The 117,552-nt window shown below is 37.9% G+C and overlaps 6 protein-coding genes across 9 annotated transcripts; 2 read left to right on the top strand and 4 right to left on the bottom strand.

Annotated features, from left to right (window-relative positions):
- Positions 1–7,749: 7,749 nt before the first annotated feature.
- On the bottom strand, positions 7,750–11,047 carry slc35g2a (solute carrier family 35 member G2a). The gene is made up of 2 exons (XM_084410895.1): positions 10,813–11,047; positions 7,750–9,327 (listed from the first exon to the last, which is right to left on the bottom strand). Exon 2 carries the CDS (start codon positions 9,295–9,297, stop codon positions 8,050–8,052), a length of 1,248 nt encoding a protein of 415 aa, XP_084267021.1. The 5' UTR covers positions 9,298–9,327; positions 10,813–11,047; the 3' UTR covers positions 7,750–8,049.
- Positions 11,048–31,833: 20,786 nt separating this feature from the next.
- stag1a (STAG1 cohesin complex component a) lies at positions 31,834–79,047 on the top strand. 2 transcript variants are annotated; one of them, XR_014627601.1, is made up of 34 exons: positions 31,834–32,007; positions 62,520–62,680; positions 63,637–63,751; positions 63,851–64,003; positions 65,013–65,109; positions 65,193–65,269; positions 65,361–65,565; positions 65,955–66,106; positions 66,325–66,398; positions 66,480–66,603; positions 66,695–66,793; positions 66,864–66,943; positions 67,030–67,137; positions 67,244–67,358; positions 67,526–67,643; positions 69,229–69,332; positions 69,414–69,506; positions 69,601–69,690; positions 69,774–69,977; positions 71,617–71,687; positions 71,795–71,882; positions 72,422–72,502; positions 72,609–72,701; positions 72,784–72,958; positions 73,200–73,339; positions 74,060–74,161; positions 74,279–74,427; positions 74,522–74,650; positions 75,232–75,437; positions 75,527–75,736; positions 76,189–76,302; positions 76,384–76,498; positions 76,773–76,853; positions 78,556–79,047. XR_014627601.1 is itself a non-coding variant. In XM_084410883.1 (34 exons), the coding sequence occupies exons 2-34, from the start codon at positions 62,652–62,654 to the stop codon at positions 78,577–78,579; spliced, it is 3,777 nt and encodes a 1,258-aa protein (XP_084267009.1). In that variant the 5' UTR covers positions 31,834–32,007; positions 62,520–62,651; the 3' UTR covers positions 78,580–79,047. The 2 variants fall into 2 exon arrangements, 1 of the variants encoding a protein (XP_084267009.1); XM_084410883.1 differs by having other exon boundaries at positions 75,565–75,736.
- pccb (propionyl-CoA carboxylase subunit beta) lies at positions 78,343–85,613 on the bottom strand. The gene is made up of 15 exons (XM_084410894.1): positions 85,300–85,613; positions 85,089–85,208; positions 84,476–84,544; positions 84,320–84,376; positions 84,123–84,236; positions 83,445–83,555; positions 83,202–83,310; positions 82,941–83,061; positions 82,749–82,830; positions 82,537–82,660; positions 81,931–82,038; positions 81,683–81,783; positions 81,505–81,603; positions 80,038–80,137; positions 78,343–79,901 (listed from the first exon to the last, which is right to left on the bottom strand). The coding sequence occupies exons 1-15, from the start codon at positions 85,540–85,542 to the stop codon at positions 79,780–79,782; spliced, it is 1,680 nt and encodes a 559-aa protein (XP_084267020.1). The 5' UTR covers positions 85,543–85,613; the 3' UTR covers positions 78,343–79,779.
- Positions 85,614–89,238: 3,625 nt separating this feature from the next.
- LOC311291709 (transcriptional regulator Myc-B-like) lies at positions 89,239–95,079 on the bottom strand. 3 transcript variants are annotated; one of them, XM_084410902.1, is made up of 3 exons: positions 92,219–92,712; positions 90,306–90,972; positions 89,239–90,027 (listed from the first exon to the last, which is right to left on the bottom strand). In XM_084410902.1, exons 2-3 carry the CDS (start codon positions 90,961–90,963, stop codon positions 89,795–89,797), a joined length of 891 nt encoding a protein of 296 aa, XP_084267028.1. In that variant the 5' UTR covers positions 90,964–90,972; positions 92,219–92,712; the 3' UTR covers positions 89,239–89,794. The 3 variants fall into 3 exon arrangements, with proteins under 3 accessions (XP_084267028.1, XP_084267027.1, XP_084267029.1); XM_084410901.1 differs by lacking the exon at positions 92,219–92,712 and adding an exon at positions 94,814–95,079 and having other exon boundaries at positions 89,276–90,027; XM_084410903.1 differs by lacking the exon at positions 92,219–92,712 and adding an exon at positions 91,842–91,924 and having other exon boundaries at positions 89,276–90,027.
- A 1,578-nt stretch (positions 95,080–96,657) lies between these two features.
- Positions 96,658–102,200, top strand: msl2a (MSL complex subunit 2a). The gene is made up of 2 exons (XM_084410893.1): positions 96,658–97,652; positions 99,120–102,200. Exons 1-2 carry the CDS (start codon positions 97,511–97,513, stop codon positions 100,580–100,582), a joined length of 1,605 nt encoding a protein of 534 aa, XP_084267019.1. The 5' UTR covers positions 96,658–97,510; the 3' UTR covers positions 100,583–102,200.
- Positions 102,200–106,206, bottom strand: nceh1a (neutral cholesterol ester hydrolase 1a). The gene is made up of 5 exons (XM_084410896.1): positions 105,943–106,206; positions 105,190–105,415; positions 104,981–105,050; positions 104,728–104,899; positions 102,200–103,690 (listed from the first exon to the last, which is right to left on the bottom strand). Exons 1-5 carry the CDS (start codon positions 106,081–106,083, stop codon positions 103,073–103,075), a joined length of 1,227 nt encoding a protein of 408 aa, XP_084267022.1. The 5' UTR covers positions 106,084–106,206; the 3' UTR covers positions 102,200–103,072.
- Between the last annotated feature and the right edge of the window lie 11,346 nt (positions 106,207–117,552).

The raw sequence follows: 117,552 nt of genomic DNA, 5'->3' as shown, positions 1-117,552 counted from the left end.
TCCAGTAACAGATGAATATGTACCACTGGATTAGTACCACATAGATACATTCAGAAAGCTACACAGGTACCTGTGTGGTGGGGTGGGTCGGTTCTGTATGTGTAGTAGTGTAGGTGTGTGCTTTGAGAAAAGCCATCCACAATATGTATTTTTTGTTACAGAGAATCTTGGACATGGATGGAGCTGCCCAGCCGCATGAATGTATTTACACTGACAAGGCTGGATTCAACCTTAGCAAAAACAGACGACGGGGACATAATATAATTGGCCAAAGGGCAATTGTGCACGTCCCGGGGCAGCGCGGGGGAAATATCACATTGTGTGCTGCCATAAGTCTTCGAGGGCTACTGCACCATCATGCCAAACTGGGTCCCTATAATGCGCAACACATAATCACATTTATAGATGCACTTCATGATGCAGTTGTACAGGATGGACCAGGGCAGCCCAGGTTTGTTGTTGTCTGGGATAATGTTAGTTTCAATCGGGCTGCTCTGGTCCAGAACTGGTTCACCAACCATGATCAATTTGAAGTTGTGTACTTGCCCCCTTACTCGCTATTTCTAAATCCTGTAGAGGAATTTTTTTCCGCTTCAAGATGGCGCGTATATGACCGCCAACCACATGCCCGTATGCCTCTTCTGCAGGCAATGGAACAGGCCTGCGGAGACATTGAGGTGAGGTCAATCCAGGGATGGATTCGGCACACAAGGGGATATTTTCCCCGATGCTTAGCGAGAGAAGACATTGCTTGTGATGTTGATGAGATCCTGTGGCCAGACCCCAACAGACTGCAGGATCCATGAGCCCACTTGCGCACAATTGTGTTTTTCTGTGTTTACAGTAGTGTATTGTTTGTTTTATTTTTGATTTAATTGAATTTACTGTACTGTAAAATATACTACTGTAATGTAATGGTTTTGAATTGTTGTGAAAACATGCCCTCTGTGGAACTGAATAAAAACATTGAAAACAAAAGACTGCCGTTTTTTATATAAAGTAGACTAGTGTGTTGCTGCTGATCTGAAAGTGTATTCATATGATGCAAGTGGGCATCATTTTGTCATCAGAGTGACATTTTGACAAAGGATTGTTAGGTTTTGATAGCAGAGTTTCAATTTGACATAGATGTGAATGGTTTATTTCCCAGTGTTGTGTCTTATTTGCTTGTGTGTAGAGTTTTGCAAAACGTGTTCAAGCAACGGGCAAAAACTGTAACTTCTGGAGATAAATAGTGCTGACACTAGACGAGGTGATGAAACTTTCCAGTGTGCATGTGATCGGCTGTGTTCTATCAAATGTGTTCTTTTAAAATGGGTTCTATCAAATAGATTCTGTAATGGGTTCTTTCAAATGTGTTCCATCAAATGGGTTCTTTCAAATGTGTTATATCAAATGGGTTCTATAATGGGTTGTTTCAAATGGGTTCTATCAAATGGGTTCCATCAAATGGGTTCTTTCAAATGTTTCTATCAAATGGGTTCTATCAAATGCGTTCTATCAAATGTGTTCTATCAAATGGGTTCCATCAAACGTATTCTTTCAAATGGGTTCTATCAAATGTTTCTATCAAATGGGTTCTATCAAATAGGTTCTTTAAAATGGGTTCTATCAAATGGGTTCTATAAATGGGTTCTTTAAAATGGGTTCTTTCACATGGAGTATACTTTGAAAGGCTACACATCTTGAAATGCTAAGTATACTTTAAATTGAGATAAAAGTTGAAATTCTGAAATAAAAAATAAAAATAAGATAAAATTAATTCTGAGATAAATATGAGATATATATATATGCAACAATTTTTTATGCAATAATTATGTCGTAATTATGACAATATAATTATAGTATCATAATTTTGCGCACAAATTATTTATTTCATAATTTCATCTTTTTGTCTTAATTTTGACTATTTGTCGTAATTGTGTCTGTCATAGTTTCGACTTATAATTATTACTTGTAAGTCATAATTATGATTTCATGATTAGACAATGATGAGATGTGTTGAACATGCAGCACTGGAAAATAAACCTCACTTTCACTTTGTTTTTCATTGCAGCTTGAAAGGAAGGATAACAGAGCCCACATAAAAGCACAAACACTTCAGTGCTTGTGACTCATCCAAAACCTACAAATGCAGGCCAGCTGTTTACTACAGGATTCGCCTGCAGCTGCCCTGCACTGGAAACGAGAGCCAGCATGCTGAGCTTCATTTCATGGATTTCATGCAACAGACAAATAAATAACAGAATAGCAAATAAACAGCCAAGCATTCCAAAACCTTTGTTAAATATACATCCTTTATTTTAATACCAAAAACACAGGCTAAGTGACAAAATACAATACCTTTTAAGCTCTCTTGCCATGATACTGGTCCCATAATACCTCTTTTCTAATGTTAACCAAAAACGTAACCTTTTAAGTGCACCTTTTGGTTTTTTGGAATATTACCTTTCTTGCAGTGTGTAATAGCTGTCTGTGAATGTAAACAGTTGTAATAAGAGGTCCACTGGAGGCAAGTTGAAAGATGAGAACCCAAATGCAGTTTATTGTAACAAAAACAAAACATGAAACAAAAACATGGCGTGGCATGAAAACAAAAACCAAAGCATGAACATTGCACAACAGCAGACTACAGGAAACAATACTTGACAAAGACACATGGCAAACATGAGGGCTTAAATACACAGACTAATGACAAAACAAGGGACACCTGTGAACAATGATCAGACAATAAACCAATGACAAGACATGGCAGGATCACATGACAAACAGGGAATCACATGACAGACATGGAAACAAGACATGACACAGAAACATGACAAAAACAAACCCAAAACGTGACAACAGTCTGCAAAAAAGTTGAAAATGCACAATAAAAAAGTTGTCTTTTAAAAGAAAGAATCAACTCTAAACGAGTCGTCAGGAATTTGAATCCCACTGTGTTACGGCTACACGTTGTCCGCCCGCCCTCAAACACTGTAGATTTGTCGTATGATTAACATCATGTCAAGAAGACTGTCATATACGCTGTGAAAGTAAATTTGTTTTATTTTCACTTCTACTTTCACTTCCAAATGATGACGCTGCAAAGAATCAGTGGTTAATATTTATTTATTAATGATACCACAGCAGTTCAGCTACAATCCCAATCTTTTGCTGCCGGCAGCAAGCACCCTGTAGCCCAAGACTGGTTTCCCACTGAAGCTTATGTTTATGGACATACACTTGTTAATGATGATGGTGAGGAATTACATCTCATAATGTACCTCAAAATGAGTAGCGTACAACTGAGATACACCCTGCTCAAGTCGTCCCCGATGGAGGTTCGGGTTGAAAAGCTAGTTCTCCCAATGTCTCATCATCTGACTCATGCTCGTATTGATATGGTAAAATCGACACCATAGTTACTGTCTTTACAATGTTTACAATCGCTGAGCTTTAGGAAGCCTCCGGAGATGAAATTCAGTTATGGTAATGGGAGTTTTGCTTCCCACAGGCGCTGTAAGCAGTAGACCAATCGTAACAGACTGGGCCGCCTGGCCAATCAGAGCAGAGTAGCTCGTGGAAAATAGGAATTTAGAGAGACTGAATCTACGGACTAGTCTTTTGAGAATCATAGAAAAATGTGGTGATGTGCAATGTATATTATGAGAAAATTTTAGGTTTTTATTTATTTATTTTTTACCTTTCATGCATGCAAACCTGTTGTAGGAGACATCCAAAACAAAATTAGGAACCTTTAACCTCTCACACAGCCAGACATTTGATGATCGGCATAAAGCCTAGTCCAGTCTGCTGCTTATTTTATCCAGGAACTGCATAGAGAGGATGAGACTGCCAATATTAAAAGCAACCAATCACAGTTTGTTTGTGTCAGTTCGTAGCCGGTTCATCTGATAATGCAGAGTCAGTCTGTGATCAAAAAACATTGATGAAATTGTGTACAAATGATAAATAAACACCATTTACGAATTATGCTCATGAAGTCAGGGCTGCTGCAATATATGTCTTAGGCTCCACCTCATTAACAACAAATATTCTCATTTAACGGCTGGGTCATTGCATCACTTCAACTTCTGACACCAGTGAGGGAGAGCAATCTTAAGAGTGAAAAGTTTCTATTACCAACTATCAGAAAAAACAGGAACATCTAATCAATGTGGTTGGCCAAGTATTAACCAAACCATGTGTGCACTTTCTCAAAATCTGAGGCCTCCTTCCTCACAACACCGAACTTCCGTTTTCAGAAGCAGTGTTAGACACGTCTCACAGAGCGGGTGACATCCATAGAGACATGAGTTTATGGGACAAAACAGACCGAAATGAGTTCAGGAACGTGAGAGTTTGGGGATATCCAAAGCTATAAAGACAAAACTGCCTGTATGAGATATATGACATGTGAGACTTCACAGCAAAACACTTCAGGTTTACACATCCTGTTTTAGTTCTCCCTTCCTCTGCGGATCATAAAGTTGCATATTCCGATTATTTTCAGGAGACCCACAAATCATCTGGTACGTCTGGAGCCTGGAAAGACCTTGATTTGAGAAGATTTTTTTTTATATATATATTTCTAGCAAAGCTATTTTACTTTATTAAATTTTTTTTTTTTTTTTTTTTATCTTTAATGTATACCATGAGATAGTACAGGTGCTAATGATTATTGTTTTACTAAGTTCAAACACATTATAGGCTCTTTTAGATATGTTCTGATGAACATGTTTTCAAGCTCTGTGTTTTTTTGTTTGTTTTTTTAATCAGGCAACTCTTAAGAATTAAAAGTCCATCTGAATGATGTTGTGAGAAGAAGTCCACCGAGCAAGCGACCACATCTGCAACTTATGAGACCTCTGAGCAATCCCTTTGGACAATCAGAGAGCTAAACTCCAGCACACGCTCAGGTTTCAGTGAGCCATTCTTTGAAGCAGCAGTGAGAACACCAATTGTCATAGATCCTTGATCCAGACTTGTTTATTTCTCAGGGGAGGCAATAAATGCTTGCACATGATGTTATGGGATAAAAATTAGCTCTGTGTTGAAGATAACAGTAAAGCTACAAATCTAAGCCTACAAATTTCAATGTGCTGACATTATTTTAATGTGTTTGCTATGACAATATGAGTGCACACTGAGATGATGTCATACAGTCCACAGATAAAATGACATATAAATGTGTATGACATACTTTGTACTGCCATTATGTATTGGCTTCAATAAATAAAACCTTTTAAAATGGAAACTTAATCAATAAAATGTAATTAAATGAAAAATATATTTTATTTATAAAAAAATTATCATTTTTGAATCTATTAAAATATAAATTCACCACTTTCATCCGGTTTTTAATGTAATTATTCTGCCCATTCCTCCCACCTTTTGGACACTGTGGAAAATTCCTATAAAACGTTCAAAACAAGGACAAACAGTTGTGTTTGAACTTTTGTTTTCTTTTTACAGCTTAGCGAAAGGTGTTAGATTCTCATAAAAGGCACACTGAAATCAATACATGCTTTTATTAAAGAGAAAACAAATCATTTTGAAATCACTGAAAATATTTCAGTTTGAAACAGTACACTGTTTGCTCTTATTTTTAAAGACACAATAGGGACATTCTTAGATTTGAGTGACATTACTCTTGTTTCTAAAAAAAAAAAAAAAAAAAGGTAAATGACATGATTATTATATGAACAATGTTTGCATATATCATGCATTGGCTTTTTCATCCGCAGAAAATGAGTGTTTTCAACCCAGGCACGATGCCTTTGTGATGTTACATGATCTGCTACAGAGACAATGCAAACATTTGGCTTTAACCTCAAATATGAGAGTTCTACCTCCTTGCCAAAACATATAGCCTAACAGTTTTTCCCAATGGTTTACACACCAAAATTGGAACTTAAAACTCATTCACCAAAACCTGAATGCACCAAATCCCTGAATTATGTCTGCAAAATTGCAGGCAAAGTCCCTGCTTTACCCTCAGTTTTCAATTCTATATCACACTGTTTTCAAAACACTACACAGTTCTCTATATTTGGCACAACATTCCAAATCTCTTTAGTTCCTTTGGAAAGCAACACCAATCACAATGCCAAGCTCTTTGCACCAATTGGCAAGACCAGTTCTTCACTGGTGTAACAGCAGTTGGTAAATTATTCAATTAGAAATCGGAGCTTTGGCGCACTAAAAAGACACAGATGAGCTTTTCTTTTTTCGGAGGAAACTGGAAGTCAGTGGTGATGGAGGAGCTAGAGGTGAAGGAGTGAGAGTAGGAGGATGAGGAAAGACGGTTGTCTCTGATAAGTTCAGAGGGGGGTGGACCAGAGAAGCCTATTATGTTGTGATCTGGGACAACATGCATTTCCACCAGACTGCTCTGGTCTTCAACTGGCCACCCACGGTTCTCTTATAACATATTCCTCATTCCTAAACCTAGAGTTTTTTTTTTTTTTTTTGCATGATGATGGAAAGTGTACGACTGCTTCGTATGCATGCTTCCTCTCAAGAGACTGGAGAATGCATGTGGTGAGGTTGTTGCGAAGGCTTTTGGCAGTTGGATCCATCACTCCAGAATTTTTATTCCCAAGTTTAGCCAGAAACATCGCTTGAAGATAACGTACTTTGACCAGACCAAAATGGGAGACAGGATGCAGCCTTATTTCTTTTTTCTTACATGTTTGCATGTTGTGTGTGTGTGTGTCTCTGTGTGTGTGTGTGTGTGTGTGTGTGTGTGTGTGTGTGTGTGTGTGTGTGTGTGTGTGTGTGTGTGTGTTTAAAGTTTTGAAAAAATGAGCCACTTTCATTTTTAACTTTTGTACAGAAAACCCTTTATCTTACTGTTTTATACAGTTTTCTCCAGGGTATTAAAAGTGTTACAAAAAGTGTTCAAAAATACTTTAGAAATACTGTTAAAGTAAAGTGTTTGGTACTGTATTTTTACGTATATTTGAGTAGGTATATTACTGTAACAATCCTTCCATTATGGGATTTCATAAGTGTTTTCTGTTGAGCACATCAGTGTGTTGTTGGTTGGTAGACAAATCTCTTATATGATGTGTGTGTGTGTGCGCGCGCGCGCGCACGCGCGTGTGTGTCTGGTATTCCCATACATTATAGGGACCAAATGTCCTCACATATTAATACCAGTAAATTCTGACCTGATAGGGAAATTGTTTTGGTCCCCATGAGGAAAACAGCTTATAAATCATATTTGTTTGGAAAATCTAAAAATGCTGAATGTTTTCTGTGATGGGTAGGTTTAGGGGATAGAATATACTTGTACAGTATAATTATTATATATTTTTTTAAACCATTTGGAAAGGGACAAAACTGTTGAATGCAGTTTGCTTTTGCTAGATATTTGTAGAGTTTTGCATTTTGTGTTTGTGGTTTTGTGTAGAAGTTTGGGTAAAATGTGCCAAAGATTCAGTAAACGTGTGTAAACAATTGGGAAAATTAGTATTATTACATTGGTGAAAACTTTTGAGATCTGAGTAGAACTCTAGAGTGAATAAGTGCATGACTCCAGCAGTGTTTCATTATTCCTGGAAATTATGACATCCTATGCCATGAGAAAAGCTCTGGCGGACACCAGCCTGAATCACTGTTGCCAAAACAGATTTGATTCACTAACTTTTAGGCTGTGCCAAAAAGTGTTGCTCCACTTCTCAGGGTCAAATGAGCACTATATACCAACAGGGGGCACTCTTGACCAAGTCAACATGGAAAATAGTGCATATGAAAGTATCCCATGTTCTCATTGCAGCTCCTCTGCACAGACATTTATTTGGATGCACATAACCAAATATGTTTGACATGATAATTACTTCATAATGGGCAATACAAATCAACAACCTCTTTGAGCTTCACATAATACAGCAGTCAAAGACAACTTCACAATGGCACTTCATCAATAGACACAAACTTCACATGGATTTTCTTTTCTCAGACATTCACGATAACCTCAACCACAGGTGGGAAGCATTAATTCAAGGCCTGAAAAATCAAACTCCACAAAAATATTTATAAAACAATAACTTTGGAATTGTTTCACTTTATCGGTGAATCGAGGATCTCTTCGTACTCCTGTCTTTTGCTCTTGCCCACCCAGTAAAGCTTTACGGCCGTCAGCACGACAACACTGATGATGATGATGATGCCCCCGATGATGTCATACACTGAAGGAACCATGTGGAGCACAATCAGCTGCAGAAGCATTGCCACAACAATTTCCATATGCTGCACGGTGCTAACCAGTGCGGGATGGAACTTGTTGAGGGCGTAATATACCCCCAGGAACGCCACGGTGGAGCAGACGCAGATGCCGATTAGATACCCCCACGTCTCTCCGTCTAGTGGAATGATGGGCTCCTGCAGGATGAACATAGTTGACACTCCCCACACCGTTCCAGTCCAGCCAAAAGTGAAAAGCGCTGTCCACATGCTCACCTTCTCTTTGATGGCACGATATATGATCATGGACAAGGCCGCCATTAAGCCTGCCATCACCGTCATGGTATAGCCGAAAGCCTCCTTCCAGAAACCCAGAGATCTGTGCTCACCTAAGATGTTGGGAATCATGACCAAGCAGAGGCCGAAGACGCTACTGACAACCGTCACCACATCTGTCATGCCTAGTCGCTCATCGATGAGTAAAAACGCCAGCAAGGCGCTGAAGACCGTCGTGGTGGCCCTCCACATGATGGTGCCGTTGCTGGGCGGCACGATGGCAAATGAGGTATACGCACACGTGATGGAGATGACATTGCACACACCATAGAAGAAAAGACGCAGTCTGTAACCTTCGGGCCCGAAGGGAGGCTCCTGGTAGTAAAACACCACCGCAATGGACAACACCTGGATGACCGAGCGGATGAAGAGAAGCTCCAGCGACGGCACCCTAGAGCGGTCGGCAGCCAGGCGTGTGATGAGAGCCACACAGCCGTGGGCCAGAGCCGCCCCGAACAGAGCGGCCCATGTCATTCGTGAAGCGAACACGGAGGCCTCCCCGAAGCTCTGCAGCTGACCTCCGACCCCTTTGTCTTTTTGGTCTCCTGGCGGTTTGGACCGACTGTCAAGAGCACCGAAAAAAGTCCTGCCCGACTTGCTGTCAGTAAGGTTCTTTCTGTCTGAGGTCTCTTCGACAAATGAGCCAAAGTCTTCAAAAGATGGAGCGTCATCATAGCCCTCGTCTCCAGGCTGGGGGAAATGAGTGGCATATTTGACCGTCACTGTGTTCGGGTGGATTTTGACTCGCTTCTTTGAGCCAAGCAGATGCTTTGTTGGTGAATCCTCCATTTTCTTACAATACCAGCTGTCGTGTAGCTCCTGAATGTAAAGAGAAAGAATTGTATGCAAACTAAATACTTCATAATTAAAACTTAAGACAAAATGTACAGCTCAATATCTCAAGCAATGTTTTTAAATCAACAGAAATTGCACAAAGACTTCTCAAGCAAAGGCATCAATGGCATACAGTATGCGTCCTGGTATTTTTGGATCTGGATCGATTATCAATCTAACTTTGCCACAGCATGAAACCTAAGGCAAACTCTTTCTTTACAAAAACTGAGATTAGTTCATATTATATGCTTTTTAATTTTACATGCAGGTAAAATATTATTGTGTATAAATAAATATAAATAATATTGTGAGATATTAATACAATTTAAAACAACTTTTTTCTATTTTAATATATTTTAAAATATAATTTATTCCTGTGACGGCAAAGCTGAATTTTCAGCATCATTACTCCAGTCTTCAGTGTCCCATGATCATTCAAAAATCATTCTAATGCCCATTTGGTGCCTATAAGACACATTTCTTATTATTATCAGTGTTGAAAACAGTTGTCCTTTTGTGGAAACTGATCACTTTTTCAGGATGATAATTGGGAAGTTCAAAAGAACAGCATTTATTTTAAATAGAAGTATTTTGTAACATTATAAATGTCTTTTCTATCCCTTTGATCAATTTCATGTTTGTTTTTTTCTAAATAAAAGTTTTAATTTCTTTAAAAAAAAACATTTATTTTAACAGTGGTGTTTATATCAGTATAAAGTATGTGCAACCTGTTTCTCAAAAACTGGTTCTGATGTGTTTTTCTCTAGCAGTTATTTTCCATGGTGGTGTCATCCACAGTTCATAACCACCATAAATTATATTTTATGCTGTTTTTCGTTGGGCAAGTTTACGAATATATTCTAAATGTTAAGTAAGTATACAGTTTATTAACAACAATATTCGTAGGTCAAAACAATGGTTTGATATTTTTGTTCATTGCCGTTTTGCTTTTCATTTCTGCTGTTGCATAATTGGTTTAGGTTACTTTTTACATTTTTGTTGTCAATTATTTAAGGTATGCATCCATACCAGAAATAAACCTGAGAAATATTCCCTAGAGTAAAAAGTGTGACAACAAGCCCCGTTGTGCCCTACAATTTAAGCTATTTTGAGGACATGGTCAATAATGACGCCTGCTTCGATGATGTCACATGACGCAGAAAGCAGCGGATGAAGCTGTCGAATGTGAGTGACATTTAGCAGAGAGGAATCGATTGAACTCCTGTTACTTATTTTATGAATGGAGCAGAAGGGACGCTGTGTCTAGTAGGCTACTACACTGTATGTAGGCTACTCACGCTTCTCCTGTAATTCATACGGTAGCCTACCTACCGAACATACATGATGACTTACCTTTAATACCTAAAATTCCTTTTATATAAATCAATGTGACAATTTATAAGCAGGTGTGTCGGATTTCTCTATTTAAAACCACCTGCGCAATGTCAAAGAAAAACGGCGGAATCTTACCTGTCCTCTCAGATGCCTCTCGCAATTGAAGATCCGCGAATTAACGTATTACATCCAGCGATCATTGTTGTGTTTTTGAGGCAATATGTTTATTTCCCCCCCATGTCTTTTCGTATGGAAACGTTTATAGATGTGTCTAAATGAATAACAGCAGGGCACCCCGCCTCCAGTCAGCTCGCAGTAGGTCTCACAGTGGCTTGTTTCTGGATTCTGAGATCTCAGTCGAGCTGCATGCATGGAATATGATGAGGAGCATTTGCTCTAAGCGTGCGTCATCATTCAGGAGGAGCGTGTCATTGACGCAGTACAACTTCTCCTAACAGCATTTGAATCACTCTATCACTCTTGATAAGCCTACGACACGAATATCATATTGGCTGCATTAACAGAAATTAATAAATGCAGAAAATAAAGTAACTTCAGAGCAAGGTGAGTAAAAGTGTGACTGGTCAAAATGTAAAACTGTGGCTGGCGCGTGCCGTGAGTCAATATCGGTTATATAGGCCTATCAACACATATTAAAACTGTATGGAGTATAGCCTACTACTCTAAGCAATATCTGAAACTTCATATTTTGAGCTCTTATGTTTATTTGACTCTTCATGATGAATCGCTTGCTGTAGGCCTCAGTTGTAAGTCGCTTGGATAAAAGCGTCTGCGAAATGAATAAATGTAAATGTAAACTCATCATGCGTATAGTTTTCAATGTTTATTTCGGAAGAGTCCCATAGTGGGTTCATTTATTTGTGAATTATTCATTCAATTTACAAACCTGATTTTTTTTAGAGGTAGCCTAAGCAAAGATCACATTGAGTACAAAACCATGATTGACCAAAACCTCCATCCAGAATAACTGAGATCAGCTGGCATGTAGAAATAATAAATTATCTGCAACAAGCTGCAATAGTATACACTCACTGTCCTATGACATAAAGCAAATAATTCTGTAGTATGCATTGCTGGGATATAGTCAGAATGACAGCCATGGCCACTTATATGGAAAAAAGATGCAGTGAATGGTGGCTGTGACTGCCATTATTTTTTGCCTATCTTCTCCTTTTTTTTGTTCCATTGAAGAAAGAAAGACATAGAGGTTTGAAACAACATGAAGATGACAGGATTAAAGCTTTTACACTTCTGTAGTATAGAAAATGAGAACCATACTGCCCTTTTCATCCATTTAAAACCTATACTTTCCAAATGTGATCAGAAGCCAAGAACCGCATCATTCATATTTCATGATATGATATGACCCCTGTAACTTGTGTAACTATAATGAGGGGAGATCTCAGCATGTTTTGACCTCCCATCAGCTGGCTGATTATCTGACACAGCTTTGAAACCTTTATTTATTTATTTTAAAAAAAGGTGATATAACCATTTATAACCAGGTTTAAAACCATTCCAAGAATTATGTTATCACGTCCTGCTTGTGGAATTTGGCTTTTTCTCTTAAGCCTAACATTATTTCAAAGACCAATTTCTTTGCATTTTTTTTTTATCTTAATGAAGCATTTAAAAATATATATTTTGACATTTTTGTCATGTCTTGAGTAAGTTTGTATTGCTCCTCTGTTTCTAATAGACTCAGGCAGCTTTAATATTTATAATATAACAAGGGTGTGTGAAAATAGCAAGGCCCTGTTTCCATAGTAACTCCACCGGAGAGTTCACCAGAAAATGCAGAGGACCAACCATTTATCTTAAAGTGTGTTATTTTTCATGTTTAAATAGGCTGACTGTGAAGCTCCCTGAATAAACAACACATTGGCAATTTTCTACATGCTGTCAACATAGTCATTGAGACTCTCCTTCTGCTGTCATGCTGGGTTAATGAGGTTTTCTTGAGTCAGACAAGAAGATACATCACATAGGCCTACGCTACGCACCTACTCATCAGCATTCAATTCTTATCGATTTCACTGATTTTTGGAGTGGATCAGGAAAATATTGCCTTTAGAGTCTCATTTTACATTATAATGAATTATAAATGCATAAAGAAGACATGATTTTATGTGAGCTGTCTGACAGCTCTGTCTGTTAGCGACCGTTTTCCTGTCATTGTGACAGATCAGTGAGCGTATCTAAACTCTTTTCCTCTCTGTGCTGGTGTGGAGAATGATGGATAAAACTCATTCAACAGACACAGAGAACAAAGCCAAGGCATCAGGGCCATTTTCCCTGTAGCACAGTAACGGTGCTGGTGTCCTTTAAAGACACATTACTGGGTTAGTATTACACCGTGTCCTAACCAGACGCAATGTGATAAGATTCCAGCAACAAATAATTCGTCTGTCCACACTAGACGCGACGGGACTGCGAGATGCGTAAAAATCAACAAACCCCCCAGCCAATCAGAACAGCATGTGGGCGGAGTCTCGCGGCAAGTGTACAGCACCAGAGAGTAATCTTGACGGCACTCGCAAGAAAATGTATAAGTAGGCTACATAATCAAATTCAAAAATATTACACCATTTAAACATTATTAAAAATACATAGGCTGAGTTACTAAAACAATCTTTGTCAAAGAATACACTTGTTTGTTCACAGTTTGAACGATTTCAAGATCTGATGTGAATTATCCATTGTTGCTTTTACAGCTACAAAGCTAGGAGCACTAAATGATATTACATGAGACTTACAGTCCCATGGGAAGAGGGGTGTGAACAGACCTTTGAAAGGAAGAGATGCCAAATACCAAGATCTTCTGCACGACTGTAGGAGGAAAGGATGGCAGGCTTGGCTGTTCCCGGTCGAGGTCGGCTGTGGAGGATTCCCTGCTCAAGTCAGTGTGGAGACTGCTCACTGCCATTGGAATGACAGGGAAGGAGAGGAAGGCAGCAGCTCGCAAGATGGGGTGGGCAGTGGAAAGAGCATCTTGCTGGTTATGGAGCAGGAGGGAGGAGTTGAGCTGGAAGCCAGGAGGGGAAGATGGGTAGTGACTTGGCCACCACTGCTGACCCACCATCGGGAGGGTGTTGCGGATGAGGGTCGAAACACCCAATGAACGATGGGTACCGCCTGATGACATCAACCCCTCCTGGCCAAAGCTACATTCACTTAAGGTGAATGAAGGTGAGAAGCATTTTTGGATGTATTTGAAATTTAGAAACTCTGGCCAACCAATGACTTCCAGGAAAGTCTGGGTGGCAACCGAGGAGGTTCGGTGACGCTGGAAAGACAGCTGACCTCCAGGAAAGACTGGACAGGACTCGACAGGACAGACACATCGGTAACGGCCAGGAATGAAATACGGACACAGAGACGGCTCACCCAAACAACTTCAACCAGGGGGGCATTGGAAGTAAAGTGTCATTGCTGTTCTGGACCACATGGCAACGTGGGCCAGAATGAAGTTTAAGCCAAAGAAATCCAGGAGTTTGGTGATCAGGAACGGGAAGTTGACCAACAGATTCAAGCTATACATGACTGTGCAAGCGGAAGTGATTCCATCGATAGAGGATAATCCAATCAAGTGCTTCAGAAAGTGGTTCGATAACTCACTTAATGATGTTTTATTAACAAAGTTCAGGAGGAGCACGTTCAGATAATTAACATGAGTGGAGAGCACTCAGCAATCAACGATAAGAGGTGTATATATATTCAGCAGTCTCACCTCAATTCATTGACAGTTTAGCAGCATCCCTCCACCAACACTTCTACACACTTATAGTCCTAACCATTTACATACGGGGGTGGAGTACTCTGGGTTCGGGCCGAACTCTGAGCTCGGAGCCCTCCCCCCGGACAGCACACCAAATACGCATTAAACTTTACTCCCTCTAATTGTATGTAAGTGTGAACTCATGAACTGACAGGAACAACATAGCCAGTACAGAAAAGCAGATGGAGGAATGGCTGAGGAGGATCGAAAAATCAGGGCTCCCTGGGAAGTTTAAAGCTTGACTCTATCAACACGGACTGTTGCCAAGACTCATGTGGCTGCTGACTGTGTATGAGGTCCCGGTGACATGCGTTGAAGGAGTGGAGAGGAAGATCAATAAGTACCTTCAAAAGTGGTTGGGAATCCCTCCAAGCTTCACTGCAGTAGGCCTCTACATAAGATCAGGGCAGTTCCAACTTCCTCTGTCATCCGTGGTTGAGGAATTCAAAGTTGCAAAGTGCAGAGTCGTAATGACATACAGAGACTCACAGGATGAACAAGTCAGACATGTAGGCATCATCACAAGATCAGGTCGCAAGTGGGCAGCTGATCCGTCTGTTGCACAAGCTGAGAGCATGTTGAAGCGACGTGATATCATTGGAGCACCATGCACAGGAAGACAGGGTCTTGGTACCTCCCATTTCCAAAAGTGAGGAAGGCAGGAACCAGTGAAAGAAGAGCCATGATTCAAGAGGAGGTACGAAACCTGGAAGAGGAAGGACGAAGGTCAAGGGCAGTGGACCATGCTTCCCAGGGAGCCTGGACCAAATGGGATCTTCCCAAGAGGAAGATTACCTGGGCGGACCTATGAAGACTGGAGTCGTTCCGCATCTCCTTCCTGCTGAGATCAATGTATGACACACTCCCAACCCCAACAAACTTGCACAAGTGGGGTATGAGAGAGGACCCATTGTGCAAGCTTTGTGGGGAGAGTGACACCATGGCACACATCCTGTCCGGGTGTAAAAAAGCACTCACCCAGGGAAGGTACAGGTGGCGCCACGACAGGGTGCTCATGACACTTGCCAACACCTTAGAGCAGTAGAGGAAAACGAAATGCCAACCACTTCGGAAAACAACATCAATCCAGTTCGTAAGGGAGGAGGAAAAGCCACCAACCGCAGCAACAACAAGAACCAGTCTGCTACAAAAGGTCCAATCATGGGAAATGAAGGTCGACCTGGGAGGAAGGCTGCAGTTCCCACAGTCTGTCCAGACAACCCTGAGGCCGGTTGTGGTACTGTGGTCTGAAGAGGGAAAAAAGATCATCCTCATAGAACTTACAGTCCCATGGGAAGAGGGGTGTGAACAAGCCTTTGAAAGGAAGGGGGGAAACAGATTGGCTGTTCCTGGTCGAGGTCGGCTGTGGAGGATTCCCTGATCAGTCAGTGTGGAGAATGCTCACTGTCATTGGAATGACAGGGAAGGAGAGGAAGGCAGCAGTTCGCAGGATGGGGTGGGCAGCGGAAAGAGCCTCTTGCTGGTTATGGAGCAGGAGGGAGGAGTTGAGCTGGAAGCCAGGAGGGGAAGATGGGCAGTGACTTGGCCACCACTGCTGACCCACCATCGGGAGGGTGTTGCAGATGAGGGTCGAAACAACCAATGAACGATGGGTATCGCCTGATGACATCAACCCCTCCTGGCCAAGGCTACATTCACTGAAGGTGAATGAAGGTGAGAAGCATTTTCATATGTATTTGTAATATATATTCAAAGTCACATTACACACTTTTAACATTAAATAAAGAACATAAACAGTAGGCTACCTGAGATTATCATTGCCACACTTTGTGTTTGTTGTTCCAGCCGTGACACCGCAGAAAAATAGTAACCGTTTCTAAAATAGAATCGTCGCAAGTCGCGTGTCGCCGTCAGACGGCTGGTTAGGACAAAAACTCTGATTAACATGGAAAAGATAACTTTTATTGCGTGCCGCGTCGCGTGTAGTTAAAACAAGGTGTTAACTTACAAAACGTATTCATATTATTTAAAATGTTCTTTCTTTAAACTGAATGTGTGTCAGGGTTCTGTTTTCCCTGTGCTTGTCGTTTATCCCAGTTTCCCAGTGTGTCTGATTATTGATTCTATTCACCTGTCCTGTTAATAATCTAATTAATTCCTGTGTATTTACTTCCTGTTTGGTTCTGTTCTTTGTCTGGTGTTGTACGTTATTTGTTATCCATATTATTTGTACCTGTATTCTCTCTATTATCTGATTAAAGCCTGTTTCGTGTATTCTTTGTGCGATAACTACAACACCCATGCGTTACAATGTGTTACTCTTAATTAAAAGTGTTTTCATTTTTGCCAGCCCCATATTTCAAGTTGTAGTTTCTCTTTTATAGATTTAACAGGTTTTTCTAGGTCTTGAAGTCTTACTCAACCTCAAGTTGTTCCAAACCCATGTGAATTTCTTTTTTCTGCTGAACACAAAAGATGATATTTTATAGAATGTCAGTAACTAAACAGTTGATGGGCCCCTTTAACTTCCATAGTATTTTTTTCTCATGTGGAAGTCAATGGCCATCGACTGTTTGGTTAACGACATTCTTCAAAATATGTTTTGTGTTCAGAAAGAAATTCATTCAGGGTTGGAACAACTTGATGGTGAGTAAATGACAGAATTAAAATTTTCATGTGAACTATCCCTTTAAGTGCCCCATGGTATGTGTATCCCATGATGGGGAATTACTGTAGAATATTAATTTAGAGTTAGTCAAAATAAATGGGAATTATTACCTACAGTATACACTTAGGGCGGTTGCTAGAGGGGAGTTAAAAAGCTGCTCATAATAAATAGACTAAATCTTCTCACTGTTATTATGAAAAAAATTAAATACATCAACTCATTCCACTCAAGAATGCACAGGCAAATATTGATAGACTTATACAGGTAAGTGAAGCAGGAGAAACAATATAAACTACCATTTGACCGAAGAGAATATAGCAATTTCTTATTTTATCCATTTCTATTTGGTCCTTTCAATATTTATAAACACTGATGCAAAAATCATTCTGTGTTTTATGCTTATCATAAGATATCATAAAATAAAACAAATTGAACATAAAGCTGATGTCATCAAGTCATATCATCAATCAGTATAATCAACAAACAACTGAAAACAAATTGCATATATAAAAAACTTAAAATAGTTTAGATAGGGATACAAATATATCCTTGTTATTCCCAGTATATTCAGAGAATATTTCATGATATACATACATACAGATTGGCGTGCAAACAAAGAGGATGAAAGTCCATTCTTCATACACAAAAGGAGCAGGTGTCATTATAAATCCAGAAGCTGCAGGCAGGATCCATCTGTCTTGTTGAATGAGGATGCTGAAATGCAGCTGGCATTCTATGTCATTGCAATCATTTATAGTGCTATATCTTTTCAGTGATAAGTGATGTTATTCTTGAACATAAGTTGTCATCTTAGATTTTTGCAGATGTTTTTGAATAAAATCGTAGTTGTCACGGTTGAGTTCAAACTAAATAACATGATATTCATACACAGTTCAAATAGTGAAATATGAGCTCCTATCTGGTACTTGAATACAGCTGTTCTGTAGTGCGCCGGCATTAAGGCTTTTCAACAAGCCTGCTGTGCAACTCTTGAAAGAAACTGCCACATATCTCAGACTTAGTTATCTTGTCAGTTACAGACTTTTCGCCAATGCTACAGGAGCCAAGAAAAACAAACTAAGATGAATACTGTCGTTCAGGACGTTCTGTTATTGATATAAAGACAATTATTATGTCTAATGGGATGCATTTTATATACCTTGATGTGCGATCAAAACATTTTAATATGTTTTTCCAAACAATTCCAGTGGACAAAACAATCAGAGAAAAAATTTGACATTGCAACCCATTGAACAGACTGCATGCAAGCCTCACAGCCTCGTTTTCATGAGTAATATCCTGAATGCGGCTTATTATCTTAACTGATAGACAGATGACAAAAGGTTTGTGTGATTTTACTGTAGAATTAGATGCCCTGGAAGCAGCTGCTGGCCTGCTGTCTGAGACACAAATGCAGTAAACATTTCTGGTAATTAAAATTATTTGAGTTATTACAAATAATTGAAAATCCATTTAACTGACTGTATCAAAATGATGACAGTTGCCACAGTCATGTCCTTTTTAGTGTTTATTGCCATGTTCTGTTGTTTTCAGTTCTCATTCATCATTAGTTGTCATGGTTCCTGATCACACATGTTCCTTTTCCCTTTAATGATCTTTCCTTGTGTATTTAAGTTCTCAGTTTTCCTCAGTTCATTCATTGTCATTATATTGTGTCACACATCTCGTCTGTTGGATTTACTGTAACAACAGTGTGAATTAAATTAATTAATTGTTGAGTTCACCAGGTGGGTTAAAAGCACAGTTTTTAGGGGGATAAAGTTTAAAGGGGTGGTTGATTATGATTTCACTTATGTAATGTTGCTGTTTGAGCATAAACAACATCTTCAATGTTACAACACTCAAAGTTCAAAGCAAAGGAAGATATTTGCTTTTAAATAAATCATTTTTAAGGACTACAACAAACGGCTGGTAGGGACTACACGAGATTCCTCCTGGGTTAGTGACATCACCAACCCTAAAATGTACATAAACCCCGCCCCTGGGAACAGAGGAAGAGTTGTTATAGTACAGCACATTTGTGAGTCTGCTCAAGCTGTCGCATCCATCTTTTCACATGCAATACAAGTAACACAAATGCAATAGCATGTCACTCTGTAGGCATCTTACAACAGTTCCCACACAAGCGATTTTACATATTATCATGACAGAATATGCTAATCAAAGACTTGAAGATAATTAACTCCACATCAGCAACATAAATTCATCAACTAACCATTCAGAAACGTCCTGTTGCATTCTACATGTTGTCACTTCTTCTTGATTCTCTCCATCATCGTCCGACTCCAGTTTAAACATAAAAGGCAGAACAGTTTCTGACATTTTAGTGTTTGTCTGCAAGGTAATCAGAGCCGCTAACACACACTCGTGAAGCTCCACCCTCTGTGCCGGGAGCAGAAGCTCATTTGCATTTAAAGGGACACACACAAAATGACACGTTTTTCTCACCCTCAAAAAGGGACAATTATAACATGCTGTAAAAAATAATCTGTGGGGTATTTTGAGATAAACTTCACATACAAACTCTGGGGATATCAGAGACTTATTTTACATCTTGTGAAAAGGGGCATTATACCACCCCTATAAAACTAATTTTCATGCCAGGTTTATTTTGCGTAAGATTATGGTTTATCTAATATCCAATAGTTCTTTTCAAAAAGTGTCATAATGCTTTTTAAAAAATGTTCTAATTCTTTGAGAATAGTATAACAATGATGAAGCAGAGGAGTGATCTCAATGGAATGACTTTCGGAAAGATTTTCTGTAGATGATGATGAATGAAAAAAAAAACAATCAATATCTATCCTACTTTAAAGGGTTAGTTCACCCAAAAATGAAAATTCTGTCAGTAATTACTCACCCTCATGTTGTTCCAACCATGTAAGTCTTTCGTTCATCTTCGGAACACAAATTAAGATATTTTTGATGAAATCTGAGTGCTTTCTGACTCCTCCATAGGCTTTCAGAGGGACCCAAACTCGCCGGCCCAGAATAGTTATTAAAAACATCGTTAAAATAGTCCGTGACTACAGTGGCTCTACATTAAGTTTATCATGCGACGACACAACTTTTTGTGTGGAAAAACAACAAAAATAACGACTTTATCCAACTATTAGTGTTCTTCAATGTGGGCCTCTGACGAAAGTTCACGGGAGCGCCAGGACGCATGCGCGAGAACTGAGATTACGGCGTTCTTCTTCTTCTACTTGTTACTGGCTGCTCACTCCTTGGGAGTATTACCGCCATCTACTGTACAAGATGACGTCCCGACATTGCCGGAAGCGCAAAACGGTCTGTTTATAAGTATAAGCTATTGAATTCGACACTTATTGTGATTTAGGTCTCGATGATGTTGGGACCAGAGTCCTGCACGGGTCCGATTTTGTAAATCCGCACCCGCCTGTACCCGCAGTGCTTCAAACCGCATCCGACCCGTTTTCCGTCAACAGCACTAATTAAAATCCGCACCCGACCCGCTTAAAATAGAACCGACACCCAACCCGCACCCGAAATAAAATCATTTTAGCCAATCACATTATAGACACAATTACAATTATTGCCAGGTCATACAGAAGTTATAACCACAATTAACACAAGGACAACTTCAGCCGAAGCTGTCGAAAGGCCGGTACATGAAGAACATGGCTAACGTTACCACAAAACTGAGTAACCTAACAGACGCGGCTACAACACTATATCTGCCACGCAGTTTCGTCTACCCTACATCAGACAATTTTGGGTTCAAACACGCCTTGCACACCACACATACTTAACAGTGTTAAATTTGAAAAATACTGTTCGACAGAACTGCTTGCTTTGTTACCACAGTTATCTGCGCGCTTCCTCGGCGATGAAGTTCCACATTTGCGGCTATAATCCAACACGAAAATGCATGCAGCAAAGCCTTGTTTTCTTCTGATAACTCCAAATTTCTCCCACATACTGGACTTGACTTTTGATGACGTATTGTCGACAACTTTACAATCTCCACTAGCTATTCTTTTCTTCAACTCCTCAGCATCCACTCGACGACTGCAGTGCAAGCAGATCGCGCGCGCGCGGTTATGATGAATTTTTAAAACTGAAAGTAGGTAACGTATAGATTCCTGGGAGGGCGTGGCGCGTGGGCACAAATAAACTGATGTGGATTTTAAATTATTTTATCAACTTGAAATACAGGAATATTTTTGTAGACGTGTTCCTAAAAATATGCATATATTTTTACGTTTGCATGTGATTGTTTTAGACCCGTGTTTCCCCCGTGTCCGACCTGCACCCGTATCCGACACAGTTGGATATTTATATCATCTTGTACAGTAGATGGCGGTAATACTCCCAAGGAGTGAGCAGCCAGTAACAAGTAGTAGTAGAAGAAGAACGCCGTAATCTCAGTTCTCGCGCATGCGTCCTGGCACTCCCGTGAACTCTCGTCAGAGGCCCACATTGAAGAACACTAATAGTTGGATAAAGTCGTTATTTTTGTTGTTTTTCCACACAAAAAATGTTGTCGTCGCATGATAAACTTAATGTAGAGCCACTGTAGTCACGGACTATTTTAACGATGTTTTTAATAACTATTCTGGGCCGGCGAGTTTGGGTCCCTCTGAAAGCCTATGGAGGAGTCAGAAAGCACTCAGATTTCATCAAAAATATCTTAATTTGTGTTCCGAAGATGAACGAAAGACTTACATGGTTGGAACAACATGAGGGTGAGTAATTACTGACAGAATTTTCATTTTTGGGTGAACTAACCTTTTAAAGAGCTTGAGCATTTCAAGCGGCAGAGGACATAACTGCAGTGCATGCTTATAATAAACAGAACATCATTGTGTGTTGGTTGGTGGGAGTGGGACATTGTGGGCCCCCCATACGCCCCTGCGGAAGCTACTATATTATTATTGTTAATGATCTTGATGTGAACGGGGCTTTAGGGTCTATGAAAGTTTCCAAGGATCCTATTTTCGCCTGCCTCTTGAGAAAATACGTCATACATCAAGTCCCAAGCAATTAATGGGAAGTGCTCCTTGACGACATGCTTGTAAGGCTGGAGGATAAGGGATGGAGCTTTAGTGCTCGGTATGACCAGCCAATGATTAGCCATCATGATCATGAGTGTATATGGAGTTCCTAACCTCATTCATTTTTTATTAATGCAAGAGAGCGCAGACACCAACGAACGGGGAGGAAAAGCAAAAGAGCTGCTACGGGAGCTCAGAGCAAGGTTACTGTGCTATAAATATAGAGATAAGCTTCTGGACATGGATGGTTGCTGTTAGCTGTCCTTGCTTCAAAGACATTTGATAGACATTGTGTGATTAAGGCTAAGGGGGTAACACTGTGTTGACAGCGTCATGTTGTATTGTTTTGCATGTGCCATCTTTTTTCTCATCGTGATGATGGCCCTGCAGAATTTTGAAACACAAAAACTGGAATCACAGATGAACATTTATGGACAGCTAAAGCAATAAATCCTTTGTAAAAATTCCTTTATAAGGCAGTGGCCTTTTCCCCTTGACATTAAATTGTACATATAAATGTTCTATGGACATATAATGACAATATAGCAAAAAAAGCACAATATTTTTTATCCATACAGCTGTGAAAGAGGTGTCAGAGATTGTTACTGCAACAATAGGTCTTCAGACATTAGCTGTTCAGAGAAAATGCTTTAAAGATTTATCAGAGTAGAGATGTGTGCGACCTGTAGATGTTAAACTTATCAAACACTCAGACAACCGTGCCTGTTAACTGCTTTCTGATCATTCTGCCTCAGTGCAAATGTCCTGCTCTGCTTGTTCGAGATGGCAGAAAGCATGCATGATTAACCATTAAAAAGCATTAAAATTGATTGAGCAATCAGGCAGTTACTCATGGCAATAGGCTGTGCTGAAAAACTGCTAGCACTTTATTTTACAGTCCTGTTCCCCATGTACTACATATTTATTATAGTAATGACAATAACCGGATAATAACTACTAAGCCTGAACCTATAGCCTAACCTTAACCCATGTAGTTACCTTATATTATCCAGTACTTCCTTAAGTACAGTACATGTTTAAGTGTACGTACTGTAAAATAAAGTGCAACCGAAAAACTTGCCACATCACTTACATGATATATATATATATATATATATGTGTGTGTGTGTGTGTGTGTGTGTAGACATTTCTATTCTAAACGTTAAATAGACGTGTGCTACATTCTGAATCGCAGTATAAAGAGTATGACTCACTTATGACAGCCTGTAAAATATGATTTTAATAGCTCATCACTGACCTGTGAGTCAGGTAAAATTGTTACTTTTTATTCCACCTACCATTGCTCCCTCCCACTGATTATGTCCCAGAGGAAAGGAAGCAGGGGATAAGCCATCTTCAAGGACTTTTGGCCAGGGTAATTACATCCCTTATGTCAAGTTGCTATGGAGACAAAGAGGAGAGCAGCAATCAGTGCAAACATAGACTGTGTCTGCTAAGAATGGCTTTGTTTGAACTTTGGCATCAGATTATAACTGAGAAACAATTATTTAGCTGTGAAATATCTTGTGTGATGACATAGCATGGATATAATGTTTACATACAGCAGTGAAATGTTCTTTAAGCTGCAAATAATGACATACAATGAAAGAAAAATACAACGCTTTAAACAGTAATGGCCCTAATTTGTCTTTCCACTTGTAAACGTCCAGGTTTTTATGGCCAGAAATATTGTATTTATGAGTTCCGACCACATGAATGACCAAGCGAGTTGTATTTACAAGTGGCTGTATTTGCATAGTTGTTACATCGGACGGGGAGTGTTGATGCGAAAAAATCACCAAAGCATTTTTAATTAATGATTTAGAAAAAAAATTATTCAAATTATTATAAATATAAAAATTTTCTGTGATTTATTTCAATAATATTAGAATACTATGTACTATGATTTACTTTTTGCTAAATATATTTTTACACACACACACACACGTTTATATATATATATATATATATATATAGCCTATATATGAGCAATAAAAATGAAAACGATATAAAATATAAATCTAATAATACAAATAATAGAAACCATTTATGACTTCTACTTATTATCACTAAACATCTGTGCTGGCATGGATGATTCCCATTGGAAGGCACTTGCTGCTACCAAGAGTCTCTTTATTCCTCTCTGTCTCTCAAAAGGAGGAAGGTGTCTGTGACATATTTATCTCCTTTGACCATGTGGGATGTCTGCAGGGTTAGTGCTCAGTGGAAAGACTGTGATAGTGAAGTACATTGATTGCTCTTTGAACTTTACACAGACATAGACGTTATGACAGAAGAGGGAGCAGAGCCCAATGAATCACAAAATAGCCTATCATCTTTGAAGATGGCATGATATAAAAATGATACAAAAATGTTTTTGCTTTTAGCCCATGTCTTGTCTATTAGGCAAAATATTGTTGTTAGCAAGATCTCAAATACACTCAAAACTACGAAGCATGAGATCTTTGGATATAAAGTGATTGTTCGGGAGTGTGTGTTCAGCGACAGAAGCCATGTGTGTCACCAGCTCTGTTTTCATCACTGAGTCATTCTTTCCACTCCTGGTCTCATTTCCATTTCCATCATTCTTCTCTTGGGAGAAGAATGAGGCCTAGTGAATTCTCTTTTGTCCTGCTCATAAATCTAGAGTCAGCTAATTGGGTTAGAGCATCTCGAATCCATCAGCGTACTAACAAAAGCCACCACTGGGGAGAGATGCTATAGTGTACAGAAACAACACTGGGTCTAATTTGATGATAAAACCAGTTGGGGGAGGGAACAGGAGGCCTTGAACAGGAAATACAACTGGAAAGAGTGTGCTTGTAGATGGGTAAAAAAGCACTCTCTTTGGTCTGGGGTGTTTGTGAGGAGAGGCCTGATTTTCATCTGCCTCACAAATGAATGTCATATCCAGTATTGTTCTGTCTCCATGTATACTCTTCAGAAAAATGGTTCTAAACAGTACCAAATTAGGGTTCTTCGGCTTGTAACAATAGCAGAACCCTTTTTGGTGCTGAATAGAACCCTTTTTATAAGGTTCCATAAAGAACCATGCTTTGAAAGTGCTATATAGGGCCTTAATGGTGTTATAAATAACAATAATTATTTTCATTAATATTAGTATCTTCATATTAATATTACTATGATTAATATTATTTTTTATAAATTATTTATTAACATTGTTTTTTTTAGCCCTCTATCTGCCTGGTCTTATATCTTGTTGCCTCTATTTGGGTTTTACTTTTTTTTTTTTAAACAGCATGCATGTTGTGTCAATTAGGTACTTTTATTTTTTATTGACATGGCAGATTATTGCAAAAATTACAGTGCTCTAACAACAGAGGTTAGCTGAATACATTAATAAATAACTATTGACACTGAACACGATTTAGATGTAAAGAAGACTAAGTTCCAGTGAAATATATTCATAATCCCCTATTCATTATGTGTGTATTCTGAGTAGCAGTTTCTCTCTGCAGATGATGAGATTATGGTACGGGACAGCATCTGAAATACACAATTGAGTTTAGCGTTACATTGTGTCTCTTCCATTTATTCATGAAGGCCAAAATTAGGAAATGGACAGAATGAGCCCTTTACCATGTTAAAAGGAAAAAAAGTGATATAAAGTAATGGTATAGCTTTAATGTTTTTTTGTGACTGGGTATGTTTAGGCATAAAATCATAATTTAAAAAAAATCAAACAATATGGATCATAAATTCCATATCTCTGTTTCTTTCTTTGTGGAGAAGAGAAGGCGAGTATCCTTTAACTCAGGGGTGCCCAATCCTGCTCCTTCCGATCGACTGTCCTGCACAGTTCATCTCCAACCCTAATCAAACACACCTGCCTTTAATTTTCAAGTGATCCTGAAGACCTTAATTGGTTGATTCAGGTGTGTTTGATTAGGGTTGGAGATGAACTGTGTAGGACAGTCGATCGGCAGGAGCAGGATTGGGCACCCCTGCTTTAACTGAACAGAGCTGCTCACACTTACATGTTCTGTAAAGTTAAAAAGAGAAAAAGACATTATTGTTACAATTTTTAAAGTTATAATTTATAGACATATTAAGAAAGAAATAATTTACCTGTTGAGAGAGTACACTGAACAAAATTATAAACGCAACACTTTTTTTTGCCCCCATTTTTCATGAGCTGAACTCAAAGATCTAAGACTTTTTCTATGTACAAAAAAATGCCTATTTCTCTCAAATATTGTTTACAAATCTGTCTAAATCTGTGTTAGTGAGCACTTCTCCTTTGCCGAGATAATCCATCCACCTCACAGGTGTGGCATATCAAGATGCTGATTAGACAGCATGATTATTGCACAGGTGTGCCTTAGGCTGTCCACAATAAAAGGCCATTCTAAAATGTGCAGTTTTATCACACAGCACAATGCCGCAGATGTTGCAAGTTTTAAGGGAGCGTGCAAATGGCATTCAGACTGCAGGAATGTCCACCAGAGCTGTTGCCCGTCTCAGGGAAGCTCATCTGCATGCTCGTCGTCCTCATCGGGGTCTCGACCTGACTGCAGTTCGTCGTCGTAACTGACTTGAGTGGGCAAATGCTCACATTCGATGGCGTCTGGCACTTTGGAGTGGTGTTCTCTTCATGGATGAATCCCGGTTTTCACTGTACAGGGCAGATGGCAGACAGCGTGTATGGCGTTGTGTGTGCTTTAGCGGTTTGCTGATGTCAACATTGTGGATCGAGTGGCCCATGGTGACGGTGGGGTTATGGTATGGGCAGGCATATGTTATGGATAAAGAACACAGGTGCATTTTATTGATGGCATTTTGAATGCGCAGAGATACCGTGACGAGATCCTGAGGCCCATTGTTGTGCCATTCATCCACGACCATCCCCTCATGTTGCAGCATGATAATGCACGGCCCCATGTTGCAAGGATCTGTACACAATTCCTGAAAGAGGAGTGGACAAACATTCCACAGGCCACAATCAACAACCTGATCAACTCTATGCAAAGGAGATGTGTTGCACTGCGTGAGGCAAATGGTGGTCACAATACAGTAAAACTGCACATTTTAGAATGGCCTTTTATTGTGGCCAGCCTAAGGCACACCTGTGCAATAATCATGCTGTCTAATCAGCATCTTGATATGCCACACCTGTGAGGTGGATGGATTATCTCGGCAAAGGAGAAGTGCTCACTAACACAGATTTAGACAATGAACAATATTTGAGAGAAATAGGCCTTTTGTGTACATAGAAAAAGTCTTAAATCTTTTGAGTTCAGCTCATGAAAAACGGGGGCAAAAACAAAAGTGTTGCGGTTATAATTTTGTCCAGTGTATGTTGACAGTCTGTGTAGTAACTGTAGTTGTATAGCTGAGCTCCAGAAAATCAATAATGAGGAGGTTTTGACAGTTACAGATTTGAAAAACAAAAAAGGCGGGAATAAAGAACCCTAAACTCTATCACAAAGAACCATTTCAGCATACAAAGGGTTCTTTAGGACAATACGGTATAAATAAAACTGTCACTGTGTGTAAAGAACCTTTAAAGAACCATCTTTTTTAGAATGTAGTCTTTATCATCTGCAGTGTAAATAGTGTGAAACAGCAAATAGACAAACAGAGTGGGTTGGTTGTTAGCAGCTTTAGCCCGGTGTCGGATATCTCTGCAGTGTGAGGTCTGCATTGTGGGATTTATCTCTTCGATTAGGATCTGTCCCCACATAGCTTGTGACTCTGCTGCAGCCTATAATAGCTCCTAAGATAAAACTGATGCACTCACCGGCGACCAGGCGAGGTGAAACACATTCCCTTTTAATGCCTGAGCAGGGGAGAGGCAGGGAGATGAGGCATGAAGGAGATACACACCGTACGCTCCTTAAACATGTTAGCACCATTCCTAGGCGAGCTCTCACTGATTTTAAGTGATTCAGAGAAATCATTAAACCAGTAGACACCATCTGGCATACTCTATCTATCTGTCCATCCATACATCTGCAATATACCACTACTGAATTGGTTATTGTAATGATTCCACTGGAGGCGAGATTGACGAACCCAAGAGTAGTATTTATTTAACAAAAATGTGTACAAAATAAACAAAGACTTGACTAAGCATAACTTGAAATGACATAAACTAACACTCACCAAACAGTGGTTACACAAACAATACTATACCAGAAACAATGGGAAAATGAGGGCTCTTTATAAACACAAGACGAATGACCAAACAAGAAACACCTGAACACAATGAAACAATGAACCAATCAAACCGTGACACATAAGACAAGGGAAACACAAGACATGATCACATGAGGGCAAGGAAATCACATGACACAGCAACCATGACTGTGAGAAATTACAAAATAAAAGACAGGAAACTATAAAAGTGAGCCAAAACCCAAACCAACGTGACATAACCCACCTCAAAAAGACAGCTCCAGACACCCTAATAGCGCTCCCACCCAAAACACAAACAAAGAGTCCAGGAGGGTGGAGGAGCAGAGGCAGACCAGGGGAGGGATGGAATGACAGGCCCATGAAGGGGAAGATAATCTAGATCATGGCCTGGACTCTGGAGTGGTGGCGGGCCTGGGCCGTGGAGCACTGGCGGGCCAAGCTCCGCATCCGCTGGAGCTTGGTAGCTATAGCTCCCCCCAAAAAAATCTCCTGGGAAAACTGGGCAGTCATGATGTGAAGGGGCTCAGGTGAGCCGACCGCGACGGCTGGAGGCTCTGGCGTGGCGGCTGTGACGTTAACAGGCTCTGGCTTGGCAGGTATGACTTGAACAGGCTGTGGTGTAGAGGGTACTTTGGGATTGCAAAACCCACAGTAAATGAAGAGCAAGGATTAAAGCATAGTCTATAAGTCCCTGGGAAATTGCTCTCAGGCATAAGGTAACTTAGAAAGTCATTAAGTCCATGGCGAAAAATGTCCTTTATGGCAACCTCAATAAAGTCCACCACATGGCAAAGCTCACAAAACTCTTCAACATAATCCTCAATAGGACGGTTACCTTGACAGAGGCAAACTAGGGACTGCCGGGTTCATTTTGGGGGTCTTCTGTGGGGGTCATGATTCCACTGGGGGCGAGCTTGATGAACTCAAGTGCAGTATTTATTTAACATAAATGTGTACAAAATAAACAAAGACTAAGCATGACTTGACATGACATAAACTTACACTCACCAAACAGTGGTTACACAAATAATACTAGACCAGAGACAATGGCAAAATGAGGGCTCTTTATACACAGGACTTTTTTGAGAAATTACTTAATAAAAGAGTGAGCCAAAACCCAAACCAACGTGACAGTTATCAGGCAATATATATATATATATATATATATATATTGGTATCAGTTAAAATTGGATATGCTCATTTCAAATATTTACACATTTAAATAACATTTAAAACACCCCTGTCATCTTTTAACAAAGTTCAAAAAATCGAATGATTTAATTCAAATGTAATCAATTTTATCAATTTTTTATAGTGCACGTAATAATGTTGTGATGCCTAAATTGACTGGTAATATTTAAAATGATTAATTTTATTTTGTTATACTGTTATAATATTATAAGCATTTCAAAAAAAAAAAAAAAAACATTTATTTTATTTCTGGTTAAAAAAAAGTGGGTAACACTTTATTTTACAGTGTCCTTGTTACATAATTTACATGTACTTACCATAGTAATAACAGTAAATTATGCATAATTACATGCAACTAACCCTCAACCAAATCCTACCCTAACCCTATAGTAAGTACATGTAGTTGCTTAATATTACTCAGTACTTAAATATATAATTACACTGTAACAATGACACCTTAAAATAAAGTGTAACCAAAAAATTTATATAATGTTATTAATTGTTTGTCTCTATCAAATGTACCCAGATCTGAGCTATACAGCATATTTAGATTTTATTTTATTTTATTTATTGATTTATTTGAATAGGGACTGTAAAAAAAAAACAAACAAAAAAACATGGTTCTGAACTGAAAAATATGCATTGCATAAAGAGGATAGCATATGCTAATTTGCATCTCAGGTCCCTAAAAAGGCTTTTCTAAGAAAATAAATAAATAAATAGGTTAAAACGTGTTACTAGATGTAGTAGGCTACATACAAATACAGTACATACCTAAATATCTCTAAAAAAACATATTTTAAGGATACTTCCAACCCTGGAAACATGAATAAATGATTTAAACAATAATTAAGTAAATTTACATAATGTTTTAATATTCATATTTTTATGACAAGTACTACAAACTATCTTTAAATGATTCAGAAGAACCACATTAAATATTTTTAAAATGAGAAATTTTTAAAATGAGAGTATTGTGCCTATTGCATTATCAAACAAAATGTGAATACACTAAAAATGTTTTATTTTTTATTTTTATTGTTTCACACACATTATATTACATATTTGATGTCTCAATTTTGTGTAGGCAAATAGCACAGAAACAGCAAATCAAGAAAATAACATGTCATCCCAGTTTGTTTGGCACAGCATCTGTGGTGGTCTGACAGGTTGTTTTCATTGTGATTCAGGTCTTTCTCTTAATTTTGAATGACTCATCAGCCCTGCAACAAGAGGAGAGGCCAGTGTGGACCAGACCACAGCTCTATAGGCCATCTCAGTGTGAAGACCACCCACATACATTACACTCCAATCCCCTGGTGCAATTACACAAAAGATCAATACAGATTAGTCAATTACTGAAGACTGAGAGCTTTATTATTTTATGTTGTTTTTTCGAATAAATGGAAATGCGTAGAAGAGCAAAGAAGAGCCAGCCGACGATACATAAAAGCCAACACTTAAAACATAATATACATTGCACATCACCACATTGCATTATGCAAATGTACCTTAGTGACGTAGAACCGTAAAGGATTCTAATAAAAACCACTCGTAAAGGCGGTTCAGAGTCGATTCTTTCTTTTGGGAGAAACTTTATTTAGTTAATAGGGGCACTTTAATGCAATCAGGAATAAAGAGAGAAATAGGCCTTAAAAAGGAAGTAGGCTAAAACATGATCATACGTAATGATAAAACCAACTGATCATTCACTGGGATATGCAATGCTATTGAACACACATTTATTTTGAAAGTTAAAAGGAATACAAATCATTATAATACATATTAGAATAACTGTATTAAGTTCAAAGAAAGGATAGTTTACAATTTACAGAGCTCCTGATACAGCAACAAAACAGAACCAAATTAAAGAAAAGAAAAGAAAATATATATATATAGGAGGGGGAGAGGGTCTTAATCTAATATCCTAGCATAAACAAGTCCAAAGCGGAAAGAAGTTTCAGGGCATTTCTGTCATACATCCATAATGAAGAGATTTTACAAATAGCTTCAAATCATTCTTCCATCCATTTATAGAGCTCCTGAAACATCAATCACACAATGAAATAGGCTATTATAGGCTATATCAATAAATCTTATAATGTTGACCAATTATGTTTGATCATTCTATAGTTTAAACTTAAATAGTCATGAATAACTCGTCTTTCATGAGAAGAAACACATAAGAAGCACCAAAATCGTGCTAATTTAGCGTATAAACAGCAGACATGCTTGTCCTTGTTTATATGAGGGTCTCTCCTCCTCCCCCTGCCGCCCGCCGAGTCTCGGCTACTCTCGGCTGTGTCCGCCAGAGGGCGCTCGGGCTCCGGTGTCAACACGCGCCATTCGATTGTGGAAAATGCCACCAGATGGCGGTTTAGGATTGCTGCTCTTCTGAAAGGCGCGGTTCCTTCTCCTGGTCCAATTTTCAATTAAAAAATCCATATTTAGCAAAACTTTTATCGAATTCCGAATAGCGGGAACGCCGACCTTTACGACCATGAGCACCCCAGGTGAGTTGTATGCGTTTTTGTGCCGTTAGTGGCGTGTGAAGGGTAGCGGGTCTGGAGATTAAAGATGGAGGACAGCGAGGCTGGTGGGGGATGGGCGGCTTCTCCTCTGCTCTCACACTGACTGCATCTCCTCAGGCCAGATCCACACACCCGCAGCCGAGCTCTGGCTGCTCGTCTGCGGCTCTGTGAGCACACACGGCTCGGTCATGAAGACACGGGCTTATTTTCTTTAGTGTAATTGAGCTCATGTGTGTCTGCAGAGCTGTCTCGGGTTTGTCGCCGACAGAGAGCTCATTATATAATGACCACTTTATGGCACTGATTGCTGCGGGCTTGAGTAGATACTGGTTTGTTTCTCAAGTTTTTCTTCTTAGGATATAATGAATGTCCCGTTATTTGATCTGTCAAAGCCAAGAAATTACTACAGACTTGTCAACAGCAGCCTTAAAATGTAATCTGGTGTGCCTGAGTCATGATAATAAGATTAATCCCAGGGTAAGAGATGGTGTGAGAAGAGAAGGACAGGTGTAATACTGTTGCTATAATAGAGGAATATAACGTGAGAGACTTAAGTGGGTAAATATGTGTGAGGGGGGAGGGGTTGAGTTTTCACCTTTGTTTTTTTTCGTCTGTACTTTCTCAGACTGAAGGAAGATCACACTAGTAGTGAAACTTCACAGTCAGCCCACACATCACCTGCGTTATTACAGTTATTTCTCTGTTTGACTCAGGCAGGTTTTCAGCATGTCAACTTGGCTAGTGAGGAAACTTACTTCTAAATGATTTTAAAGGCCCTTTGGTAAATGTGTTGTGGCTGAAATGTAATATTTGGGAGCAGTTCTCCTCAGTAAAGGTCAGCTTCATCTCATAAACACAGAAACACTCCCAAATCTCCTGTTCAACATGTTTGTGTCCACTGGTTTATGTTATACATGCATAGCAATTCCAAGATTTATTTTTATTGTAGATTATTTTTTATTTTTTGCTGAGAAAGGTTTATTGGCTTTCCTGGGAGGTAGTGAAATGCAGTGTTTTATTGCTAACTAAAACTATTACAATAGTTTCATTACTTCAAATAAATCCAAAATAATACATTTTAGATGAAAATATTACAATAAAAAAACATAAATTATATATTACTTAGAAATGGTGCCTTGGGAACTAACTAAGTTGCAGTATTAAAGTTACTAAAACTGAAATCAAATAACTAATTGTTCAAATAACTGAACTAAAGAAGCTAAATAAAAAAAATATGTCAACTTCTAAAAATAAAATGTAAGTTGAACATATAAAAATTAAAGCTAATTAAAAATAATAATAAATACTATAACAGTGTAAATATAATACTAATATAACACTGGTTTGATGATGGAAAAATATGGAAATTAGTAAAATCTTAAAAATCCACTGAAAATCCACAGAAGTTATACAGATTTAAATATGAACAGAAAAGTCATTGAATAAATAAAATAATAATAATAATAAAAATCATAAAACATGTCTTGGAAAATATTTTGTTTCTTATGTTTCGCTTTAAAATATGAGAATTTTTTCACATTTATGAGATATATATTCAATATATATATATATAAATATATATATTGAAAGGCTGAAATATTGTTGGTCAAAAGGTGTGGGAACCCTGAGTGTTATTCTGAAAGTACAAAGGATTGAAATGTAAGCCTATATTTAGCTTGAAAACCTCATTGTCTGGTAATTGTTGTCCTGTGATTATCAAAACAACAACTTCACATTCTTGCATTTTCAAGCCAGACAGCCCTGGAAAGATTTGTGTCAGTTACTTGGCTTTATTCTGGTTATATTTACTGATCATTCTTATTATACAGTCCTACAGTTTTACATTAAATCGTGAATTTTATGATTTCATGCAGGATGCATATTCACTGGACTGCAATGTTAAGACATTATGCTGTAGCCTCTTTACAGTCTTAAAGGTCCGTATTGTAATATTGCTGTAATTTTGCGTAGTGTTGCACTTCGGGACACGCAGCGGTCAGGAAAACCACTCTCGCTGACTTTTTCTGTGATGTGCAAATAATGTAACCCTTTTTTTATGCAGAGTTACCCAAAGGAAATCAGCACGAGCACGTAGCACATCCTGTGGTTGAAAGTGTGGGCTTTAAAAAACCATCTGGAGAAAACTGACTCCAGTTCAGTTTGTGAAATGTGTAGACTACCTGACTGACGAGACTTTCAAAACAAGCCAACCATGTACGTGCTTTCCTACTTTTCCTAATGGATTGAAAGTATAAAATCCTGCTATGCAAAGCTGAAAGGTGTCGACTACCCCATTACGGTCAGGCAGTGATCTCAGGGCGCATCAATGAGAACAAGATCTGTGATGTAGTTTAGAAACATTTAACAGTGGCTCACCAAGTCCTTTAGCAGCCAAAACCTGTTCTGTGTCCAAATCTCCATTTGTTTACTACTCCTCACAACACAATCATTATGACATCTTCCTTTTTAAGAGTAAGTTAGAAGGCATGTGTGTACTTGTACATGTCTTTCTTATAATTGCAATTGTGCTTGTTCAGAATGATCTGTTTGACGTCAACAGGGTTTACTTTGGTGTTATGCCAGACATGCAGAAAGGCCAACACTGTCTGTATGTTATCTATTCTATATAAACCAGATTAATCTGACATTAGTGCATGTATATAAATCATTTATAAATCATGCTTACTGTCACTGTTACACTTACTGTTAGGGTATAAGTTGACATATTGTGTTGGATCCTATTTCTGATCTTCTTTAACTCATTTATACATACTAGTCTTGATACAAAATGAATAATGACATAGGCTACCCTCTACTTTTGGAGGGTTACAAGTTTCAGCTTTTCATCAGTACATGACATTTTACCAGATCTGTGATAATATTGCCTTATCTTTGCTGAAGGATTGCTGTACATCTGGGCTTTTATTCATGCAAAATGATAAACACAAAATTTGCTTTACTCAAGTTTATTTTGAATGGCTTTTGAGTCATTCACTTGGCACAGTGCAGCAGATTGCTTGCTACAGTTAATCAAGTGTCTTTGTCAGGCCTGAGGCCAAAGACTGTCTAATGAAAAGGGTGAATGAGTTGGAAGGTTCAGTCTGTTGATGCTAAAATTATATTAACATGCGAAAGAGGCTCTTTTGAAGTACTATCTACTTTGATTTACTTGTATACCCTTTCACATAGAGAGTCGATCCCAGAAAATTGCCATATAATTGCTAGAGTGCCTTCCGTGTGAATGCAAACATATCCCTGGATCAGTCCCGGAGCGCGCCCTGTGTGAACAAAAGGCAGGACCAATGCCGGAAGGGGTGTGTTGTAGTGATGACACTGAAGCAGAGATAGTTCGTCAGATAGCTTAGTGGAACGGTACACAATGTGCTAGTTTATGATTGAATCAGGAGAAAAAAAAAAGGTGTCTTGAGAGAGAAATTGCAGATCATAATCAAACTTAGACGCTGTAGAGAAATTACTGGTCTGAACGCACCATAGACTGTAAAAAAAAGATGGACGACACCCCTTCAATCTCTCCCATTGGTTAAAAGTGAAGCCACCTAAGTCCTAATATGGCGCTATCATCTTGCGCAGATTTGGGACCTGATTCTGCGCAGTAGTGAGGGTGGAGTGCCTCACTCCTGCAGAAAGTTTACTGTGTGAAATAAAGTTATGAACATGTAGAAATTAAAGATGAAGCTCCAATCTCCTCCCGAAAAATCCCCCAAAAAGTCCGTTGGTGCCTCAGTGACTACTTCGTTTAGAGAAGCTGTCAATCATGACGTCACATTCTCGTTTTTATAGCATCAAATAACTAACTAAGACCAAACTTATTACATGAACAAACATGAAGAGGGCGGGGTTTATGACGTATACTGGGACCAACCACCTGGGGGCGATCGAGACACTTTGGCTTCACTTTTCAGGAGTTGTGCGGCACGCTTGGGAACGCACGCACAGATTCCAGAAAATCACTGGCAGTGTGAATGAACCGAAATCCAAACGAACACATGATCAGTGTATTTTCCGGAATCTCTGCGTGAAAGGGGCTTTAGGATTTTCATCAGTTTTTGTCAGCTTGGGGCAAATTGAATCGTAGTTGGTAGATTAGGCTACAAAACAAGGTGTTTAAACAGACATAGCGAAACTCAAATTAAGTCAATTGCTTGAAAACCTAATAATTCTGACATTAGTTTCCATCATTGAACTTTATCAGTCTCGAATTTTAACATCGACTCAAAAAACTGATGGATAGTCATAAATGGTTTAAAACCTGGTATGAATTTTTCGAAATAAATATAGAAAAGGTACTTGTTTATGTCACTTTATTTAGATTATCATAATAATTTTTTTGTCATAATGGCTTTTATAATGAAGATAAAAAGTTGCCAGGGTAAAATATTGACATAAAAGTAATAAAAAAAAGTTGAAATTATGATGAAGGCATGGTCAGATTTTCTACGATACTTTTAATAAGGCCGTCATATAACAAAAGAGGAACTAGTTTTAATAAAGTTCAATACTGAGTCATAAAATTGGCCATAGTCGAAGAACCACCCTTGTTTTAGCAGTAACTGCTCCCCCCCCGTCAGCCGTGGGTCTGTAGCAGATCTGTGAGATTACCAATTATATCACCTGACATCTTCAGTTTGTCAGCAGACTGCTCCGATACGTCTACAGTACAGATATGTGATTATCTTCTCTGCCGATGTTACCCTCAAAACAGACGTGAATGGTCCTTTGTGTTCAGTGAAAGAATGTGATTGAAGCTTGTTAATGTGCAGCAGTTCTTGGAGTAAGACGGCTCCATGCTGAGTCTCTCCTCCCTCTCCTTCACTCTCCATTTTGAGAGCGCCTGCAGCGGGGCGGCCATGACTGCTGCTGCAGTGACACCAACACAAAAGCACTCTGCCTGTCCCATTCAACTGCATGTGACCAGTGCAAACTCACTGCTGTGGGGATGAAAGTGCTTTTGCTGTTGTTTAGGTTGCTGTCTGTGAAGGATTTAATGGTATTGTCTTCTGGTGAAACACATTTGCCAGCCTCTAGTGAAGCTCCCAGTGGGTCTGTCTCATCAGTTATTACTGCAGTTTCTCACACATTCAGCACCAGCTGCTGGTGTGTATGTGTGCCTGTAACCTTAGAGAATGCGAAATGTCTTTCTCGGTCTTCAGGACCTTCTCTTTTTCACAGTTAATGTGTGTTTGGTGTCTCTGCTGAACAAACCCTCCAGAATAAAAGCAGGAAGTCAGCACAATGTCACGTCTCGAACTAAGCCACAGCTGCATTCACACACCCCACATTGTAAAGTGATTTTACACTAGAGTCAACAGTCTGCCTCTGTTTATCAGGTTTGATGTGCATTATTTTATTCATTTTATTAGTTGTACCAGGGTTTTGTATGTGGATGGTATCAGCAAGGATATCTAGATCACTACATATCATATTATTATTTATAGGCTTAAATGGTAAAACAATGCTGGCCGTATTCCACAGGTAAAACCATGCTGGATAATCACTACCACGGTCAAATTATATTATGGTTAAGTAGCCTAAACACACGTAAAAACTATACACGCACACACCTTCATAAAGAAACTGCCATAATTTTATTAAAAAAATGAATTACCCACCTAATTAATAAGTTAATGTGTGAGAGAGAGTAATTAACATAATATGCTTGATTTATTGGTGCAAACAGTCTTTATAATAAATGTACTTTTTATTAATAGGCTACAGCTCAATTTTATTATTTACCATATTTTCCAGAATATAAGTTGCATCGGTGGAAGTCGCATTTTATTATTAGATAGAAAAATTATGTAAAATACTGGTGACCTAAATAAAACGAAACTTTAACAAACTCTAAACACTGTAAACATGTATTTTACCTCTCCTCACTCTAAATCCTTTCAGTTTAATGGCTTTTAAACAGTTTGAATACCAAGACTAACAAACTTATTTAAGGTGAAACTGAAACATGCATTGCTTCAATGAATGAGTCGTTAGTTGCTATTTATTATGTATAGAAGGCTTTGTACTTCTCCCGTGTCCCAATATCCACTCAAAATAGCATCCGTCACATACTCAAAAAATGTGTTTGTAATAACACCACGCTGAGTGACACTGACACAGCTTACATGTACAACAGGCAAATTAAATAACTTTTCTATGTTTCTATGAAAATGTTCACCTGAGATTTGGAACCAAATCAAAAAATTATTTTATAATGATTTTACACCGAGATTGGTAGGTATATTAGTCAAATCTGTTGACTTTAGCAAATTAGCAAACTTTGTTATATTATTTGCAATTGGTGACAATTCGCATACCTGTAACTCAAAGAGTTTTAAATATATCTTTATATCCTTTTAAATTTTAATCTTTACAAATGTTTTTTGTTGGTATCTTATTTTGAAAGGCTGTATATGGGGTCATTTGCAGAGATAGAGGGATTTTGAATTCATGAGTTAATTGTACATTTTAAGGGGTCAAAACCAAATGTAGGTCACTTTGCAAACAGCTGATACTTTTTTTTTTTTTATAAAGAGGAATGTCTGAAGAACAAATTGTTGAAACTAGTAATGTAGCTTGTTTCCCTCTATGAAAATAATTGCATAGAACGTACCTGTAACTCTAGGGCCTGGTTTCACAGACAAGGCTTAGATTAAGCCAGGATTAGACCTTAGTTCAATTAGGACATCTAAGTAGATTTTATAAATGTGCCTTAGGAAAAAATAATAATACTGGTGTGGAAGGTGTGCATCTTGAGACAAAACAATGGCACTGACATATTTTAAGATATGTCAGAGCAAGTTGCTTTGTTAAAACAGCTCAAACCTGCATTTTAGTCTGAGACTATTCTTAAGCCTTGTCTGTAAAACTGGGGGTGAAAGTATTAAAGATATCTTAATATTTATATTCTGGTTCCTAATGGTCCTTGCACACTGTATGCGTTTTTTCTAGTGCTAGGCAACGCGATTAATCACATCCAAAATAAAAGTTTGTGTTTACATAATATATGTGTGTGTATAATTATTTTGTATATATAAATACACACATATGTATACATTTAAGAAATATTTGCCTGTATATATATTTATAATTCATTCATATGACATATAAATATAAATATGTTATATGTAAATAACACATAGTTGCCCAGCATTAGTTTTTTCGTATTCGTCATTTGGTGGCTCTGAATTGTTAAAACACCTCTCAAAATGTTTGCTACAGATGCGGAAAACGCAGAAAACAGAACCCGATACGATTTTTTGTTGTTGTGCCAGACGAAAGTTGCGGAGGCAGTGTGTAAATGTGATTGACACAACGTGAAGTCGTATTTATTTTTTTAACGAGCGGAAATTTCTGACTCAATGTGCAATGACCTTAAGAAATGTTTCATTTGGGATCGTCATTTTTAAGGCCCTATCAATCTCAGGGATATTGGGATCCCAATGCAGCTCCACATCCAAATTGTTTATTTGACCCATTTTCAATGATTAAATGTTAACTGTGGGTAATGTATGAGCAGTGTAAAACATTAAATAAGATAACCCTGGATTCCCATTTAGCCGGGGATTAGAGGGTGGAGCCTTTAAATGTTTAAAAGTTTGAGGTATTATCACTGATTTCACCAAATACGCCCTTTAGCAGTGGACACTACTCGATCTATGACTAATGCTTCACATGTAACAACAATAGGAAATAAATGGAGCAATTCCAATTATAATACTTAAACAATCTTGGTTTATTGATGTGAATACAATGTGTGGTGAGGTCAAACACACTTTCCTAGGATGCATGCAACTTGTTCTTAACATGTAGTTACGAGACTGCATATTTGAAATCTTGCTAGCTTCAGAAGCTGTTACAAAAGATATATATTCTTCCAAATATCTCTGAAATTGAATCAAATATAGAATCATATGAAAAGAAAGACTACTGCAAGTTAATGTGCCACAACTTGACCATTTCAGTGTATTTTTGGCACTCAGACAGGTATGTTCTATCCAATTGTTTTGATGGAAGGAAGCAAGCTACATTTTTAGTTTCAACGTTATTTCTTCTTCAGACATTCCCCTTTAATTACAATAACAAGTATCAGCTGTATGCAGAGTGACCCACATTTGGTTTTTGACCATTGAAAATGGGTAATATTCAACAATTTGGACATGGAGCCGCATTGAGATGCCCAGATCTCTAGGATTGAACTAGGACCCTAAAAATTAACAACTCACAAGAAACATTAGCTAAGAACCAGAATGTAAAATCATATTGAGATTTCTTTAATGCTTCTTGAGTTACAAGCATGCAAACATTGGAAAGTTATTATGTTACTCAGACAGGTATGTTTTATGCAGTTGTATAAAAAAAGAAAGAAAGGGAAACAAGTTTCAACATTATTTGTTCTTTAAGTTTAGATTTTCCTACAAACTATCATATGCATGGAAAGTGACCCATATTTAGTTTTTGACCATTGATAATGTGTACAATTTAACAATTTATTCTTTGAGCCCTATTGAGATTCTAATATCTCTGGGATTAAATCACATAACCTTCATAATATAGACACCAAAAGAAAAGTTTTAGAACCAAAATCTAAAAGGATATCTTTAATACTTCTTGAGTTACAGACATACAAACTTTAGGGGAAAAAAACAAAAGAAGTGCTTTTGCCCATTTTTGAACTGTTACCATTAGCATATAATGAAACAAACATTGCTAAAGTCAACAGATTTTACAAATAGACCTACCAATCACTGTGTAAAAATAAAATAATGATGCTGAGATCTTTCTAAAATAATTGTTACCCCCATTCATCCCCTTAAATGATATGGATGAATATTTGAGGAAACTATTTTTGTTTGTCTTTTTTAAAATGTCAAAAATTTTAGCAGAAATTCTGGGAAGTGTCCGAAATTTGGTTGATTTGACACGGAATGACCCATGTTTGTACACTATTGTTTCTACTTTATCCTGCAGCAATTCAGATTTAGGAGAACCCATAGGACACAGAGCAGTTTTTCTGCCTGTGAGCTTTTCCTCCTGCTGCTCTGTATTGTTTAGCAGTGATGAAGGAAGATTATAGCGAGCCCAGCGTTCAGGGTTAATCCTCCAGACTTCCCATCAGTGGAGTAAGATCCCTTATGATTAAGGGCTTCTCACGTCCCCTGGGCCAGTCATCTGCTGTTTTAAGCACCTTATCTCATTACTGTGCAGTATTGTGTCTCTCAGATTTAGATGTTACACAGAATTGCTGCTACAGACAGTGCTCCTTCATAGTTTCATAGTGCAGTTAGATACTTAAAAATGTATGAATGTCATTGCATTAGACTTGAAACCAAGTGGCTTCTGCAAACACAGGATGCTAGACCTTTTCTCAGCAACTATCTGTACCTTTTTGAGCAAATTGCATTTCATCATTATCAATTGTTTTGTACTACATTTCATTACTATAAAACTATTAAATATGAAAAAATGACACAAGAATGTGTATCTGTAAAAATGTAATTAATGTATTTTTTCAATTGTGGCCATTTTGGGGGGCTCTGTATGAAGATATTATGATTGCCTGTCTGTAATACAGTTAATATGTCTGGACTGACATATTGAGCATGGTTATTATAATAGTTAAGTAAAACTATAAGATATTTGTTACTTGAAATAAAAATATCATTCCCTGAAATAAAATTGAGAAAAAAACTATAATAATATCTCAATACTAAAATTACACGATATTGAGCAAGCAGGCTATTTCAACTCTAGCTGGTTCCTATTTTCGTCCTTAGCTTTTCTGTTTCTGTCTGTCTGTCTGTGTGCTTAAGATTGCAATTCTTAAAAAGTCTCTCTGCTCAGCCATCATCCCCTCACCTGACATTCCTCTCCCGCAGGTGAATGGCCTCTTTGTAGCGTACGTCTCAGAGCCGCGGTCGTGACGACGGCTTGTCTCAACAAAGCTCTTTTGTTAACACTGACGGCACTCGGCTGGTTATGTGCAGACTAAGGCTTTTACTTAATCATGTTCCGTATGTTCTGTATGCTCTGGGCTCTTTCCTACGAACGAGACGGGGTCTTGAAATATGTGTGATTTAAGGAGAGCAGATGGTATTACAGACTGTGGTGAACAAATCAACAGTGAACTCAAGCTGCTGCCTTACACAGATCCGGTTTCATTATTGTGTTTTGTCATGTAATGTAGTTCTCCTGCTCTGTAAGGCAGAAAGTCTCCACTTATCCAGTCAAACAAATCATACGTTTTGACGAAAATACTAGCCTAGTGCTTTTTGCAACTGCACCTTTTTACGTGTATAACCCTGATATCATGCACTGTCATTATCTTGTTTTTCTCCCTCTGCAGGACAGATGGGAATTTTAGTAATCATGAAAATGAGTGTAATTTCTGTGCCACTAACAAACAGCATTGCAAATAATCTGTTTTAGTATATTTTTTTGAAATGCCCATATTAGCCTTCATTTAATTTTCATTATTATGTCTGGTAATGGTGGACCAACAATCTGCAAGAGAGTCTTTCATGTAGTTTATGTATGTCAGAGATGAGGAAAACTAAAAAGCCTTAATGTGTGATCGTACAGCTTTGAAGAAATCCTCATTTCTCTTCAGAGACATCTGTTTCTGTAACCTAGAATGTCATTTCACCCTCTTATTCTGCCCTGTGTCACATTAAGAGGCGATCAGTTTAGCCTGTTCACCAGTCTCCCATCAGCCTCCATTGATTTACTCTTAATAGGGTTTCTGCCCTTGACTGAATGGAGGGAGAGTCATTCAGCTAATGCCTTCACATTTTGAACGTGGCTGTGATGTCTAGATCTCAAAGTGCCTGCTAAAGCATTTTGTTCTTTCGTGAAAAATGTATGTTTATTAAAGTTAACATGAAACCCCATTTTACTGTGATGTAACAGGCCTAACTGTTGTTAATGCTGTAAAATGTATTCTTCCATTTCAACTGTATTCTTAATTTTCATTAAAGATTACAAAATTTACGGCAACCAAAAAGGAAAGTAATTATTTTCTTGGCTTTAAAGGCAAATATATAGTTAAGTTGTTAAACAACGCATATTTCAAGGGAAAATTTTGTAAATATGCATCCACCGAAATTAAAATTCTGGGCCGAAACCGAAAATTCTGGATGCTCTTGGTCGAAAACCAAAACCAAAAATGCTTTAATAAATGTATTTATTTCTTATTTTAAATGAGCTTATTTTTGTATAATTGTATTAATATTAGACTTTTTTTATTTTTTATTCTTAATGATACTGAATTAAAAAAAAATACAATATATAATGCCTTGTATTACAAGCTAATTACAAGCATAGATAAATACAGTATAACAAAGTTACAGCTTAACAAATTTACAAATAAAAAGTAAGGTCTAACTGTAGTGTATTTAGGTTCAGACATGTAAAATAACACTGTAGTGTTCACTGTATAAATTAAATAGATTAGTCTTTGTTTTGTTGTTTGATTAAAGGGATAGTTCGCCCAAAAATGATATTTAAGCCATGATTTACTCACCCTCAAGCCGTTCGAGATGTATATGTCAATCTTTTTTCAGACGAACACATTTTCAGTTATTTTAGATAATGTCTTAGATCTTTCAGTGGTTAGAATGTGAAGCAATGGGGTCCAGCTCGTTGAAGTCCGCAAATGAGCATGCATCCTTCACAAAAGTAATCCATCCAGCTCCAGGGGGATAAACGAAGGCCTTCCGAGGGTAATCCGTGCGGTTTTGTCGTAAAAATATACATATTTAAAACTTTATAAACGAAAATAACTGGCTTCCGGTGGCGGTCGGCGCGCGTTCATGGAGATGGAAGCGTCGTGACGTAGAACGAACGTGACAGCGCAGCCAGAGAGCAGAGCAAAACAAAACTCTACGTTCGTTCTACGTCACGACGCTTCCTACGCTACGTTCTACGTCATATGCCAGCATCCATCGCCGTGAACGCGCGTCGACCGCGACCGGAAGCCAGTTATTTTCGTTTATAAAGTTTTAAATATGTATATTTTTAGGACAAAACCGCACGGATTACCCTCGGAAGGCCTTCGTTTATCCCCCTGGAGCCGGATGGATTACTTTTGTGAAGGATTCATGCTCATTTGCGGACTTCAACGAGCTGGACCCCATTGCTTCATATTCTAACCACTGAAAGATCTAAGACATTATCTAAAATAACTGAAAATGTGTTCGTCTGAAAAAAGATTGACATATGCATCTCGAACGGCTTGAGGGTGAGTAAATCATGGGCTAAATATCATTTTCGGGCGAACTATCCCTTTAACATGAATGACTTGGCAGCAGGTATTTATAGGCTGCTGTCACTTTAAGACCGAATGCACGGATCCAATATAATGATACACATCCAATTTCTTTCTCAACTCTTTATGTTCACTTAAGACATAACTGACTGTGTTTACGAGAATACTTGCCGAGACTGGTATTTTGACATAATTATTATCGTGTATGTGTCAGTTCAAGCGCACAGAGAATCAAAAGAGGAATCAATTCTGATTTCATTCTGAAACTCGTATCTCTGTGTGTGTGCGCCCTTCGGGTGTGTGCACACTGATAACAGCGTGCGAGTACCAAATGGATGGTGAAACGTAGCAATTATTTCGCAAAACATGCATGCCGAACCGCGGGGCCTGGTCCGTACGGATCAACTACGATCCATTTAACCCTTACCAATATTGAGTGAAGCGTCACACAGCTCAGTGATAACAGCTAAAGTGAGAGTGAAAACTAATCGCAGAACACTGAGGGGCGGGGCGGAATTTTCGACTCATATTTTCAGCCGTTTTTCTCTTTTGGCCAAAAAACAGAAAATGCCATTTTCGGCGGTCAAAATTTCGGTGCATCCCTTAATAAAAACAATAAAATCTCACGGTGATTAAACCTACAAACCTAATGGACCAATTGCACATTTCCAGGGTTATCTGAAGAGGTCATAGTTGTGTAAACGTCTATAGTGGTGAACGAGAGATGACAGCAAATTCAATTTTTGTATTCCCATTTGCTCCAATGGCAAAATAAAAAAAATCAATCGCATTTCCATTACTCTCTAAAAGAGGGAAAATATCGAGAGATTGATTACAGCAGTCAGAAGAGAGAATGATGTGAAATTTGCCATCACTCCCTCAGCAGTTAAATTTGAAACACCCTCACAGCAACTTTTATTAGTCTTTGTAATTAACTGTCAAGGTAATATAACAAAGTATGTATAGCATTACAAATGTATACTACATTTTTCAAAAATGCATATATAAAAAAACTTTACTGGATTTTCAAGGTTGATAACTGTGGAAACGTGTCATCAGTCTGAAAAGGGTCCATAATCCAGATGGTTTTTGGGGCACATGTCACAGCAGGTCATCCACCCTGTTCTACAGCTCTGCTGATGTACTGTTGGGCTTCATCCCAATATGTGTTCTTTAAGAGCTGATTTTTTTATTCCAGTGCATTCTGGCTACATCTTGACAAGTAGGCCTACAGCTTCTTGATAATTTAACAGCTGTCTGATACTGCACAAAAAAGCTGCTCAATAAATCAAGCAATGCATGAATAGGTAAATATGTTGTCTTTTTCTTTTCTAACTGTATAATATAAGCATGTGTGCAGGTCTATATTATAGATTTTGCGCTTTTCTAATATGATACAGCATTTTACTAATTTTATTATAACAATTTAAGTGAACATTTTCAAAATGTCTTTTGTTATGTCCCCATTTTTCTTTAATTGCTTCAGGACTGAAACTGCATGAACTCCACAAGTTTGTGTCAAACCTGAAGATCATGTTTTTCAGCAGATGATCCGCAGCATCTTGTGTGTCAAGGGAAGCAGAACCGTCTGTACAGTCACATCATCAGTGTCACAAATTTTTAGGGATGCATGATATTGGATTTTTGCCGCTATCTGACATGCCGATATTTTTTCAACTCATTTTGGCCGATGCCGATACCATTATACTTATCTTTTTTTCCTCTCTCCAGTGCAGGAATTCTAAATGAATTATTTTTCATTTAATTTCAGTCAACACGTGACGTGAAGCGCGGGTGGCATGAATTCAGTTGAAGAATGGCGTCTTTAGCTTTAGACTAAAATTATTTTAGAGTTCTTTGGATTCAGGTTATTTTCATCATCTGTTTAAAAAGAATAAATACAGATTAATAAAAAAAATGTTTTTATAATTAAAGATTTGTATTCGTCATGTAGGCTCAGGCTGTAGCTTCTGACAATTGAATCAAATCAGACTCATGAATTTATGACATCAATTACTGCTTGCTTTATTCAGAAACAGAAGTAACTTAATGTTATTTTTGTATTATACTTTTCATTTGATTAGTCTAACAACAGCGGACCCCTAAATAAATAAAACTCCATACAGGGCGGGCACTAGTGACTGTTGATGGGTGTATTGCCCCTTTCAAGGAAAGTCTGTTCACTTGGCAGCCATATTTGCTAGCCTCTGGACTATTTCGGGCATTCAAGACTAAGTCCTATCTATTTGATTTGGGAAATCCTTAAAGGGGTGATGAACTGAGAAATCACATTTTCCTTGAGCTTTTGACATACAAGAGGTCATCATACTATAAGAATATTCTGTAAGTTTCAGAACTGAAAACTTCCTTGTTAGGCCAATAAAAGCTTTTATTGACACCAGACACAGCGAACGACAGGTTTTTCAAAGTGGGTGTCTATGACGTCAAAGGGTATCAAACAAGAAGATCAACGCCAACTTCAACACTGCCTGTTTAGCCCCGCCCACCTATTCGCACATTAAATGAAACTCATTATAATATGCAAAACTGTTATCCAATCATAGCAGTGGGCGTTTGCTTCCAAGTCTTCAATGCGGCACGCCCATAAAAACCGAGCGTTTCAACGACTTTATCAATCAGCGATTGGCCCTTTTATTTTGAAGGCGGGACTTAATCCTCCATGTTGGGCATTGCACTTTCTCCCATTTATTAATAATATGAGTACACATTCTTTGTATATCTATCTAAAGTCTTTGGTATCACACACAGGATGTGCTCGGTGCGATGATTACATTCCGACGTTGTTCGGATAATCTCGTACAACCCTACAAATTTTATTTGATTAGTGACCTAGAAATTGTGCAAAATCGTAAATGCCTCTTTTTCATTTTAGCACTTTTTTTTTTTTTGTTATGCATTGTTCAAAATTCTTAAACTTTTTTTTTTTTTATCCCAAATTTGTAATGTGGTCTCAGTGCTGTATAGTGTAACTACATTAACTAGTGTTTTGCTGTGGTCTTTTGAAACTGGGTTAGGTGTTAGGCCAGTCTTCTCATGCAGTGCAGCCTTGATGTACAGCTGTATAATGTATACATTTCATGGATTCACTGTGAAAAGCCCTAGAACTCGCGTCCTTGTGCGATCCACCTCCTCAAAGACTGTAGTAAGAGTGTTTGCCCGGAGTGACTGAATGAACTTCTCTCTCTGGGTGCATCACATTACATTTAAGTTGACTGTAAGTGGATGTTATTTAATTAAAAAACGCCTCCTTGTGTAATCTTAAAGTAATTCTTCCTGAATCAGTCGATATTTGTGAAAGCACACAGTGTCTCTCACATGTGTGTGTCGTTTGTGGCTGCTGGATTAATAGCTCTGTTGTGTGTGTGTGTGTGTGTGTGTTTGTGTGTGTGTGTGCCCGTGCACACGCACAAGTGTGAGTGAGAGGTTTAGTAGTAGTAGTTGCCAGGGATGTGAACGTGCTCCACGCATGCGCGTGTTGCTTTTACTGTAAAACACTTAACATGCATGACATGTATTCCAGAAGGCAGGCATTACCATGGCAACCCTTGTAGGTCATAAGCTGCAGGTTTGATTTGATTGGCTGAATGAAGCAAGCGCACACGGGAGAGATCAGTCAGTGGCAAGGACTGTTTATCTACAGGATGTCCTTTTGGATCTACTCTACTTATCTGATTTCTCTTTTCAGCTATTTTATCTTGAGAAGCTATAAGAATTGTTCTGGCTTTCCGTATTAAAACATGCTCCAAGTTTCATATTTATTTTGAGAATTGGGATTGGCTTTGATGTGTCTGAACTTCAGTACTGGATGCTATTTTAGTTTGTGTGTTTGTGTAAAGTCAGATAAGATCATCTTCCGATTTTTCATATGTGTGTTGCAGTTTTCACCCTAATCACAATATGGGTGGGTGCCATGACCAATATGTTATATCACGGTATGATGAGTCATTTATTTCACAGTAATGGTATATGACAATATCACAGTTTGTTTGTTTGTTTGTTTGTTTATTTATTTAATTTAGGCTATTTATGATAATCCATGTACTTTGTTTTTATGTTTAGATTATTCATAACATATTTAAATTAATACTTTTCAGCAAGGATGCATAAAAGTGTACATTCTTTTACATTGTCACAAAATATTTATCTTACAAATAAATGTTTTCTAAACACAAAGAACATGTTTTCAACATTTATAATAATGATAAGGAATGTTTCTTGGGCACCAGATCAGCATATTAGAATGATTTTTGAAGGATCATGTGACACTGAAGACTGGAGTAATGATGCTGAAAATTCAGCTTTGCATCACACAGGAATAAATTACATTTTAAAACAAATAGGAAACCGTTATTTGAAATTGTATTGTAAATAACATGTTACAATATTACTGGTTTGCTGTATTGTTGATCAAATAACTGTAGCCTTGGTGAGCTTCTTTCAAAAACATTAAAAAAAAAATCGTACTGTATTTTTTATTAATATATTATACATTACCAGCAGACTCTGTTGCAGATGTGCCACTTTTTGCGTGCAGCCCAGAAGGACAACTCAATAGAAACTTAGACTTCACATTTAATATTTTACAACTTGGGTAAAATATGATTTATTTTGTGCTGTAGATTCAGCAGTAGTGGCCTAGAACACTGGTGCAGAAAACACTGTAATTATTGAGTTACTAATAAAAGACAGTTAAGCTAGTACTGTAAAACGAATAGTGTGTCAGAAGCCGTACATTTGAACAATTAATGCTGCATGACGTTGATTTATTGGCAACTGTAAACAACTAACCTCTTCCAATGTACATAAAAGTGTACCTGTTGATGTCACATGGCACACATGCACCCACTCGATGTTTTTTATATCACAGTATAAAAATTGAAAATTGGTGTAAATTGAATAAAAGAAGTCATGAACAATGTCTCCTCTTGATGAAAAACGTGTCTTTTGTAATTCAGAGGATAAATCTGACGCAGCATGTGACTAAATTTATTCAGTCACATTTTTCATTTTACAACTTGGTCTGTTGAATGACTATAAAACATCACTGCAAATAATGAATCCTTTGCAGAGTAAGACAATGTCACGTAATGTTTTGTGGCCCATAGCTGCCACCAGGGGCGTAATTTGTGGGTGGGGGGAGATAACCCCCCCAATATTAAAATCTATGCATTACAACCCCCCCAATATTTATACCATGATCACATGAAAAGGAGGCATACCCAAACTTCAACCCCCCCAATGTTCAAACCAAATCTACGCCCTTGGCTGCCACATACATATTTTCCACTTCATTATGTCACAATAAGGAGATGGTTTGTCATTAAAACAATATATTTTCTTGTAATAACACGATGTTAGCCTATGTCGTTAAAACATAATTTTTCTTGTTATAATGATATATTATATAGTTAAAACTACATATATGTACGTGACGTGACAATGCGGGACTTTATCACAGTCCGTGCGCTTGTCGTCACATGCGGCTTCGATAGCGTAATCAAATTTCTGCCTGCGTTAGCCTACTGTCAATAGATAGTTGCCAATTTTGAAAAGAAAAGTAAACTAACTTGGTCGAACTTGACTATTTCAAAAGGTTTCTTTAGCTTTACACAATACCCTACCATGTGTGTAATCTTCCATTTTTATCGTGCAACGTGAACGAGGCGATTGCCAGCGCTGCTGGTGTTGCCAAAGTCATAAGATAAATGAGGATCTGCACGCTGCCAGAGGAATAATTGGAATACACTCTTATAAATTTATTTTTAATGTTATGTTTTTATTATGATTCATCCCCAATCTGCTATCCAATCATTGCACTCAAAGCCTGAGGTTTTGAATAGTTTAAGATGATCAAACTAGTTATTTTTGAATAATCGACTCTGGGCTGGAAATGCTTCTTTATTCGAAACACTTCAGTTTGATTTAACACTTGATGATTGTATCGGAAAGTAACATTATCATCGTTTAATTTGTGGAGTCTTTACTCATAATTGATGTTTTATGGAATGCATAACCTTGTCTATTTGTAATACTGTGTAATGTTATATGTTGTTTGTAATCCATTCTTGCATTTCAACAGATGGTCAGACTTTGAAGTATTGTGGACACACATAGGCTTGTGCACGCCCCTTTAAATAATGACGGATGTGTCGAAATAACGTGACAGAATTTTCGTTTGTTTCATTATACCTGACTAATGCAACTGTGGTTGGCGTGTTTTGATGAACAGTACATCAATAAATCACAACACACCAGTGCTTTCGGTACTGCCATTGATTCAGGCTACAACAGAATTTATTTTACTATACTATTTGAAGCTATTTGAAGAACGTGTCGTGGACTTTGATAAGGGCCTATTTCCCAAGTTGTCACGTTTTAACGATATACTATCTCGTTATAAGGGGAAAGCATAACGTTTTTATGACATATTATTACGATAAAATATATTGTTTTAATGACACATTATACCGTTATTAGGAAAAAACATATCGGTTTAATGACATAACATCTCGTTATTACGAAAAATATGGTGTTTTAACAAGAAAAATTACTTTCTGATGAGAAAAATGACGCTTTAGCGACATAGCATCTCGTTATTCCGAGAAAATATAATGTTTAAATGACATAACGTCTTGTTATTATGATAAAAAAATAGCAGTTAAATTACATAATCTTGTTCTTACAAGAAAATATATTTAAACTACATATCTCATTATCACAACATACTTGAGTGGAAAAAATATGGCAGCAATGTACCACCATAACATTTATCTCAGGAAAGCAATTAATGACCTTAAAGGGGTCATATGATGGTTCTAAAAATAACATTATTTTGTGTATTTGGTTTAATGCAATGTGTTAAATTATTTTACACATACTGTACATTATTGTTGCTCCTCTATGCCCCGCCTTTCCGAAACGCGTAGATTTTCACAAAGCTCATCGTTCTGAAAAGCGTGGTGTGCTTTGATTGGCCAGTGATCCAGTGCATTGTGATTGGCCCAAAAACCTTAAACGTAACGTATGACGAAAATGTCAGCACTACCTTATCAATTCGAGCCCGAATCTGATCCGGAAAATGCAGATGACCAAGCTGATCGATCAACTTTGCTAGCGCGACTAGACCAGATCGTATCAGATTGGTAAGGTTTTATTTCACTGGGGACATAATTATGAAGGACTAAAAATGACAGAACGAAAAATAAATAAATAAATAAATAAAAGTAGAAATAAATAAATAAATGCAGAAATAATAGTGAAAATAAATACATTTTGGTAATATAAATGGCTATTTCTGTATTTTTACATGTATTTATTTATTTATTTATGCATTTCTATATGTATTTATGTATTTATACATTTATTTATATATTTATGTATTTATATGTTTATTTATTTATATATATATTTATTTATACATTTATTTATTCCTACATTTATCTATTTCTGTATTTCCACATTTCTACATTCATTTATTTATGTATTTCCACATTTCTACATCTATTTATTTTTTGTATTTCCACATTTCTACATTTATTTTTCCCTGCGCATGTATGCTAATTGACCTATGGCTAAGCCACGCCCCCTCCACTCACTCGGACAAACAGGCAACATTGGGTAACAGGCGCTATGGCAGCTGTCACAGTAGGAGACATTTCACAGGAGGCAATTGATTATTTTTTGGAGACAGAAAGATTATATATCATCTCGATGTCACCAAAAGGGCCTTAAATATGCATTGGAGGGTTATATTAATAATTTTATTGTTGAGAAGGTCAATAAGCTTCAGCTCCAGAACAAAGATTTACAGTTCACAGTGTAACGTTAAACGTTATAGTTTGGTGCTATTTCGCTTCAATCGCTCGCTTTATACGCGCGTCCTATTCGCTTTGGATTCAAAATGTTCAAGCGTCGAACTAGACGCGGATACGCGCGAATTTGACGCTCTATTCGCGTTTGGTGTGAGCGCAGAATAATGAACAGGCTGTGTGTGTTTGTGTGTGTGTCAGAGAGCGGACGCGATCGAACAGTGGAAACATAAAAACATACTCCATTTTGTTCATACAGGACATAATTAAAACTGCAAAGTGTTTACTTTAGCCTACTTATATTTGTGTAAAACACAACATTGTGCTTTTGTCAAACTGTAAACTCTTGTCAAACTGTAACCTACAACTGTCACCCAACCAAAATCACACACACACGCTGTTTAAAAGCCAAAATGACAAGAAAAAAACATAAAAATGAATGACTGATAACTGCAATGCATTGCAATGGACGAGGAAGCAGAGAATGTCCGTTTAGCTATGTGTACTGTGATTGGCTCATCGCGTTTGGGGGCGTGGCTTAGCCTTTGGCAGGGAAAAATAAATGTAGAAATGTGGAAATACAGAAATAAATAAATGTAGAAATGTGGAAATACAGAAATAAATGTAGGAATAAATAAATGTATAAATAAATACATATATAAATAAAAAAATAAATATATAAATACATAAATATATAAATAAATGTATAAATACATAAATAAATACATATAGAAATGCATAAATAAATAAGAAAATACATGTAAAAATACAGAAATGGCCATTTATATTACCAAAATGTATTTATTTTCACTATTATTTCTGCATTTATTTATTTATTTCTACTTTTATTTATTTATTTATTTATTTTTCGTTCTGTCATTTTTAGTCCTTCATAATAATTACTGATTATAATGACTTATTATACTGTCTTTTTACGTGTCGCGCCGCGCTATGGGTGTGTATGTAATCATAAAACTATGTCTGCATTTGTGATCGAAGAAACGACAAGCAAGCACTACTCTATACTGCTCCAAACTCGCATTTGAATAGTCAGTAGCAAATTCTTAAAATAGGAAAACATACTTACAGGCTGTGTGAGTCAGAAGCGCCAGAATGCACATGCAAATATGGAATTGCTTTTTAGAATCTTTGTGCACAGCCGGCCTTGCAGCTACTCTCCCAGGTTCTGGAAAATTTTCGTTGTACTGTTCTGGAACAGTGTTGTATAAAGCTTAAGCACTGTTTTCTAATTGTGTCCTCTTTTGGAAGGCCAAACAAAGTAGTTTGGCTTTCGCAAAACAAAAAACACAGCGTCTCCACGACATGGCGGCGCCGGCGCAACAATAATACAGCGAGAATAAAAGTTCCACAACTTTTTTCTTTGCATATACATTTGGGCGGTGTTATGAAACTCTGCCCCCACATACTGACGTAGCTTTGCGGGGGCGAGTTTAAACGAAGCGTTTTAGGAAGGCATGGCTGAGCCTTAACTTTAACAAAGAATATCTCTTTAGGTTTGACACTTGAGCTTTGTAACTCTGCAGATCTTATACTTGCACTAACAGCTACATAACACTAAAGAAAAAGGAAAACATGAAATCGCATCATATGACCCCTTTAAACTCGTTAGCTAGAAAAATTTACTTCAGAGTGGAGCATTTTGCTAAATATATACACTTTTACATATTCATTATATACGTAGCCTATATTTTTTTTTTACTGTTTTACTTCAATATTTAATGTATGTTTGAATACATTGATATTTCAAGTTGAACCATAATTATGTATGTTAGTATTATATTTTATTAAAAAAAATTATAATTTGTGTTTGTATACAAATCAGTTAATTTTAACCTTCAATGTTATAGTAATGTAGTACCAACTGACTCCTGTAGTTTATAGCATTAGTAATTTTCTGTGGACCTTATATATACCTAAATGGATTGATATCAAATTGATTTGTAAGCTTGTGAGTCGAATCATGAAATTTGTGTCAATGCCCAGCTGATCTGATACTGTAGTTTTCTGTGGGGCTTTGTATAATGTACTTTTTTTTTTTATCAACATCAAGATTTTAGGTTAAAATGTATACAGGAAAGTATAATTGTTGGGTTTTGTAACAGCCATAAATGGGCTGTTAATTGATCTCCAAAAGAATTATGAAGAACTTGTGGTTAAGTATAAATGCTTCACTCCACATTCATGCTGTTTACGCATGGCTTAATGCAAAGTAGGCTACTCTAGTTTCACTTATTTTAACATTCATATGTTTTGACTGTTACAGGGTTGGGCTGCATGGAAGTGTGAATAATGTTGGACACAAAAACATAATTGCATAATATTTATCACTAATATTATATTATATAATGTAATATCATTATATAATATTGTTTTGAATAGAAAGTGGACTAAGACTATAAAGAGGATCAAAATCGTAATTATTTGAAATGTTTATTTATTTATTTACTAGTTTATTTCATAATAAAATATTTAAAATATTGTCCATACTATCCCTGTACAATATTTGTTTACTCTGTTTAGTGTGAATTAATGTAGGTGTATGGTTTAATGCTGATGCTCACAGCTTTCAGTTGTCTGAATGTGTACGCATTATTTTGATGGCTTGAGCTGAACTCTGGCAGTGATAAAATGTCCCATTTATGTCATTTTAAGTGCTGCTTGACTTCGCAGCTGGATGGTTCCTGTAATGAAACAAGTGTGCGGCTTGGAAAGAACTGATATTGGAATATCTTGTGGAAATTTAGCATCTTGAAAACAGCATCTGTGAACAGCGAACATGTTCCCACCTCCTAAAATCAGACCGCTAGGAATGCATTGGTGTTAGTGGTTATTACATAATGACGTTATATTTAATAATTGTCATTGTGTTACGGTTGGTGCTTAATGTAATATTTGAAACTGTTTTTTTTGCATTTGCATTTGTTTTTGTAATGTTGGACTAAACATGCTGCTTAATGTGTCCACTGTTATTTTTGCACTGGTTTTCAAAAATCTTTTTCATTCAAAACCATCTGAAAGGAGAAAATGATCAGAAGAGGAAGATGATTTTATTTAATCTTGACATGTTCTAGCTCTAATTACTGCTTTGTCATGCCATCTGCAGGATTGTCAGACATTTTTAAACAGACCCATTTCCTGGAGCCGTATTACTCTAGAGACGTTCTCAGGTTGTGCAGCTTTATTGGAGACCAGACCGGCCCGAAACAGTTGTTTCACTCAAAACACACTGTTTTACTGCTCGATGTGTCTTTAGAGGCTTGTTTTGGGCCAGTGCATTTGTTACAGGCTATTATGGATTAAAACGCAGCCGATGGTCAATAATATTGTCTCGGCTCAGCTTGGCAGCCGTCCTGGGTTGGCAGCCGGTGACTGAAGAGCAAACAGTAACACGCTTCAAAACTCTGACATAGTTTATTTGCATCCCTTTGAGAACGTTGCACAATTTCTGCTCTGCCCCCAAACCACCAATGTAATTTTATAATAATCTGTGTGAGTAATAAGCAATTATGATGTTACTTTATGGTTCAAATGCTTACAGATCAAAAATAGCACAGCTTCACTACAAAAAAAATAAAAATAATTCTGTATAAGCTCTGTATAATAAGTATATTGTTTGGTTTTCCACTAAAATTGTCAGACATTCTTAAAACAACATATAGCTACATGAGAACTGCTTAATAAACTAGTTTGCAGACAATATTTCTTACATTTATTTTTCTTTCTCCATTGCCAGCAGGGTAATGGCTCGGTCACATTACTGACATTTTGGTGAAAAGGTCCATTGTCTATTGTCAAAAGTGCAGCAATCCAAGCAGCTCTCTGTTGTCTGTCAAATTTACATGACTGTGTGGGGAACTATTTAACGCTCACGTGAAATTGAAATTACTGGATTTGTCCCACACAAATTCACCAAACAATAGTAAATGTGACCGCACCTTAAGCAAAATCAGCTTTAATTTAGAATATTTTCTCTGGAATGATATTTTTGTCTCAAGGTAATTGATCTTGTTTAAGGATTTTTTTTTTTGTCAATATTTTATTTTATTGGCTTTTATCTACCTTTCAAATAGTACATTTGAAAATGTACTGTTGTAAGTGAAAGTATCTTAGTTATTCCTTAAATTAAGCCATCAAAGTAGGACCAAAATCACAATGGGTTGTCCTGTTTTTGTGTTACAGGTACTGTGAGTTTACTGAGACTGATTGTGGCTCATGTATATGATACTGTGAGTGACACAATGACCTAGGGATGCTCCGATCGATCGGCCGATAATCACATTCTATGACTTGATCGAGAGTCACTAAATTTGGCTGATCTCATGAACTGATCGCGATTTAATGACTTAAAACCGTAAAAAGTTGCCTCCGACACGCATGTAAACAGTGTGCAGAAGCGACTTTTGCGCAACGTTCTGCTTTGTAACTTCGCAAAATATTTGTAAACCATAGTAAATCACACATCTTTATTTAGAGCAGTTTGTCTCGATTCAAACGAGCCCACTCACAAAATAACGTGTACTGTGTAGATCTTGAGAAAATCATCACGGATTATCATGACATGCTGTGTGGCTAAAAAGCTACAGGACTTCCGGGATCAGGCCGCGTGTGTCGCCGTCATGACGCAGGGTTTCCCAACATCATTTGAAAGGTCAACCAATGGAAACTGGATCTTGGGAATGGTGAAGGGACGATGTGTCAAGACCAAGCGGCAACCTTACAGGTCTCTCTCTTGAATCCAACACGGAACTGCAATTCATCGACTGGCTGCTAGAGAGTCAAGAGAGTCCCAAATACTCCCCATGTTAATATGCCCAACTTTACAGCAGAAAAAAAACATGTTTACAGCCTGGTACAAAAAGTGGTTTTGGGCTAATTTTGCCCTTCATTACAACTGTGAGGGGGGTGAACTGTTTTATAACTCCTTTTTTAACTTAATAAATCAGTTTAAATTATATTAAGCCTTAAAGTTCTGCATAATTAAGGGCGTGGTCATTTGAGTGACAGGTGGATTGTCGCTGCTGTCACTACTAGCCGTTTGTCTGCTGTCTGTTAGCCGCCACGTCACCTCAGCTGATCCCACCTCTGCCCATTTTGATTATCCGGGAGTGACACACATTGAAGCGCTGCCAAGATGGCGACGGCCGGCTCCGCCCACTTTGGGCTTCAAAAAATGCTATTCAGAAACCTACGGGTGAAGTCACGGACACTACGTCCATATTTTTTTTACAGTCTATGGTCAAGACCAATCAGACATTGTTTTACAACTGAAGCGTGCTCTGATTGGATTGATCGCTCACAATGTAAGGTCTTGATTTACTGTGCACCATACACGCACAGCTGAAACAGCACTGGAAGATCATCAAAAATGAACCCGAACTTGATTTTATGACCTGTCATATTTACTTTCTAATAGCCGTCATGTCAAGCATGAATAACAGCAAAATAAATCAATAAATTGCATCCCTGTTTTCTGGGGTTTTCTCAGCGGTGTTGTAACATAAGAACCTCCAAACATGATCTATTTGAGACTATGTACTTGATGATAACTTGTTTTTTGTTACTAAAACTAAGCCATTACTTTTAAGGATGCCACTCATTAAAAGAGTTTGACAATCATTAAAAATATCGGCTGCAGAACACCTGATCGGGGCATCCCGCTGCGCTTTTTATTTCGGCTAATTCAGTGTCCGTACATTTGACCAACTTATCAGTCTGTTTTATCAAAACCTGCAGCTCAAGTTTACCACTCTTCTAAACTAACGGGGTAGAAGGTTGAGAGATTTTTTGAAATGTATTTTATGGTTTATTAGGTTGAGGGAGGAAGGGAAGGATTGCTCGCAAGGTCTGTGAGAGCTGTGAAACAAAGGTGATTAAATCAGAGAAGACAGATCTTGGGGGAAAAAAAGCACTATTTTTCCTCAGTAGTGCTCATTAATCATATCTCCACACCACTGGAGAATAAGAGAGAGAGAGAGAGAAACTGTAGAAGCAAACGACATTACCTGCTTTTTTAGATTTTTGAAGAATCTTTTCACGCTTTATGCCAAAAAAGGCATTAGGCCAATTCTCAAAAACCTTTTAAAATATTCTTCCACTGAAACGCATTACATTTTTGGGTGAACCGTCCCTTTAAGAAAGGCATCGTTCATGTTCAGTACATTTAGAGATTCAGATTTTCGTCTGTTAATCGCTATATATTTATTTGTGATATATACATTTTGTCCATAACTGTTCCACTCATTCGTGTTCTCTGCTTCTCTTGCTCCGTTGTTCTATTTTCTGTTGTTTTGGCAATAGGAAGCAATTTTGTTATGCCAATAACACACTTGAGCGAAGGAGAGAATGAAGGTCGGTCTCGACTGAATTAGCTGTTTCAATTCTGTTCCAATGAGGAACAGATGAAGGTCGTCTGTTTACACCCACGTTATTAATGTTTTCATGCTGTAACTTTTTGCTAGTTGTTTTTTCTTTTTTCCCCTTCAAGAAATTCTCATGGTGTAGGTGTAAAGATTTGATTTTAGCCCAAACACTCTGACAGCCTCTCATTTTAGATGATGTTATATTTATTGAATATATATGTTTGTAGGACTTGGTGATGTGTATTGACTCATGTTTGAATTCAGTAACACCAAATAAAATAAAGCCACAGATTCACTGAATCACTTCCAGAATCAACACTGATAAGCTCTCCAACACCTTTATTTAGACTTTGATCACTCATCCCTCCGCACAGTGGACTCAAACCAAAGCCACAATCTGGAAAATAGCTGTTTTGTTCTAGCTGGTGCATTGCTCCTTTTTTTTTTGGATTAGTGTATTATGGACAGTGTTTGTTAGCTGATACACCCTGTTTACAACCTGAAAATTAGAGTGATACCGGTATAATGAACGACTTGCAACATGTTGATAATAACGTGCATTTCACTGTAAGAAATCAACTTACTTAATTCTGTGGAACACAGATGAAATGTCTTTTTCTTTTTTGTCTATACATTTGGAATACATTGAAATCAATGGGCTCCAATATTATTTGCTTCCCAGAATTTTCATTTTTGGATGAACTATAGTTTTAATTAGGGAGTAGTGATAGCCGTTTTGGTCAGTTTGTCTTGAGTACAGATAAATCATCGTAGTTACTGAGTACATACATTTATAATATCACACCAATTATGCTTAATCCAACAACATATAAACATTAATCAGGTCTTTAAATTGTACATTTTTGCACAGTTGCCCAGTTTTTCTCTGGACTTAAAGGCCTTTATTGATTGTTTTGGCATTTTATTTAGTATGGACATTTTCCATCATGCCTCATTTTTTTTCTGCGCTTTTTAAGATGACATTTAAAAAAAAGTGTAAGATAGAGCTGCACGATAAATCATTGAAAGGTCGCAATTTCGATTCAAACTATCTAAATGTCAGTGATTCGGCTTTGTCTATTAAAACTTTGATAAGTGCGATCACAGCTAACATTTAAATCAGCGTTGGTTGTCTTGAAGTATGAAACAGCTTCACACTTTTCAACCACACGGTATCTTTATTTCTGTTTTACAATAATTCATGATCTGAGAATATTGATCTCTATTTAAAAAATAAATAAATTGTGATTCTCAATTTAACCAGAATCATGTAGCTCTAGTTTAAGACGCCTCAATATGCCTCCATTCATTTGGCCTCCATCTTGCTGGAACAATGTGTATGCGGAAGAACGTGTTGTGTTTGTGTGTAGACTCTAAGGGTATGTTTAACGGATATGTTTTTCCTTTGCGTTTTCCGTCTACAGATGACAACAATGTCAAAACGATCCCCGTTCACACAGATCTGTGACAACGACTAGAAGCACTGTATTGTACATGCCAGGCCAGTAGATGGCGATGTCGCTTTGTAAAGAAAAACTACGCGGCTATAGACTGAACATGTAATACACATGGGCATGACGTCACCGTTTTCACAAATTTGCGTTTTGTGGTTTAGAGACAATAACGGTATTGTTTTAAAAAATGTTTTCATTAAAAGACATTTACATTTTCCAGCCCTTAAAACGCCATTGTCAAAATGAACGGCCAAAATGCATTTGTCAAAGTTTTTAGTCGAAAACAGGGTCATGTAAACAGTCCCAAAAACAGTGGATTTTAACCAGGAGCCCTGGCCTACTATGGGGTCTTCCAAACTTCCGAGAAGAGCTGCTGTCATTCTTAAAACTATATAAATTTAGTTCTATTAACATAATCTTATTTTTAATGCTAAAAAAACACTAAAAATAAAAGCTGTACAACAGTAAACCGACATCATATTTTTGAGTTTATTTTTATTACCACAGACAAGCTATTGTCTGTTTAACCATCTCTGAAAAATAACTAATGAAATTAAAATGAGAACATTAAAATTGTAGCATTTTTTTTTTTTCATCAGTGTTCCATGTGTACAAGTTGAGGAGATGAATCATTGCTGTCCCTTTCAATTACAATATGCAATATACTTTCACTTTTATGGTGGCATGTGTTTACAACCTATCTATAAAACCCATTACTAGATTGGCCTAGAATTGAATACTGTGAAATCTAATGTTACATAACGGGAATTATGAAGAATTTAAAGTGGAATTAAATACAGGGTTTAAAAAAAACAGTGTCATTTTCACCTCAATCCCTGTTTATTTTCAGACGCGTGTGTGTTGTAGTTGTCTCAGTGTTATGGTGGTGTCAAGCGAGGTGTAATGTGGCTGTGCGGTGGTTGAGCGTTTAACGGCAGTGGGGGAGGGGAGGTCATATTTAGAGCGCTCCCATGTGTTCACGACGCCACTGAGGACGAGGTTACAGGGTCAAATATCAACCAGATAGTTTTCCTACACTCTTTTACCTACATCTATACTGCTTTTTTCTTGTTAAAGCTCACATAATGCATAGCTTTGCCTCTCTACACAAGAGTTTTTGTCCTTGTGTCCTGACAGTTACTCAGTTTAACTTCACTGCAGACTCGCACCTGTAAAACCGAGTTCTCCAGGACACCTACAGCGTACAGCCATCTAGTGGCAGTCAAAAGAGGACAATATTCACCTCATCTTTACACCACTTTACACTCACATCCCCATTCTGTAGTGCATGTTTCAATGAGGTTTGTTTAAACTCATATCACATAGTGATGGTCGGGATGAATATCTTGATTTATGCCATTTCACTTTCTTTTCCATTGTGACATATTTCACCTTTCTTAGAGTAGGCTACATATCTCTCTGGAAATCATTGGCACGGCCTGGTTTTCCTTTTGCATCACTGTGAGAGTTTTCTGCATTAAAGGGAGAGAGATATGGCAAACTAAAGAGAGTATTATGGTGTGAATCAAACTCGTGTGCATTTCCTCATCTGAGCATTAGTGAAGAACATTTTAATGAAAACTTTCTTAGCCTGCCCCCTACTGTTGCCCAAGAAGTGCTTTACATCCTCTGGAGTTCAGCATTCTGTTAGTGAGAGAAAACTCAGTCTAAAAGTGTGTTTATGATCAGTACTGTCTCTTAGAGCCAACTGACCATTAATTACATTTTTTATATGTTTGGAAATTCTCCAGAAACACATTTTGTTATGCCATCAAAGAACCATTAAAGGTCAAGTACTTTATGGTTCATACTGCCCCTAGTGGTGATAGTTAACTTTAGTCAGAGCAACATGCACATTCACACAAAAATGTAATCTTTTACTGTTTAACTGATGTTTTAAATGAAATGCTTATTATTTTGCCCCTGTGTTGTATTAACAATCAGACAGAACCTTTTAGGCTTCTGTTGCTTTTGTGAGGCGAAAGCTTCATGCTAAATAAATCGGTTTAATTCACTTTTGCCCAGTCAGTGACAAATTCATTTAATATTTAACCATTTAAAAAGAGCAAACTGTTTTGCAAAATTTTATTAGAAAAGAGAATTAAATTTTTTTTTTTAGTTTTATTTATTTATTTGAAGCAGAATACATGTGTATAGCTCTTCCCTGTGACTATGTAGATTGACACCTCTGTTAATGATGTGCTGCTGCAGTTCATCAAATGACCAGTTGGTGTCGCCGTTTAGCCTTAATTTTACTTCATGTCCATATTACAACGTTTTTAGAAGTTCTGCAAGGTTACAAACCCTGAACAATGTGTCAAGTTCATGGCTTTGACATCAATAAAAAGTGTTTTAAGTAGCATTATTCACAGTATTTAAGTTTTTATGGAATATAAATCAATCACTCATTTTTAAATGAGAAATATTTCCTTTGTATAAAGTCATGAATTATGGAATCTAGATCTTGTCGGTGAAATAATATTTTATAAATAAAGTGCATGTTTTTCTAGTGCCTAAAGATGTTTGAGGCTTTTTTTCCTTCTGTCTCCTGCAGGCTCAGAGTTGCAGTGTTAATACTGTCATCAGCACCTAAAGCACACTGAAAGAGCTCATCTCAGCAGAGCACTACACACACACACACACACACACCAGACCTGTAACACACCAGACCTGCCCCTCCATCATCATGATCACCTCAGAGCTGCCAGTGCTACAGTAAGTCCCCACTTCATTTGCACTCATACACTGGAGTTCACTTCAGCTACAACTAAAGTACATGTTCAACTACAATGATTTCTCTTTCTCAAATGTGATTATAGTAAATTTCTGAAACATTTATTTAGCCTAAAACATTGTGTCTGACCAACAACGTTTTAAATGTTAATAAATTGTGATGTGCCATCTAAAACTCTATAAAATATATTTTTTTCTGTTTATTTTATGTGATTCAGTGAATATTTTATGCTTGACTAATCTTTTTAAGCTTAAAAACAAAATATAATGGCCCGGTTTCATAGACAGGGCTTAGATTAAGCCAGAATTAAGCCTTAGTTCAGTTAGGGCATTTAAGTAGCTTTTATAAACGTGCCTTATAAAAAACCATTACTGGTGTGCATCTTGAGACAAAACAATGGCACTGACATATTTTATGACATGTCAGTGCAATTTGCTTTCAGATAAAACAGCTCAAACATGCATTCTAGTCTAGTCCGGGGGTATGAGAGTTAAATGAGAGTTGAACTGGGTAACCTTTGAACTTGGCACCTCTAAAGACTCATGTTGTTTATAGTGACTGTTCACTATTGTTATGAAGGTAAATAAGTGGTGTGACAGGATCAAAACTCACAGACTCAAATTAATTATCCGCTTTTAATTCAAAATAATCACAATTGATCTTTTTGAATTGATTTCAATTTATTTATTAAAAATATTTTAAAGATAATTTTGCTGACTGGCTGTACTGACGTGTAAAAATGCATTTATACTATAATATAAAAATATACCATCATGAAGGGGTATTTTTAATTGATTTATATTTAATTAATATTAAATTAATTATTAGAATTAAGCTTACAAAATTTAATAGCAGAATTTTGCATCAGATGTGGACACAAAGACTATTTCATTTCATGACTCAGATGTTCAGAGTTCATGGTGTGTTTTTCTCACAGGGACTCCGGTGAGTCGGGTCAGGACACAGTGAGTCTCAGTATGAGCATGAGTGAGCTGGACGACCCTGGAGATGGAAAGACCAAGAAGAAGAGAGGAAGGCCTGCCAGACCACCTGTATGCCTCACACAAAAGCTGTTTTCTTGACTTACCACAGAAAAATGTATATATTTAGCATTTTATGCAACTTAGCATTTTTATTCCCCCTGACTCCAGGCACCCAACAAGAAGCCTCGGAAGTCACCATCAGAAAAGGGCTTAATGGGAGCCCCGCGGGGGCGGAAGGCCAATGGAATGGCTCCGCAGAATGGAGAGGGGGATCCCGTTACTCTGTTTGAAGTGGTCAAACAGGGAAAGAGCGCTATGCAGGTGTACAACTCATATATATAATTATAAGAGAAAACTGATCAACATGCAAATGAGCTTAAACTGGTTTTAGGTGCCTCATGCCTAATGAGTTATGATTACATTTCACCTCACAAAGAATGCAAATTACATTTTTTAAATATCCCATCTGGGTTTGATTTAGAAATAAATTATACATAATAAATGTCTTTCATTATTTACTGAGTAAAGTATGCTCTGTGCCTGAGATTTGAACGGTTTTAGTCAGTTTATAGAAATCACACAGAACATGAATTATACTGTCAAATTAGATACATTTGTTTACAGTGTTAAATAATGTAATTGTGTTAAACTTGTACACTACCATTGAAGATATTACTCATTTTATTCAGCAAAGCTACATTTAATTGATGAAAAGTTACAGTAAAGACATTTGTAATGTTACAAGATTTCTTTTTGTATTTTCTGTTCATCCAAAAACAAATGCATTATAGTTTCCACAAAATATTAAGCAGCACAACTGTTTTAAACATTCGTAATAATAATAAATGTTTTTATTACCGAATCAGCATATTAGAATGATTTATGAAGGATCATGTGACACTGAAGACTGAAGTAAAAAAAAAAAAAATCAGCTTTTCATCACAGGAATAAATTACTTTTTATAGTATATTTAAATAGAAAAGAGTTATTTGAAATTTTAATTGTTTAAAAGAGCATAGTTGAAAGTGACCCAAACGTTTGAACAGTAGTGTATAATTAATTGCGTACATTAGCACATTAATTGAACAACTATAACTATAAAATATTAAACAGTGTGTAATTTTTCAGTGTTAAATGTAGAGTGAAATGTATAGCTGGTCTCCAAATGTTTCAGATCAGGAGCAGATATGTAACAGCTGGAGGTGTGCAGTTATTACAACCTCCATGTCAGACTCACTTAAGCCAATTGTTCTGCTAAATAAGGAAGTGTTTAGCAGCTCGTCTGCTTTGTTTATGTAAATAGTGACACAGCTGTCCCTAAATCTTTCAGTCAGTCGTTGATGACTGGATCGAGTCATACAAGCAGGACAGAGATATAGCACTTTTGGACCTCATCAACTTCTTCATCCAGTGCTCTGGTTGTAAAGGTATGAATAACTTATATTATGTTATATAATAATGATATATTATTCATTCATTATAGTGAATGAATAATCATCCTTCATTTCAGGCACTGTTAGAATCGAAATGTTTCGCAACATGCAGAATGCTGAAATCATCCGCAAAATGACGGAGGAGTTTGACGAGGTACCCTTTCTGCTGGATTTACAGAAGCTAGTGTAGTCGAACGACCTTTGAACTCCAGTCCGAGTTGGTCATTGTTTGTGTTTTAATGCAGGACAGTGGCGATTACCCCTTGACCATTTCTGGCCCTTTGTGGAAGAAGTTTCGCTACAACTTCTGTGAGTTCATCTGCGTCCTGATCCGTCAGTGCCAGTACAGCATCATCTACGACGAGTACATGATGGACACGGTCATTTCTTTGCTCACGGGTCTGTCGGACTCACAGGTCCGAGCCTTCAGACACACAAGCACTCTAGCAGGTGAACACAAATTTTGTAATTTTCAACAAAAAGTTCTGCCAAAATAAAAGTTCTATGATTTAAGAATCTATGAACAATGAAATGAAGACAGCCATGAATATTAGTACTCATTTTAGTGTTGCTCTGAAAGATAGATGATATTATTATTGTTATTATTATTAAATACTTGTTTTTTAATTTTAGTTCAACAGTATTAATACTATAGCTATATATTTCTTAATTGGTTTAATTTTTGTAATTTAATGAAATACAAATATTTTAATAATAATAAATGTTAAATAGGTCTAGTCATATTTAACGGGTTCCATAAAAACAAACCTAAGACAACTGAAGTAGAGAGAAATATTTTTAAACTCTGTTTAAAAATGAGTTTGCACACCTGTCCTCAGCCATGAAGCTCATGACAGCTCTGGTGAACGTGGCTCTGAACCTGAGCATTAACCAGGACAACACACAGAGACAGTACGAAGCTGAACGCAACAAAATGGCAGGAAAGAGAGCCACCGAGAAGCTTGAACTCCTACTCCATAAGAGGAAAGAGGTATTACACCTTAACCTCTCCTGTCTTTTCATTTATTAACCCTTTTTCCTTTTTTGTAGACTGTTAGATTATAACCAGGTCCACATGAACTTCAGAGAAAGATCTTCCACAGAATTGAAATGATCCACAAAATGAAGACAGAAAATGTGAAAAGTCAGATTGTGTCAATATACGGTCACTGCTGATCCTTTGCTCATATGAACAAACTTTCTCACCAGCTTCAAGAAAACCAAGATGAAATCGAAAACATGATGAACTCGATCTTCAAGGGAATCTTTGTTCATCGTTATAGGTGATCAAAGTTGTATCTTCTCACAATAATAGCCTTCATGTAGCTGTGAGTGTCTGATCTCATCTTCTGTGTGACTGGCAGAGATGCAATAGCTGAAATCAGAGCGATTTGTATAGAGGAAATCGGTGTGTGGATGAAAATGTACAGCGATGCCTTCCTGAACGACAGCTACCTGAAGTACGTGGGCTGGACGTTACACGACCGGGTACGCCATATCCGAACACACCAAGAGCAGCACTTTTGCCACTGTAATACTTCATTTTCCGTGTATTAACATCAGCATTCTCCATTTCAAGCAAGGTGAAGTACGCTTGAAGTGTTTGAAAGCCTTACAAAACCTCTACACAAACCGTGAACTGTTTCCAAAACTCGAGCTCTTCACAAACCGCTTCAAGGTAAGAACGCAGTTCAGGAGAGGTATTTCAATACTCTGAATGTCTTTATGACGATACAATCTCTTCACAGGATCGGATCGTGTCTATGACGCTGGATAAAGAGTATGATGTGGCCGTGGAAGCCATTAGACTGGTCACACTTATCCTTCAGTGAGTGAAGCTCAAGATGATGTCAAATGCTGAACATAACTGCAGTCTGGATGCTTTCCTCCATCCAATGTTCTTCATTTGTTCAGGGGTAGCGAGGACGCGCTGTCTAATGAAGACTGTGAGAATGTCTATCATCTGGTGTACTCCGCTCACAGGCCTGTGGCAGTGGCTGCTGGGGATTTTCTACATCGAAAGTGAGCCAGCTTGCGTACTTTCTCTGTAAAATAAACTTGGCTTTTGTCTGATTATTTATTTATTTAATGTATTATTTTATTTGTGTGTCCTCTTTCTATGCTGCAGGTTGTTCAGCAGACATGATCCTCAAGCAGAGGAGGCTCTGGCTAAACGCAGGGGCAGGAGCAGCCCAAACGGAAACCTCATTCGCATGCTAGTGCTCTTCTTTCTGGAGAGTGAGGTAAGGCCACACCTGATGATCAGCTGCTTATGATGAATTATGATTGGTTAACACAATATTTGTCTCCTGAGGTGTCACTAGAATCCAGCTAGTTTAGTTTATATTGGTCAGAATCTCTTGTGTTTGTATCAGAGCTCACACGGTGTACGTGTGTTTTGTGTTTCCAGCTGCATGAACATGCTGCCTATCTAGTGGACAGTTTGTGGGAGAGCTCTCAGGAGCTGTTGAAGGACTGGGAGTGCATGACCGAACTGCTGCTGGAGGAGCCAGTGCAGGGCGAGGAGGGTACGGTAACCCTGAGAGGGGTTTCACTACCGCACATAGTAGATCATAGTAGATTGAAAGCATAGTAGAGAGTGGGGCTAGTTGTCATAAAAGGCTTCATCCCAAAAACCTTTGCGTTTTCAGATGAAAGCCTAACTAGCCGCGTTTCCATTACCCTTCAAATTGCGCAAATTGAAATTGCGAATTGAAAATACGCCCAATGGAATCGCGCCATTTATCTCAAAGTTTTTACGCTCGCACGAGGTGGTTTTTCAGGCAATTCGAAAAAGAAATATTCTGACGTAGATGACGTGGTATGTTTGGACAGAATACGAGACAGAGTTCTTTATTAAATTCATGCAAGACAAAAGAATTACAGGAATAATGGATTCTAAACCTCAAATAAATGCCACAATCAAGACCTCGAAGCAGATAGGAGGGAGAAACACCCAGAAACTCCTCATTATGTGCCGCTCACAAGTATAATAAGGGTCGTTCCTTACCATTAATGCTTTGAAAACACACATACATCTCCTTCGATTAATAATAATGGCTAGTGCAGTGGCTGGGATATAGTACATAAACCCACTAACGTCCGTTACCATGGTTTTTGGAATGATTTTACTTATCGCGAGAGGAAAAAATAAAGTTTTAGTCGCATAACATCGGTTAATGGAAACGGCGTCATTTCGCAATAGTTTTTTGTCGACATTTCGAAAAAATCGCAAAAGTTTTGCGCAAATCTGTAATGGAAACGCGCCTACTGTTTATGATGGTTTTAAAGACAGTTCAAAACTCTTGTCATTATTTGTTTTATGTTACATAATTGGTTCACTGTTTAAATTTAAACATCCTATTAATTACTGGCTTTACAGATAATGACACGTTCCATTGTGACGACTTACACTATGTAGTGTGAAAACATGCTAAGCTACATGTTTCATGAACTCTATCTTTTTTAACTAGGCAGTAAATGTTGAAATTTGATGATATACACTACCTTTCAAAATTTAATTTTTAAAAATAAATTAATACTTTTATTTAGCAAGGATGCATTAAATTGAACTTGTTATTCATCAAAGAATCCTTAAAAAATGTGTCAAAAATATTATAGCAGCACAACTGTTTTTGACATTGATAGTAATAATAAATGTTTCTTGAACACCAAATCAACATATTAAAATTATTTCTGAAGGATCATGTGACACTGAAGACTGGAGTATTGATGCTGAAAATTCAGCTTTGCCATCACAATATTTTGAAATATAATAAAATATAAAAAAGTTATTATTTTAACATTAACCACACTGTTTTTACTGTATTGGTGAGCAATGAGCATAAGAGACTTCTTTTGAAAATATTAAAACATTTTTACAGACCCAATCATTTGAATGGTAGTGTATGTTGATACAAAATATCACTTTGAAAAATAAACTCACTCACCCTGAGAAATATTCATCATCCATATTATCTCTCCTATTTCGGAGCCATATTTCATGTCTGTGTAAAATGCACATATCTACCCTTGTATTCTCCTAAATGGCCAAATATGTGCATGTGCACCATAAGCACGGCTCTATCTCTCTGATTCTCTGTTTGTCTTCAGTGTTGTCAGACAGGCAGGAGGGTTCGCTGATCGAGCTTACTGTCTGTACTATTCGTCAGGCTGCTGAGGCCCATCCTCCTGTGGGGAGAGGGACTGGGAAAAGGGTAAGACCTTTATCTCACAAGCATTTTATTATAAAACCATTTTTGCCATCAGTGTTTAGTTTAGTCTGTCTTGTTGTATAGGTCTTGACTGCGAAGGAAAGGAAGATGCAGATTGATGACAAAAACAAATTAACAGAGCACTTCATCATGGCTCTTCCCATGTTACTCTCAAAAGTAGGATGAAAAGTCTTCTGTTTTCATGAAAAGTCTTCTGTTTTCATCATAAATGGCTCATTCATATGCTGATAAACACGTTTTCCACTCACAGTACCAGACAGATGCAGAGAAAGTTGCCAACCTCCTACAGATCCCGCAATACTTTGACCTGGATGTGTACAGTGCTGGGAGAATGGAGAAGGTAGGCTGTTTCTCCAGCTGGATCTCAATGAACGCTGGAATTTCATTCCCCGTTAGCTGATAGACTGAATTTGAACGTTCCAGCACTTGGACGCATTGCTCAAGCAGATCAAGTTTGTGGTGGAGAAGCACACGGACACGGAGGTGCTGGAGGCCTGCAGTAAGACCTACAGTATCCTGTGCAGTGAGGAGTACACCATCATGAACCGCGTTGACATCGCCCGCAGTCAGCTCATCGATGAACTAACCGACCGCTTCAACCACTCGGTGGAAGAGCTGCTGCAGGCGGTGAGGGCTCTGTGGAGGTGATGGACAGATTTAGAGAGATTGTTAAAGAATTAATTCAATTACAAAAGATAATCAGAAAAATGACAAATCTGATGTTATTTAATCAGCCTCATGTCATCCCAAACTTTTATGCTGTTATTTTTTTAAATTGCAGCTCTTTTCCATACATAGTGTAGTGACGACAGCTGAAAAGTCCATCAAAAATGTGCCATAAATAGTATGATAGCTTTGTGTGAGGAACGGACTGATTTTTTTCCGTTATTCACCGATTATTCACTGCAACCAAATGAGCAATTCAGTGAGTTGAACTCAACAGCTTTTTTGAGTTGGTTATGATCTAGTTCACAAATTTGACTGATCAACTCGAATTTCAACATATATGGCTTCAGAAAACTTGGTAAAAAAGCATGAATCTTATATATAGACTACTTTTATGGAGCTTTTTGAAAAAAAATTCACCCAAAAATGAAATTTCTGTCATTAAGATCGTTCCAAACCCGTAAGACCTTCATTCATCTTCGGAACACAAATTAAAGGGGTGGTAAAATGCCCTTTTCACAAGATGTAAAATATATCTATGATGCCCCCAGAGTGTGTGTGTGAAGTTTTAGCGCAAAATACCCCACAGGTATTTTTATATAGCAAGTTAAAGTTGTCACTTTTTGAGGGTTTGCAAAAACGCACCGTTTTGTGCCTGGCCCTTTAAATGCAAATGAGCTGCTGCAGAGGGCGGGCTTTCAAGAGCTCGTGTGTGTTAGCAGCTGCTATTACCTCACGCAGACACACTAAAATGACAGAAACTGTTCTGCCTTTAATGTTAAAACGGAGTCAGACAAAGATGGAGAGACTCAAGAAGAAGTGACAACATGTAGAATGCAACAGGACGTCTCTGAATGGTTAGTTGATGAATTTATGTTGCTGATGTGGAGTTAACTATCTTCAATTAAGATATTCTGTCATGATAAATCTATAAATCGCTCATATAGGAACTGTTGTGAGATGCACACAGAGTGACTTTCTATTGCATGTGAAAAGATGGATGCTAAAGTTTGAGCTGACTCACAAATGTACTGTTATACAACAACTTTTCCTCTTGTCAACATGGACTGCGTGTTCCCGGGGGCGGGGTTTATGTAAATTCTAGGGTTAGTGATGTCACTAACCCGGGAGGAATGTCCTGTAGTCCCAACCAGCCATTTGTTGTAGTCCTTTTCTTTAAAAGCAAATATCTTCCTTTGCGTTGAACTTTGAGTATTGTAACTTTGCAGATGTTGTTTATGCTCAAACAGCAACATTACAGACTAACTAAAGTTAGAAAAGTGAAATCATAATCAACCACCCCTTTAAGATATTTTTGATGAAATCTGAGAGTTTTCTGTCCCTCTATAGACTGCATCATTATCACCACTTTCAAGGCCCAGAAAGGTAGTAAAAACATCGTTAAAATAGTCCTTGTGACTACAGTGGTTTAACCGTAATGTTATGAAGCAACGAGTATACTTTTTGTGCGCAAAATCATTCCCTCTTTTAAAAACTCTGAGGCTGTTATTAGCTGAAGTAGAGTTGGTGAACGACCGTGTATGATTCTGAGATTTGTGTCAGAGTCGCTGATCAAACTGAATGTCTGCCTCATTTACAGGGGGAAGAGGCGGATGACGACGACATCTACAACGTTCTCTCCACTCTTAAGAGACTCACAGCCTTTCACAAGTACGCTGCTGTCTTATTAAATTACTGTGCAAACGAAAGTTACTTCTGTCCACTTAGAGTCATTAGGTGCTAATTAACAAGCAATGTGTCCTTCTCATCTCCATCAGTGCTCATGACTTGACCAGATGGGATTTGTTTGGGAACTGCTACAGGTTGCTAAGGACGGGAATAGAGCAGGGCTCTATGCCAGAGCAGGTGCGTCTGTTGCAGATGTGAGATGGAGGAATCTCATAAAGCCTGTCAAGAACATGTTACATTTCAACACAATTAATTGCATTATGACATTAGTTTCATAACAGTTCTCAGTACTGTAGTTCTCAGTACTGTAATAAAAAAGCAGCATTATTTTATTTAAATTAAGTATCTATACATCGTGTTTAGTATTTATACATTGTGGAAGTTTTTGTTGCCTGTAATTTACAAAATTTTACAAAACAGTCTCAAAAATGGATGCTTTTTATTAGAGTATGGAGAATTGCACATTAAATATTGATTTATTTCATAAGATCTATCTATCTATCTATCTATCTATCTATCTATCTATCTGTCCATCCATCTGTCCATCTATCCATCTATCTATTTTCATATTTTATTCCCATTTTATTTTAGATTAATTTTTTCTCTCTCTCCTTGAGATTCACCCAGTTATTGAAGATTTTCAGGTGACTAATGCAGATTTCCTGTAGATCATGTTATGTCCTGAAGCTGAGTGTGTTTCATTGTGTGGTTTGTAGATAGCAGTGCAGGCTCTTCAGTGTTCTCATTACTCTATGCTGTGGCAGCTGGTGAAAATCACAGAGGGATCTCCATCCAAGGTCTGTGAGGCATCTATTTAATGCCTTATTATTTAGCAGGTGGTTTTGAATACAAACTGATTATTGCAACTTTCAACCAAAAGACAATTTTTCTGTTTGATTTCAGGATGATCTTCTTGCATTACGGAGGGTTGTCAAATCTTTTCTAGCTGTGTGCCAGCAGTGTTTATCAAACGTTAACACGCCGGTTAAAGAGCAGGTAAGCTAAAGACCTTCATCCTTTCATTCAGGAGCGATGTGCCTGTGCAAGAGTCATTCACCTGCCCATTTCTTCCTCCCAGGCGTTCATGCTGTTATGCGACCTGCTGATGATCTTCAGTCACCAGCTCACCACAGGGGCCAGAGAGGGTCTGCAACCTCTGGTCTTCAATCCAGACAGCACCCTACAGAACGAGCTGCTAAACTTTATCCTAGACCATGTGTTTATTGACCAGGATGATGAGAATCAGAGCATAGGTGAGCCTACAGACAGTGTTAATGATGTGGTGAATTAAAAATAAAAAAATTATAATATATGTGTTTGTTGGAAAACATTTGCATGTGTGTGTGCACGTGCATGCGTATAGTTTGTGAATGAGACCCAGTGAATGAGATGGATGTATCCAATGGGATATCCGTCAGATACTGTGCAGATGTAAGAGGCTTTTCAATAATGTTTTGAAGTCTAGCTGATGCGTTTTCATGTTTTTTTTCATAGAGGGTGACGAGGAGGATGAAGCTAACAAGATTGAGGCCTTACACAAGAGGAGGAACCTTCTAGCTGCCTTCAGCAAACTCATCATTTATGATATAGTAGACATGCCAGCTGCTGCAGATATCTTCAAACACTACATGAAGGTAAGACAGCCAGTCATCACCTTACCTGACGTGTCCACTGGAGTGGAAGAAATCTTGTGGGGTTGTCTTTTATTTCTGCATCGCTAAAGTATACATATACTTTTGTCCAACCACAATAAAAGCATTCAAAATTTTAATTTTGGCAGGTCACGTTAGTCAAGCTCGCATCAGCTGACTCTCAGCTGATCCATGTCTACCTAATAGCTACTTACCCTCCTCCATCCCCAGCTCCTCTCGTCAGTCAGGATTGGCATTCTGATTCACCCTGAATCAGACTAAAATTCTCTAATTATGTTGTACATTAGAATTAATTAATGATATCTGCAATACAGAAATGTTGGTTCTGTTCTGTTTACCCTAAGGGGGGTTATTGCTGCTCTCCCTGCTCTTATCCATGCTAGGCTGCATGGATGCACAGGGAGTTCTTGCCCAGAACAGAACCATACCTCCAATCTTAACTGTATGCTAATTGTCAATCGTATTCGACTATAGTGGTCTTGACAGAACTCATTGTACTGATTTGCCGCTGTCTAGTGTTCTAGTGTTAAGTTGAACATCTCTTAACATCTGTTTTGTTAACCACAATCCCCCTACGCTGCTCACCTCCCATAGAAAATGAAGTGAAGGTGTCTGCTGTTCTCTGCTCCAGCGAACAGATATATTACTTAAACTGTTACGCCAACAAACATTCTGCTTTCTCTACTTGTAAACTACTTGCAGTACTACAACGATTATGGAGACATCATCAAGGAGACGCTAAGTAAGACCAGACAGACGGACAAAATACTGTGTGCCAAGACACTCATCCTGAGTTTACAGCAGGTGAGATGACAGCCTCCATTTTGAGGGATATTCTGGCATAAGATGAACATGATATTCGCATTATCGTTTTAATCATATGATAATTGTAATAATCCTGTTGTTGTTTCTGGTCTTCAGCTCTTTAATGAGCTGATCCAGGATCAGGGGCCTAACTTAGACAGGACCTCATCTCATGTGAGCGGCATTAAGGAATTGGCTCGTCGATTTGCCCTCACCTTTGGCTTGGACCAGATCAAAACCAGAGAAGCTGTGGCCACACTGCACAAGTAACTTCTGTTTCATGTTTGAATTATTACTCATCAAACACCAAATAGTCCTCTTCTTTATTGTACCTCTCACAAATATTTTTGCTGTATTCAGAGATGGGATTGAGTTTGCCTTTAAGTATCAGAATCCTAAAGGACCGGAATATCCCCCTCCGAATCTGGCCTTCCTTGAGGTTCTCTGTGAATTTTCTTCCAAACTACTTCGCCAAGACAAGAAAACAGTGTAAGTTGGTCTAAAGAGCGCTTTGTTTAAAATGTTTGTTTTTTTATGCTTATATGTTTGAGCGCTGCCTTGCTTTTAGTAATAGAGACTCTGACTGTGCATTAGAACATATCTTTCACTGAGTAAAATTTGTTTTTATTGAATGGAACCTTTGAGAACCTGAATAGAAACAATGTATTATAAGGTATTAAAAAAGAAAAACTTATAAAACTATAAAAGATATAGAATTCTTTTATTATTTTAATTATGCATGTGTTTTTTTGTGTGTGTGTTGTCTCTTTGCCTGTACAGGCACTCATTAATTATATAAATAATAAGAGAGAAATATGTGTGTGTGTGTATATATTTGGCTGCGCTACAGTATATGATCACACTATCATTCATTCAAGAGCTATTAAACCATTCAAAAGACGCAAAAAATATCTTAAAACGTGGTCCACCATTTTTGAACAAAAAACAATATCAAGTCTATAAAACTCGTCAAAACTCCACAAATCACAACAAGCGTAGCACCCCCACTTCCCATGCCCCTGATATAGTATATATGTTTATGCCATTGTGTTTTCTCTTTGACTATACAGACACTCGTATCTTGAAAAGTTCATGACAGAGCAGATGATGGAGAGACGGGAGGACATCTGGCTGCCGCTCATCTCCTACAGGAACTCTCTGTTGACGGGCGGAGATGAAGATCGCATGTCCATCACCAGCGGCAGCAGCAGCAGCAAAGCCGGGTCCATACGAAGCAAGAAGGGCCGTCCGCCCGTGCACAAGAAACGCATCGAGGGTGAGGATGCCAGTAGATGTAACCATACTGATATAAGACGGGAGAACAGTGGGTTGGTTCAGTTGACTAAGATGCCTAAAAGTAAGCAGTCATGGGCTGTTTTGTGTGTGCTGTTGTGGTTCTGCAGAGGAGAGTGTGGAGGGCTCTTGGATGATGAGGAATGACACCCTACAGACCCCTGGAGCCCTGCAGACACCCCAGCTCACCTCCACCGTGCTCCGAGAGAACCCTCGACAAGCTGCTGAACTCCTCCCTGACCAGGACTCTGAGCCCGGGTCTGAATCCGACTATATTCATAAGTAAGTGACCAATCTTAAAATACACTACATGGTTAAAAGAATGCAGACACTTAAGCAACGCATCCATTTCATTTTTAAAACCATGAGCATTAATATGAAGTTATTCCACCATTTTGGCCATGCTGTGAATCTAATGTTGTTTTTAGTGTTATTTTAGTATTATTTATATACGGTTATATTTTTTGATTAACTTTTATTTAGATTTTTTTAGTTTTAAGAGTTTTACATTTTAGTGCAAGTTTGTCATCTTGTTATGTGCTTTTTAATTTTTATTATTTTATCAATATTTCTATTTAGCTTTATTTTTAATCAAGTTTTAGTCATATTAGTACTTAAAATTATTCTAATTCTCATTTTAATATTTATATTTTGTTTCAATAAAAAAAAATATATAACAGTTTTAGTTTACAATAACAACACTGGTTGATTTTTGTGGTTTTCCCCTCGATTAGTCCTCAGATGCAGATGTCCTGGCTTGGCCAGCAGAAGATGGAGGAGGTCAACAGGAAGGAACGCACAGCCATGAACTACATGAAGGCCCGTAGCGGAGGAGTACGACAGACTGTGTACGTGGAGAAACGCGTGTGGGATGTTAAACAAAGGAGGAAAGTGCTGTAGTAAATGTTACTTTGATTTCTCTACTCTAGACGTGGTCTCATGGAGGACGACGCAGAGCCCATCTTTGAGGATGTCATGATGTCGTCTCGAGGACAGCTGGAAGACATGAGTGAGGAATTTGAGGACACCATGGTCATTGATCTGGTAAGGTTCAAGCTGATGACACACACAGACTATCCTGAGGGACATTTTTAAGTCCGCTTCACACTTCTAAGAGCCATCCAAAAATACCATGAGACATTAGCAATTTGTATTTTGCTTACAAATGACCGTCAGTGGATAAAGACTCTCTTTCCACCATAATGGTTTAGTTACATTGCCCAGCACTTATAGATGATACTACTAAGTGTCTCAGAATACTTGTGTAATTAAATATAGAAACAAAAGTGTTAATTACATTGTCTTAAATCCTGTGCAGCCTCCATCCAGGAACAGGCGGGAGAGAGCCGAGCTGAGACCGGACTTCTTTGACTCTGCAGCCATGATTGAGGACGAGTCGGTAAGAATGAGTCGCTATTTGCTAAAGCTTTCAAATCATTATATAAATATATTATTATTCAAGATAAAACCAAACATTGCATTATGGCTTAGTGTGATTATCAAATCACAAAGGCTTTAATTCAATGAAATAAATATATGATGATGCATGTTTCCCATGATCCGATGTTTTCAGTGTCCGCTCCACACAAATTCTTTCTCTGCGAGCGCCACGTCACAGTAACGTGCATTTGAAAACACAGCGAACCAACCATTTTCCCAAATTTCTATTGAGAATCGTTTAAAAAATATGTTGTCTACAAAAGAGAAGCTTTAAGGTTTAACATTTGAAAGCAAAGAAATCAAGACAGCCATAAATACTAGTGTTGCAATTTTACAGCTAAACTTATATTTTTCTTAAATTATATTTTACAGCAAAATATTACAATGGTAATATTTATTTTAATATTATCATTTAGTAATAATAATTATATATTATTTATTAGATTTATAATATAGTTATACTGATATATAATCACAAAATGTTGCCAAATCGTGCACCCCTACAAACAAAAAAAACTTTTTTAAAGGGGTCATATAATGCCATTTTTGTACAAGCTAATATGATTCTTTAGGGTCTAAATGAAAAGTTTTTTTAATATACTTTAATTAAAAATTCTCATTAGTATTGTAAGAAAACACAAATTTTACCTGGTCAAAAACAGCTCTGTTTTCAGCACGGCGTTTAAGTGCATGTGTCTTTAAATGATAATGAGCTTTGCTCACCCCGCCCCTCTGTTCTGTGCATACACCGTTTGTAATAATAACACAATAACCATAACGCGTTGTTCATTATAAACGTGGGATTATGAATTATATTGAGAACGTCGTACATAGAAAACATGCCGTAATGTACCAAGTGTAAACAGCCGCATTCATAGCAAGCGATTTGCAAAGATTAATATAAAGATTAATATAAATATTAATATAAAGGTTAATAAAACGTTCCACTCACTTCTTCTTCTGGAGGTTCAACAGGAACACGAATAGTTGGTACCGATCCTTTTTTCAGGAGCAGCTTCTTAGCAAAACCAGCTTTATACTGACCCTCGTTTGTAAAGCAGTCTGGTGTGTGAAATGATTCGCGCAAACATGAAAGCATTGACATTGATCGTGGGGAATATTCCCTCCGAAAACAAAACTCAGCCACTGCGTCTTCAGCGGTTCGGATTTAGGAACATCAAAATGACTGCTGTGTTCCTTATTACACCCAAGAACAGAACACCACAATCGCTTAGACGCCATTCTGCTCATAGACAGTGCTCCAGCGTATCAACAATGTGGATTATGATTGACAGCTCGCTCACGAGCGAGGGCGGGTCTGTGTTGAAAGCTGCTGTCAATCAACAATCGTGGGAGGGGCGTCCGATCTTGTGACGTCACAAAATCGAACGGCTTGATTTGAGATGGGGGGGAAACATATAAGGAGATTTAAAAAAAAAAACACTGGATGGATTTTTATAATTTTATGATGGTTGTGTACAGGCACTGCAAACACACATTTCAGTACAATCAACTTGTAAAAGTGCATGTACCATTATATGACCCCTCTAAATCACAATTTATCTCAGAAAAAGCACAATGAAAAATTTCCCCAAATCATGCAGTCCCAATTATCACCTGATTATTATTATTATATCAATTATATTATTATTATTTCTCAGGGTTTCACGATGCCCATGTTCTGAGGTGCCACAACAGCTGGAAAAAGAGCTTTGCCATCAAGAGACATGAAAGAGACATTCACAAAGAAGCGGAAGCACTGGTGATGAGGTTAAGTGATTCTGGAGCGAACTCTCCACTCTTTTATCAGACGTCACAGAGAAGTTTTTATTCATCCACAGATTATTTTAACAGTCCAATCAGGTCACATATGGTGAATTGTTCTGTCAAACAGGTTCTTCATAAGCTCATCTGAATCGCACTGGATGGGATTTACATCATGGTACAGATCTATCATGTAAGAATGTACGGTCCCATATGTTCAAGATGTACATATTTGTGTTTATCCATCCTACTATGTAGATGCCCTGTACAGTTAGATTATGAAGTCGCTTTTAATATCAGGTCAACTAACAGATTCTTCCACCAAAAAAAAAAGCAGTATTAAACATTGGTAAATCTTCAATCGGCCTAATTTACATATAAATAAATAACACTTAACAGTTTTCAATAGGCATAATTATGGTAAATGACAAAGGAAAGTGAGAAAAGAGTGTTAAAAATGCAGTTAATATTGTCAGAGCCAAAAAATCTCTGTGTGTGACACAGTTGTCCTGAAGGGGGCGTTACATGTTGTGTATTTTGGCTTTCAGAAACATTTGAATGGTCAGTATTTTATTTCCAGTAGATTTAGGTGAGGTTTATTTGTGTGAAATGTCTATACGGCAGGGTTTTCATCAGTTACTCTTGTCCGGATCAAACAGCAGATGCTGTTGTGCCGTGTGTTGAGCGAGGCCCATTCAAGTATTGCCTCTGTTGAAGTGCTCTATGGTCCTGTGCTCTCATAAAGTGAAATGTTATACTGTCAAGAACACGAGTTTCCCATGATCGTCATTACTCCCCCACCCTGAGCCCCGGTTAGTTTTGCTAGTGTACCTGTAAATTGTACATTTTCAATATAAAATGGTTTTCTTTTGTACGACCTAGAAATGATGTACCACTTTCCCTTTTAATGGAAAACTGTTCTAAAACTTTTCTTCAGTGAACTTATGGAAAACTCACTTTTTCAGAAAATAAATAAATATGTAATCATGAACCGTGGGAGTGTTTTATTGACGACATAATGCATACGAGTGGGAATAAGGCACAAGGAACCATGTGTAAAAACATGATATTCTCTCCAGTCTAACCACAGTTGTGAAATGCTATAAAATTAGTGTTGAGATTTATAAGGGAATGTTAGCGTGTTTTTTCCAGGGGTTGGTCTGTTTCTTGCTGGCGAGCACCTCCAGATCTCTACAGATCCTCTTGCGTGTGGTTGAGGGCTGAATGATATCATCCACAAAGCCTGTGAAACACATTCAATGTTACACACACGTAGCAGGAGAACCGAGCACATCTGTATTGCAGTGATGACAAGCCTCACTGGCACTGTGAAGATTAATGTATATTGTGTCTGTTAATAATAAAAATGTTCTGTGCACCTCTGACAGCAGCGGGGAAGGGATTGGCAAACTTCTCCACATATTCAGCTTCAGCCTTGGCTTGATTCTCCTTTCCTCTGAAGATGATCTGAACTGCACCCTTAAAAATGAAGTGATCTATTATGTAGCACATTACATAAATATAGGGTTTCACACTTTCAATCTATTTTCATGATTTGTCCAGTTATTGTGAATCTTTAAAAAATTTAATTGTCAAATTTGGAGCCGAAGAAATACCTAAATTTATACTGACTGATTGCGATTTTTGTTTGTTTGTGTAATTTCATGACCAAAATCACTTTTAAAATTGTCTTATATTAAAACAAATGGTATACACTGCAACAGGAAGGTTTTTTTTTTTTTTTTGAGAAATTTAAATGTATTTTATGCTCACCAAGGCGGCATTTATCAAAAATATATGATCAAAAATGCAGTAAACATAAATGCTGTGAAAAAATACAATTTAAAACAACTGTTTTCTGTTGTAATATATTTCAAAAATGTAATTTATTCAAAGCTGAATTTGTCAGCGTCACATGATCCTTCAGAAATTATTCTAATATGCTGATTTGCTGCACAAAAACAGATTTCTTATCAATGTTAAAAACAGTTTTTGTGGATTCTTTGATGAATATAAATTAATATTTCACAATTACTGTTTTTACCGTCTTTTGATCTGAAGATATTTTTTTAAAGCATATAAAATCTTAATTATTCCAAGCTTTTGACTAGTAGTGTAGATTCAGTGAGCAAAATATTGTGGAGATGCCACTGATAATGTCTCAATTAATTATTTTCAATTCATTTGAAATAGAAATATGTTGTAACATACATGTCTTTACTGTCACTTTTGATCAATTTAATGCATCCTTAAACTCTTACTGGCCCCAAATAAAAACTAAAAAATAATAATAATATATTATATGGCTAATTCATTATAGGAATATCACTGAGCATCATTGTTGCTTTAGCGTCACTAATGAACACCCAGCAGAAATATTTATAGTTTGTTAGTTTGTACTTTAAACAGTCAACATATGATATGATCTGTGCTATCCAAACTCTGAGTCAGCAGCACCTGTTACTCAACTCACAGCTTGAGCCTCCAGCTTAGAAATGAAACGAGTAGAAGGGACATTCACATGCAGCTTAATCACTAAAGAGAGCCAAGCATAGTGATCATTGCTGCTTTAAGTGTATATCTGGGCTGAAGCTCTCTGAACGCTCTCACGTCTATCTGATACTCCTCTGCACTGGTTACAGGATAAAGAATTTCTTAAATCTAGCTTCTAGCACAAATCTATTTATGGGGCCAATTTATATATATTTTAAATGCAGCTCAATGGTAGGTTTGGCTTTAAGCTCATAAATGCACTAGAAAGCCCCATAATTCACCCACAAAGCATATTTATTATGCAAGTGCATTGGCCATGACACTTGTTTCAGCTCATTAGTCTTCAGTTTTACCTTTGCACCCATCACTGCGACCTCAGCGGATGGCCAGGCATAGTTGACGTCTCCTCTCAAATGTTTGGAACTCATCACATCATAAGCACCTCCATATGCCTGAAGACAGGACACACAGGATTCAGCAGACAAGCTAGTTAGAAGCATCCACACGCACAATCATCATTCTGCCTCCTACCTTCCTAGTGATGACAGTGATTTTTGGAACTGTGGCCTCGGCAAAAGCATACAGCAGTTTGGCTCCGTGTCTGATGATGCCTCCGTACTCTTGAGCTGTGCCTGTGGAAACACGGAACGTTTCTGTCAGTATTTTATTTAAAAAGGGAAATGCATGTCGGCGATTTAGGCTAAAATGATTTCGAACCCCCCCCCCCCCCCCCACCCCCAGCAAAGTTAAGGTTAGGATAATAAAAAGTCTCCAGACACCTGGCAGGAATCCAGGCACATCCACAAATGTGATGATGGGAATGTTGAAGGCGTCGCAGAAACGAACAAAGCGAGCCCCTTTAACAGATGAATTTATGTCCAAACAGCCTAAAATATACAAGAAAAAAGGACATAACAAATAATGTGAAATGTATGTTTATATAATATGTAAGAATATTTTACATGTAATATCCGCTACTGTTCAGAAGTTTTCAAATAAGTCTCTTATGCTCACCAAGGCTGCATTTATTTGATCGAAAATGTAGTAAAACAGTAATATTGTGAAATATTATTACAACTTCAAATAATTGCTTTCTCTTGTAATATAATTTAAAATGTAATTTATTCCTGTAATGGCAAAGCTGAATGTTAAGCATCATTACTCCGGTCTTCAGTGTCACATGATCATTCATAAATCATTATAATATGCTGATTTGCAGCTCAAGAAACATTTGTTGAAAACAAATGGTCATTTTTTTCAGGATTTTTTGATGAATTGAAATTGAAATATGATTTTTTTTAACAATGTAAAAGTCTTTACTTTTGATCAATTTAAAGTGTGAATAAAAGTATAAAATAAAAGTACAAAATAAAAGAATCACCCACCAGATGCCACTTTTGGCTGGTTTCCCACTATGCCTACAGTCCGACCATTCATCCTGGCAAATCCCACCACAATATTTTTGGCGTAGCTGGGCATAATCTCAAAGAATTCTCTCTCATCTACTATCTGTAAGAGTGAAATGACAATCATAAGCACTACCTGATGAGTTTTTGCATGAGTTTTTGAATTGTTTGTTCACTAAAGATGCACATACACCATGAACGATGTCCAGCATGTCATAAGCTTTAGTGGTTTCAAAAGGAACGACAGTGTCCAAACCAGGAACCAGCCGGTCGCTGAAGAAAACAAATCGACATGATAGCAGCAGACTCCATGTGACTGAAAAAGCTGGTCAAGATAAGTTGACTGATAAAGAAAGAATTATTTTACAAAAACAGTTTCTCACCGAGGATCGTGGCACTCAATGACCGGAGACGGATCTTTGTTGCTCAGTGGGAGAAAGTTGAAAAAGTCTCGCAAGTTCAGAAGGGCATCAATGTCATTCTCAAAGGCCCGATGAGCAACACCTGAAAGAAAACAAAAAGCTCTTTATTTTACAAGAAAGCCCAGATCATCTTTAGTCAGATTAGAGAACAAATACTTTTAAAAAGAAAACTGTTAATAAAACACATTCTGACGTATTCACAGACTAAATGGATAGACCTACCCGACACAGTGGTGTGGGTTTTTGCTCCACCTAGCTCCTCCTGGGTAACATCCTCGTTTGTTACAGATTTCACCACATCTGGGCCTGTGATAAAAAGGTAGGAGGTGTCCTGCAAACACAAGTTAAAGTTTTTCATTAAAAATTGGTGTGCCAGCAGGGACCTGATTCTAAAATTAAAATATACACAATAAATCTGAATTCAAATGCAATATGCACTTATACTCTTAACTTTTCGTTTCTTACCTTTACCATGAAAGTAAAGTCTGTCAGAGCAGGCGAGTACACGGCACCACCTGCACACGGGCCCATGATGAGAGAGATCTGAGGAACTACACCTGAGGCCATCACATTCCTCTGAAGAACAAATACCATTGTGCAGAGTTAGTCCTGGAATATACTATACGTCTGCTACAATTCAAACGTTTGGGGTCAGTATGATTTTTTTTTATTAATATTTTTATTCAGCGAGGATGCATTAAATTGATCAAAAGTGGAAGTAAAGACATTTATGCTACAAAAAAAATAAAAACCATTTTAAATAAACACTGTTTTTATGAACTTTCTATTCATCAAAGACACCTGACAAACAAAAATATTAAGCAGCTGTTTTTGACACTGATAATAATAAGAAATGTTTCTTGAGCAGCAAAATCAGCAAATTAGAATGATTTCTGAAGGATCATGTGACACCGAAGACTGGAGTAATGATGCTTAAAATTCAGCTTCGCCTTCACAGGAATATATTGCATTTTAAAATCTGATTCTTTTTTTTTTTTTTTTTACTGTTTTACTGTATTTTTGATCAAATAAATGCAGCCTAGGTGAGCATAAGAGAACAGTAAAAAAAATATGATCAAGCCCAAACTTTTGAATGGTAGTGTATGTATCAAATATATAGCTGTGTTCAGCTATTCAGTTTACCAAGAATATGTCAGCATATCCTGCGAGGGACTCGACGCCTTCCTGAATGCGGGCTCCGCCAGAGTCATTGAGACCGATTACTGGGGCTCCGACCATCATAGCCTGGTCCATGATCTAGGAATTAAATTGCTGTGAATTAACTGTTTGACAGAATTGTGCCTAAGACTTTAGTCAGATCCAAACCTGACCAGTCTCACCTTGCAGATCTTCTGAGCATGAGCCCCTGATAAACTCCCTCCGAACACGGTGAAGTCCTGTGGACAGAGGAGCATTTCACTCATGACAAGAGAATGGAGATATTCAAATAAAACATTTTTATGTTGCAAATCTATGGTCAAAAGCTAGCATCATACCTGGCTGAAAATATAGACCAGTCTTCCATTGATTCTTCCCTGTCCGGTCACTACACTGTCTCCTGGGTACTTAAAACAAAGATCATGTGTCATTAGTGTCCCTCATCTACAAGTGTTAAAGGGATACTCCACTTTTTTTGGAAATAGGCTCATTTTACAACTCCCCCAGAGTTAAACAATTGAGTTTTACCGTTTTCAAATCCATTCAGCCGATCTCCAGGTCTGGGGGGTCCCACTTTTAGCATAGCTTAGCATAATGAATTGAACCGGACAAGACCATTAGCATCTCTCTCAAAAAAATGAACAAAGAGTTTCGATATTTCCTATTTAAACTCTTGACTCTTAATAACTAATTTTAAACAATTTATGGCTTATTGCGGGGCCCCTGGTTGAGAAGCACTGACTTAAAACTCTTTATATTTGGTTAAAAGGTTGTTTAAAGTCTTTTAAAATCTGTCAAACTGTAAAAGCGTCCGTTTCATAGAATGACACAATGTTGCATTTGCACTCATTCGAGAGTAAAGACACTGAACGCTGTTGTTTTTTCATAACTTATGACATGGAAAAATGGGAATATTTCTGCATTCAGTATGAAGTTTCTTTGGTGACGTACCTTATTATGATCTGCCTCCATGCCGAAGTCTGAACAGCGATGCTCCACAAACATGTCATACTCCACGAACGAGTCCTCGTCCAGCAAGAGCTCCACTCTCTCTCTCGCTGTCAGTTTACCCTGCGCACAGGCATTACGCAGCTCTTCTCGGATTGCTGTGCTTTCACTTATGTCAACTGCATTCATTCTGCAGAAGGTTTTCATAACTTACCCTTTTGTGCTGTGCAGCTACCCTCAGCTGCCCTCCTCCTATAAGCGCTGCATTTCGCTTCTTCTCAATTCTCTCCTGCACAGACATATGACCGACAGAATAGCATCTCGCATTTTGCAGTACTTTCGATTGGGTAATTGCCCCAGCGACTGCGCCGTACGGAATCTGACCTACACTTTTAAAAGAACATTTTAGGCCATGTAATAGTCCCAGACTACTTCGCATTAACGTGTAGGTCGCCATCACTGCTACACTGAGGACACAGAACAGACGCTGTCGGAAACCCCTATCGGTGTCTTCAGCCAATCAGCAACAATCGCTTACTTTTCAGAGCCAATTACTACTCGGTTAGCTGAGAGGGCGTGAGTGAGTGGGCCAATCACTGCAGAGGTCTGCGTTTTAGGCAAACTTGATAGATGTAGTCCATATTAATGTCAACAATGATAAACTACAGTTCCCAACTGCTACTCAGCTGCTATGAGAATCGCTTTTGAACAAATGTAACGTTAGATTCCTAAATGCATTTGAAAAAAATAAAGATAAATAAAGGCTAGATTCCTTAATGCATTTTAAAAGTGAAAGGTAAAGGACACCTCCCTCTATATGTAAATCTCTATTTTTCTCTTATTCAGTGAATCGTCTTTCTTTACCTATTGCACAAAGGAACAAATAAAAGCAAAATTCTGCTGTAAAACCATTAAAACCATTGAAGATTTTATGATCCTAATTCCTCTACTTTTGAAGAAGATCTTCAATAGGGATGTCATTTAGTTCTGTTACAAAAACTTTTTTCTTTTTAACAAAAACTTTTTTTCTTTTTAGTATAAGTTGTCCAAAAGACACATTAATACTCTTAAAAGTAAGAGGCGTACTGCAGAACTGTCAAATAATAAATAAAGGAAATTGACAACATCATTATATTTTTATTGATTATTGCTAAATGTTATGGCATTTTACGACGGACAGTAATTCATTATCTCAGTGTGTAACCACCACATACATAGCCTATTTATTTTTATTAATGTATTGTGTATGTTTAATTATTGCTTTGCTCTACCTCTAGTTTCTTGTTTTTTAAGTGCTTTTTGTGGTGTATGTTATGGAAGTTTTTTCCTAACATAATTAAAATTAAAATGCTTAAAAAGATTATAATTATTCTAGACAATGGAGATAATAATTCCACATACAGAAGTAAGGTATAGTGATATAACAAGACTTGATACAAACAAAAAGCCCATACTTGTCCATGGACTATAGCTTTCTTATAATTTACTTGCCAGCAACTATTAGAACATCAAAAATAACCTATCCTGCAATTTCAGTTTAAACGAGCCTATTTCTTTCATGGGGCCTGCAGAACCTCTTTAAACCTTAATAAACATTGCACTCACTGAAATAAATTTGAAAAGAAAAAGGTGGATTGAATTGACAGATGGGGAAAAACTCGCTTCGAATAAAAAAAATAAATAAAAAAAATTAAAAACACTTTCAAGTTTCAGAAAAAATACAATACTTTTTAAACCTTTCGGCTTCCCGTACATTCAGTTGTGCTTCTTGCTCGTATTCAGTTCTGATGGTACGTATGGTAAATCGGCAACTACGCATGACTTGTAGGCTAGTATTGCCTAAAGGGAACAGAATCGACTGCTTCACCTGTTGTCAATGAGCTCTGCTCCAGGGCCTCTGCTGCATCCCTTAAAAGTTTAGTTATTAAACTTTTGTCCATTTTATATACAAAAAAAAATCGATGTCGTCGATGAGGTAAACACAGTAAGTTAAAGGCAGGGTAGGTAGGATTTATTAAAAATTAAAGATCCAAATTTGTTAAAACTTTCTATATATATCAATACATAATTAAAATGTAAGAACTCTGAAAAAAAGAGTATAAAAATCAAGTGACTCTAGACCGTTTAATCTGTATTAAACACAGCTCATTATTTCGATTCGGGGACGAATCAAAGGATTGGCTTAGGCGACTGTCACTCTCTCGCAACCATGGCAACCACCCTTTTGCCACACAGCACCTGCCCACTTGCGCGCGACCGTTTGATTTGAGGAGTGCGAGAGGCACGGAACCTGATCACACCTCCGTCCAGTAGATGGCGGTAATGCACTATGTTTGCAAGCTGCCAATAAAATCTATCGAAGAAGAAGAAGAAGGCACTGAACCTAGGAATACCAAAACAATGGCAGAGAAAGAGCAATCTAAATTTACAGTACCGGCATATGCAGTTAGTGAAGGCAAACCAGGCAAAAAAATGCCCCTTCCCCTCCGCTTGTCTCAGGTAAATAATGCGTCCTCTAGCTCAGCGGTCGGAGTCGCGCGTTCATGTGTTTTGGGGGCGTGGCTTTGGAAGAAGCACAGAAATGAGGGGGTGGAGTGAATGGAAATAATGAGATGTCTTTAAAACAGTCGTGAGAGGTCTACAGACACTCGATTTTGATACTTTCTTTTTCAGAGTACTTACATTTTAATTATGTATTGATATGTACATAAAGTTTAAACAAATTTGAAAAATAAAATTTTTAGACCATTTCTACCTACCCTGCCTTTAATGTACACCATGATGTACACAGATAGAGGCTGAGGTACCCCGGCCCGTTCTGTCTCAAAGCTCCGCCCACGCTACTTGATTGACATTCCTCATTTGCATTTGATTTGCCATTTTCGATGTGCGTTTGAGCATTTGATTTATAATTTGAGCATTTGATTTATGATTTGAGCATTGACTCCTGAGACCCTGCGTCCTCATATGAGGACATTACATTTTTGCCTCTTGACACAATGATAGTCAAATTTGTAAATCTTAGACATGTTGGCCACATTTAGGGACACTGCCCACACCATCTTGTGGTGATATCACAACATTACACCAATGTCAGTGAGAAGAAAATGGCTGGAATATCAGCAAAACACTTCTACACCAGTTTCCGAAAGAAAAATGACCCAGGTAAAAAATCTATTCAAATTATATGAATGAAACAAATGTATTTATGTACAATACTGTCTCTATCATCATATGGGGATTAAAATTTGACATATTTTAGTAATCGTAGCACTCGAGGACATCAGTAAATGTGAAGCACTCGTTTGAGGACATTGGGACTATATTACGTTATCCCCTTAACTTTAACTGTCACCGTCCCACTGGGACGTTTGCCCATATAACGTTATATTTAGAACAATAATATCTTAGTAAAAACCTAAAGTAATATTGACAAACTATATATCATTTGAAAGCTTACAATCTCTAGTTTTCATATTTGTTGGCTGTTTTTTTTTAAATGAATTAAAGAGGAGCAGTAATTTATCAATTTGCAACAAGAATATTTCATATTCATTAGGCGTGTTTAGGCCTTTATTTTGAAATAGAAATAAACATGAAAAATCATGAAAGATTGGTAGAAACCTCAGTTTGTTTTCATGCCAAGAGTTCAAAAGATAACACTAATTAAATGTTATGAGAAAAAAGGTCTGAAAATGTTTAGAATATTAAGACAAATATTATGGATTCTCGATTTGTGATGCGGCAGCGAGCTACAACGCACATATGTGCTCTTTTTATGTTTATTAGAGGTTGAAATCAAATCAAATACTGCCAAAACACCCATACTATTTCTGAATAGGATGTATACTTCTTAAATTGTATGAAATTATGGAAAGACATGGTTCAGATCACTCAAAACATATATGAAAATGGAGGCGCCCTTATATGGTCAGTAAGGAAGCTGGCTGTCCATCTAGTGAAAAAGTTTGGTACTGCGCCCAAATAAAATCTTACTGAAAGCTCATTTTTTGAGATATCAACCTAAAATTTGGAACACAACTTGTTTAGATTTTTGGCTTTCATTTTCTAGCAGTTTTAGAGTAAAATATATTTTATAATATATTAATTTTATATAAAATATAAATAATTATATTTTTACATTCTATATTTTCATAAACTCAAAACTTATATAACTTTATTTTCTGTTTCACTTTCATAATTTATTTCACTTCTACAATAATCTGGCAAATGTCCTCTTAAAAACAAGACCAACCATATGTATTCCAAAGCATTCTTGAATTACAACCATTTAAGTTTGTTTTTTGATTGCTAGTACTATGTCCTCATATTAGGACATCATATGGTAAATCATAGACCCACTGTCCTCACATGAGGACATAATTTTCTGCAAAAACTACTTCCTGTACAAAAACAAATTTTAGTTATTATACTTATTAGGTCCTACTTATCCCAAATAGCAAGAACAATTATAAAATGCACACCAGGCAAACTCTCTCTCTCAGGAGGTTAATTGTGACAGGTTTATACTGGGTTGATAATAAAAATTAAAAATCAAATCCGAATGAGGAAATGAAATTGCATTTGAGCATTTGATTTATTATTTGTGCAGCCATTTTGAGAGTTTGATTTATTATTTAATATTTTGACCATTTTATTTATCATTTTTGAGACTTTGATTAATTATTTGATCTTTTTAAGCATTTTAATTATGTTAGGAAAAAACTTCCGTAGTCCTGGGACTCGCACATTTTCAGCTGTGGCTCTCGAATCCGTTTGACTGCAGGCTGCTCGTTCCGCGTGGATGGCTGTGCGGCGTAATTGTGTTGGTGAATATTAACGTGACACCGTTTGAGGACGACGGGGCTTTGATGCGTTGCGTTCGCGTCAGACTTCTTCTTCTCCACCGTGACAACGTCGATTTCCTCCTCCTCTTCGTCATCTATTCGGATTAAAATGTAGAAAAAACACGTCAATTTGCAGTTCTGCATGCTTATTCATATTAGACAACCTAGCGTAGGTGGGAGCGTCTCCTTATGTAATTGACGCTACAATGATTAACGCTTTAAACCCCTACACGAATCTAAATGATCATCTTACTCTTTAAAGCCATTAATAAGCAACAAAGACAGCTCAAAATAACGAATTAAACTTGTCAAAGTGTAAGCTGACCCGTCAACTTAGTACAACAAGTAAGAAGCGTCAAAACTAATTACTCACCGGAATCGCTGTCACTGCTGCTGCTAATCCCACTGGTTAGTGGAGTATCCAGGGGCAGTGTTGTGGAAGTCGGTGTGGACGACGGCTTGCACGGCTTTGAGCTGTCAGTCAATGGAAAGGGAAACACTACAGACGGGTCAATGCACTGCGTGGTAGGGGTGCTCATGTCCTGAAGGTAGCTGACGTTGGGGCTGGACCGACAGCCGTCCGTTGAGTCACTCCTGGAAGACTCTTTCCTCGCCGTCTGCAGCAACGCCAGCCTCTCCGACACGATTTTCTCAAGCTTAGCCGCAGCGGAGGACCCGCTCCACATACAGTCCTGAATGACAATTGATTTCAGAAAAGACTGGGAGTAGTCCGCATTGCAAATAATACTGTGGTTGTGGTTGACCACGTCGTCCCCCAGAAACTCCGAAACCATCTCCAGCTGGTCGGCAGTGGAGGGGAAGGGGTCTGACAGAGAGGGACGCCGGCTCTGGGAGAGGGGCGGAGTGGGTAGCAGTTCAAATTTCTTCCATATATCCTCACTGGGCGCCGGTGGTTGTCCGTGTTTGTGGTTATAGAAATCCTCCTCTTTGTTGTCGAAATAGAAATAGGGCTGGTATGAATCGTAGTCGTAATCATAATTTTTACTCGGCATACTTGAACTCAGCGGCATGGTGAGTGCCTGTAAAGAAGAAAGCGTGATTAAGATCTTGCCCTTTAAACATACATAGTGATTCACCTTATTAAAACCTTGGGAGACCGGGGACGGTTGTAACACTTTTTTCTTCAGCACCTAAAACTACCTTCTTTTTTTTTTAGCTACACGTCTGAAACTTTTAGGCAAAGTAACCATATTTGTCTACTACAAATGGCAACAATTTAAATTTCTTCAAATATATCACAGACTTTGTGAGATGATCATGAATACAAGGTGGTCCTTTGTTACAACCTACCCCACTACTGGGGTAAGTTGTAACAGGTAGACAAAATGCACAAACACTAAGGGTTTTTATTAACAACATTTTTATTTTAAATGAATGGCTGCAACAATAAAATATGTGTGAATATGGGGAGTGTATGTGCATATTTTGTGTGTTCTTCTCATCTCAGGTTTGTGGATGCTGTATGTTGAATTCCACCGCGAGTTGATAGGCAAACTGCATCTTGATGTAAGAATTTTTTTATATTTGGACTGGAAACAAGACAAAAATACTAAGTAAGAAAAACATTTTTTGCAGTGTATGTGTTGGTATTTATTTAACTTTGACCTGATTTTAAATATGTTATTTATCATTCACAAATTAAATTGAGTTTGCATAAAAGGTCCAATACAAATTAAGGTCACTTTCAAAACACGTGTTACAACCTAATAACTGTCACTATTGTTTAACTAGCTGTATTAGCATGGTGCTTTGAAATTAGTAGGAGGTTGATACATCATTATTTACTATAGAAACTACAGTTTGACCTGATATAACTCATACAACATTATCTACAACGGTAGAAGTACTAAACAAAATATTATCTTATGTTTTTTTACTTTTTTTTTACCTAAGAATTAGATTTTTCTGCTGTATCAGGAGAGATTGCAACGCAGACTTGAAAACCTCCGTGTGCGATCGTAAAGGAAGCCTGAGGAAACTGAAACTGTCACATAACTCATATCTTATCCCTGATTGGTGGGATTGGAAGTGTTACAACTAGCCCCGTGTTACAACCGTTCCCGGTCTCCCCTACTGTTGTCTTATCTCATCAACTTACTTAACGTGTTAAGAAATGATTAAGCAGAAGACAAGTCATATAAACATATTAAAATGTCTAAATTCTCAGATTATTTGTTATGGTCCAAAAAAGATGAATGACCAATAGTTCGCCAAAAATAGAAATAAATGAAAACAGTCTATAAATGGTAATTCAGAAGGACTTACCGTAGCTGTGGTGAAACCTATTTTTTACAGTCTATGGGTGAAACTGAATGAAAACGGTCAATATGGTAGTGATGCTGAAGTGACACTGAAGCTTCGATGCGCGTATCACACAAGCGAAACAATTTCTAGCGAAGCCCCGTATCGGGGTGTGTATTGGTTTACTAGAGTCACGTGATCGATGACAAACGAAGCCTCACTTTCTCTCAACTCACGTGCGCGTTTCGCTTTGGGTGTCAGAAGGCTCGAACTAAAGATCGTATTTAACGAGTCTGCCTCAGTGTGTTTCCCGAAAGCATCGTTAGCCAACTATGGTCGCAAGTTCCGTCGTTATCAGCATAGTTCAACGATTTGGTGTTTCCCGAAAGCATCGTTCCAACGAACGTTCGCAAACAGCATCGCAAACTTGTGTGGTTGGAAGGACAGCTCTCGAGCTGTGGTTAGAAGCATAATAAGGCGAGAAGTTTCACTCTCAGTACACTTCCGGCTTCTGAACTGGTTGCAGTTCCACTCTTGTTCCATATGAGGGCGCTCACAGGACGAGTGCAGAATGAATGGAGGTCTATGGCAGTATACCCATCAAAATCCACTTTTCTCAGGATATCATTTTTTGTCTAGTAATTTGAATATTGTATTCGAAAGGAGATGCAAAGAAATTACACATTGCTGGGTGTTAGATTTTTTAGAGTCACCTTATTTGCTTTAAAAAGTATTTTAAAGTGTCAATTACGTCATACACATCGTACGACCAGAGATACTGCTTTACGGCAATCCTTCAGTCACTTTGGTGCTTTCGCGCTCTGCACTTTCTTTTCTCTCGAGGCATCGACAACACAGCTGACACAGGTAAATACACGTGCTAGAAGAGTTTTTGTTTTGTTTGTTTCTGGTCCCGCTTCGGATGCCACGATGCCATCAAGCGGTATCTCTGGCCGTAATCAGTCCTTCACTGACCAATCAGCGTTCATTAGCAGAATGCTAGCGTGTTATGGGCAACAACAACTCAACCTGTAAGAAATCGAAAGGACATAAGTACTCGTTCATTCAACTTTCGACCTATAACCTATGTTGAACTTGCAAAACCTACTATCGAATCTGAGATTTCTCAACGGCAATCGGTTGAAAGAGACACATTTAGCCGTTTAGCCCCAGAGACTCCCATTCATTCTGCACTCATGGGCGATCGCCCCCAGTGGAACTCTGGTGGAACTACAACCAAATTCGGTACAATAGGACTTAAAGGTGAACTAAGTAACTTTTTTACCTTAACTGAACAGCTTCAGAGTCATTGGAATGGTTATATTACTTATTTCGGGTTGAATGGTGGTCGTTTCGCACCCCCCTGGTGCCCGTGAGCGGAAAATACGCACTTGCAACTTTGGGGAAGTCGCTTCAGGAAGTCTCGCGTGATATCAGGTCTCGCGATGTAAACAATTGCTTTACGGCCAAAAGAAATCTGCTATAATGCTGTCATTATTGCGCTCCCTCACGCTGTTCGAACCCGAAGGAAGAAGACGTTTTAAAAAATGTCCCATCTGCTTTGATGTCGTTGATCTGCTAGCCATGGTGTCTGAGAATAGCCAACGAGTTTTTACAACAGTGTTGTCAAATATCTATTCCGAAGCTGTGGGGGGAGCTCTAGAGAGAAACCTGCGAGCAAAAAGCGAGAATACAGCGAAGAAATCCCGAAGTTACTGAATGCAGCTTTAATAGGGAGTGGGCAGGCTCTCCGTAGACGGGCTCTGGTACTATGGTAGTTAAGCAGCGAGCTATATAGTTGTACGTGAAACTAGGGGTGCACCGATCCGACTTTTTCAGTCCCGATACCGATACCGATGCCTGGGCTTTGTGTATCTGTCGATACCCGATACCGATCCGATACTATAGTTGAATTAATAATAAACTGTATACCTTCCACCTTCCACCTTCCTTGAAGAGACTAAAGGCACCAGACTTTACTAACTAAACATAACTAAGACAAAATAACAGATGTATGTAATGTGTTGTATTCTTATTTATTTAAAAAACAACTGTGCATTCAAATCGAAAATAGAATATAATCAAACTTCTTTAAATAAATGTAAAAAAAATCAAATTAAAATGTAGCGGTGGAAACAAAAAAACTGTGTTTCCAAAAATTGTAAACATGTAAAAATATAAAGTGCAAAGTCCTGCAACAGGAATTTAAAATGCAACATAGCAGCTGAACCTGAGAATAAAAAAATAAAAAGTTGGTCGAACAACAACTTGATCACACATACAAATAATAATAATCAAACATTGTAATGTGTGTCACACCACCATCACAAACATGACCTGTAAATGCTCACTTAATCAGGAATGGCAAATTTAAATGTCAATTTTAATGATCATTATGTTTCATATTTAAAAAAATGAAAACAAAAAGAAGCAGGGTTGTGTTTTATATTTCGTGTTGTTAATATGCAGTAAAGATAATCAATGTACGCGTTTGCCTGAACCATTTATGTGGCCATTAATATGTTTAAGATTTTTTTTTTTTAAAATGAAAAGAGGCAGAGTGGTGTTGTATAACATACTTCGTTTTATTTTTGGCTAAAATATACATAAAGAGATTACCGGAGTAGCCAGAGCGAGCTGAGTGACGCGATCAAGAACGCATGCTGTTCCATTTGCAGAATAACCGGACTCGCGTCCTCTCGTCCTCGGGAGTTCGTTCTCCTGAGTCGAACTTGGCAAGTCCGAACTACCAAGGAGGACGCAAGTCCGAAGTTTGCGTACTTGGTATTGAGAAACGGCCTCTGGCTCGCTCCATGTTGCTTCTAGCATGCGACACGCGTGAAGCTGACGAATGACGTAGGTTCTGCTTCGACGACGAGAAAAAAAAAAAAAAAAAACCTGGATCGGCCCGTGGATCTGTTATTTTTTCCGATCCCCGATCCAGCTATTTTATCAGTATCGCGGCCGATATCCGATCCTAATATCGGATCGGTGCACCCCTACGTGAAACGCACCTCTGGTTGATGGATTTGTGAAGAGAGTGCTGTACTTTGAAAGTTAATCAATATATTACATTTAAATAAGCAAAATGTATTTTTCGCTACTTAGGCTATTATTTTAGTTGTTGTGTCTTTTTGTTTTTGTAAAATCTTTGCACTTTTTGGTGATTTTAGGTAATTTGGTGTTGGTATTTGGGTTTAGGGTGGGATTAGGGGAGAGGGGTGTTGGTGTTTGGTGAATGGTTTGTATTTAAAGCAATGGCAACAGCCAAAAATAATACAAATAATTAAAAACTATCAACTTTCTGTCATTCCTACAGTTACATAAGCACTATCAGTAACAAGTGTCATAAGCACATTTAATAACAGATGATCCTATCAGACAATGTCCTTATTCATTGTGCGCGTGTGTGTGTGTGTAGAGAGAGAGAAGGCCTACATTAGATCTTATTGAATCATATAAGCTCATTTTATATTTTAATTGTCACACTTTAATGGGTAAAATAATCTATTTAATGAACAAAACAAACACAAACATGTAAGGTTTTTATTTGTACACATAACATTGAAACTATGGAGTGTGTTGTGGTTGCTTCACCTGCCAGAGCTTCTAACACAGGCTTCTGGCTGCTTTAATTTAAATAAGCACCAGATGGCGCTGTTCTCGACACTCTCGAAGCTTTGAATCTTTTCCCGGAACAGTTAGGGGAAAGCTTAATTGATTCATGAGGCTTCATTTCTCCATCCCTACAATGTGGTCAGATGTCAGTAAGTGTGAAGTATCAAGTTCAAGTAAGTCCAAAGTGGGAGTGGGTCGAGCCGCTCACCCTGCGCACTTCTGCGAATGTAGCACCCGAGCCGAGCGGCTGCTTGTCATTTACTGCAAGATTTCGAACAGCTGCTCTCGCGGGTTTTAATACTACGGATTGTTTTGTTTTTTCACCTCCCTTAAATCCTTGCGCCGTTCGCGCCGTTCTGACGCAGAAAGAGGAAGAGATCACAAACGTCTCTTCTTAGTTATTCTGCTAACAGATGACTGAATGACAATGTATACAGCAATGAAAAAAATCCTCAAGATGCGACCTTATTTAATGAAAACGAGTTATACACGGAACTACTTGTTATCGCGGACTTATTACGGGGGCGGAGCTTTGATGAAAACACTGCACATTGAGTTGTGCATGAGGATAATTCCGAGAACTAACACCTTATGGAAGTTTTTTCCTTGTGCAGCCATTTTGAGAGTTTGATTTATTATTTAATATTTTGACCATTTTATTTATCATTTGAACAGTTGTTTTGAGACTTTGACTTATTATTTGATCTTTTTAAGCATTTTCATTTTAATTATGTTAGGAAAAAACTTCCATAGTATGTATCCCTTGTAATGCTTGTTCAATGAAAAAAAAAAAAAAACTACACGTAGTAGCGTGTGCTTTATACAGTCTCACACTAGGGGGCAGTACTTACTGGAGGTCGTGTTTAATTCCAAGCGCTCTTTTACTCTTGTTTGGTATTGTTCCTCTCAGGATGCAAAAGTTAACAGAGGAATAATAAGCAACTGGCTCTAGCACGGGCTAATGTATAGGAATATTTTTCAGAGTAGGGAATTCAGTTGAATACTACATAAACAAATCGCTCAAACGGGACTCTATCGCACGCGTTAGTGTGAGAAAAGCTCTCTTATTCAACAACTCGAAGAAAAGTGCAGTCTGTATTAGCTAGCTAGCGAACTAGCAAGCAAGCGGACTGTGTGGTCTGTTCAGTTAAACTGTAAATAACCGCTGTGGTTGATCATTTCAAGAATCATACTTTTTGTGCAACGGATTTTTTGTCTTCTGTTTTTCCAATTGTTATTTGTGGACGGATTATTCGCAGAGCTCGTGCCGCCGACTCTAACGTTACATCTCGGGCCTGTTGTGCTTCTCTCTCTAAAATGCTGTTTATCGCCCAGTCCTTCATCTCTGTGTACTTTATCACAAACGTACAGCGCTCTTCATATTGAGGTAGCGTTAATCGGGATCTGACACTAATGGAAGTCAGACTATAGTCTGTGCTATACATCGCTTAACTTACAGCAGCCGGGCTGACCGACACTGGAGGATCCTCTAAACATTGACATGTTAACAAGCAGACGACTCAAAGCCGTTCATCTGCTTGCGAGTCATGTCAAATTACACTCTTTGTTTGAGGCGTTGGGTCAAGCCTGGTTGATTGTGTTCTCCCAGTTATTCTGCTTTGGGAGTCAGTTCATCGGTCGCTCTCAGTAGCTGATCAGCCCGCTCCTCTTGTCCTGCTATTGACTTAAGTCGCTGAGATGAACCCGGTAAACGCCACCGCGCTGTACGTGTCGGCGTGTCGCTCTCTTCTGCAGTGCGACCCGAAGGATCCGGAGACATACGGAGGGCTGTTCAACGTCCTGCCTTTCTTTAGAGACTCCCTATCCTGCCTGGTGTGTGGTGAGTAACTTACCTTTAAAACTAAGCAATGTACGAGAGGCCGTGCTATGTTTAGAATATAGTCACGGCTAAATAACGTTGCATCACGGGCAGCGAAGTAACTTAGCCGTTAATAATTTCAAAATATACAGCGCAGCCTCGAGTTTATTTATTTTATTAAAGGGTTACTGCTTAATAAAAGTATTTCAAACATATTTTAAGCAAATTGAGTCGCGTTCTTCCACTAGAACGTATAGTCCGTGGCATATATATTAATATCTATGGGCACAACAACGTTGTTACGCAAAAAAAAAAAAAAAGAAGAGATCTTATGTGGGTTCTGCACAGTAATATGATGGAAAGCTGTATCAACCAATCAGCATCCAGGAACGCTTTGAGGGCTTTTTCAGAGAGCCTGCTCGCGGCAGAGCCATGGGTGGAGCGTGAAGTCCAGCTCCCTCTCTCTGGGTGTAATGGGTGGGGCTAGAAGGTCCAACCACACCATAACCCTACCCATAACTATCCCTCCACCCATTAGATCCACAGGGGTGGGGCTGGACTTGGTCAAGCTCCACCCATGACATCCAGAGTGGGGAGCTGGACGTCATTTGGCTCTGCAGTGAGCACCACTTGGACTTCTTGGTTTATTATTTAAATGTCCCATTTTTTTCCCCATTTATTTATTTAACTCTAAAAAGTTATTTTAAAGATTTATAGGTGAACAAAGTGAATCACAACATAATATGAATACAAACTTTGATTTAAAGCAAAACATTTCAAGACTGTGTACTTAACTGCTTTAATGAAGGAAAAATATATCAATCCCATGAATCACTGCGAATGATATAATCAAATTAAAAACAATGGAGAAATATGACTCATCAATTAAAGTTTTCTATCTATCTATCTATCTATCTATCTATATATATATATATATATATATATATATATAGGCCTATACTGTGTATATGGAGTATATCTCCATTGTTACATTGACAATCGATAGATAGATTGATTGATTTATTTTACGAATATTGCAAAATATACATACAAATATTTGAAGTAGTTTCAGAGCATAGGGAGACTGACTCTGTCATGTCATTCATGGTGCTTCATTGCTGTTGGAGGGTGCTAAAGCGTTCTTTTGAAACAATTTGCTTGTTTTGATTCCCTGATTGGTGGAGATTTCTTTGCAGAATGATCATGGGTGATGTAGTTTTTTCACAATGAATTCCAGCCGTCCTTAAAATATAAGTTGAAATAATGCGGTCTAATGGCTTCAACAAAAGCATTTACCATCGATTAACAACCTCGTAGCTCCCAGGTCTGTCTTTAATGGTTTATAAGTTATCATTAAAAGTAAATTTCCCTGTGTAGAAAATGAATGGGATTTTTACTTGCATAACCCATCTGTTGCACTCTATAGCATGATGTTATTTTGTAATGCTTAATTGTTTTAAATTAATCTATTGTTTTCTTTTCATCAAGGAAATTTGCTTCAGGAGCCGCTTGCTCCAAAAGATTCCTCCTGCCAGCACTGTGTTTGCAAGGGTTGCAAAGGCAAGAAAATGCTATTGAAGCCATCCTGCAGCTGGTGTAAAGACTATGAGCAATTTGAGGAGAATAAGCAGCTCCAGATTCTGATCGACTGCTACAGGAGTCTCTGCGAGTGTGTCTCGGTGTGCGTCATGACAGAGCAGAGTGCCTTGGGGGTCAAAGGTTACACTGAGGTCAAGAAGATGCTGGAAGAGGTGTTGGGGGTGAAGCAGGAACAAGAAGAGTTTTGTTCGGTCAAAGACACTGCATATGTTCCTCATCTCAAAACGGAGACAGACTCAGAAAACTCTGCCGACATCAAACCGACTGTCTCTGACAAACCCTCTGAGCAGATCCCAGCTGAGCTAGAGACCCCCGAGCCTGTCAGTGCCGACGAACCTCTGAGATCTAACTCAGAACTACACATGGGTACTGTCACTGTTAACGCTGTAAAGTGCAAAGTTAGTCAAGACGAAAGCGCTGAATCCGTGCACCTCAGTGCGGAGAACACGAGCATCCTAGAGGACCTTAAATCTGACATTAAGAGCAAGGAGGTGTCTTGTGAACTGACTAAATCAGCAGCAGAGCTATGTCAGAACTCACAAACCAGCGGCGCCCTCACGCCAGGACACCCTCCACAGCCTCAGACGGGCCTGACGTGCCTCGCCGCAGCCCACAGAAAAGTGCGCCTGAGCCGAAAGCGCTCTCGCTCTGAGAGTGACCGCGAGATGCTCCAACCTCTGCCCATCACCAGCCTCATCCAGGGGCCTTCGGTAGCGGCCACAGCTCCGTCGAAAACAGCATTTGAACCGAAAGCACCCTCCCCGCCGCCTGTCGTGGTCACTAATGGAGGCGTTTTGAAGGTCAACAAGGCCATGCTGGATTCAACAAAAAATATCCAGATAAACACAGACCTGGCTAATAAGAAGGTTCAGGTCAAGTCTAAAGTGGCCGTCCCGAAGGCGAAGGGCAAGGCGAAGGACAGACTGCTCTCGCCTAGCGTGTTGCCTGGCCAGCCTCCTAAAGTCGTATACAAAAAGACACAAGAGAAGAAAGGCTGCAAGTGTGGACGAGCCACCCAGAATCCAAGTGTTCTTACCTGCAGGGGTCAAAGGTGCCCCTGCTACTCCAACCGTAAGGCCTGTTTGGACTGCATCTGCAGGGGCTGCCAGAACTCGTACATGGCCAACGGGGAGAAGAAGCTGGAGGCTTTTGCCGTGCCTGAAAAAGCCCTGGAGCAGACCAGGCTCACTCTCGGCATCAACCTCACCAGTATTTCGGTCAGAAACGCTGGCACGAACGCTGCTGGGGTCCTCAGCCTGTCCGCGGGCTCGCCCATGGCCTCTTTCCTCGCGTCCAGCGCCGATGAGGACCAGAGTTTTGAAGATGCTCTCGAGATGCATTTTGACTGTTGATAGCTGTCCTGCTACTGATATCTCTCTTAACAGTGGTCGATTCGAACAGAAATTGTTTGCCAAAACTCTTGTCTGTGGTTTTTCATGTTCAACCTCTACCATCAAACACACGCACACACTGCTGTAATAGAAAGTTACTGTGAAGCTGAGCTTTATGGCATATTTTGTTTTTATTTTGAAGGAACTGTATGCTTCTGCATGACTGTTGTAATCACAATGAACTAAGGATCTGATGAACATCTGCTTTTTTTTCTTTAAATGGTTGATGACCCAAACCTTAAAATGAATTTCACAGTTATTTGTGATACATTTGTCTGCTTACACGTATGGCTCATTATAAACTCTCCCAAAGCTATTCAGTGATTAACATTTGTTTACATTGTCTTTTTTTTTTTTTTTTTACATTTATTTTTAAATATATATAAATATGAATATATTGCATCTAAACATTCATTGAAGGTAAAATTATACACTGCTATCTGTAATGTAAAATAACTTTCTTATGGTGAAAAATGTAGCACTTAGTCCCAATAGTGTTTAGACACCTTTTCTGGTTGCTGTAGTGATCAGTTCCTGTGTCATTTTGACTTTCATTTATAGGACTGGGGTGTCCCTTCAGGATATTTAATTATTTTATTTTTTCTGTTCAGTAGATGGTTCCTTATTTTTTTAACAAAGTAGTGCTATGTCACTTTTTATTCGTCATGTTCGAGCTTTGAAAGAAAGATGTTCAAATTCCACGTTTGTCAGTGGTTTTATAAGGATAATGAAGCACAAATATGTCATGACAGAAATGTTCCTCCAATTTTGTGTTTTTTGAGTTGCTGATTCATTTTATCCTCACTATTGTTCATTGTTAGTTCAGACAGAGCTGGCTGTGTCATCAGTAGAATATCTACAAAGATTTCTGAAACAAGTGAATGTAAGAGTGTTCAATGTGTCACCTGAGAATGTATTCAAGGCAGTGATGATTTTAAAAGCAATATGAGAATCGAAATGAGAGAGAACCATCTTATAAACCCTTTCCCCACTCGAAGGCATCATATTTGTTTTGATGCAAACTGTAAACGAGTATTTCAAAATGTTCTGTTGTTTAAATGTATGCCTGAGCACCTTTTAGCACCCATTGATGCCTCTTTACTCTGATCCTGATTAGTTGTGTTTGTCTTGCAGTTGTGTTGTGATTCCTGTTTTAGGGACCAAAACTAGAAGTATGTGTTGAGAAAGGTCAGTGAACACATCTTTACTGTTACACTGCACCGTTTCATGTCTTATATAATGAAGCAGGGTAGGCAGTGCTTCATCTGTATCCTTAAATATGCTTGAAAACACTATCAGTAGGGCTTTGACCAAATATTGAAAATCTTCTTAGTTGAGTCTTGGATCTTAGTGGGATATTGTGTTGTATTTTCAAACCTTATAGTTTGGTAGCGTCGTTTTATTCCTCCCTTTGCTTTTCAATGGTCATTACTTGAACTCTCAGATTTTAGTTTATTGATTTTTTTTTTTATTACTGGAGAACCGCTTATTATTGCTGGTTTATTCACTGCCACAATGAAATAATGAAAATTGCAGAAAGCAACAAAAATAAATTATAGTTTTTTATTTCTTGTTTTTCAAAACGGTGTGTTGTGTCATGTGTTATGTAAGTTATGTCTAATGCAGCACAAATGATTTTCTATTTTGTTTAAGCATAGCTTTGATGTACGTCATTTCACCCGCTAGAGGGCAACATTGTTACTATATATTAATTCCAGTTTAAATTATGAAATTATCCTTATACCCAACACATTTTCATGTTGACATTTGAATGTTTTTCCTTATAAATGTAGAAGTTAGAAGGACCTTGATTAGCACAATTATCCAAAAGGCATAGAACTACGACTATATATTTACTTCCAACAAACTGCTTATAAAAGGAACATAAAACAGCAAACATAAATGCAGTTTTTCTCATCGTTATTCAATAATGTGAGACTATTTGAAACGCCACAATGTTGTGCTTTCTTAATGCAACTACGCATAATATTTTTACATTTTTATTGCAGCTTCAATACATGTTCCTACTTTATTCACTCAGTGTTTCACAGTAGAAATATGACTCAGTTAATTGCAGGTCTTTGGAGTGAAAGTCTAGCACAAATGTAATGAAATGTATGGTGATATATGACTTCTGTTTGGTGAATGCAGTAGTAAAGACGAAATGTAAGTATAATTTGAATACTTTAACGTTCTGTACACCTACTTGTAGGCCCTATATTAATGATGTTAGTATATATATTTTCAAGAGAAATTCCATTGTCATTTGGTTCTTAGTACATTAGTTTAGAAAAAGGCTTAAATGTGTTAGTCATTATTTGAAAGACAGTATACAGTTTCAGTTTCTTGATTTACAATATAAACCATGTCATGCTGCAAAAGAATGCATCACAATGTGAAATGTGGAAATCCCTAATAATAGACGATCTTCTCATATTTTAAGTCGAATACCTACAAATGTTCGTCAAGCCAAGCAATATAATTGTGCACTGCCCTTATTCCCACAGAGAAGTGTAAGGGCCAGAAAGCAAAGCTCACACAGCCATGGAAACCATCTTCGTAATGGTCATTAGTGACAGAGACCCCTGCCAGCTCCAGCCTGCGGGCATACATCATCCCATCATCCCTCAAAACATCGTGCTCGCCGGTCAGAATGTAAGCACGTGGCGCCATACGCAAAACCTCGTCGCTCGCGAGTAACGGAGCAGCTCTGGAATCCAATAATGCCGGTACATCCTTTAAGATACTAGGAGAGCCAGTCAGCGGGAAAACAGGCTTATAATCTTTTATCACTCGTTTGGGGAGGAGATTGGTCCAGTTCAGCTTTGAACGATTCAAGGACAGCAGGCTTTGGTCTTGGGCTGTGTGTTTGTTCATCATAATGGAGTGCATGAGGTCAGGGTCGGCGTCTAAGTACTCCAGCCAGAAACGAGCCATTAGCCTGCGATACAGGATCGGAACGTTGTGGTTTTGTTGATAGGAAGCTGTGTTGAAGTCTAGCGCCTGGAGCACTGGGTAAATCAAGACCTGCAGTTTGAATTTCACAGAAGTACTGTTGTCTATTCCAGTCTAGTGAGAGAAAACAAAAATGCAGATTGATTACCCCAACCACAAAGGTTTATTGAACCAACAGTTTGTTACATTTAAAGGAAGCTGCTGCATTCACGCCATATCGTAATTGCGAGATGATAAAACATGACGTTCTACTTGGAGCTGTTTACGAACTCGGAATTATGCTTTTCTATCAACACCAAAATGAATCTGCAGCGGTCACGTGGAACAAGTCAGAGCTCTCTGAAAATTCTGAGTTTACAAGTTGCAATTAAGAGTTCTACGAGGACGTGAACGCTTTTTACAAGTCCGAATCTTCTGACAACGCACCAATAGTTCACCTAAAAATAATATAATCTAAAATATTTCTTCTGAAGTTACCCATATCTAAGAACAAAGTCGAAATTATGAGATAGTAAGTCATAATTAAGAGATACAAAGTCATAATCAAGTGGAAATTATGATACAGTGTCAATTATTAGATACTGTCATTTTCAATCGTCGCGTTAAAATGATGATACAGCGTCAATTATGAGATACTGTCATAATTATGACTTAAAAAGTCATAATTATGGCACATTGGAATTTATTGCCATAATTTTGAGTTTTTAATGATCACGGTCTGAATGAATCCGTTCTTTTCAATAAAGTCAAGAGATTTATTTCACTAATCCAATTCTCAATGATCCAGTAACAGTGGTTAAAACATTAGATTATTATTATTATTATTATTTAATTTTTTTATGAATTTTATGAAAAACAATATGCAAAGCTATCGTATGGCTTTGGACATCATGAAATAAAGCTTACAAGCATTATGGACAACAGTTATGATACTTGTGGTGTTTTTGTCAATTTCCGAAGCTTAAAGCTCCAGTCTCCGTTCATTCGATCAGAACAATTATTTACATTTCCTCTGTGTTCCACAAAAGAAAGTCATACAGGTTTGGAACAACATGAGGGTGAGTAAATAATGACAGAATTTTCATGTCTATAAACTATCCCTTTAACAGACAATATGACCTGAAATGAGGGCAATAAAAGTGGAAGTGAACCTGCTGAGCCACTGCAGCGGCCAGGTTCCCTCCAGCACTGTCTCCACACACTGCCACTCGCTCTGGATCGACCGAGTACTTCGCCAGCACTTCAGGCTTCAGGAAGTGCTTAGCGGCCTGCACACACTCATCATACTGCACTGGGAAGTGCACATCAGGAGCCATGCGATAACTGCACAAAATAAACTCTCAGTGTGGCTGATCAAAACCGTAGATGATTTATCTCTTCCTATGAATGCGAGTATATACTCACTCCACCGTCACAACCACTGCGTCCAGATCAGCTGCCATCTGTCTGCAGAGACTGTCATATGACCCCAACTCTGATGGCAGATAAGCAGTCACATGAAAACACAACTCGCACATAATCCCATGAATGTCCAAAATAGGACAGAGGGATTCCTGCTACCTGATTTATCATGAAAAGTGTATAATGGTTAATAAGGTAACATTCAGACATACTTGGAGCACCCAAGGCCCATCCACCTCCGTGGATGAACATAACTGCTCTCCTCAACTTGTCTTCCCGTCCAGGAGGGTGGTATACACGCACATGTACCCCATCAAACAGGATATCTTCAGCCTGGATCTCTTGGTTTGTGATCGGCACCAAACTCTCGAAACTGACTATGGCGGAGTTTATAACGTGGACACTATGGCTCAAACCCAGTGAGTGAGCAACATCTCCCTACAAAAACAACAAGGTCAGTAAACAGTGAACTGAACTAACCGTTCCCCTCATTATGGTTTTGAAACGCAGTTCGCATGATATTTTTGGTGCATTGAAAAAGAGAGAAAAGTTCATGAAGACAGAGAATAGAGAACATTTCATTCTACCCTTGGGAATTATCTACAGTTGTGCCAAGTTGGTCAAAGTTCATCAAACAGGCAAATCAAGGTCATGTCTCTTCAAAAACAGATGCTCCTCTATTAATATCAAATACTGGACGTTGTCTAAGTTTTAGGCTAATTATTTTATATCATACAGTATATATCAATAACCCTGAGATGTTATATACTAAAAGCAAAAATTAAATGAGGAATATATTCTGCTTAAATGTAATAGCAAAGCAGGTATAAACTTTTATTATTGTTATTTTGATTCTGTTAAAAAGTCTTATTTTAGTTGAGAATGGAAAATAGACATCTTTCCAGCCAATCAGAATGTTCCTTTCCTTAATTCACCTGGTGGACTGTTTAAAATGTGATACTTACCATACTCACAACTCCTCGAAATGTGGCATCCAGCACCATCAGTTTCCATTGTTCTGGGATTTCCCTAGGCAATGGGATGTAGATGTAATAGGCAACAGCAACGGCTAATAACAAGGTAAAACCGCAAAGCAACTTCATCATGAAGTGATGTCTCTCTGCCCTTCTCTCTGGAGCTATCAGGGGGTTAGACAATATAACATTGTGCAATTGTACAAATCTTTTTTTTGATGTTACTGTTACTTCCTGTGGATAATCCTACAGCATTCTGGGAAATGTAGTTTTGCATACTGTGCTTACAAAGTCAAGTCAAGTCACATTTGTTTATATAGCGCTTTTTACAATACAGATTGTTTCAAAGCAGCTTTACAGCGATAACAGGAAAATAATGCTACAAAGTTTGTTTCCAGTAGAAAATAGCGTCACAGTCCAGCTTAAGTAAGTTCAGTGATGTTTCATTTTTGTTGTAAAAAAGTTATGTTATCGTTCTGGAGAAAACCGTGATTAGTCATCATCCAGCTCAGTTCAGTTCTCATATAATGGTGTCAATGCAGGCAGATCAATATTATTGTTGAATATTAAATTAAAATTAAAATTTAATGTCCCCAACTATAGCAAGCCAAAAGCCAATGGCAACAAAGGTGAAAAAAGGTGAAATAGGCGACTACTTAGGGTAGTGACAAAGTCCCCGTTTCACAGATGGGGTTTAGATTAAGCCAGGATTAGGCTTTAGTTCAATTAGGGCATTTAATTGGCTTTTATAAATGTGCCTTAAAAAAAAAAAAAAAAAGGTGTGTATCTTGAGACAAAACAATAGCAGTGAAATATTTTAAGATATGTCAGTGCAAATTGCTTTCAGTTAAAACAGCTCAACAGCATCTAATGCATATTAGTCTGGGACTATATTAAGCCTTGTCTGTGAAACCAGGGGGGTATGTGTATGTAATAGCCTACCTTGTTTAATGCATATTCATTTTCACTAAGGAGGTCATTTAAATACATTTTTGATGAGGTTTTTGGGGGAAGAATTTAGGCAAAAATCTATAGCATTTTCTTTTCATGCTTTTACTACAAACTTTGTTTTTGAGATCAGCAATCCGGTTAAGACTATTTTTTTTTTTTTTATAAATGTTTAAGCTGATAATGTTCCGTGGCATTAGGTAAGTTTTACTCTTTGACTACAGCAGTCATGTCAAATGTCCTCCACTAGGGGACATTATTGTTATGAGAAAAATATTAATACTGTATGACCACTTAGCCTACATGTGATGTGTGATGATGATGATAAAGATAATTAGTTTGGTTAGACATATTTATGTATTTTAATAAAAACTAAATATTAATAATTAATGTTAAAAAATAATATCTACATAAATACAAATATAAAAATCAAATATAAAATGTGTGTGAGTGTATAAATATAGCACTTTAATCTATAATCAAGCCAATTCATTTAGATTGTTTTACATAATTGTGAGAATATTTTACAAAGCATTAACCAACGTAAAAGCATCATTGTTTATTATTTACCATGTTTTGCCATGGTAAATAAATATCTTTATTGACGCTTAGTTAATAGTAAAGTAGTAGTGTCCTGGAAAAGTGCTCTCACAAATGTATCTTATGTTGCATTTCATTACAGCTGACGAAATGGATTATGTCACAAAAATTACATATTTAGTATATACCAAGTGAGTAAGGTCTGTGTTGAGTAGAAAACCAGACAGGTTCTAATGGTAGGTTTGACGTTTACCATAATCTCTCCTCACCACAGTCCATGCATGCAGTGCATGTGCGCTGAGCTCCTCTGTCGAAACCATCCCTAGCCATTCAGGATTTTTGTTACTTCTGTGCAGTGATTACTGTAATTGGAAAAAGACTGCGGCTAGCTCAGCGAGGACTGCCAATTCAGGGGGGAAAAGCAGCGAGGGTTTCTGTCATACATTTGGCTCTTTGGTCTTCATAACTGTTGTTTCTGCATTATCTATCATCCCTCCACTCTTATTATAAGACAACTGCGGCTAGCAACTGTTTGTTTTTGCTGAATGACTTTGAACTTTGGAAATATCTACTGATTCTGAAGAGACGTCAAGGATGGAGTGACGTTGAACCGAAGAAGCCGTTAGCTGCCAAATTCGGCAAAACTAAACCAGAAAAAGTTCTCAGTAATTTACAGACAAACAGCACTGCTAATAACTCTGAGATCATTTATGAAACCAGGGCTGTTTCTCAATTCCAAGAACGCAGAGAACGGACTTGTGTTCTCGTGGAGACCGGTCTTGCCAAGCTTCCTTGGAAGAACGAACTCGGAACCGGCCGCAATGACTTCTGGGACACCAGGCGAGTACTAGCTCAAGTCTGCATTCGATGCATCCTCGGTATCAAGAACACATCCGGGTTCTTTCATGCGTCCTCTGTACTTGCGTTCTTGAGAATTGGGTCTGAACTTCGACGGTTAATGATGACGTAAAACGAGAACACAAGGACGCAAGATCGCTTAAGAACGCATATTGAGAAACACCCCAGTTTTCTTTGGGATAGCTAGCATATGGCTAGCACTGAGAGTACTGTTAGCCTGTGGCAGCAAATATAGTAAATCAGAGAGATATGAAACATTGCTAAATGAAACCATCTGTTGTGTGAAAATAATTATAATGAGACCAAAAGTTTTATGACTACGGGATTATAGGAGGTTTTTAAAGCACTAAAAAGCAGAATGATGCTAAACACGTGCTCACTGGGTTTCAGTGGTCTTCACACCATGCTATCAAAACAAACATGCTATCTTTCTTTATCAGAGACATTTCATTTCAGAGTGATCATTCCTAAATCTAAAAAATGATACAAGAAAATTTGTTTGGTCAAAAGATCAGCTGGCTGGGAATTTTCAATCGTCAACTCTGACAAAAAAAGACTGTTCTTACCTCTAACCTCTCAAACACAAAATGTCATGTGAAAATTCAGCTGTTACAGCTGGGCTTATTTCTTGTTGTTTGAGGTCGTTTCACTGCTCATCTTCGCTTTTGAGATGACATTTAAGTTATTTGCCCCACAAATGACCATGGGGAGTCACTTCTCTGAAGGTGTAAACACATAGCTATGACTAACATGATGTTTACCTTGCTAGAAAAACCGGGTTATACAGCTTAATGTGGTCAGGCTGGTTTTTTGAACATGGAAACTGGTTATGGGTTCCAGCCAGTTTAGCCAAAGGGGTCTACCACCTTTAACCAGGTTGAGCTTGTTTAGACATGCATTATACCAGCTAATGATCATAAATAACAAGCTAGATACCACACTGTGCAGTTGTTATCTTAAGAACTATAACTGACCCAACCCTAAAAAAAACTTGTTTTGGTGTAACCATAATTGTTCAGTCATGTTCAAATCTATTTTAAACCTGGGAAAAAAAGAGAAAAGTGTAGAGTTTTGTTTAAAACAGAAAAAGAGTAAAATGAGTAAGAAATATTTCAGATTTCAGAATGCCATTATTAAAGGGATAGTTCACCCAAAAAGATCAATTCTGTCATCATTTACTCACCCTCATGTTGTTCCAAACCTGTATGAATTTCTTTCTTCTGCTGAACACAAAAGAAGATATTCTGAAGAATATGGTTATCCCATATTCCATATACCAAATCTCCACAGGTTTGCAGTATTATAGAGCTATTGGATGGACCCAGAGGTAAATGCTGGATGTCTGGAGGCTTCATATCCCCGGTTCATACCATTCCTGTCCTGTCCTCGGACAGGGTTTGCAGGGTTCTTGCTGGTGAAAGGTATACAGCAAGGGGACAGTGACCTTTTCAGGCTGTTCTTTGGCTCCAAAATGTGCTCAGTGTTCACAGGTTGACTGATCTAAATCTGATTTTGTGAGGTTAGTGTCAAGATCACATAGACTGAAATGAGACATGGCATCTTGATACACAGACATCTTACAATGAAACTTGTTTGATATAAGAGTAGAATTAATGAATCATTTTCCACAAATTAAATCACATCTAAAGGTTTGAAAATCCTCTCTAATATCTTAAAAGCATGGCAACATGATTTTCATGAATATATGTTTTATATTTTTTTTATACCTGAAATATTTAATTAAATTATGAAAATGCATACTTTTTTTTTTTTTTTTTTTTACAAAAAATAATCACATAATTGCATCACAATAAAATTAAAAGGGTTGTTACACCCTTTCAGGGAGCAACACCTACACCCTGTATAACATCAATAGAAGAAACAACTGTATAAAGACTCACATTTGCTTTATAAGCTTTGATAATGGATATTGGCAAATCCATGGAAGACAAATCCAGGGAAACACCCATGAGAAGAGATGTGAGACAGCTAGAGAGAGAAAAAAAAGCTCTGAATAATTCCCTTCACATGGTGTTACTTGGATCAGTAACACTCGGGCCTGTGAACAGCTTGTTGAAAAAAAAAAAAAAAACCAGGAGGCTTATTTCTCCATATGGGGCATCTTTTATACACCCTAAACGAGAGACTCGTTTTACTCACAATGACATCATCTCTCAGCATGTTCCTCTGGGCTGGAGTTGCACTGCTGGCCCCAATCAGCACAGAAACATCAGCCAACCTTCATTTACTGCTGCTCCATCTGAGAGAAGAGAGAGGACGGATGAAGTCAGAGAAAGTCCTTAAAAGTCAAAAGACTCCTTTGTCCAGGCCCTTACTGTGCTAATCCAAAGCAGAGCGACTTTAATTAGTTTTTGAGATTAAAGTTCTTTGATACCCCTATCAGCTGCTTTGACAGAGTCACCAAGCTCTCGAGTCCCAAGAGGAATGAAATATGCGATCTGAGCTCCACACAGAGGACTATTTCTTAAGGCCCTACCACTGTTTAAAGGAATAGTTGACCCCCCACATGACTTTCTTTACTCTGGGAAATTCCAAAGGAGATGTTGAGCTGCTTTTCTAACTCCAACAAGGTCACTATAAAAGTGTCATAAAATCTAGTCCATACATTTTTCAAGTCATATAATAACTGAAATTTGAGTCTTTATTCACAGAAAATCTTGTTTACAGGGTCACCATTCACTGTCATTGAATGAAAACAAGCAGCTTGGACATCCGGCTATAATTATCTTCTTTTGAGTTCCACATAAGAAATAAAGTCTTACCAAACATGACAATGATGAAAGTTTTCTCTTTTTTTTTTTGGTTAAAATTTTATTGTGTAATTTATTTTAGGAGCATGAAAGCATTTAACAGCAGCACTATGTTAATATCCATACGGGCAGTTGTTTTGTCACACATGCAGACAGCTAGTTTCCATAGCACCAGGATTCTAGTAATTACGTGCGGAAATGAAGGGATCATGGACTATTTGACTGCAAATGGATTAGAGCTGTAAATTAATTCTGAAAATGAATTGCAAATCTTAAAATACCACATTATGCCATGGTTATGGATATTTAGCTCATTAAGAATGTACAAAATGTACCTGGAACCTTCATGTAGCAGCTTTAATTAAAGTTCTAAAAATGTAAACATATAAAGGAAGGAACAGAGCTCCGAGGATCATCTCAGAGAAATCCGAGCATGACACTGTCTTGAAAAATCGAAAAACATGTAGAAATAACCCTCAGGCGACACAACCAAGCCACGCTAACCTGCACCTGTCTTCTGATTCATGTCATGACGAACTTGTACAAACAGGCACTTCATATTTGAATCCAGATGTAGACTTGATGTATCCCATTCCCAACTCTTAACAAAATGCCTTAAATATGGATAAAAATATTGCAAAGTGTTCACATTTTTCTCAAATATATTTTACAGATATTATGTTATGTACACACCTACACGTCTGTAATGTTGAAATAAAAGGACAGTTCACGCTAAGATGAAAATTCATCAATTACTCTCCCTCATTTGGAAGACAATTTCTACCACATAAGAAATGATTTGGTAATTCAAAATTATGACATTAATGAGCTCCAGTCCACACAGAGGACTCCTTTTTTTGGTCCCTACACTGTTTAAATAAATAGTTGACCCCCAAAATCATATTTATGACAAATTGTGAGATAAATGATTATGACATTTGTCAAAATTGATATTTTATTTAATAATTTCACCTTTTTATGTCATAATTTTGAGTTTTTAACTTAAAATGACTTACTATATCAATTTCTACTTTTTGTCATTACTTTTTATGGCATACTATTTTTTTCATAGTTATGACTCAGTATGTCAATATTTCGATATTTCTCTTAATTATGATTTAGTATCTTTCGACTAATTCGACTTTATTTTAAAGAATGTTTTTGTCAATGGGGTCCAAAACAACATTAGACACCTCTGACTTTCACTTTATGGACAAAAAACAGACATTTAAAAAATATATATATATAGGCCTATGTTGTGTTTCACAAAAGTCATAATGGTTTGGGATGAAAGAAGAGTTTGTTTTAGGGCTTTGTTTTTGTTTTCTACCATAAGTTTCACAATTCCATCTGAAAGTTCTGCAACTTTTTTGCAGAAAATATTCTTTCTTCTTATGTAATGCCAAGGAAACATCGCATTGTACACATTACAGAAGCTCTCCTGTGCACATCTGCTTTCATTTTACCAGAGAGGGTGTTCCACCATCCCTACTACATCCGCAGTAGGCGGAGAACACACACACACACACACACACACAAATTGCTTTTGTTTTTCATCTCCGGCAAATAAAGAGGTGTGCAGCTGACATTCCTGTCTCCGAAATCAACACGACAAGAGTTACAACTTGCAGCTGTCGTCAAAATGTCTTACACGCACACGCATGTATAGGCTACTAGTTGAATGTTTACATTAATTACAGTGTCCATTTTTATTTCTTTGAAGTTAATGGGACTTGTATTAGACTTTTTATGTAAGTTAGTAAGCTAGGTTGTTAAAACATCTCATTTCTGACATAAAAGTCTGGTTTGTCAAAGTCAGGGAGGGTTGAGGGACATGCAGGACATAAGGAGGGTACACAATGCCCTCCCTTGCACTTGGGCCTGTGCCAGGCGGTGCCACAGTTGGAAGAGTTGCACACAAAGGATTGTTTCATGGAAGTGAAGGTACGCTTATATAGTCATCCAGATCAGATTCCTGCAAATTCCACACTGACTCTCCCCTCGGCAAGCTGCCCTTATTCCGCTCCAGATCTACATGTAATCAAAGGCCTGATGGAAGAAGATACAGTGTACTACAGAGAAGATCTTTTACTTCAAAGCTGTTTTTGATGTCTTCTTGTTGAACATGACATATTGATGAAACGCTCCATTTAAAAATGAACTATATGGGGTTAGACATTTCACGAACGGCACATAGTAACTGATTTGCATTAGAATGATGTGCCTGTTATCGCTATTAGAAACATCTTGACAGTCGTGTTGTGTATAAATGAACGGCTGTCGCAGGTTCTGACAGGATTGGAGCAGTTCTTTCTCTGCTATTGTTGTTATCTCCAACGCGGGATCAGAGCGATAGAGTCGAGAGATATGAGTGATATTAGAGGGAGAGGACAGTGATAGTGAAAGCTGATGGTAATGATAGTGTGGGCTGATAAAAATCAGACAGAGATTGTTAGAGAAATGGACCACCAGCCGGGAGCGGTTATGGCTTGTTCCCCACTGTTGATGCTTCAAAAGTCAGGGACTGTGATCCCTTAAGACACCTCATTTCCAGTTTGCCCCTAGGATCATAATAGCAGCACTAGCCCTCACTTTGAACCTCCTGTGAGACATACATGACAATAATTCCATTGTACCAGGGCCTCACTCCTCTGGAGGGGAGAGGAGTGATGCAAGGAGAGGGAAGAGTGTAGTCATACGCTGTGTTTTCTAGGCAGAATGGTGACGCTGGTGGTGGCTGAGGACAGAACAGGCAGCCTGCACAGTATTTATGGGTGCTGGAGCAAGAAGCAGCCTGGCTCAGAGCCTCACACACATCACTGCAGACATTCATCAACAGCCGAGAGAACGTCGCACCCTTCCTTCAGCTGACAACCGTTAGCACTGCTAGATTTCACCATCTCGCTTTCCCTTTTATTGCTTCTGCTTTTTCTTAGCCCATGGTCATTCTCTCTTGTTTGCTTTATATCTCACTTTCTTTAGGGTTTCCTGCATGTTTTTAATGGAATGAAAAAAGACACTTAATACTATCGATTTGACTGCACTGACAGTATTGGATGAGAACAAAACTTGAACTGAATTGAGGTAGATGAGGACACCACTGTCTTCCACATAGCTGCTTTATAGCTGCTTTAACTTTGTTTCATAAGTTTGCAACATCGACACTGGTAGTAAATTCAATTGAATCAACACTGAACTGACATTTTGCTGAATAACGACACTTTAGTCGAATAGAACACATTGAACTGAATCGGATCAACACTGAACTGACACGAACTGAACACGATTGTCTTGTGTTTTGCTGCTTTAGGCAGAATAGATTTTGTCGCATATGTTGAAGTTTACAACAATCTGTTTTGTATGAAATGATATATAGATAAAAGGTCACTTGACTTGATTGACTTTAAATATACACAGTCCAAAAGGTGCCTCAAACGAAATAGCTTCACTGGAAGTTTATCAGTCATTACACACAAGTTGACAAAACTAAATGTGCAAAAAATAAAAGATTAGATAAAAGATTAAGATTTTAATTAAGAAAAAATATTTTTTTCTTATCTTTTCTTACATGCAGTATATGCAATACATTATTATTAGTATTAGTAGCTAAGTCTAAGGCCCACTGAAGTACCTTGAAACAAGCGGCTCCTCCCCCCCCCCTTTTTTGTTTTTGAATAGCCAATAGCTTTTTGTTTATATCACAGCTCGGCCAGATATGTAGTGCAGTATGTGCCATTCACCATATAGAAAATAGTAATTATGTGAACAAGTGATCGATTTCAGCAGCAGCTTCAGCGTCTATTTATAATGTAGGGGGCGGGACACTTCAGATTCTAGAGAGCATTTGATTGGTCAGAAAATCTGATGAGAAGTTAAAGTGCAGAGTGATGTCATCAAAATCGTTGATCCATACTGGCGGAAGAGAGCGACTGTAAGTTTTGAACATATATCTTATATCTTCTAAATGTGAATTTTGTCATTATTTTGGAGCACACTAACTTAAAAACAAACTTAAGGCTAACATATTCATACTTTAAGCCAAAAAACGTACATTTTAATTTCATGGGGACTTAAAGGCCCATTCACATCAAGAACAAGAGCGTCCACACCAAGGAGCGATAATAGCAAGCTAAAGTCTTCTAAGTTTTCTGACATTCTTGCCGTCACTGTTTACTCTGAGAAAACTTTCTTTGTATTGGTATTTCCACGCTTTATTGACTGTCTCGTGGGATTTATTTAGTTTGCAGCTTATTTAATGGCTCACAGAAATACAGGGAGATGTGATTCATCAGTTGTAAATGATCCCTTTGAGGTTTGTTGGCTGAAGTATTGTCTGAGTTGCCAGCCCTGCTCTATAGAGCAGCAGCCCAAAACCATGAGATTTATGAGTTTGCACTCTAGTCTATAGTTCGGTCGCAGTGCACTTTATTTCAAAGAAGTATTTTAAAGAGTTTTGAATGTCTGTCTGTGGTCATTAGTTTCTGAACAGAATAGCAGCCTGAGGCCATTTTAGGTAAACCAAAAGGAGTCATGCTGGGATGTCACATAACCCACTTCCTGAAACAAGGCTCCTTTTCAGTTCATTTGTAAAAAGAGAACATACTTCATAAGCTTACGCAGAAAAGCCATCAGTCAAACCAGGCAAAGGTGTGAAACTGACAGAGTGTAGACAGCTAGTGTTGATATGTGCTTTAGTTGTTGATGCTATTTTTGAACATATTATTATAGGACCCTTATATTTTGAGATATGATTGTTATTTTCAGTTCACGATTCTGTATATAGTTCTCAAAATGCCAGAGCAATTACGTATTTACAAAAATGTCATTTTGAAAAGGTCAAATAATGAAAACTGTAGCCACAGAAAGAATGTCTGTGCTCAGCTAAGCTAAGTCTTTCACACAAAAACTGGAACAGCATCAGCATGACAGAACGAACACATCACCCTGTGCCATTTCGTGTCCAGCATTGCATTGGTGCCATTAGTCTCGACGGTAGCGCATTCTATTTCAGCTGCATGTTAACACTTCGGATCATCAGCTTTTTATACTTGGGATTTGCAGACAGTTCTGAAGCATGTTGTGCAAGTATAGGCTACTGTCCACCTCATGACTGCAACCCTCCAATGAGCCCAGACTTTCCAGTGAACTTAATAACACTGATACTGTCTTGACAGAGGTTGGGGAAAAAATGTATGAATTAATGTCAATGTTTTATTAATGATATTCAAAGGCAGACTGTGGTAATGCAAGAGGGAGCTACTGAAATTCAAACACTGGTACTTCACTCAACAGCAGGTTTCATATGGAAAAAATTGTGTGTGTCTTAGTTTTTGGTTTTTCTACCGGGGCTCAGTGTGGCTGTGGCTTTCAGGGCCACCAAGGCATTGGATCAAGAGTCTTTGATTAGGACTGTAGTTTCTGGACTCAGCATCTGGAAATACAGGCCGCTGTCATCCTGCAGACAACTAAAGCAGACACTTAATAAGTTATTCTGTATCCAGCAGGCCTAAGTCATCGTTATTCTTGGCTCAGACAGAATGAGGTGTACTATAAACCTTCTATGAATTGCCTCAGTACCGTATTTACAAATTCAAAATAATATTTTTTAATTTCAATGACCTCAACATTTTAAGGCAACAAGGTACTTTTACTTTAAGTTAACCAATATCCATCCATCCACCTTGTATCACGTCCCTTCATTAAGATAAGGTGTCTGCATTACCTATCAGAGACTCTACAAGATTTTCACTGGGTCTAATAAAATCCATGCATTTATAATGTTCACTGCTGTGTGAGCATGGGGTGAATGCCACATGTAAAGCTGCCATTCTGAGTGTGAAGTTTGCTCAGGCTCTGGAGAGTTTGGCAGTACTTACAGTAAACACTAATTATAACATGCTTTCTGACAACTATAAACCTAGTCTAAACAAGCAGCATTTTCTCTTGGCACCCCACTGCCCTGCCATTCCACTGCACCAGCTCACCTTATCTTCTTTGGTTGTTTTCATTCATTATTTACACTTGATAGACTGGAACAATCATAACAACTGCCATAATTGTGCTTCTTCAGGGCATGAATTTAAAATCCTCCCTAACCTGACTTCTAGTGACCAGAGAAGTTCTGTTTTACACAACTGACTAGGAGCGTAAGAGTATTACCACAAATCTGTGCTCATTAACAGGCCATGAGAAGAAAGCTCATGTTCATTAGAGTCCTTCTGTGTGGATCGCAGCACATTTTACTCATATAGCTTTGAGGCAGAACAGCGGGGTCATCTTTCATGGCTGGGGTCCAGCTCTCTGATGTGGAGGCCTTCATGCCTCAGTGCTGACCCCTGACATGGAAGCACAATGAGTACTGTGTTTCGGTTGCCAGTAGGCAACAGCAGCCCAGTGGCCTGACTTTGACCATCTCCCATAGTGAACAATGAAGAACGGGCAGCGCACCAGATTCTTGACATTTAGTCCTCTTCCTGAGTGAAAG

This window comes from Rutilus rutilus (genome assembly GCF_951802725.1).
Source record: "Rutilus rutilus genome assembly, chromosome: 6".
NCBI lineage: Eukaryota > Metazoa > Chordata > Actinopteri > Cypriniformes > Leuciscidae > Rutilus > Rutilus rutilus.
The sequence above is the reverse complement of the archived record's forward strand: the minus strand, read 5'-3'. Positions and strand labels throughout refer to the sequence as shown.

Coding starts and splice junctions, on each gene's coding strand:
- slc35g2a (XM_084410895.1), bottom strand. CDS start 9,297: ATGGAGGATTCACCAACAAAGCATCTGCTTGGCTCAAAGAAGCGAGTC.
- stag1a (XM_084410883.1), top strand. CDS start 62,652: ATGATCACCTCAGAGCTGCCAGTGCTACA. Junction 69,978..71,616: donor TGGAAGAGCTGCTGCAGGCG/GTGAGGGCTCTG, acceptor CCTCATTTACAG/GGGGAAGAGGCGGATGACGA. Junction 71,883..72,421: donor AGGGCTCTATGCCAGAGCAG/GTGCGTCTGTTG, acceptor TGTGGTTTGTAG/ATAGCAGTGCAGGCTCTTCA.
- pccb (XM_084410894.1), bottom strand. CDS start 85,542: ATGGCGACCTACACGTTAATGCGAAGTAGTCTGGGACTATTACATGGC. Junction 82,039..82,536: donor CCAGCCAAAAGTGGCATCTG/GTGGGTGATTCT, acceptor TGTATATTTTAG/GCTGTTTGGACATAAATTCA. Junction 79,902..80,037: donor CTTCCCCGCTGCTGTCAGAG/GTGCACAGAACA, acceptor TGTGTTTCACAG/GCTTTGTGGATGATATCATT.
- LOC311291709 (XM_084410901.1), bottom strand. CDS start 95,023: ATGCTAGAAGCAACATGGAGCGAGCCAGAGGCCGTTTCTCAATACCAA. Junction 90,973..94,813: donor AGCTCGCTCTGGCTACTCCG/GTAATCTCTTTA, acceptor TCTTCTTTACAG/GCACTCACCATGCCGCTGAG. Junction 90,028..90,305: donor CAGCAGTGACAGCGATTCCG/GTGAGTAATTAG, acceptor TAATCCGAATAG/ATGACGAAGAGGAGGAGGAA.
- msl2a (XM_084410893.1), top strand. CDS start 97,511: ATGAACCCGGTAAACGCCACCGCGCTGTACGTGTCGGCGTGTCGCTCT. Junction 97,653..99,119: donor CCTATCCTGCCTGGTGTGTG/GTGAGTAACTTA, acceptor CTTTTCATCAAG/GAAATTTGCTTCAGGAGCCG.
- nceh1a (XM_084410896.1), bottom strand. CDS start 106,083: ATGATGAAGTTGCTTTGCGGTTTTACCTTGTTATTAGCCGTTGCTGTT. Junction 105,416..105,942: donor TTCGAGGAGTTGTGAGTATG/GTAAGTATCACA, acceptor TTGTTTTTGTAG/GGAGATGTTGCTCACTCACT. Junction 105,051..105,189: donor ATGGGCCTTGGGTGCTCCAA/GTATGTCTGAAT, acceptor ATCTGCCATCAG/AGTTGGGGTCATATGACAGT.